The sequence below is a fragment of the Musca vetustissima genome, unplaced genomic scaffold (genome assembly GCF_032173495.1).
Source record: "Musca vetustissima isolate MV318-11 ecotype Yass unplaced genomic scaffold, APGP_CSIRO_Mvet_v1 utg565, whole genome shotgun sequence".
In the NCBI taxonomy this organism is placed as follows: domain Eukaryota; kingdom Metazoa; phylum Arthropoda; class Insecta; order Diptera; family Muscidae; genus Musca; species Musca vetustissima.
Genome location: NW_026888929.1, coordinates 1 through 120,231, shown reverse-complemented (window position 1 = coordinate 120,231; position 120,231 = coordinate 1). Strand labels below are relative to the sequence as shown.

The 120,231-nt window shown below is 34.6% G+C and overlaps 4 protein-coding genes across 4 annotated transcripts; 2 read left to right on the top strand and 2 right to left on the bottom strand.

Annotated features, from left to right (window-relative positions):
• Positions 1 to 10,730: 10,730 nt before the first annotated feature.
• LOC133336729 (solute carrier family 28 member 3) lies at positions 10,731 to 18,531 on the top strand (the record flags this gene model as incomplete). Its single annotated transcript, XM_061545010.1, has 7 exons — positions 10,731 to 10,784; positions 10,851 to 11,022; positions 14,460 to 14,673; positions 14,743 to 15,507; positions 15,589 to 15,916; positions 16,014 to 16,194; positions 18,431 to 18,531. Coding segments are annotated over 7 exons (1,815 nt in total), but the record flags the coding sequence as incomplete, so codon positions are not given.
• A 6,371-nt stretch (positions 18,532 to 24,902) lies between these two features.
• On the bottom strand, positions 24,903 to 26,103 carry LOC133336728 (mitochondrial ribosome-associated GTPase 2). The gene is made up of 2 exons (XM_061545009.1): positions 25,966 to 26,103; positions 24,903 to 25,898 (listed from the first exon to the last, which is right to left on the bottom strand). The coding sequence occupies exons 1-2, from the start codon at positions 26,101 to 26,103 to the stop codon at positions 24,903 to 24,905; spliced, it is 1,134 nt and encodes a 377-aa protein (XP_061400993.1).
• A 2,987-nt stretch (positions 26,104 to 29,090) lies between these two features.
• LOC133336727 (transcription factor grauzone-like) lies at positions 29,091 to 31,983 on the top strand. Its single transcript, XM_061545008.1, has 4 exons — positions 29,091 to 29,228; positions 29,294 to 30,267; positions 30,330 to 30,732; positions 31,693 to 31,983. Exons 1-4 carry the CDS (start codon positions 29,100 to 29,102, stop codon positions 31,945 to 31,947), a joined length of 1,761 nt encoding a protein of 586 aa, XP_061400992.1. The 5' UTR covers positions 29,091 to 29,099; the 3' UTR covers positions 31,948 to 31,983.
• Positions 31,984 to 57,720: 25,737 nt separating this feature from the next.
• On the bottom strand, positions 57,721 to 119,775 carry LOC133336726 (gamma-1-syntrophin; the record flags this gene model as incomplete). The annotated part of the gene is made up of 6 exons (XM_061545007.1): positions 57,721 to 57,880; positions 65,599 to 65,802; positions 75,631 to 75,855; positions 92,836 to 92,994; positions 113,614 to 113,798; positions 119,611 to 119,775. Coding segments are annotated over 6 exons (1,049 nt in total), but the record flags the coding sequence as incomplete, so codon positions are not given.
• Positions 119,776 to 120,231: the final 456 nt, after the last annotated feature.

Below are 120,231 nucleotides of genomic sequence, written 5' to 3'. Positions count from 1 at the left end.
AAATATGGAAAAATCCACGCCTATGGCTCTGATATTCTTTAAAAATCCACGCCTATAATAAATATTCTTTAAAAATCCACGCCTATGGCTCTGATGATAGTTGAAAAAATATTCTTTAAAAATCCACGCCTATGGCTCTGATGATAGTTGAAAAAATATTCTTTAAAAATCCACGCCTAAATAGTTGAAAAAATATTCTTTAAAAATCCACGCCTATGGCTCTGATGATAGTTGAAAAAATATTCTTTAAAAATCCACGCCTATGGCTCTGATGATAGTTGAAAAAATATTCTTTAAAAATCCACGCCTATGGCTCTGATGATAGTTGAAAAAATATTCTTTAAAAATCCACGCCTATGGCTCTGATGATAGTTGAAAAAATATTCTTTAAAAATCCACGCCTATGGCTCTGATGATAGTTGAAAAAATATTCTTTAAAAATCCACGCCTATGGCTCTGATGATAGTTGAAAAAATATTCTTTAAAAATCCACGCCTATGGCTCTGATGATAGTTGAAAAAATATTCTTTAAAAATCCACGCCTATGGCTCTGATGATAGTTGAAAAAATATTCTTTAAAAATCCACGCCTATGGCTCTGATGATAGTTGAAAAAATATTCTTTAAAAATCCACGCCTATGGCTCTGATGATAGTTGAAAAAATATTCTTTAAAAATCCACGCCTATGGCTCTGATGATAGTTGAAAAAATATTCTTTAAAAATCCACGCCTATGGCTCTGATGATAGTTGAAAAAATATTCTTTAAAAATCCACGCCTATGGCTCTGATGATAGTTGAAAAAATATTCTTTAAAAATCCACGCCTATGGCTCTGATGATAGTTGAAAAAATATTCTTTAAAAATCCACGCCTATGGCTCTGATGATAGTTGAAAAAATATTCTTTAAAAATCCACGCCTATGGCTCTGATGATAGTTGAAAAAATATTCTTTAAAAATCCACGCCTATGGCTCTGATGATAGTTGAAAAAATATTCTTTAAAAATCCACGCCTATGGCTCTGATGATAGTTGAAAAAATATTCTTTAAAAATCCACGCCTATGGCTCTGATGATAGTTGAAAAAATATTCTTTAAAAATCCACGCCTATGGCTCTGATGATAGTTGAAAAAATATTCTTTAAAAATCCACGCCTATGGCTCTGATGATAGTTGAAAAAATATTCTTTAAAAATCCACGCCTATGGCTCTGATGATAGTTGAAAAAATATTCTTTAAAAATCCACGCCTATGGCTCTGATGATAGTTGAAAAAATATTCTTTAAAAACCCACGCCTATGGCTCTGATGATAGTTGAAAAAATATTCTTTAAAAATCCACGCCTATGGCTCTGATGATAGTTGAAAAAATATTCTTTAAAAATCCACGCCTATGGCTCTGATGATAGTTGAAAAAATATTCCTTAAAAAATCCACGCCTATGGCTCTGATGATAGTTGAAAAAATATTCTTTAAAAATCCACGCCTATGGCTCTGATGATAGTTGAAAAAATATTCTTTAAAAATCCACGCCTATGGCTCTGATGATAGTTGAAAAAATATTCTTTAAAAATCCACGCCTATGGCTCTGATGATAGTTGAAAAAATATTCTTTAAAAATCCACGCCTATGGCTCTGATGATAGTTGAAAAAATATTCTTTAAAAATCCACGCCTATGGCTCTGATGATAGTTGAAAAAATATTCTTTAAAAATCCACGCCTATGGCTCTGATGATAGTTGAAAAAATATTCTTTAAAAATCCACGCCTATGGCTCTGATGATAGTTGAAAAAATATTCTTTAAAAATCCACGCCTATGGCTCTGATGATAGTTGAAAAAATATTCTTTAAAAATCCACGCCTATGGCTCTGATGATAGTTGAAAAAATATTCTTTAAAAATCCACGCCTATGGCTCTGATGATAGTTGAAAAAATATTCTTTAAAAATCCACGCCTATGGCTCTGATGATAGTTGAAAAAATATTCTTTAAAAATCCACGCCTATGGCTCTGATGATAGTTGAAAAAATATTCTTTAAAAATCCACGCCTTGGCTCTGATGAAAAAAAATATTCTTTAAAAATCCACGCCTATGGCTCTGATGATAGTTGAAAAAATATTCTTTAAAAATCCACGCCTATGGCTCTGATGATAGTTGAAAAAATATTCTTTAAAAATCCACGCCTATGGCTCTGATGATAGTTGAAAAAATATTCTTTAAAAATCCACGCCTATGGCTCTGATGATAGTTGAAAAAATATTCTTTAAAAATCCACGCCTATGGCTCTGATGATAGTTTAAAAAATATTCTTTAAAAATCCACGCCTATGGCTCTGATGATAGTTGAAAAAATATTCTTTAAAAATCCACGCCTATGGCTCTGATGATAGTTGAAAAAATATTCTTTAAAAATCCACGCCTATGGCTCTGATGACAAAAATTTACAACTTAGCATTTTGTTTGATCAAACATCAGACCAAAAAAAGACCGCTGCAATCCGAAAGCAATAACCTTAAATATGGCGCTATTTTTCGAATTTATAATGAGATTTATTAGCAAACGTCTAATACAATAATAACAAGCCAGGTGATTTTGTTAATTGGGAATTCTCTCGATTTTCGTGTTTTTTTTTTTCTTTTTTGGCTAATTAGCTGGTTTATTTGACAGTTCACTGTCATTCTCTCTCAGCTGTTTGATTCACATGTCTCTGGTCACACATATGGATTTGAATATTAATTTATTTTTTGTTGTAGTTCGTATACCTGACCAATTTGTTGGTAATAAAGATCTTCCCGTTCAATTGTTTGCACTCAGTTTCAACACGCAAAACAGTTGGAGGAGATTCCCTCCACCGCAAATTGATTGTTTGTTTTTGTCATATTTCTGAAGTTTCTCTTCAAATTGTTTATTTAGAGTGGTACAGTGGGACCATAGAGATTCATGAACAAAATGACATAAAATATTCTTTAAAAAAAATCCAGGCTTATGTCTCTGTGGATGCTTCAAAATATTCTTTAAAAAATCCACGGCTATGGCTCTGTGGATGCTTCTAAAATATTCTTTAAAAAATCCACGGCTATGGCTCTGTGGATGCTTCTAAAATATTCTTTAAAAAATCCACGCTTATGCCTCTGTGGATGCTTCAAACTATTCTTTAAAAAAATCCACGCCTATGCCTCTGTCGATGCTTCAAAATATTCTTAAAAAAAATTTACGCTTATGCCTCTGTGGATGCTTCAAAAATATTCTTTAAAAAATTCCACGCCTACGCCTCTGTGGATGCTTCAAAATATTCTTTAAAAAAATCCACGCCTATGCCTCTGTGGATGCTTCAAAATATTCTTTAAAAAAATCCACGCCTATGCCTCTGTGGATGCTTCAAAAATATTCTTTAAAAAATCCACGCCTATGGCTCTGTGGATGCTTCAAAAATATTCCTTAAAAAATCCACGCCTATGGCTCTGTGGATGCTTCAAAAATATTCTTTAAAAAATCCGCGCCTATGGCTCTGAAAAAATATTCTTTTAAAATCCACGCCTATGGCTCTGAAAAAATATTCTTTAAAAAATCCACGCCTATGGATGCTTTAAAAAATATTCTTTAAAAAATCCACGCCTATGGATGCTTTAAAAAAATATTCTTTAAAAAATCCACACCTATGGATGCTTTAAAAAAATATTCTTTAAAAAATATCCACGCCTATGGCTCTGAAAAAATATTCTTAAAAATATGCATGCCTATGGCTCTATGGGTACTTCAAAAAATATTATTTAAAAAATCCATGTATATATCTCTGTTGTTGGTATTTGTATGTCTATTGCCCCACTGTCCCACTTTATAACTACCGTCCATATAAATTTATATTGCAAGCAAATATGAATGGATGTGTGCCGTACATATATATCATCATATTTTGTTTTTGTTTCTGTTTTTTTTTTGTGTTTTATATATTCTCGTGCTAAAATATATAACCTTTTTTAAAAATCGTTTAACGAAAAAAAAATACGCTAAAAATGATAGGCTTCAGTCAGTTTCAAAATGTTAACAATCAATGACGGTCTCGGAACAAGTTAACATTACGTGCATTAGCCATAAACGACACAACATTTTTTTGAAAAGTAGCAACTCACACGAACTTGAACTCAAATTAATTTATTGCCTAAAAATAATTCATTTTAATGAAAAATAAAAATATTTTAACAAGTTAATTAGAAAAAATACAACAAAAAGGTGATTAAAAAATATTTTAAACAAAAACAAATAAAAATCATAATTTTCAAAAAGTATATATACGTATATAAAAGAAAAAAGAGGTGGCATAAAAAAAATGGAAATGGTTCACGATTTTAATTTGTTTGCCAAGCTGTGTTTACAAATAATTAACACCAAATATAATAATAATAATAAATAAAATAAAACAATAAATGATTCAGTGAATTTGATTGGGAGTTTCGTGACATGGAAGTTAGTCATACACATACAGATGTTTTGAATATAATAGTAAAAGAAAATAAAAAATATTTATTTTGATATTTCAAAATAATAACCCTGTTTTATTTTTAATTTCCGCGTTTTTAGTGAATGCATATTTTTTTTAAACCTAACTATTTTGTGAATTATTTAAATGCGATTAAATATCAGATATATAATTGGATTATTCAATCATCTGCTAAGATTGATTTCTGCGATTTTTGGAGGGCAATCAAAATTAGACATCTATAATATTTCCTAGTGTATTAGAGAATTTGGAGTTTTTAGGACTTGATTATCCATTGCTTTGTTGCGTTATGTCGGTACACATGTCCCAAAGCTAAGCTAACAAGGTCGAACGTTTGCATGTTTATTTAATTTTTAACAGCTTGTTTGGTAGAACAGGTTTTGCAACTTCAAGCTTTCTTCAACTTTGAGCAAAATTACTAAATTTTGGCCAAATACAGTGCCACATTCAAATCATTCGGGAGATGTTGGACTCAGTTCATTAGACTTGCTCTAGAGTTTCAAAATTGTGACATATGACGCTCCATGTTTGATAACATGTGTTTTCTTTGCTCAGAATTTTCTTTCACATCCTATTTTCCGATATGATTTGCACATATCAAAAAATTTATATTTGAAATTAGGTCATATGATAACAATTGAAATTTATTTGCATGCTTTCTATAAATATATAAATATGTGCATATGTATGTCATTTATTTGCAATATGTCATATAATTTTTATCACATTTATACCTTATAGCTCTGGAGCCACGCGTTTTGTATACAACCATATAAAGCAGTTATAACCAATTAAAATTGACATGTTTAAACATTTACGTATTTGTATATGACATGAGGGGATTGACATTGTGCCTATAAACCCTATCTCAATATTTTATCTGGTGACTATATCTAGAAGATAAGATAATTACCATTTAACGTAACTATTAAGTGTCTTAAAGAAATCTATTTGAATGACAAGCACATTGAACTATTTCTATTACTGATACCCTGTTATCTGATATATAGGGGTATATATATATATATATTAGAGTCATAAGCGTGGATTTTTTTAAAGAATATTTTTGAAGGAATATATGAGCCATAGACAAGTATTTACAAAAAAAAATCTAAGGGGATAGAAAAATATTTGTTCAAGTATCAATAGAGCCATAGGCGTGGATTTTTTAAAGAATATCTTTTCAAGAATCCACAGAGCCATAGGCGTGGATTTTTTAAAGAATATTTTTTCAGGCATCCACAGTGCCATAGGCGTGGATTTTTTAAAGAACATTTTTTCAAGCATCCACAGAGCCATAGGCGTGGATATTTTATTTAAAGAACATTTTTTCAAGCATCCACAGAGCCATAGGCGTGGATATTTTATTTAAAGAACATTTTTTCAAACATCCACAGAGCCATAGGCGTGGATATTTTATTTAAAGAATATTTTTTGTACCAAAAAACAGAGCCATAGGAGTAGATTTAAAAAAAAATAATCTGTAGCAAAAACATCCACATTTTTTTAAGCATCCACAGAGCATAGGCTTAGATTTAAAAAAAAATATTTTTGAAGGATCCACAGAGCCATTGGCATGCTTTTTTAAGAAATATTTTTTTTGGATTCGCAGAGCCATAGGCATGGTTTTTTAAGAAATATTTTTTGAAGGATCCAAAGAGCCATTGGCAGGCCTTTTTAAGAAATATTTTTTGAAGGATGCACAGAACCATATGCATGGTTTTTTAAAGAAATATTTTTTGAAGGATCCACAGAGCCATAGGCGTTGATTTTGCAAAAGGAATCGAGATAGACCCATGGTTCTTTTTGAGAATATGCATAGAATCACTTTCTGAGTCGATTTATGCATGACCGTCCGTCCGTCTGTTGATGTTAAATTGTAAACAAAGTACAGGTCGCATTTACAATCCGATTTGGATGAAGTTTGGCACAAGTCACTTATTTGGCTTAAGGACGAACCCTATTGAAATTGGTTCAAATTTTGATATAGCTCCCATATATATTTTCATCCGATTTCTTTCGATTTTTGTATGGCGTACAGAATCAAGTCTAGTCAAAGATTTATAGCTAGGCCGATTGACGCAACGTACTGAAGTTAATATATATTTATCTCTGCAAGTTTCCTTGAAATCGATTCGGATATAGATATAGCATAGCTTCCATATATAATTTCGACTTATTCATGTTAATTGTACACCAAATAATCAATGGGTGTCTGATTGAGATTCACTTTTAAACAGTGCAGCCTACCGAATAGCGTGTGTCAAGTTTGCTTTAAATCGATTTACAAAATGCGTGCAAATCTAATGATTTTCAGAGACGTTGGTGCACTATTTAACTAAAATCGGGCGAAACAATATATAGGAGCTATATCTTAAAACTTACTTAAAATTGGAAGAAACTATATACGGGAGTTATCTAAATCTGAATCTATTTTCACAAAACTTAGCACACAACATTCTAGACTTAATTTTATACGCTATGCCAAAATTCGTGCAAATCTAATGAACCATGGCTCTCAAAAGGAACCATGTGTCTATATCGATTCCTTTTGCCTGTTACAAACATATGCATAATGAAATAAAACCTTGTACCACAGTGTATTGAGGGGTATACAAATTAATAAGAAAACATTGTTCAGTTGTTTGAGTGGCCATTAAACTTAATGCGTCTGTACAACTTTATAATAATCTTAAGTTATTATATAATTATATAAGAATGGGATCAAGTACTTCGAAGGGGGGTTTGTACGAGTAATCAAACTGAAGTATTTTTATCAATGTTAATTACTTCGATAAGAACTGGTGGCGTTTGAATTTTAATTTGTATGCAATTTGGGAAATCATGCAGTTAATATGAACAGGTATATACGAATGAATGCAAAAATTCCAATATTTTGATACAATTTTCTAGTTTTCCCCACACGATTTTGGTTTCATGTTTTTTTTTTTCGAATTAATACCAAACTTAACAGGATTGGTGTCACTTTATTACGAGAAAAATCCCAGTTTCGCTTCCAAAAATTTAATCACACAACATGCCTTACTATTCAAGAAACTTTTACATACAAAACACACATACATATATAATTGCAAAAACTCCCCACGTATACTCTCTCGTTTTCGCATTATCTCCCCAATAACATAGCGTTATTAGCCATAATAATTTGATTTCAATTGACAAAATTTGTAAAGGCCCTAATAAACCAGTTCTCTGTTAACTGTCGTTGACGAAACATTTGTCATTCAAACGAATCGGTCGGTGGTCGGTCAACTGAAAAGAGAAACACTAAATTATATGCAGGTGAAAATTACCTGTAAGCGTTATAAAAAAATAATGATTATTATTTTTTAATCTTAAAATGGTGATTAAAAATATAAAATTATTAACGAGAGCGATAATTAGGTCATGTGAAAAATATTTAATCAAGTGTATACAAAAAATAAAATGATTATTTTCAAGGAATTTGGTGCAAACAATGGTGAAATGATCCTACCTGAAAACGTGATTATTAAGACATTTTTTTGTTCCAAAATTTCCTATTTCCATGATATTTGAAAATATTAGGATTAAAAGTTTTCGAAATCCTTTATAAGTATATGGTGTCTTTGGCAATAATACTGATATAAATGTGAGGAATATTTTTGTCTCACACGTTAACCCTCAGTTGAGTCTCTGAAAGGGCATTTTCTGTAGTTTAGCTAGCCAGAATATTCTACCAAAATTTTTGCCATAAAGTTTTACTATAAGTCCAAAATAATAATAGTAACTAATAATAGACCAAAACTCCAAAATCAGCCTAAACGTCAAAAATAAAAAAATAAAAATAAAAACTCATTTTAGGTTTAAAAACAATCTTGTTTCGAGTTCTTACCAATTTTCCCCACTAGATGTCGTTTTAGAAGGATGGTATAAAGGACAAAAATATTATCCATCAAATTTTAATATAAGTCAGTGAACAAGAGAAATCAGTATATATAATATTAGGTTGGGGGAAAAAGAAATCCATTTTTGGTATAAATGGTTTGAAACAGTTTTATGGTAGATTTTTAGCTCCTGGGCGATGTTACGACTGCTAACATGCCGGTCAACTGCGATCATTTCTCCGCTTTTATCGACATTTTCGACGACCGACCAACCTATGTGAGGTGCATCTTTTACATAAAAAATTCCTAAACGGAATCTACGAAACCAAAATTGCACATAATTGACTGTTACAGTATCATAAACACCATTCATAATTTTAGCCGTTTGGCTCTGGGGACTACTCCAACATACGGAACAAATCAGATAACTATTTTAATATAAAACAGTAAGTAAAGTCAGACTGGGCCGACTATATGATACTTTGGGTATATTCTACATATGTATCTAAACAGACGTCGCCTTTTCAATGGAGCATTAATGTGAAATTGAACGCACATAAGAATGTGATCTTTATCTATATGTAAACCGACTGACATCAATCCCTACACATGTCATTCTGCAAGCTATGCTAAATTTTGTAAATCGATTTAAAGCAAACTTGACACACGCCATTTTGTATGCTGCACTCATGCAATCTCAATCAGACACCAATTGATTATTTGGCGTACAATCAACATGAATAGGTCGAATTTTTCGAATCGAATCGGGCAAATTTCATCTAAATCGGATTATAAATGCGACCTGTACTTTGTTTACAATTTAACATCAACAGATGGACGGACATGCATAAATGGAATCAAAAAGTGATTCTATGCATATTCTCAAAAGGAACCATGCTTCTATCTCGATTCATTTTGCCTGTAACAAACATATGCACAAAAACATAATACCCTATACCACAGTGTGTTGAAGGGTATAACAAGGGGTTATATGGGGACTCCCCTTTAAAGGGGGAATTGGCGAATATTAAAATTTTTTTAGTAGGGAGATTTGTTACCATATACAGCGAATTCAAATTACAGCGAATTCAGTTGGAAAACGCGCCCAGGAACCCCAAAATACCGAAAATTGTGGGGCACCAATATATGAGGGAAACCCGAAAAAATTGACCTATATTTATAATTTTTGTGGCGAGATTTCCTTGATTTGCAATAAGAACTAAAAGTACTAAACTCAGTCGAAAAATACTCCCAAAACCTAAAACGACTACCAGAAAAGGTGGCCTATACTTATAATTTTTAGAGAGGAAATTTGGTACCCAATAAAACCCAATGTACCAAATTTCAATTCAGATGAAAAAAAATTCAGATGAAAAGCTCCCTCAAGAACCCCAAAAACCGGGAGCTATTCCTAAACGTGGACCGATATTGCTCATCTTGACCTGCATGCATACTCTATTGAAAATTTTGGCGATCTATCACAATTCGTTTAGGGGCTAGAGTGATTAAAACAGACAGACGGACAGAATTTTGTAGAATTTTGCGCTGATCAAGAATATATATTTGTAACTCATCGAAATAATCATTTCCGACCCTATAAATGATTATTGAGATGAGTTACAAACGGAAAAAAATTAATATACCGTCCATACTATGGTGGAGGGTATCAAACAACCAAAGGAATTGATAGAGATCTTTGGCAATCTGAAACTATAGTCTACTCTGTCGTATTTCTCAATGAAATTTTTAAATAATTTCTTCATAAAGTACAAAGTTTACATATCGCAATGTACTAATTTCAAATCTGAAGACTATAAAATAATTTGCGATAAATACAAATCTATAAAAAAAAATTTGCCACGTGCAATATTGGGAGGGAAGGATTTTCCACATTCATGCTTCCGTTTTATATTAGCCACTGGTCTAATATAAAAAATACTGGAATTGACGACATTTGACAATAATTATCAGTTTATTGTCATCGCATTTTGATAATAAGAATCAATACGTTGCGCTTTTTTTTATTAAATTTCCCTTACCACTAACAAAATTCATTACAATACTTGAAACATGTGTTTGAGATTAGGACAATCTATAACTTGGCCACAGACTAAAATAAATATATTTAGATAATACCGATAATAGATAGCAGACAAAATTTAGCACTGATTTGTGTTTGACATATTTTCAAGTACGTAGACCACCTGTATGTCCAAATTGATTGCTTGAAAATCCAACGGTGTTACATTGTTATTGAACAAGGGTTATTACACTTCAAAATATTATATTATGAAGATTGATAAGATTTGACATAAAAGAAAAAACACATATAATATAGCAAACCTTTTTATATTACTATTTTTTGCAGATCATGGAGGACTCAAAAAACGGTGAAGTAAATAAAGCCTTTTCCGTTGAAGAGGTGAGCATACACGTATTCTGTTCTTTAAGAACCTTAGAAATTAATATTTTGTTTTTTTTTATATAGGCAATTGAAAATGGCTTCGAAACACATAAGACTGAATTCCAAATGGACGATACTAGTGATATAGATAAATCCAGTAAATCAATGCGTATCGTTAAAACTAGTTTAATGTGGTTGGTCCACATTTTAGTAGGATCATATTTTGGTTATGCCACACATTACTATATTCGAGAATGTAAGTATTAAAATATTGTAGATTATTTTAAAATTATTGCAATGAAAATGGTATTATAAACCTATTTTGTAACCAAAAATTAGTTGCCGTTGTTTTTGCATATTCCGTCTAAGGTTATTTTGTCTTAGTTCTTGGATTATTGTTCGCCGTCAGGTGTTTCTTCTCTCCATCTCCCAGATTGTTCTTCATTGTTTGTTTGTAGCCTAAAGCACGATATTGAATTGCTTGGCTCACCATATATTGTTCGTGTAGCTTTTTAATGTTATTCTGGCTAGATGCTTCCAGATTTTCGCCAGATTTTCTAGGAACTTTTATCTTTCCTTGCTGTTTTCTTCACTTTTTTTGCTAGTAGTTCACACTTCTCTTTTGAGAAATTGTTGTTGTTCAGCAGCAATTTGAGTTCCCCTCTTTTAGAAATTAGGTTCCAAGTTTCGTTCAGATTTTTCTCTGTTTTTGTTTCTTCCACAACTTGGTGATATGTCAATGTGATGTCTTCCCATGTATGATGTTGATTTATTGGTAACTTTTAGATTATTGCCGTAGTATAGTAGTTTTAGGCGTAGTTGTTTTGGCCTGGCGTGGCTGGCTTTCTTCTTGGACATTTTATCTTGATTTCTCCTATAATAAGCTCGTGGTCACTGTTAGCTCCTCTTTTATTTCTGACTTCTGGAAGAGAGCTTTTCTATCTTCTACTAACGTATATGTGGTATATTTGATTGCGAGTATTGCCGCTTTGTGATGAATATCCTAGTGCGGGAACCAATGACAAGCTGAAATGTTTGGCTCCGCACTCATCTATTCCCATTGCTGAACGAGCGTTGGTGTTATCGCTTCCTATTTTAGCGTTAAAGTCACCCACGAGAATCACATAGTCTCCTTTCTGAATTTCATTGAGCGTGGCTGTTAGTATAACTCATCATTGACAGTATCTTCAGCACCATCCTTTGGAGCATAGCACTGTACCATGGTGACGTGTGTTGCGTTGCTCTTGAATCGATCCATTCCACAGGTTATATGCTGTTTCTAGGCGCACGTAAAATATGAAATGTTGTGCTTAATTGTATTATTCAAATTCTTCTTTCATATGACAAGCTGAAATGTTTGGCTCCGCACTCATCTATTCCCATTGCTGAACGAGCGTTGGTGTTATCGCTTCCAATTTTAGCGTTAAAGTCACCCACGAGAATCACATAGTCTCCTTTCTGAATTTCATTGAGCGTGGCTGTTAGTATAACTCATCATTGACAGTATCTTCAGCACCATCCTTTGGAGCATAGCACTGTACCATGGTGACGTGTGTTGCGTTGCTCTTGAATCGATCCATTCCACAGGTTATATGCTGTTTCTAGGCGCACGTAAAATATGAAATGTTGTGCTTAATTGTATTATTCAAATTCTTCTTTCATATGACAAGCTGAAATGTTTGGCTCCGCACTCATCTATTCCCATTGCTGAACGAGCGTTGGTGTTATCGCTTCATATTTTAGCGTTAAAGTCACCCATTAGAATCAATAGTCTCCTTTCTGAATTTCATGGAGCGTGGCTGTCAATTGTGAGTAGAACTCATCTTTGACAGTATCTTCAGCACCATCCTTTGGAGCATAGCACTGTACCATGGTGGCGTGTGTTGCGTTGCTCTTGAATCGATCCATTCCAGATATTGCTCTCCATGTCTCCAACGACTTCTTAGCGTTCTTCGACATTAGGATCGCAACGCCATTTTCTTTTCCACTACACATTAGTAGTTGCCTTGTCAGAACCATCGTTCTGTAATGAATGGCTCAGAGAGGTCCTTTCCGACTTTAACTGCTGACCTTGTGCCACTCAAAGTCATCCTGTATAGCCGTAATAATTTTGCAGGAAAGCCGAACGCAGATATGGCTTTAAATACCTCTAAACGGATAGGGCTGTCGAATGCGGCTTTATAGTCGACGAATATGTGGAATGTGTCGAAGTATTTTTCGTAAGTCTTTTCCAGAATTTGGCACAGAGTGAAAATGAGGAATTTGCCTGATCTGAAGCCGCATTGGTATGGTCCAATGGCATTGACCATTGGCTTCAGTCGTTCACACAGCACGCTGGATAGCACTAAATATGCGATGGGAAGGAGTCTTATTCCTCTATAGTTGGCACATATCGTCCTGTCTCATTTTTTTGTACACCGGACTCAAGATGCTGAGGTTCCAATCATTGGGTATGCATTCCTTTAGCCAAATTGTACTAATCAGCTTGTGCATGCTCCTGACCAGAATCTGACCATCGGTCTGGAATATTTCGGCCGGTGACCCATCGGCACGAACTGCTTTATTATTCTTCATCGGATTGATTGCTATCCTACCCTCATCTTGGCTATGTGGTATACACTCTATAACGTCATCTCGTATTGGTTCTAGGGTATCTTCTTCAACTCCACCATTTGATACCAAAAGCTCTGCAAAATGTTCCTTTCATATCCTCTACACGCTATCTGTATCTGTCACCAGGTTTTCATCTTCACCTCTATAGGTGGATGTGCCTGCCTGCCTAGAGCCTTCGGTTTGATGTTTTATCCGTTGGTAAAATTTCCGGACTTAATTCTGACTCCTGTACATTTCGATTTGCTCACGTTCACGTTTTTCTTGTTTCTTTCTTTTCTTTTTTTTTTTTTTTTTTTGAAAATACGTATCTCCTCTCTCCTTTTCTCCCAATAATTCTCTATCTCATTAGGTGTTGCTTCTGTCATCATCAGTAGCAGTACGAAACTCCTTATCGTACTACAGGTTGATGGTTGTCTTTGGTACCCAATTGTTGTTTTTGCCGCAGTTTGTAGGGTGTGGGAAATTCTTTGACATTGTGCTTCTTTATTATTATCGGGGCAAGGAGTTCTTTCGCCAAACAGGCGAGTACTTTGAGAGGAGTAGGCTTCTGCTACCTTTTGTGTTTGCAGCTTTTCGTCGTCGAGTTTCCGCGTTGTGTTAGATCGCACATTTATTGCTTCATTAAGACGAGTGCGAACCTTGGCTGCAACAAAGTAGTGGTCCGAATCGACATTCGCTCCTTGGATCGATCGAACTTCTAAAACACTGGATGAATGTCCTCCGACGTTCACAACATGATCAATTTGATTTTCCGTTGCTTGATCAGGAGAAATTCAGATTACCTTGTGTATATCGATATGCTTGAATCTGGTGCTGCTAACTACCATATTTTTTGCTACCGCGAACTCAATCAACCTCATGTCCTTGTCGGATGTTTCTTGATGGAGGCAGAATTTTCCGACGGTGGGGTCAACAAATATTTTCCCTTCCGATTTTAGCATTAAAATCTCCAAGCATAATTTTAGTGGCATGGCCAGGGCACAGGTTATATGATTTTCTAGGCGCTCATAAAATATGTCTTTGTATGCTTATTTCTCAAATTCCTCTTTCATATCCTGTAATTTTTTTATTATTTTGCAGATAACAATCATCATTGTGATTGGGCCTGGGAACCCGACGCAATATATTGTCCTATGCGATTCTGCAGCGGCTATGGATTTCTGATATTGTTTCTTGGCTTCACCTATTTCGGTTTAATCTATTATTATATTTTTAAGCCGAAATTGGGACGGACACTGCATCGTCAGTATTTGGTACCATTGGATCGATGGTGGATGGTATTCAGTAGAAGGAGGTAAGCAGCAAATAAACTACAGGAATATTTTAGTGCATAAGTAAAAAATTCGGACTTTCTACTTTACAGAGTAATATCGGCAATACTGATTGGCATTTTGTTGGTGGCATTGGCCATTTTCTTGTATTTCGAAACGAAAGATGAACCCCAAAAACTGACTTCTCTGGTGGCACCCTGTTTCTTTATACTCTGTGGTTATGTGTTCTCAACGGATCGTTCGGCCATTAAGTGGCGTATCGTTATAACCGGCATCACATGTCAATTTATATTGGGTATCATTTGTATACGCTGGAGTGTTGGACGTAGTATATTCGAATGTGTTGGCAATAAAACAGCCACTTTCCTGGCATTTGCCGATGAGGGTAGCCGCTTCGTTTATGGCGATAATATTGTCAATCAGGGTGTTTTCGCCTTTGCCATTTTATCGGTCATCTATTTCTTTAGTTTTGTTATATCCATTCTGTATTATATGGGCGCTATGCAATGGGTGGTCATGAAGTTGGGTTGGATATTGGCACAGATACTTGGCACAACGGTGTGTGAAAGTGTCACAGCGGCGGCGAATATTTTCTTGGGCATGTCAGAGAGTCCATTGTTAATTCGGCCGTACATAAAAATTTTGACTGCCAGTGAAATACATTCCATTATGGTGTCCGGTTTTGCCACGGTGTCGGGTACAGTACTGGCGGCATATCTTAGTTTTGGAGCATCACCAGCCCATTTGATAACATCTAGTGTAATGGCAGCACCAGCAACATTGGCCATATCGAAGTTGTATATGCCCGAAACGGAGGAGAGTAAAACGGCAGCCGATAATATACAATTGGAAAAAACGTAAGATGATTAATTTTAACACTTTTTAGTAATATAAAAAATATATTTTAAATATTTACCTTTTGCTTGTTATTTTTGTAGTGAAGATTCTTCGATATTGGATGCCGCCTCGAATGGTGCCAACAATGCCATACCAATTGTTTTGGGTATTTCGGCGAATATCATTGCTTTTGTAGCTTTCATAGCCTTCCTTAATGCAGTGGTGAACTGGTTTGGCACTCTCGTGGGTCTGGACTTCATTGACTTTGAATGGCTTTTTTCGAAACTTTTCATACCCTTAGCGTGGGCAATGGGTGTACCATGGGAGGATTGCAATGAAGTAGCCAAAGTTGTGGCAACCAAAACGATTATCAATGAATTCGTGGCCTATGAACGTTTGGGTGTATTAATTACAAATAATATTATTAGTGTAAGTATTGATTTTTTTAAAAGTGATTTTAAAATGTCATTTACTGGAATATATATTTTTTCAATTACCAACTTACTTTTTCCTTTCGATATTTTAGGCTCGCAGCGCTGGTATAACAACATTTGCCATTTGTGGTTTTGCAAATCCCAGTTCCTTGGGTATTTTAATTGGTTCCTTGGGTGCTATGGCTCCCAATAGACGTGGCCTTATCACTTCTGTGGCATTTAGAGCATTTGTTGTGGGTAGTATTGTGTGTTTTGTTTCGGCCAGTTTTGCAGGTGAGTTAAAAAAAATACAGTTCTATAAAAAAATAAGCCATAGAACAGATGTTTCTGTAGGTTAGATTTGTTTTCTATAGAAAAAAAAAAACAATACCCCAGTCATTATACCCTACACAACTATGTTATCAGGGTATTATAGCATTGTGAATCCCCAAGAGTTTGTAACGCAGCGAAATATTGGACCTAGACCCACCTTCAAGTATACCGATTGTCATATCTCGACTCGAGAAGTCGATCTAGACATGTGTGTCCGTCCGTCTGTTCATTATAATTTGTAAATACGATACAGGCCACAGTTATGGACCAATCTTCACGAAATTTTGCATGTAGGATGGGTTCAGCCCAATGAAGACCCCGATTGTTTTTTGTAAAGAAAAATGAAATGCTCAGTCACTTAATTTTTGTCTGGTTTTCTATAGGAAAAAAATCCACTGTCACTGACGACAAATTTTTTCTACAGAAAAAAAATTCACAGTCACTGAGGACACATTTTTTCTAAAAGAAAAAATCCTCAGTCACTGGGAATAATTTTTTTCTATAGAAAAAATCCTCAGTCACTGAGGCACTGAGGACAAATTTTTTTCTATAGAAAAAACTCCTCAGTAGCTGAGGACAAATTTTTTCTTAAGAAAAATAGGAAAAAATTCTCAGTCACTGAGGACAGATTTTTCTCTATAGAAAAAAATCCTTAGTAAAAGAGGACAAATTTTTTTTCTCTATAAAAAAAAACCTCAGTCACTGAGGACAAATTTATCTCGACACAAAATCCAATACAAAACTTGACATGCATCAACCTAGACCTAATTCAATACTCTGTGTTAAATTTTGTTTCAATCGGACAAACATTTATAGTATGGTGCACCATTTACATAAAATCGAAGGAAACTATATATGGGATCTATACCTAATTCTGAACAGATTCCAACCAATCTTCGCATACATAAATTCGAACCTACTTCAGTACGCTGTGCAAAATTTTGTGTCAATCGGCATAAATTTGACTCTTTTGTGCTCCATTTACATAAAATCGGACGAAACTATATATGGGAGCTATATCTAAATCTGAACCGATTCCAACAAAACCTGCCATACATCAATCTGGGCCTAATTCAATACACTGTTCAAAATTTTGTCGCAATTGGACAAATATGGGGAGTTTGGTGTTCCATTTACAAAAAATCGGACGAAACTATATATGGGAGCTATATCTAAATCTGAACCGATTCCAACAAAACCTGCCATACATCAATCTGGGCCTAATTCAATACACTGTGCAAAATTTTGTCGCAATCGGACAAATATTGGGAGTTTGATGCTCTATTTACATAAAATCGGATGAAACTATATATGGGAGCTATATCTAAATCTGAACAGATTTCAACAAAACTTCGCATACATCAATCTGGGCCTAATTCAATACTCTGTGCAAAATTTTGTCTCAATCGGACAAATGTGGGCCGTATGATACTCCATTTACATAAAATCGGACGAAACTATATATGGGAGCTATATCTAAATGTGAACCGATTTCAACAAAACTTCGCATACATCAATCTGGGCCTAATTCAATACTCTGTGCAAAATTTTGTCTCAATCGGATTAATATTGAGAGTTTGGTGCACCACTTACCTAAAATCGGACGAAACTGTATATGGGAGCTATATCTTATTTTCTTAGGGTTCTTTCAATAGGGTTCGTCCTTGGGCCAAATAAGTGACATGTGCCAAATTTCATTCAAATCGGATCATAAATGCGGCCTGTACTTTGTTCACAAAAATACATTGACGGACCGTCATGCTTAAATCGACTCTAAAATTGATTCTATGCATATTCTCAAAAGGAACCATAGGTTTATCTCGTTTCCTTTTGCCTGTTACAAACATATGCACAAAGACATAATACCCTGTACCACAGTGTGGTGAAGGGTATAAAAATCCCCGGTCATTTAATACAACATTTTTTCTGTAGAAAAAAATTCCTCAGTGATGATTTTTTCACAGAGGACAATTTTTTTCGGAAGAAAAAAAATCCTCAGACACTAAGTCAAGATTTTTTCTATAGGTTTATTTATAAAGTGTGAGACGTAATCTCAGTTTGTAATTTTTATAAAACTAAATATTTTTTATCACGGAGGACATATTTTTTCTATAGAAAACAACCCTGGTCACTCATTCCATCCCTGAGACTTATTTTTTATTAATTTGTGTTTTCCATATTTATTTTTCTCTTTCAGGTATCTTAATGCAAGAAGAGGAAGAAAGTCGTGTTTATGAACGTATACTTAATGTAATGCAAATGAAAAATATTACAATAGGTTTTATTGAAAATCAATAATAAACAAACACCATGCATTAAATAATTATCCAGTCTTGCCTGATATATGGTAAACAGTATGAAAAGTTTTAAAGTGTATAATTAGAAAATATATGTTAAAAGCTCAACTAGAAAAAGACACAACTTTAGTTTTTTAAGTTACATAAGTTAAGCTATTTATTTAAGTATAATTAAAATAACGATGTATATACTAAAACAAAAAAATACGTTTTTATTTTTTAACGATATTTACAACAATTATTATTTTAATAAACATTTGTCAATATTGTGTTTTATACAATTTAGTAATTCTATATCTTTATTATCAAATTTCGATGATGAGTGGTTAAGTTTTTGTGAATATTCGAATAATTCATTTAAAATACGTTTGTAATCGGATGGATCACAATTATCACCAATTACACGAGGTCTTTTGCTAATGTGTACTTCCTGATATTCATTTGCTTTGTTCGGCAAAAGTGTGTGGCCTGCGTCCTTAAATTTATTTAAATTATTAATTTCACACGTTTTTGTGGATTCCATAAATTGTTGTAATTTGATTAAATTTGGACTTTGTAAAGATTTCATTAAACCATCACCATGTGGTTTTTTATCCAGTAAATATTCTAACATATAAACACCAAAAAATGTTTTAGTTTTACTTAAATTCTGATTGAGACATTTAATTATTGTCACGTCTAATTGTGAGTCATTTAATAGCTTAAAAATAGAAAAACATTTCCATAGGAACATTTTAAATTTATTTACTTCAGAAGCAGATAGGGAAAATATTTGCAGGAAGGCTTTCATTAGATCATCCTTTACAACGCCAACCATAACAAATTGTTCATTGCGAGACCAAATGTCTAATAAGTGTAGCTGAAAAAATTCAACAAATTTTAATAGAAAATATTGAAAAATGTGTTTGCCATTTTATTACTCACAAGTTCATTATATTCTCTTTTCAGCAGCATGCCATTGTGTATACGTTTCAAATAGCTTGTCAGCTTTGTATTTAAATAGTTAAGTAATTTCATGTTTTCAATACCACATTTTAGTAGTATTATCTCTTTGTTTTTACAATTTTCAAAATATGTTTCTAGGCTGCTTTGCGGTATTGAGGTGACAATGGTTTTTAAAATAATTTCTGTTAGGCTTTTGTGATAGCTAACAGTTGCTTTGTTGGTATATGATTTATATCTTTGCCAACATTTTAACCAGAATTCAAGGCAAGGTTGCAAATCTGCATCCGATAATTTAAAGAGGTATCTAAAAACAGAATTCATCATTAATAATTAATAATTTTAGATTATCTTAACACTTACCCATAATAGATGCGCAAAATTTCACAGCTTGTGTAGGCTTTAAGCCAGTTAGATTCTGTGATATGTTTACACCACTTCAAGTGTAGAACACCACTATCATCTTGAGCGGTCAATGTTGCAAAATATATCAAAATTTTGAAAAATTTTTCACAATCGACAAATATAAGGGGACCTAGAATGTTATACAAATTTTTGTAAATACAGTTTTAATTGTTATTTGAATAAATTTTAACCTACCATCGAAGAGTATATCATATATTCGAATGAGGGATGCCGCGTCCACGGAATATTTTTTATTTTGATCACAGCAAATTTTAAAATATTCTATAATTAAATCACAACTTGTAAACTTGTTATTGTCGTCCATTAAATGCTGGCATAGGAGCTTTAAATATAAGAAAATAAATGCAAATATTGGCTTTAATTAAGTTCGATCTTTTTATACCCTCCACAACGTTAATTTATTGGAAAAAAAAACTTTTTTTATAAATCATGCTTCGATGTGGTTGTTGTAACAGTTCGGCTGGAACCATGTGTTTTTCCCTGTAGATTCGGTAGAGATATTAAAATTTGTTCTAATAGGTTCATTAGTGTGTGGAAAGTGTGCGGGATTAGTGTGATGATGGGATATGGGTATTTTGGTTATGATGATATGTGTGTTTTTGGAGTTATTGGGATATGTGTGTGTAGGTGTGAATATATTATGTTGGAAGCTGCAAAAATTGTGACACCTCCACTGATCTATCCCAGAGATCCCCAGGGCGCAAATCTGTGGGCCTGACTGGGCAAGAAAATATGTGATTTGTGTCATGAGGAGTTCTGCGACAGTTTGGGCACTGATCACATGTGCTAGAAATAATTCGTGATTGATAATTATTTAGAATGGTGCTCCTACCAGATCTAAGTTGAGCTAGAGTTGTTCTAGTGGATCTGAAAAGGCGCTTTTCAAAGGCACTGATTGCTGTGGTATGTTTGTTAAGGACATTGTTTAGGCAATATCCGTCGACGGCTTGATTCCCCGATCGTGTGTGCAGCGGTTTCAGACCTGCAGCTATTGACGATCTGTTGTGGTCGGATGGTATGACGTCTTGGATGTCTGGTCGGAAATGTCTGATGTCCTTCCGGATGTGTCGTGGAGGAGGATCCTGCACCACTATGTGGTGGTTGGGATGACTGGGCAGATGGCAGGCCAGAAGGAACTGCCTGGCAAGCAACACATTATGTTGCTGTACTAACAGTATCCTTGTCTCCTCAAGAAGATGGTCCAGTATTTTGGGATGTTGTACTATCGGAATTCTTCGGTTATCGATAATAATATCTAGCTCTGTGTTATGTTCACGTGTCCAGGAGGTAATTAACGTCACAGTAGTGGTTTTCAGAGGCTTTATATATCTATGGTGGGAACTTTGTACGGTTTGTTGAAATGTTTTTTCAGAGGCTTCTTGACTGCGAAAAATTAATTGAAATAATTTCCTCAGCTATATTAGGAGTTTATTTTGCCATCCTCTTTGTGGGAAATATATTACTTTGTAAACCATTGGTTTGTTAGCCAAATACCTTGGGGTATTCACAGGCTCTTTTGAAAGTTCAAGTAATTGGATTCATTTTCCCAGGGAATGCCTTTGGTTTAAAAATGCCTTAACTTCCAAGGTTCTGGTTGAAAAGTCCAACAATTTCCTCGGTTTCCCAAACTACTTCCAAGTAGTTTGAACTTAATGAACTTTTCTGAAAAGAAAATACCTACTCTTCGGAATTAAACCTTAGAACGAATAAGTCTGCTATGTTTATCTATTAATGAAGTTTTAATGTGTACTCGATTCCAAAGGGGTCTCAGAATAATATTTGGATAAATAAGAAATAAGATTACAAAATGATTTTTGGGGGAGGTTATAAAAAGTATTTAGTCTTACTTTTTCTATAATTTCCTTTTGATCTGTTAAAGCCAAAATATCATTGAAATCGGATTGGATGCCATCGAGTAATTTGCTTTTTATATCCTTTCGCAATTCACTAAAATAAACAAAATGATTTTTTTTTTTTAAATAAAATGGATATAATATGAACAACTTACTTACTGTATAAAAATCACATAGATTTCAAAATATTCCGCAGTTGATGGTAATTTGTTAGAGTTTTTAGCAATGATTTTGATTAATTTCAAATAAAATTGGGCAACTTTTAAGAAGTTATCATTATTGAGGGCCGATTTCTGTAAAGTAATTATAAATTTAAATATATTATTTTTACTTTAAATAAAAACAATTTATATCGAACTTACATCATCTTGAAAAAATTTAAAAAGTTTTTGTAATTCTTTTATTATACCCCTGATTGGTTGGTCTGTTGCATTTCGTTGCAATTCATTGAATTCATTTTTCAAGTCAACATCCAATTCCATTGTGGTCTCATAACATTTACCCGTAATTTTGGCCACAATACGCCATGTTTCAATGGAAAGTTTAATATCGGCTGATGAAATTATTGCAGCAACTTCACACAATGATTTTAATACTGAGAGAATGTATTATTATTAAATTGCAAATGGTTAAATATTCATTTTTTACCTTTATTAAGACCTTTGATATCTCCAGATTTTTGTATTTCCATTTTAAGCACATGTTTGGTTAGTATTTGTAAAACATTTTGATGTATAAGTGTCAAAGGTTGCATATTTCTGTTAAGCAAAAGAAAATTAGTATTTTAAACCGTAAGCATATATCTATAATTACGTACCCGTTTTCGTTAAACTTACTGGTCTGAATAACTGTTTCAAAACCAAATGCCAATATCAGACACAAAATACTCATCTCCAAATCGCCAATAATTGTCTGTAACCATTGTAGGAATTCATGGCTATCTGACCACCATTGTTGAAGTTGTTTGGATTTAGTGTCCGATTTTGAAGTGGTTAAATTTTTAATAAACTGAAATATAAATAGTAAACAAATAATTTGATACAAATTGATCAATGGTTTTTTGACATAAATAGAAGATTTATCCGTATTAAGTATTTCGGACTCCAAGGCCGGAATCTTAATTGTCACACCAAGTACAGACACAATCTAAATTGATCCTCAATACACTACTATAGGTATATAGAGCCTATTGTTTAGCGTAGCATTTAAAACAATTAGTTATACTTACATTATCCAATAGTTTCTCCAAATAACCAATTATCTCAATCCAATCTTGATGTGTAAATTCCGATGCCTCATATGCTTTGAATAATTTCTTCACCCACAAATTGTAAACATCTTCAGCAGGAGCGCAACTCTTCTCACATATTTTCAAGGCTTGATATTTATCAATGCACATTGCAATGTCCTCAATTTCCAACTGGGCCAATTCCTCAAAAGTTATTAATATGTGTTCGTTATTAATGGAGGACATAATGGAAATAAAATATAATATTTTTTAATTATTTATGATTTAATTATCTTAAAACTATCAACAAAACATTTGTGTACTTCGAATAGGGCGCGCGAAACAGCTGTTTTAGCCACCAAATACAGAAAAATGTAGTTGGCAACTCAAACTTTAATAAACAGATCTGTAGGCCTATTCTGTAACTTTTAATAACTATCGATATTGTTTAAAATTCTTTTGTTATTGTAAAAACAACAAAACAAATAAATGAAATTGTTGTGAAATAAACAATATCGAATGTGGTTAAAAAGTTACAGAATATGCCTACTGGAATGTGTTTACACGATAGTCGTTCAATTTGTTGTACAATTACCTCTGATGTGCTGAAAAAGGGGATGTGCTGAAAAGGGGATGGTCATCATTACATGAAATCGGACTAAAATATATTCATAAGTCGGCCAATGGACCTAAAAAGTTTTCTGAGCTGTTATATATCCTTTTTATTGTAATCAGCAGGTATCATTAACCTACCTATTGTACCATGAATTTTCTCTATTTCTCTCGATATAAATTCTGCAATTAAAACCAGTAAGGGAAGTAGTAAAGCAGGGCCGACTATATGATGCCATTCACCACATTGGGTATATTCTACATATGCATGCTAACAATTTTATTTCAATGTTCCTTCGAGGGAAATTGAACGAATTTAAATAGATGACCTTATCTATAAGTGAACCGACTAACATCAATCCGCAAACTATGCTAAATGTCACTTCATAAGGACAGATTTGGAGCCGTTTGTATGGAAGCTATGTCTGCATCTGCACCAACTAAAAAAAAAAAAAAACATAACACCATTCTAGTCTCATTGATTCGTTGTGCAAAATTTCGTGTCAATCGGACAAACATTAGAAGTTTGGTGCACCATTTATCTATCATCGCAAGCACATATATATAAAGTAAATTGTACAAAATTGTGTAAAAACGTTGGGTCTTTAATGCACAATTTACATCAAATCGGAAGAAAAGACATATGGGAGTTATATCTAAAACTGAACCGATTGTCACGAAACTTAGCACACACCAATTTAGCCTTAACTTAGTACGCTATGCAAATTTCGTGCAAATCGAAAGATATACAGGGACTTTGGTACACCATGTATATTAAATCGGACGAAAATATTTATGGGAGCTATATCTAAATCTGAACTGATTTTCACGAAACTTAACACACATCATTCTAGACAAAATTCAGTACGCTATCCCAAATTTCGTGCAAAACAAAAGATATATAGGGATTTTGGTACACCATTTACATTAAATCGTACGAAAATAAATATGGGAGCTATATCTAAATGTGCACCGATTTTTCCCAATTTCAATAGGGCTAAATAGATGAGCTGTGCCAAATTTCATCCAATTCGGATAATAAATGCGACCTGCACTTTGTTTAAAATTTAACATGCACAGACAGACGGACGGACGTGCTTAAAGAAAGTGATTCTATGCATATTCTCAAAAGGAACCATGTGTATATCTCGCTTCCTTTCGCCTGTTACAAACATATGCACAAAGACATAATACCCTGTACCGAATTTAGAAATTCTAAAATTTACAGCTATAAAGTAAAAGTTGCCAACAATTGTCAATACCCAAAAAATGATGAATACCCAATATATTTTTGTTTACTTATCATGCACTTTATTCATTCATTACAGCCTTCTTTTCATCATGGATTATTCTCATTGCCTTTAGGAGTTCCTTCAAATTTGTACCAATTTTGGCACTAATACCTATCACAGGCATATTAATTTTCTCCTTTAGTTCCAATAGATTTTCCTTTGCTTCGGGCATATCTATTTTATTTGCTACGACTATTTTTGGATAGCTGGCCAACTTTTCACTAAATTGACTCATTTCATATAACAAAGTTTCATATTGAATCCATGGTTCCTGTGCGCTTGCATCCAATAGAAACATTAATGCTGTACAATGTTCTGCATGTTTTAAAAATTGCAATCCCAGGCCTTTGTTACGATGTGCATCAGGGATAATGCCAGGAAGATCGGCAACAGCTAATTGGAAATTATCAGCATATTGAATCATACCAATATTTGGACGTAATGTTGTAAAAGCATATGGGGCTACTTTGGGCCTTGCTCTACTAATGGCATTCAGCAGGGTACTTTTGCCGGCATTTGGAAAACCAATAATACCAATATCGGCTATACAACGCATTTCCAATATATAATTGAAATCTTCTCCCGGTGGTCCATGTTCACATATTTTTGGAGCAATTTGTTTTTCACTGGCAAAGAAAGCATTGCCCTTGCCACCGGCTCCACCACGCGCAGCAATAAACATCATACCCTCACGACTAAGATCACCAATAATTTCTCCCGATTCATTGCGAATGATAGTGCCAATGGGCACCTTGACGATGGTGTGTTTAGCATTTTTGCCATGACAATTTTTGTCGGTACCCTTTTGTCCCTCATCTCCGTGGATTTTGTTGGATATGTGATAAAGATTTGAGACATTGCTGGATGCTTCGAATATTATATGACCACCGTTACCGCCATCACCACCATCAGGACCGGCTCTTTCGTTACACCACAGCTGAAGAAATGAAATACAACCGTCACCACCTTTACCGCCCACCGTTCGTATCATTTTTATATCTGAAAAGTTTTGGTGCTGTAATTTAGTTCCAATATATCTGTTAGATTGATGAACAGTTGCACAACATCATCCATTACTTTACCTGGTATATCCGATCAGATTTCGCCTTTTTGGGTCTCAGTGCTGTGACCGCAATATCCTTGTCCTTTATCCATTCCTTGTTTGGCTTGGCTGTACAGTAACGCCTTAGAAGTAATGTGGAAAAACGTCTTAGAGACATCTCTCACCGGATTGTGTGTTTTGCAAGATGAAGTAGAGGAATGCCGGACAAAAAATTTGTAAACAAATGCACATGAACTGAACAGCTGGTAATCAGCTGTTCTTTAAAGGCAAATAGTGGAACGTAACCGCAACGTTGCAGTCAAATGATATTTTGCAGTCCGGTTTGATATGGACTGAATCCAATACAGATTTTTATGTCTATTCCGAATTAGTAGATTATTGGAGTACAACAAGTAAATGGTATGTTCCCATCTATTTGTTAAGGATTAAGAGCCCTGGTAGGGGCTTTTCAATGTTTGTTACAGGTTGAATAAGATGCGACTGAGCTACACTCTGGTGTTCTACGATAAACTTAAAACTTCGTCGAGTCGACTTCTTTATGTAGTATTTGAAAAAAAAAAAATTATTTTGTTAGGATCAATACCACAATGGCTTATATTTGAAAAATTTAAAAGAAATACAAATATATCAGAGGGCCCCAACGAAATTTTGGAGGCCTATAGCTCATGGCGTATTGATATCCGCAAAGAACAAATCATATTGTAATAAGGGTCCTGACTGACTCCCCTAAACTTCACTTGTTCCCTGCTTTACTATATAAAAGAAAAAAATCCAACATAAGTAAGCCTTGGAAAATAAAATATATATTTTCTTAAAAAAAAAATTTTTCTTCAAAAATTTTTCAGTTCAATTTTAATTGTGGAATAGAAAATTTCAAGTTAATTCAAATTTCTGAACAATTGTTTAAAAAAATGGAGAAGCCTGTCGGTGTTAGTAAACGAAATCCTTTTATGATTTTCTTGGCGGAATACCGTCAAGAATTGACTAATAATGGCATTGGAAATGTTCCGGCATCTGAGGCTGCCAAAATAGCGGGGCACCATTGGAGGAATATGTCGTCGGACGATAAATTGTCCTATCAGATAATGGCTGCACAAAATAAGGGCCTAACCGATGCTACAGCTGGAAGGAGGAGAAGACGTAGACGAGCCGCTTCACGTAGTCCATCACCAGTTAGACGTACAAGGCGGCGACAAGCAGGCAGGGCTTCAAGACGTAGAAGAAGGACAAGGAGCATGTGAAAATGTTCTCCCTCTTTTTTTTTTGTAAAATTTTAAATGTCTAATAAAGCTAAATTAAAATGTGTGTGTCCATACAATTTTTGTTGTTTTTTATGTATCAATATGGTTTAGAAATATGGAAAAATACAATGAAATTAAATTTTAGTAGATTTAAATATTTGCACTTTATTTGATCAGAGTATTACGATGTTTACTGTTTCAATTAAATCGGAGGTAATATTGGAGGAATAATAATCCGCTCTCCTGCCGGACAAACGTTCAATTTTTGGAGGAAGGAATTTTCGGTACATTACATCTCATAAAATAAATTCAGTCCAACGTTGAGGTGACAGATCTGTAGAGGTATGCAATGGAGGCCTCCCAGGGCGAAATGTCGAAAAAGAGTATTGCGGCGCACACAATCTCTTTAGGATTAGGATCAACCATAAGACAATTTATAGCGCTTTAACCACCAAAAATAAGACTCAAGTCTCCAACGGGTAAAATTTGAGCAACAAATTAAGATACCTTGTGTAAATCGATAAAGCGATAGGCTGGCCGGTATGCAGTGCTGAATGTGATAATTTCCGCAAAGCTACCACAATTCTTACTTACGAAGGCAGCCCTGTGCGTCCACCCAAAAATATATTTTCGATGCAGCATCAGATAAACTTCCATTTCAATAGTTATTGGACCATATTGGGGACCTCATAATTGGACAATTGAATTAATATGAGAGATTTTTTATTGACTGGACAACATTCTGAATTATTGAACTAAATGAGCTACATGAACTAGACAAACAAATGAACTGGAAATAGTTCCCCTAGTCCATTTCGCGGATTCGTTGACATAGTTCCCATCATTCATTTTGTGGAATTGTTAATTTGAACCAATTTGTTCGGGAAGGACGCATTTTGTTTATATTTTCCCCATTAGATTACAAAAAATAAACAATTTCAATTTTATTCCGGTAAATAATGAACGAATTACAATTATTATCAGCAGTGCCAGAAAGATAATAAATTCAGTCTCCAAAATTGCTTCTATGGTCGATGTAAATGGTAGCTAGGTATTTTAACATAATAAGGTGTATTCCGTAATGTAAATTTATGTATGGAACCATAGATCTATTAGTTCATAATCTCAATGTGTAATGGTATTTTAATGTTATAAGTTTCCTGGGGTTTATGCGACAATATTTTGTGCGTCAAGTCTTTTTCGGGTCACTCCCACCAAAAGTTATTCTGAGACATTCCTTCGGGCATCATCATGTCTGTGCTTGAACCAAGGAAACTGAATATAGTCAAGGGTTTGACAGACAGTTTCAGTGTGTGGTGATGGTTTTGTGTCAGGAAGGACATCTGTCTATAGAACAAAATTGAAAATTTCTCAACAATTGAATCTGTGGTTCAGGATCACACGGCCAGTGATTTTCTATTGAGCGGCAGTTGTATTAATCAATATTCCCGTTGATTGATTGCAGTCAAGGGATGAGTTTAGAATAGTCCGGACTAAGATCTACCACAGAGTATCATTCCTGGTTCGATTTGATGATTTTTAGTTATAATGTGGAAGTCAAAGCTCATGAGTTCGAACCCTGATCTACCCAGGAGTATCATAACTACCGATTCGTTGATTTATAGTTATAATGTAAAAGCTTATTTATCCCAATGGAAACTGCCACATGAGCTAATATCGAAAACGAGGATTCAAAATCCGTCAGTCTTCAATTACAGTGTCTTCGTGCATCAAAAATAAATATAAATATATTTTCATTAATTTTTTCTTTATATCCAATAGCTCGAAAATGCCTCCCTATTCAATCTCATTTTTTGGCTAAAATCTCTACGTAATTGGGCATAAAAAATCCATTACATACATTGTTCCATCACTGTATAGCTGGGCTACATAAAAAGATTCATGATTAAAAATGGTGGAATGTTTACTGTGTTTGAAATCCATAAAAGATGTAGCTGAATCGGAATGTATACTGGTCGATTCGATGCAATGGGAAGAGTTGTCTATCAAAAAATTGATTGATAAACATCTGTGGCCCATAGTAAGTATGATTAACAATAAATTTTAATATAGAAAAATTAAACTAATTTTTACTCCCTTTTTCAGGACACCATAACTCCTCAGTCATGCCTTTGTCCAACTTGCTGGCAAGAATTAAATGGATTTCATAACTTCTATACACGGATCGAGGAGGCCCACAATGATTATAAATCGCTGTTGAAAGCCGAAATAGATCCATTGGAGGAGGAAAGTAAACCCAAAGATTTACTTTTGGAAAATCTACTGGAACCTGAAATAGTTATTGGACAACCACTGGATGTTGCCATTGTTATAAAACAAGAAAATGAAGAGACGGCAATTGTTCCAAAAATCGATAGTGATAACGAGGACGAGAAAGATAAATCACAATCTCTGACAGATGATGATCGGGAATTTATGGATGATTTTAGTGGTAATAGTGATGATAGCGAGGACAGTGATAGTGAAGATGATTTGCCACTCATACAAAGGTCAAACAAATCGGCTGCTAAAACAAAATCCGATGTAAGCCTTGAATCCGATGATGGTAGTATAAATCCCGATCCATTACAACCACGTCGACGGGGTCGTAAAAAATCAACGTTTGACTCGAAATCGAATACAGCCGCGCGAAAATCATATTATCAACCTAAAACAAATCGCCTGGAACATGACAAATTTCTGCAAGAACATTATAAAATAACCTGCAACAAATGTCATTTGCCATTCGATACATTCCCACTGCTCTGCAAACATTATAGTAAAGAGCATAATGAACGTGGATTTGTGACATGTTGTGAAATGAAATTTTATGATCGCAGTTTACTAGTGGATCATATAAATTTCCATTTAAATCCCGAATACTTTAAATGTAAGGAGTGTGGTAAGGTATTAACACAACGACGTTGTTTGTGGGCCCATATGAAACTCCACGAGGAGAAGAAGTTCTGTTGTGATGTTTGCGATAAGAAATTTGTACAAAAATCTAAATTGGAGAGACATAAACTGACACACTTGCCGCAACAGGAGAAAAAATATCCATGCAGTGAATGTGGTAAATTGTGAGTAACCAAAAATGAAATGAAGTTTCAAATTTAATAGAAAATTCGATTTTTTCCTGTAGCTTTGGCAACGAATATGTTCTAACACAACATCATCGTGTGGTCCATTTGAACATCTATGCCAAGGTGTGTGAAGTTTGTGGTCAAACAATGCCCGATTCGAATTCATTTAAACGTCATATGGAGAAGCATGATAATATAAGTGAACCTAAGACGGCCACACCCACTGCAACGGTTAAATGTGATGATTGTGGTCTGATATTGGCGGGACCCCTTAATCTGAAACGTCATCGAGATTTACAACATCCTCCCGGTGGCAAACGTGATTACACCTGTCATATATGTTCGAAAGTATCACCGAATATGAGAGCGTTAAAAAAACACATACGCTGTACACATGAAATGGGATATGATTTCAAGTGTACAATGTGTGAGAAGGCATTTAAGCGATCGGATAATTTGAAGGTAAATACATTGATTAAAATTATGGGAAAATTGTGTTTAGTTAAAAATATTTAAAAATTGTGTTAAATACACTATGATATAATCTTTAGAAATTTAAAATATATATTACAAAGACTAATTGGTTTGTAAAGAGACCACAGGTCTTTACAAACACGAATTTATCTGTATTTAACATCAAACGACTATCTAAAGAACAATTGTCGGTCACAGGACTTTATAAATACCAATTGATCGATATAGAGACCACAGGTCCTTATAAAGACCAGTTGTTCTGTATAGAAACCAACGGTCTTTATTAAGACGAAATGATCCGATATAGGCCTCAGGTCTTTATAAAGACGATGTACAGGTCTGTATAAAGGCCAACTGGTAGATTTAGAGACCATAGGTCTTTATGAAAATCAATTGATAGATATAGAGACCAGAGGACTTTTTAAAGGCAAATTGGTCGATATAGAGACCATAGAACAATTCGTCGATATAGAGACCATAGGTCTTTATGAATACCAATTGGTCGATATAGAGACCACAGGTCTTTATGGAGACCAATTTGTCGATATGGAGACCACAGGTGTTTCTGAAGACCAGTTGATCGATATAGAGACAAAAGTTCTTTATTAATAGCAATTGGTCGATATTGAGACCACAGGTCTTTATAAAGACCAATTGGCCGTCATAGATACCACACGACATTCTAAAGACCAATAGGTCTGTATAGAAGTAATAGGACCATTTGGTTGGACACAGGTATTTATCGATACCAATAGATACCATAGATACCACACGACATTCTAAAGACCAATAGGTCTGTATAGAAGTAATAGGACCAATTGGTTGGACACAGGTCTTTGTCGATACCAATTGTTCTTTATAGAGACCCATTGCATTTTAACACTCACAATATATTATATTTTGTTTATTATGCCAATTCAATTTATGATTTTATTTTAACACTTTCAGGCCCACATGAGTACACACACCGGCACACCGCTCTATTCCTGTCCATGGTGTCCGAAAACCTTCAACTCAAATGGCAATATGCACAATCATCGAAAAAAGGCTCATCCCGCGGAATGGGAAGAGGCACGACGTAAAAAGTATTCCGGTAATTTACCGCCTAATTTTAAGCCGCCAACAACAACATCAACAGCAACGACTACGACGAACAATTCCTCCCATTACTTTCCAGTAACAGTAAATATGAATGGCAATTAGTTGCAATGATTTTATATTAAGAAAAAAAACAAATAAATACAATTATGTTAATTGGTATATACACATATAGAAATGCTTGTTGTTTTTGGGAAATACTAAAAGTAAGGAACCGAATTCCTTTGCGATTTGTTAAAAAATTGGCATATTTTTCATTTGTATAATAACACTGTGCTACAAAATAACAAAAATTTTTTTTTCAGGGGTTCTAATGTACCAATTCTGTTTATTTGGAGTCTCTGGACCACGAAAATACCTTTGGTTTTTCTGGGTCACTTCGAAAATTTATTTTATAACGGTAAATATAGAGAAAAACGTGGTTTCATGGATTTTCAATTTAAAACTCGAATAACTTATTTACTTTTTAACAGATTTATATTATTCTTTTTTTTCTTTCGTAGAGTAAAATTTTTCCTTTCAAACAAGATATATACTTGGTAAATCGGTTGAGGATTGGCTGAGTTACAGCGGTTGAAATGTGAAAAAATACGTATAAAATGACAAAATTTACTTTTCTTCGGGCTGTACGATGAAATTATGGCATCAAGCCATATAAGTTTTATTGTATTACGGGGAAGAAAATTAAATTAGCTTTCGAAGATGATAAAAATCAGAAAAATCGGTTAAAAAATGGATGACTTATACACATTTTTGTATTGATTCTATGCATATTCTCTAAAGGAAATATGGGTCTGTATCTTTTCCTGTTATAAACCGTTATGTTTGCAACAGGCAAAAGGAAACGAGATAGACCCATAGTTCCTTTAGAAATATGCATAGAATCAATACAAAAATGTGTATAAGTCATACATTTTTTAACCGATTTTTTTGATTTTTATCATTTTCGAAAGCTAATTTAATTTTCTTCCCCGTAATAGAATAAAACTTATATGGCTTGATATCATAATTTCATCGTACAGCCCGAAGAAAGGTAAATTTGGTCATTTTATACGTATTTTTTCACATTTCAACCGCTGTAACTCAGCCAATCCTCAACCGATTTACCAAGTATATATCTTGTTTGAAAGGAAAAATTGTACTCTTCGAAAGAAAAAGAAGAATAATATAAATCTGTTAAAAAGTAAATAAGTTATTCGAGTTTTAAATTGAAAATCCATGAAACCACGTTTTTCTCTATATTTACCGTTATAAAATAAATTTTCGAAGTGAATCAGAAAAACCAAAGGTATTTTCGTGGTCCAGGGACTCCAACTAAACATATTTGGTACATTAGAACCATTGAAAAATTTTCGTGTCGCACAGTGTAATCACCGTTTGAGTGCCCGAAGTCATTAAAAAGGATTCACCTTGAAAAAGTGACAAGCCGTTTTAAATTTCTATATAATTCTGTAAAGTGATGATAGAAATTTTTGGACTAATGAAATATTTTTTCTCCTACGATTCCTTACCAGTTCAGTAATGTACTTACCTCCAAAAAAAAAAAAAACGAAAAAAAATAAGTTTGAATACATTTTTGAATCACTTTTAATTTATTTGCATAATAAAATAATATTAAATAGCACTAACTATGTATACAAATTCTAAAAATTGATTAAGCGATACCATTAAGACACGTTTATAAAAGAGATTCCTGTAAGAGAAAGAAACTATTTAATTATGGCCCAAATATAAGATGTAAGGTTCGTTATTAATTTGTGTTCTTGGCTGTGTGTCCCGTCTTCATGAGTTTTTTGAGAACAGAAATAAAAAAACTAACTTTGGTGCATTAAGTTTAGACCTGGTGAAAGTCAACAACGTGTTGTGATTGCAATGCATGCTTGGTTCTACAAAAACATTAATCTGATTTATCCCTTTGAGGGTCTAAATTGAACAAATTTCAAAATTCCCTCAGAACTTTTTAATTTGTTTACTTTTGATATAATAATGTCGAAAAGCTGCAATCACAACAGATAGCTGAAGCCTACTCCGCTCAACTTACCCACCTGCTTGACGAAAACATTCCTGGTCCCGATAATAATATGGAAGCACAATGGCAAAGAATTGTCCACTCACTACAAACTGCAGCAAAAGTAGCACTTGAATACCAAAAACCACCATCAAGAAACCCATGGTACGATCAGGAGGGTCGTAGTGCTACTGATGTGAAAAACGAGCCTACTGATGGTTCACGCAGAAGGGGAAGGTAACGAAATAGATGGAAAGTCCAAGACAACATCTCGGAACATCGTCTTTACAATTGAAGAGATGCGCACAAGACCGACACGCTTGGAAATCTATTTTAAGCTTGGCTTATGGAACAAAAGTTCTGTAACAAGCCAGCTAAGTAAGTAAGTAGGGCAACCCTGCAGACTGTAGAAACACATGATGTGAGGGAGAATTATCGGGAGACAAGGAGAGTGTAGAAACGTATTTTCAGAAAAAAGAAGAAAGAACAATAAAAACGTAAGCGTGAGAAAATCGAGATGTACAGGAATCCGAATGAAGTCCGGAAATTTTACCAACGAATAAAACACCAAACCGATGGCTTTAGTGCAGGCAGACCCTCCTGTAGATAAGAAGATTGAAACCTGATGACAGATACAGACAGCGTGTTGAGGAAATAGAAGGAGCATTTTGAAAAGCTTGTGGTATCAAATAGTGGTGGTGAAGAAGATACCCCCAGAGCATATAAGAGATGACGGTATAGGGTGTATACCACCTAGCCCCTAATACCGAACGTAGATTCAGGCAAGGTGACAGTTTGTCGTGTGATATTTTTAACACCCTGCTGGAAAAGTTCATATGAAAGGCAAAAGTGAACAGAAATGACACTCTTTACACCAAACAACACATATTACTCGCCTACGCCGAAGACATCGGCATAATGGGTCGAACATTTCGAGCGGTAACAGCCATCTTTGAACAAACTGAGAAGGAGTCGGAGTTAAATTGTAAACAAAATACAGGTCGAATTTTTCATTCGATTTGGATGAAATTTGGGACAGCTAATTTATTTCGCCCAAGGATGAACCCCATTGAAATCGTCCGACTTAATGTAAATGGTATACCAAAGTCCCTATACATCTTTCGATTTGCACGAAATTTCGCACAGCGTATTGAATTAGAATGATGTGTGTAAAGTGAAAATCGGTTCAGATTTAGATATAACTCCCATACATATTTTCGTCCTATTTAATGTAAATGATGCACCAAAGTCATTATATATCCTTCGATTTGCACGAAATTTCGCACAGCGTAAAAATAGGTTCAGATTTAGATATAGCTCCCATATATATTTTCGTCCGATTTAATGTAAATGATGCACCAAAGTCCCTATATATCTATCGATTTGCACAATATTTCGCACAGAGTATTGCATTAGGTGTGTTAAGTTTCATGAATATCGGTTCAGATTTAGATATAACGCTCATACATATTTTCGCACGATTTTATGTAAATGGTGTACCAATGTCCCTATATATACTTCGATTTGCATGAAATTTTGAATAGTGCATTGAATTAAGTCTAGAATGATGTGTGTTAAGTTTCGTGAAAATCGGTTCAGATTTAGATATAGCTCCCATATATATTTTTGTCCGATTTAATGTAAATGGTGGACCAAAATCCCTATATATATATTTAATTGGACGAAATTTGGCATAGCGTACTACATTAAGTCTATAATGATGTGTGTTAGTTTTCGTTAAAATCGGTTCGGATTTGGATATAGCTCCTATATATTTTTCTCCGATTTTAAGTAAGTGATGGCCGATATGCACAAAACGTACTGAAATTAGTATAACGTAACCTGTGACAAGTTTCGTTGCAATCGGTTCAGATTTAGATATAGCTCCTATATATTTTTTCTTCCGATTTTATTTAAATGGTGCCCCGAAACTCCTTATTTTGTCAGATTGACGAGAAATTTTGTAAAACGTACCAAATTGAGTATAAAACCAGTAAGCGGAGCAGTATAGTCGGACGGGACCGACCATATAATATCCTACACAACTGCCACAAAAATCTAACTTTGCGTTTTTTGCACCCTCTTGAAACCCGACTAAAGGTCAAGAAATATTACAAATATTCAGTAGACGAGGGCTGTACTTGTCCAGATTCTCTTTACCGTGAGTTTTGTTATGATGATGGGCTTTCAATTGTGGCCTATAGATGGACTCAGAAAATAAAATAAATAAATAACACAAAATGTTAAGTTTTCGGTTCACTTCATCCCAAAATTATTATCTGATCATCACCGAAAATTATAGGCGTTGTCCTTGACCATATCTGGAATCACATGGATATTTTCAAAGCTATCAGCGCTATATTTCCGCCTTCTAGTGTGGTTTTGGGTTACTTAATAATGTCTGAATACGTAAGCAACTGTAAATATTTATGTGTAATTTCCACATCTGTGTACATACGACCATATAATTGGTATCAATTTCAAGGTTAACCACTCCTCTTGAACATACTATCAACTTCTTTGGGTCTAGGTCCTTCAGGGGCAAACATATACGCCATAGAATACAAATTTTGTTATTTTTCACACAAAATATTGACCGATCTTTATCAGGCATGCTTATTCTTTGGCTGGATCCCCTTCTCCATGCAAAAATTCGCGGTGTTTGGGCCATAATTGCGGCCTCTGGAGCGACCAGAAAATCTGACAAAAATAAAGTTTTTGGTCCATTTCATCCCCTAAATATTAACCGATCTTTTCCACAAACAATAGGGGCCTTCATTGGCCAGAACTCAACCTACGTGCAAAATTTCGTGAAGATTGGTTCATAACTGTGGCCTGTATCGTGTTTACAAATTATAATGGACAGACGGACGGACACACATGTCTAGATCGATTCAGCTAGTCGTGATATGACGATCGGTATACCTAAAGGTGGGTCTAGGACCAATATTTCGCGGCGTTACAAATTTCAAATTTCGACCGATTTCAGGTTTATTGGGTTTCAAATAATCAACGAGTGTCCGATTGAGATTTGCTTTAAATCGATTTACAAAACTTTGTCTCATTCTCTATCTATTCAAATGAATGAAGAGTTTAGTATAGGTTACAGAATGACATGTTTATGGATTGATCTAAGTCGGTTCACATTTAGATATAGATCACATATTTTAGGTTATCCAATTGCATGTCAATGGTCCTTCGAAAATGCGACGACTGTTAAAATGCATCTGTTGGATGTACCCAAAGTGGTGAAGGGTATCATATAGTCGGCCCCATTCGACTTTACTACTTTCCTTACTGGTTTATACTCGGTTTATGGAACAAATCTTCAGTCACAAGCAAGCTAAGTAAGAGTATACTTTGTGGAACTTATGTACTTCTTTCGCTTTTGAGGCTTACAGATAAATTTGAGAAACAATAAATTTTATATGTTTATATTTGATTTTGTATTAGTTTAAAAAAATGTCCATGCACAGCCAGCTAGCTGGAGATAGTTTTGAAGCCTACTTAGACTAATGAAACTAAAAAATACGATATTTTCTAACTAGGCATGCATATAGCCGTCCAATTTACCTCATTAAATTCCATATCATTCCAAAAAAGAAAACCACAATCGATTCACGTTTATGTAGACATTTTTTTCTGTTATAATTTTTAATTTAGCTATAATTTGATTTTATTATTTCTTGTTTTCTGTATTATTATTACTTTTTTTACTATACTAATATATTTTGTTATTTAACATTTTTTCTATAGTTTGCAACCGGTTTCAATTTAGTCAATTAAAATGCAAAAAAATAAATAAAAACTAAGTTTTCAAAATTTAATTTCACAAGTTGCAACAACAGTTTGTATTGGAAATCATGAAAAGAAAAACAACAACATAAAATTAATAAAATGTTATATTGTGTTTACATTGTTGTTGTTGTTTGTTGAGTGGATGTGTTGTAAAATATTGGTTTAAAATGAAACCAAAACAAAAATTAATATAAAATTGGTTTTTATGTAAACGGTGTCCTGTTGCAGGGATGATGATGATGATGAGGCGTTGGTGTGTGGCTGTGAAATATTGATTATAATATATATCGAGTTTTTTTTCCTGTTTTGTTTATTTATTAAGCAACAAAAAGTTAATTAAAATTCACTTTTCCCCCTATGTGATCATCTATATGTGTGTGCGTACGTGCGCGTTTGTACGTGTGAAATTTATTGGGGGCGTTTTTTTGTTATATATGCTAATGACTTTTTCTATGCTCGATTACACATTAAAATATCAGTTAATTAATTTCGAATGAAAGTAAAATGTCGCCCCCAAAAAAAAGTGTCATTACATTGAGTGGATTTTTATGGGGGGCTTTTTTTTGGTGAAAGAGAAATTTTTTTGAAGTGACAGGCTTATATAGATAAAAAACTCTATTATTCAATTGAGGTACACATTTGTTTTTTTAGAAAATCAAAATCGTCAAATCAAAATTTCGTGCAAATCGAAAGATATATATCAACTTTGGTGCACCATTTACATAAAATCTGGCGGAACTATATGTGGGAGCGATATCGAAATCTGAACCAATATTCACGAAACTTGGCAGACATCACCCAAGGCTTAATTCAGTACGTTATGCCAAATTTCGTGCAAATCGAAAGATATATAGGGACTATGGTGCACCATTTACATGAAATCGGACGAAAATATATATGGGAGCTATATTTAAATCTGAACCGATTTTCTCGAAACTTGGCAGATATCACTCTAGGCTCAATTCAGTACGTTATGCCAAATTTCGTGCAAAACGAAGGATCTATAGGGACTTTGGTGCCCCATTTACATGAAATCGGACGAAACTATATATGGGAGCTATATCTAAATCTAGACCGATTTTCTCGAAACTTGGCAGACATCACTCTAGGCTTAATTCAGTAAGTTATGCCAAATTTCGTGCAAATCGAAAGATATATAGGGACTTTGGGGCACCATTTACATGAAATCGGACGAAACTATATATGGGAGGTATATCTAAATCTGAACCGATTTTCTCAAAACTTGGCAGACATCACTCTACGGTCAACTCAGTACGTTATGCCAAATTTCGTGCAAATCGAAAGATATATAGCGACTTTGGTGCACCATTTACATGAAATCGGACGAAACTATATATGGGAGCTATATCTAAATCTGGACCGATTTTCTCGAAACTTGGCAGACATCACTTTAGGCTTAATTCAGTACGTTATGCCAAATTTCGTGCAAATCGAAGGGTATATAGGGACTTTGATGCACCATTTACATGAAATCGGACGAAACTATATATGGGAGCTATATCTAAATCTGGACCGATTTTCATGAAATTTTGCCGACATAATTCTAGACCTAAATGATTAGGCTGTACCAAATTTCGTGCAAATCGAAAGATATATAGGGACCATTTACATTGAATCGGTTAAATATATATATGGGAGCTATATCTAAATCTGAACCGATTTTTCCCAATTTCAATAGGGTTCGTCCTTGGGCCGAATAAGTGACCTATGCCAAATTTCATCCAATTCGGATCATAAATGCGACCTGTACTTTGTTTACAATTTAACATGCACAGACAGACAGACAGACGGACGGACGGACATGCATAAATCGACTTAAAAAGTGATTCTATGCATATTCTCAAAAGGAACCATGTGTCTATCTCGTTTCCTTTTGCCTGTTACAAACATATGCACAAAGACATAATACCCTGTACCACAGTGTGGTGAAGGGTCGGATCGGACGAAAATATATATGGGAGCTATATTTAAATCTGAACCGATTTTCTCGAAACTTGGCAGATATCACTCTAGGCTCAATTCAGTACGTTATGCCAAATTTCGTGCAAAACGAAGGATCTATAGGGACTTTGGTGCCCCATTTACATGAAATCGGACGAAACTATATATGGGAGCTATATCTAAATCTAGACCGATTTTCTCGAAACTTGGCAGACATCACTCTAGGCTTAATTCAGTAAGTTATGCCAAACTTCGTGCAAATCGAAAGATATATAGGGACTTTGGGGCACCATTTACATGAAATCGGACGAAACTATATATGGGAGGTATATCTAAATCTGAACCGATTTTCTCAAAACTTGGCAGACATCACTCTACGGTCAACTCAGTACGTTATGCCAAATTTCGTGCAAATCGAAAGATATATAGCGACTTTGGTGCACCATTTACATGAAATCGGACGAAACTATATATGGGAGCTATATCTAAATCTGGACCGATTTTCTCGAAACTTGGCAGACATCACTTTAGGCTTAATTCAGTACGTTATGCCAAATTTCGTGCAAATCGAAGGGTATATAGGGACTTTGATGCACCATTTACATGAAATCGGACGAAACTATATATGGGAGCTATATCTAAATCTGGACTGATTTTCATGAAATTTTGCAGACATAATTCTAGACCTAAATGATTAGGCTGTACCAAATTTCGTGCAAATCGAAAGATATATAGGGACCATTTACATTGAATCGGTTAAATATATATATATATATATATGGGAGCTATATCTAAATCTGAACCGATTTTTCCCAATTTCAATAGGGTTCGTTCTTGGGCCGAATAAGTGACCTATGCCAAATTTCATCCAATTCGGATCATAAATGCGACCTGTACTTTGTTTACAATTTAACATGCACAGACAGACAGACAGACGGACGGACGGACATGCATAAATCGACTTAAAAAGTGATTCTATGCATATTCTCAAAAGGAACCATGTGTCTATCTCGTTTCCTTTTGCCTGTTACAAACATATGCACAAAGACATAATACCCTGTACCACAGTGTGGTGAAGGGTATAAAAAGGAGGTAGAGGAAGGATACGTTTAAAAAATACTCCTCATTTCATCATTGCTAATTTTATTTCATTCTTGCAGATTTAGAGTCGTTTGCGTACAATTCATACAAGAGTTTTGGTACGCCGCACTGTTCAAAATTTAACCAGTAAGGAAAGAAGTAAAGTCGGACGGGGCCGACTATATGATACCCTTCACCACTTTGAGTATATTCAACAGATGAATCCTAACAGACGTCGCATTTTTAAAGGACCAGTAAAATGAAATTGGAACCATAAACACGTCATTCTGCAACCGATACTAAATTGTTAATTTGAGGCTTTTGTTCATATACAGGGACTTAACTTAACACACATCATTCTAGAGATAATTCATTACGCTGTGCCAAATTTCGTGCAAATCCAAAGATATATAGGGACTTTGGTGCATCATTTACATTAAATCGGACGAAAATATATATGGGAGCTATATATAAATCTGAACCGATTTTCTGGAAACTTAACACACATCATTCTAGACCTAATTTGTTAAATCGACTCAAAAAGTGATTCTATGCATATTTTCAAAAGGAACCATGTGTCTTTCTCGTTTCCTTTGGCCTGTTACAAACATATGCACAAAGACATAATACCCTGTACCACAGTGTGGTGAAGGGTATATAAAGAATTTGGTTCAAGAACCTCAAAATACCGACAATTGGGGGGTACCCTTATATGGGGGCTACCAGAAAAAATTGACCTATATTTATTATTTATAGTGGAGAGATTTGCTACCTAATAAGAACTCGACGTACTCAATTACAGTCAATTCGGTCGAAAAATACGATCAGAACCCCCAAAATACCAAAAATTTGGGGGTACCGTTATATGGGGACTACCAGAAAAACTGGACCTATATTTATAATTTTTAGTTGAGTAATTTGGAACCCAATAAGAACCCAATTTACAAAATTTCAGAGAATTCAGTTATAAAACGAGCCCATGAACCCGAAAATACCGAAAATTGGGGGTACCCCTATATGGGTGCTATCCGAAAAAATTGACCTTTATTTATAATTTCTGGTAGAGAGATTTGCTACCCAATAAGAACTCAAAGTACCAAATTTCTGCGAATTCGGCCAAAAATGCGATCAAAACCCCCAAAATACCGAAAATTGGGGGGAACCCTTACATGGGGGCTATCCGAAAAAATAGACCTTTATTTATAATTTTTGGTAGGGAGATTTGCTACCCAATAAGAACTCAAAGTACCAAATTTCAGCGAATTCAGTTAAAAAAGGCGCTATATAACCTCAAAATTAAGAAAATTGGGGGTACCCATATATGGGAGCTATGCCTAAACGTGGACCGATTTCCTCCAATTTCAAAAAGGTTCGTCCTTGGGCCAATTAAGTGACCTGTGCCAAATTTCATCCAAATGGATCATAAATGCGACCTGTACTTTGTTAACAAAAATACATGGACGGACAGACCGACATGCATAAATCGACTCAGAAAGTGATTCTATGCATATTCTCAAAAGGAACCATGGGTCTATCTCGATTATTTTTGACTGTTACAAACATATGCACAAATACATAATACCCTGTACCACAGTGTGGTGAAGGGTATAAAAACGGAGGTGATTAAATCTACTTAGATTTTATCAATCAAGAAAAAATCCACAAAACTTTGAGTTGTTGCAAACGGAATGCAAATTTAATATATTTGCCACCATATTTTAGGGGGTATAAATAAATTGTTTTATGCAGAGGAGCTCCATAAATAAAACTTATGCTCTGAACTGCCTTTTTATCCTAGCAACATATCATTTAACCAATATTTTATTTGTTTTGCATGCGAATTAGTTTTAAATGCTGAAATTAACCGCCTTTGAAATTGTTTTGCAAAACAATTTATTTTCGATTTTAATCGTTTTATTTTTCGTTTTTCTACATCTTTGCTGTGATTAATGATGCATTTTATGGAGCAGCAGCAACAGCACAGTGCACTTTGTTAAAACTTTTTAAAAAAAAAATTGAAAACGAGAGCGAGAAAAACTTCTGCACTCAACGAAAAATTTATTTCACACCACAATCATGAAAACTTTCACAACAAAAACATAAAAGTGAAAGTAAAAGTTCTCAATTATAAATAAAAACGATGTATGTTAATGTGTCAAGGGTCGATAGGTCGGCCGACCATAATAAACAAATAGTTGAGCTTGCTAGTCGATGAATGTAAAACCAAGCATTCATTCATTCATTCACTCAATTATTTGTTAAATTTTCTATAGGCCAGGCATTGAATGAAATAATATATATTTTTATTTGGGGGGTATTGGTTCGGTAGTTTAGGATATTTGTGGCGATTTAAGTTTATGTATGAATGTGTTTGGGTGTGTGTGTGTTTAACCAAAAGGAAAAACTTGTCTTTAAGTATATATGGGTAAATATTTGTTTTGTGATACACTTGTATGTACAACATATATAAATATAGGTTTGTAGCCACAATAAAACACACACGCAAATACGTACACGTACACACACACATACTAATATTTATAGTATGTCTGCAAAAGAATTTAATTTAATTGAATATCGATTTAAATGATAAGGTTTGGTTTAGTTAGGTTTACGTTTGTGTGTGTTTTTTTTGTTGGTTGTTCTTGTTATTGTGAAGATGATGAGGTGTTGGCGGGTGGGTGGTTGGCGAGTTTTGTTTGCTGGGCGATGGTGAAATGTCTGTTCGAAAGCAAACTGTAAATAAAAATAATAAAAATAAAAAACATTATTACATATGTATATTTGTCATATTATTTTGTTTTTTTCGATCCTTTACAATAACAATACGTATGTATGGTAGATGGACACAGTGCAACAAATGTTTACAGTTTTTGGAATAAGGTAATAACTATGAAAATGTATTAAAAATTGTATCGATTGAGAATTGAAATGAATTATAATTTTTGTCATTCCGTTTGTAACTCATCGAAATATTCATTTCCGACCCTATAAAGTATATATATTCTTGATCAGGGTAAAATTCTAAGACGATCTAGCCATGTCCGTCCGTCTGTCTGTCCGTCCGTTGTAATCACGCTATCTTCTGAAGGAAATGAGATAGGGTGCTGAAATTTTGCATAGGGTTGTCTTTTGTCTGCTGGCAGGTCAAGTTCGAAGATGGGATATATCGGTTCACGTTTAGGCATAGCTCCCATATAACAGTACCCCCCAAATTTTCGGTATTTTGGGGTTCTTGAGCGCGTTCTTCAACCGAATACGCTGAAATTTAATACAGTTTTTCAACCGAATACGCTGAAATATGGTACACTGGGTTCTTAATAGGTTCCAAATCCCCCCCAAAAAATATTATGAATATAGGTCCATTTTTTCGGATAGCCCCCATATAAGGGTACCCCCAATTTTCGGTATTTTGGGGTTCTTTAGCGCGTTTTTCAACTGAATTCGCTGAAATTTTGTACGATGAGTTCTTATTGGGTAGAAAATCTCCCCACTTAAAATTATAAGTATAGATCCATTTTTTCCGACAGCCGAATTCGCTTGTTTTTCAACCGAATTCGCTTAAATTTGGTACTTTGAGTTCTTAATGGGTAGCAAATCTCCCCACTAAAAATTATAAATATCGGTCCATTTTTTGGGATAGCACCCCTATAAGAGTACCCCCCAATTTTCGGTATTTTGGGTTTTTTGATCGCATTTTTAGACCGAATTGGCTGTAAATTGGTACGTTGAGTTCTTATTGGGTAGCAAATCTCCCTACTTGAAATTATAAATATAGGTCATTTTTTCTGGTACCCCCCATATAACAGTACCCCTCAATTCTTGAGCACGTATTTCAACCGAATTCGCTGAAATTTGCTACATTGGGTTCATATTTGTTTGGAGGTTCTAGAAGGAGTGGACCGATATTCCCCATCTTTGAATTTGAACTAAGTTTGGAAGAAATAATAAGATGGGCACAGTTTGGATGAAATCTAAAATTTTCTGAAACTTATTTGGTCCAAAGAAACATGGGGTCTAGAACCAACATTTTCACCGTGTTAAATTATATACACCCTCTTTAGCCATAAGGTTGAGGGTATAATTATCCATTAAAAATTTCTGAAATTTATATTATGAAATGTGACCCTGGCTCAGTGGTAGGGTAGGCCTCGTGCGACTGTACTGCTCCGCTTACTGGTTATTTTTATTTAATTCGAACCCATACTACTAATTGAAGAATGTTCCTTTAAAATTTCATATGAAAATTTCAAGAAATAGCCGATTTATTGTGTCAGCATTAGGCGACGGCAGAAGTGCTTCTCAAACTTTAAACGCGTATTTTTTCAAACAATGTTTTTTTAGGAATGGGGGGCACAAATTGTAACACGTTGTTCTGTACGTATATAAGTATCGTATGAACTAGAATAAATACAATTGACAATATATGTGGTATATATAAAAAAATTCACCTATATCGAAATCTTGCCGTAAAGATATTTTTCGCTCTGCAAAAACAACGAATCTCAAATTAAAGCCACATCGGTGGAAAAAATTGTCTATAACCAGTAAGGAAAGTCGGACTGGGCCGACTACTTTGGGTATGTTGTACATATGAAACCTCACAATTGAAAATCGGTGGATATACAGCGACTTTGATGTACCGTTTACATAAAATCGGACGAAAATATATATGGGAGCTATATCTAATTCTGAATCGATTTTCCCAAAACTTAACACAAATCACTCTAGACTTTATTCAGTACTATGCCAAATTTCGTGCTAATCCAAGGATATACGGGGACCACTTACATAAAATCGAACGAAAATATGTATAGGAGCTACATCTAAATATGAACCGATTTTACCGAAACTTACCACTCATCATTTCAGACTTAATTCAGTACGCTATGCCAAATTTCATGCAAATCGAATGATATATAGGGGCATTGATGCAACATTTACATAAAATCGGACGAATATATATACGGGAGCTATATCTGAATCTGGACCGATTTTCACGAAACTTTGCACACATCGTTCTTGACATAATTCAGTACGCTATGCCAAATTTCGTGCACATCGAATGATATATAGGGACATTGGTGCACCATTTACATAAAATCGGACCATAATATATATGGGAGCTATATCTAAATCGGGACCGATTTTCACGAAACTTTGCACACATAATTGTAGACTCCATTCAGTAAGCTATGCCAAATTTCGTGCACATCGAATGATATATAGGGACATTGGTGCACCATTTACATAAAATCGGACGATAATATATACGGGAGCTATATCTAAATTTGGACCGATTTTCTTGAAACTTAGCACACATCGTTCTTGACATAATTCAGTACGCTGTGTCAAATTTCGTGCAAATCGAATGATATATAGGGACATTGGTGCACCATTTGCGTAAAATCGGTCGAAACTATATATGGGAGCTATATCTAAATCTGGACCGATTTTCACGAAACTTGGAAGACATCACACTAGGCTCAATTCAATACGTTGTGCCAAATTTCGTGCAAATCGAAAGATATTTAGGGACTTTGGTGCACCATTTGCATAAAATCGGACGAAACTATATATGGGAGCTATATCTAAATCTGAACCGATTTTACCCAATTTCAATAGGGTTTGTCCTTGGGCCAAATATATGAGTTGTACAAAATTTCATCCAATTCGGATAATAACTGCGACCTGTACTATGTTTACAATTTAACATGGACAGACGGACGGACATGCATAAATCGAGGCAGAAAGTGATTCTATGCATATTCTCAAAAGGAACCATGTGTCTATCTCGTTTCCTTTTGCCTGTTACAAACATATGCACAAAGACATAATGCCCTGTACCACAGTGTGGTGAAGGGTATAAAAATGTTATAAAAATCATAGACTGTTTCTCAATATTAGGCAAATGTCAACATTTTGTAAAGATCGCAATCTTTACACAATGTTGGCATTTTAGAATGCTAGAAACCTGTAAGGAAAATTTTCGAAATTTTCTTAAACTTGTACGTCAGTCTTTCAATGTAATTTCTGCTTCGTCAGTTTCATACTTATGTGTTTCACACATTATTATAAGTTTTCAATACACTCTTTCAGAGTTTCATTAGAATTTTTTTGGAGCACACAGTTGACTTATTTGATTAATTTAATTATACCAAGTCACTGTGTCGTATACACATTAATATTTCAAATACTTATATTATGCATACGCCACATATGCCCAGTGTTCCAGTGTAAATAATGCAATTCTATTTTATAAATATTGAACGTAAGTTCAGATTCGAAGAAATAAAAAAAACTAAACATTTTTTGCCCTGTGTCCAGTTTTTAGTATGTTCTATGGAAGTACATATAATCAACATGCTTTGTTTATAGATATGTATATGTATATGCGCCGCTATGCTTATGTATACATGTATGTACTGGTATAACCTTATGATTTATGTGACTAATTTGATTTTTTTTCTTTTATCGTTTATCGGCTTTGTAAATAGTTTCTTGCTGCTGTTTATATGTCTGCATTTATGCTCATGAAATATGTATGTATATGTGATTAATATGTATTATTCTTTGTTTCTTTGTATGTATACGATAAATACATGCGGGTGTGTTGTATATATATATATATATATATATATATATATAGATAATTTGTTTGCATTTGATTTCATCTCTATTAATAAATTTGCAAAAAAATTATAACGTTGACGAAGACGTTTTGCATTTTTTTCGGTTTCTTTGTGTTATTGATATGACTCTGTTTAATTTGTTTGCTAGATGAGTTTGAGTTGCATTTGTAGTTGTTGTTGCTGTTTATATATTTGTTCCATATGTTATTTGGTTTTGGATGTTGGAAGGTGGTGCTTGCTAATATTTGTGATAAAAAATATATGTGTTTTTTAGGAGTGGAAAGCAAAAACATCTCTCAAAGAATTCATTTGGGAATCCATTAGAGTTTTATCCAAAAAATTTAATGAATTTGAAAACCCCTAATTTCTTACAGGCAGTAATTGTGCATTGTGCAGTACCAAAAGTTTGTAACGCCGCGAAATATTGGTCCTAGACCCACCTTTAAGTATACCAATCGTCATATCTCGACTAGCTGAGTCGATCTAGACATGTGTGTCCGTCCGTCTGTCCATTATAATTTGTAAACACGATAGAGGCCACAGTTATGGACCAATCTTCACGAAATTTTGCATGTATGATGGGTTCTGGCCAATGAAGACCCCTATTGTTTTTGGAAAAGATCGGTTAATATTTAGGGGATGAAATGGACCAAAAACTTTATTTTTGTCGGGTTTTCTGGTCGCTCCAGAAGCCGCAATTATGGCCCAAACACCGCGAATTTTTGCATGGAGAAGGGGATCGGGCTAGAGAATAAACTTGCATGTTTTGATAAAGATCGCTCAATATTTAGCGGGTCAAATGGACCCAGACTTTTGTGTGAAAAATGAAAAAAATTGTATTCTGTAGCGTATATATTTACTCCTGTAGGATATAGAACCGAGGAATTGATATCCAAGAGGAGTGGTTAGCCTTTAAATTGTTATCAAATATAGTTATGTATCTACTCAGATGTGGGAGTTACACTCAAATATTTACAGGTGCTTACGTACTCAGATATTATTTTGTAACCCATTACCACATCAGAGGGCGGAAATGTAGCGCTGAACGCTTTGAAATTTTCCATGACTTACGTACTCAGATATTATTTTGTAACCCATTACCACATCAGAGGGCGGAAATGTAGCGCTGAACGCTTTGAAATTTTCCATGAAATTCCAGTTATGGTCAAGGACAACGCCTACAATTTTCGGTGATGATCAGATTAAACTTTTGGGGTGAAATGGATAGAAAACTTAATTTTTTTTGTGTGTTTTCGAGTCGAATTTAGTCCAAACATCACAACACAACCCACCGTGAAGGGAATCCGAACAAGTAATTAGAAGGGCTGTACTGAATATTCGAAAATGTAAGGAAGAGGTGCTGTTGACCTCTAATCGGGCAAGAGGGGGCAAATATTACGAAATATTACCCAGACTCGGAATAAACATCCGCAGAAAGTTAGAGTTCCGTGGTAGTTGTGTAGGGTATCGTATGGTCGGCCCGTCCGACTATACTGCTCCGCTCACTAGTGTTTTGTTTTTGACTCAATCTATAGGCCACAATTGAAAGCCCAACATCACAACATAACCCACTGCAAAGATAATCTGGACAAGTACAGCCCTCGTCTACTGAATATTGCTAATATTTGTTGACCTTTAGTCGGGTGTCAAGAGGATGCAAATAAGGCAAAGTTAGATTTTCGTGGATGTTGTGTAGGGTCGGCCCCGTCCGACTACAAAATTGACAGGTTGTAATCAAAAATGAAAGTATTGGTAAAATTCAAAAAATTTTGAAATGGCTTGAGATATTTTTTTAGCAAAATTTACTTAATTATGATCCGAATTTGAAATGTATTTTACCACATATGTAAGGAGTGAATTCTAAGTTTCTTATAACCGTTTAAATCTTCCAAAAATCGCAGTTCGCTCAAAAGTTATTTCCATTTTATGAATGCCTTGATTTTCCATAGCGACCTGACCTGTGTATAATGCTTTAGACCTCCACAAGCCATGCCCTAAATGTATATATCTGTCGACAACACCGACTGACACTTGTTTTACTTGTTTCGTTGAAACTTTAATGAATCCCTTTCGGAATTCTTTGAGGAGTTTTTTGTTTTCTAATTTTGGTTTCCCTTTTGACAGTGGAAAAAAGTTAAGTGTAATTGTGTTGGGTTAATTTTTCATTTCATTTTGTTTTATGTTATGTTTTTTTTTTTGATTTTCATTTATTTATTTCTACAGGCATGCTTAGGATAGTGGTGGTATGAAGTTTTAAAATTTGGTTTTGCTTTTTTTGGTTTGGATTTCATGTTTTGCACGAGTAATGACCATGAATAAAAGCTGTTACGACATTTGGGGGTATATATGTTTGTATGTATGTAATGGTGAGAAAAACGAATTAAAAAAATATTCTTTTTTTACAAAAAAGAAAATAAAATGTTCTTTTTTTCTTTTTGGATATATAATAATATTTTATTTTTTATTTGCAATATTTTCTTTTTCGGGGTGGTTAAAATTTATGTTTTTTTGTTATTTTTAATTTTTTTTTCAACAATTTAAAGACACAGTTTATGAATTGACTTTATGTATATACGGAAAATTTACAAAAATTTAAATGAATATTTTTTTATTTAAAAACATAAATATATTTTATACTATAAATTTTAATTTAGCAAAAACAGAAAATAACATTTCTTTGCATTTTCATTTCATACAGATAGCTTTCAATCGATTTTTTTTTGATTTTGTATATTATATAGAATTAAAAAAAAATGATATGTTTCATTATTAATAAATAAATAAAAATTAGTAAAACTTTAAGTTTCAATTTTTTGTTTGTTTGTTTTGAAATTGAATACAGATCCATTTAAAAGCCAACAATTAATAATATATTATTATTTTTTGTTTCATTCTTAGTAGAGTTTTTTTTTTTGTCCGTTAGTTGTGTTTTGTGATAGTGTTAGTGATGTTTCCCAGTTGAGCGGGGAACTAGGTTGGAAGTAGAAATATAAAAGGGCTATCTGAAGACTCCAACAAAGCTGCCTTTATGGACTAGTATAAAAGAGCCTTTATAGACTGCTATAAAGGAGCTTTTATAGACTCCTATAAAGGAGTATTTATCAACTTCTCTGAAGGAGTGTTTATTGTCTCCTATAAAGGAGTCTTTATATACTCCTATAAAGGGGTCTTTATAGGCTCATATTCCTCTAAAGGAGTCTTTGAAGATTCCTATAAAGGAGTCTTTGGAGATTCTTATAAAGGAGTCTTTGAAGATTTCCATAAATTAGTATTTATGGGCTCCTACAGAGGAGTTTTTATAGACTCCTATAGAGGAGTCTTTAAAGACTCCTACAAAGGAATCTTTATAGACCCCTATAAATGAGTCTTCATAGACTCCTATAAATGAGTCTTTATAGACTCCTATAAAGAAGTATTTATATATATATATATATAGACTATAAATGAGTCCTTGTAGACTCCTATGAAGAAGTCTTTACAGACTCCTATAAAGGAATCTTTATAGACTGCTATAAAGGAGTCTTTATAGACTGCTATAAAGGAGTATTTATAGACTGCTATAAAGGAGTCTTTATAGACTCCTATAAAGGTGTCTTTAAAGACTCCTATAAGGGAGTCTTTATAGACTCATATAAAGGAGTCATTAATGACTCCTATAAATGAGTCTTTATAAAGGAGTCCTTATAGGCACCTATAAAAAAGTCTTTATAGATTCCTATAAAGGTGTCCTTATAGGCTCCTACAAAGGAGCATTTATAGACTCCTATAAAGGAGTCCTTATAGGCTCCAATAAAGGAGTCCTTATATGCTCTTTTACAGACTCCTATAAAGGAGTCTTTATAGACTTCAATAAAGGAGTCTTTATAGACTCATATAAAGGAGCCTTTAGAGGCTTCTACAAAGGAGTCTTTATAGACTTCAATAAAGGAGTCTTTATAGACTCCTACAAAGGAGTCTTTATAGACTCCTACAAAGGAGTCTTTATAGACTCCTACAAAGGAGTCTTTATAGACTCCTACAAAGGAGTCTTTATAGACTCCTACAAAGGAGTCTTTATAGACTCCTACAAAGGAGTCTTTATAGACTCCTATAAAGGAGTCTTTATAGACTCCTATAAAGGAGTCTTTATAGAGTCCTATAAAGGAGTCCTTATAGGCTCCTACAAAGGAGTCTTTATAGAGTCCTACAAAGTAGTCTTTATAGACTTATAAAGGGGTCTTTATAGACTCCTATAAAGGAATCTTTATAGACTCCTATAAAGGAGTCTTTATATACTCCTATAAAGGAGTCTTTATAGACTCCTATAAAGGAGTCTTTATAGACTCATTTAAAGGAGTCTTTGGAGTCTTCATACACTCCTATAGAGCAGTCTTTATAGACTCCTATAATGGAGTCTTTATAGACTCCTATAAGGGAGTCTTTATAGGCTTTTATAAACAAGTGCTTATAGACTTCTATAAAGGAGTCTTTATATATTGGAGTCTTTATAGACTCCTATAAAGGAGTCTTTATAGACTCCTATAAAGGAGTCTTTATAGACTCCTATACAGGAGTCTTTATAGACTCCTATAAAGGAGTCTTTATAGACTCCTATAAAGGAGTCTTTATAGACTCCTATAAAGGAGTCTTTATAAACACTTATAAAGGAGCCTTTATAGACTCATATGAAACAGTCTTTTTAGACTTCTATAAATAGGTTCCTATAAATAAGTCTTTATAAGCTCCTATAAAGACTTTATAGAATCCTTTAGGCTCCTAAGGGAGTCTTTATAGAGTTTTATAGACCTATGAAGCACTCCTAAAGAGGAGTCTTTATAGACTCCTATAAAGAAGTCTTTATAGACTCTTATAAGGCTATTATAAAGAAGTGTTTATAGACTTCTATAAAGGAGTCTATATAGGCTCCTATAAAGGATTATTTATAAACTGCTATCAAGAAGTCTTTATTAACTAGTTGCCCTCACAACTGAGCATTTTTTCCTCTTACTCATTTTGAGTTCACTGTGTTTTATTTCGCTTGTATTTCCGCAACGTAACTTTATTTATGGTGAAAATTAAATTTTCTTTTTCCGCTTTTCATTTTTCCTCTTGTTGTTGTTGTTGTTGTTAGCATTCATTATTTAGCACTTTAGTGTGTATGTGTGTCTTTGAGTAGTTGGTGGAGGTGGTGGTGGTTGTAGCTGTCTTGTTCTTTTCTTGTCGTTGCATATGTATGTGTGTGTTTTAATTCTTTCAAGCTTTATATCTGAGCAACCAGCGCAGTTTGTTGCCTGAATTAGTTGTCTGTTTGTGTATGTGTGTTTTGTTGTTAATGTTATTTGCATATATATTTTCATTTCTCTGTTTTTTTCTTCTTTTGTTTAATTAGTTAAGAAATTCTCATTGGTTTTATAGTTTGTATTTTAAAAAATAGACAAAAAATTAAAGGCCAATATCTGTGTGTATATAGTTTTTTCTTTTGTTTTTAATTTTTTAGTATTGATATAAATATTTTGTTTGTATCTATAATCACTTACATTAGTTTTAGTTAATAATTAGTTATTAATTACTTTATAAATTAATGATAATTTTTTTTCTTTTATACTTTAAGTAAGAAACAATTTTTTCAAAATTTTATTCTGGTCTTAATATTCAACAATATTACAAAATAAAAAAAAATAAGATCAACATTTAGAAGAAATTATTTTTTGTATAAATAACGTTCAGTAGTTTCTATGTAATAAATAAATGAGAAAAATTTAGTACGAGTAATAGAAAATATAGATATATAACGGGCAATGTAAAGTCGCTTAATTCAGATTTATTCCTAACATATTCTACAAGGTGTTAGAAACTATTCGAACATTGTTATTAGAGATGAAGGTTGTAAAACAGTTAAATAATTAGAAAAAGTATGTGGAAATATAATTGTGTTGAATTGAAAATGTGATGCTATAAGTTTTATATGAAACTGATTTTAAAGTAAGAACTAACTGATGAACCAGACCTGTATAAGAGCACTTTCATATACAGTCGTGCCAAATTTAATAGGATTAAATAAAAGACATTCATCCTGCACTTAAGGGGACCCCACCCATTCTCGGGGTCAAAAATGTTGTTGATATAATTCGAATCTACACTAATTATAGAATGTGCCTACAAAATTTCAAATGAAAATCTCAAGAACTCTTGAAGGTATAGCCGATTTATTGTGTCAGCATCAAGTGACGACTGAAGGGCTTCTCAAACTTTAAACGCATTTTTCTCTAAACATTTTTTTGCGAATGGCGGGCACGATAACTCAAAAACTAATAACCCAATCGATTTCAAATTTTTACACGTTTCTCTGTGAGTGTATAGCTATCGTATGAACTAGGATAAAACCAATCGGTGAAGATCTTCCTTATTTTTTAACTTGGGTTTTGGTAAAAAATCGGCGATTTTCCAAAAATATTTTTTTAAAGGTCCGCCATTTTGTTAATTTTAGAGCGAAGTCAATAATCCTAGTTCATACGAGAGCCAGACATGTACTCTTTCTAACACCGTTGGAATTTTCGGATTCCGATGTTCCAGTGAGGAGTTATCGTGCCCGCCATCAAAAATAAGGACTTTTCTTTAATTACAAAAAACAACAACAAAATTTTTTTGTAAATTATTTTTCTTCTATTTTAAATCTTCAATTATATATGTGTAAAGTTACAAACCTTAACAAGCATTGGTATTGATTTACCAGCCCATTGAAAATCTTGAAAAATTAAAATCGAGAATGGGGGGTTCCCTTAAGTAAATGCGGGCAAAAGCGGCTAAATAAATGAGGGAGTTTGTCAGTTTCATTAGGGCAGATCGCCAGGTGGCGGATAGGGGGAAGGTGGATGATCATTGTAATCTATTACAATTAGTTAAACATGGAGGCAATAAACCACCTTTAGAGCAATATTCCTGAGGACAAAATGACTATGGGGATATTCCCCTAAAACAATGGATTAAGAATATAAAGAAATATAAAGGTGTTGTATAAACTCCTATAAAGGAGTATTTATAAACCCCTATAAAAGGATTATTTATAAACCCCCATAAAAGGAACCTTTATAGACTCCAGTAAAGGAGTCGTTATAGATTAGTCTTTATATACTCCTATGAAGGAGCCTTTATAGACTCCTATATATTCGTATTTATAGACCTCTATAAAGTAGTCTTTACAGACTCCTGTAAACAAGCCTTTATAGAGTCCTATAAAGAAGTCTTTACACTTTCCTAGAAAGGATTCTTTGTAGAATCATATAAAGGAGTCTTTATAGACTCCTATAAAGGAGTTTTTATAGACTCCTATTAAAAGTCTTTATGAACTTCTATAAAGGAGCATCTAGACTCCTACAGTATTCAACAAATATGCCTTAGGGACGCATCAGGAAAACTCCCACTCGCTTGCTCTCTTTGAGAGTAATTTGTGTGAAAAAGAGCATAAAAACGGTTTTTTGCCTGACCCTGGTTTAGAGTATATATTCATGTTCAGAATAAATCTCTATGTCAATTTAAACATGGCCGCCCGTTGAAATCAAGATAGTGAGGTCTATCCAAACCCATATAACGGGGTCCCTACTATTTACTAAAAACGTATATAATTATGACAAATACAAAAAAAAAAAAAAAAAAAAAAAAAACATTTTGAGGAAGAAAGAATCGGATTTCAAAATTTTTTTCAATCGAATATTTAAATATTAAAACCGATATTAGGCCGATTCAATAAATTTAGGGCGTTTTTTTATTAGCTTTCTAATGACATACATAGGAGTATTAAAACCGTTTTTTATCAGAATAGCCGGTTCAAAATTGTTGAAAACTGGTTCATTCTTCCTCAATTTGTTTTTTTAGTATTTGGCTTAAATTTATATTCAATTAAGTAAATGATTCGGACAAAAATCGTGGAAGAAAGAACAAGGTTTCAAAAATTTTGAACCGGATATTAAAATAATTAACCTTGGTTTATTAGATTTCTAATGATATGCATATAGGGTATAAAACCCGGTTTTATTATCAGAATATCCGATTGAAAATTTCAGAAACCGGGTTCTTTCTTTCCAAGTTTCAAAACTTTTGAACCGGGTATTAAAATAATTAAACCGCTATTAGTCCGGTTCAATAACTTTGGTTCGTTTGTTTATTAGATTTCAAATGATATACATATAGTGTATTAAACCCGGTTTTATTATCAGAATATCCAGTTCAAAATTTTAGAAAACCGGTTCTTTCTTCCTCGAAATTTGTTTCATTGTGTATTTGGATTAAAGTTATATATATATATATATTTAAGTAAATGAATCGTACGAAAATCGAGGAAGAAAGAACCGAGTTTCAAAAATTTTGAACCGGGTATTAAAATAACTAAACTGGTAATAGCGCCTTTGTTTATTAGATATCTAATGATATGTAGGGTCTTTATTATCCGAATATCCGATTAAACATTTTAGAAAACCGGTTCTTTCTTCCTCGAGTTTCAATATTTTTAAACCGTATATTAAAATAATAGTGTATTGGTTTATTAGCTTTCTTATGATATTCGTATAGGGTATTGAAACCGGTTTTGTTATCAGAATATCCGGTTCAAAACCGGTTTTTTCTTCCTCGAAATTGGTTTTTTTTTTTTTTTGAGTATTCGTCATAACTATACATCGTTTTGTAAGTGATTCGGACGAATCCGACAGTTCTCCATAATCAAGAATTTATAGGGAATTTATTTAAATACATATAGGGTTTTTGTTTCATGATTCGGGTAAAATTGAGAAAAGTCCATTAAATCTTTAAAATAACGATTTCTCATCTTTGAGGACCCTACCTAAAATCGTATGAGCAACATTTTTGTAGAATACTGCGAGGATGAAAAATCACTTCTTGTAATAATTGGGGACCGGTTCAAAAAATGACGAATGAAAAGGACACACAAGGAAACGAGTGAGAAGGACGATATGTTCTACAAAAATATTCCCCATTCGTTTTAGATTTGAAACTATATCTTAATGTATAATGGGGTCACTAGCAAAAAAATAATCACGTCATAGCTCCGAACTTTGATTTTTTTTCATCTGGTGCTTTTATATAAAAATCAAGTTCCTTCGTACCTTATAGAAATTTTACCCAGCCAAAATCTTGTCGCACAGTATAATAAGGAAGAAAAGGATACACAAGAAATCGAGTGAGAAAGTAGAACTATTTTGCAGAAATGCAACTGAAAATAAAATACAATGGCTATAAATTCATGCATTATATGGTCTCCAGAAAAAAAGATCATATCTACGAACTTTGACATATGAAATTTTGTTCTTCTGGGGATTTTATATAATAACCCAGGTCTTTCGTATACAACCCAATAGGTGCATTCGACCGGATATTAACATTACTCCTTTGCTATTTTATAAAATCTTGAAATATTTCATAATAATAAAAAAAATTATTTAAGTAAATATGTATTTAAAATTTTTAATATTATTTTGTAATATTGTTGAATATTATTTGAGTCGATGTATACCGACGTTTATTAGACACTAAAAAAAATTTTATTATAAATAGGTTTTTTAAATTTTTTACTTTAAGCTTTGCTAAAAATTTATTATTTTTATTTATATATAGTAAATGAGCTTTTTTATATCTCAGCTAATATAATTTATTTATTTTATTTTTGTTTCTTTCATAGTAGATAATAAGTAATAAATATTTATTTTTTTTTAATTTTCCTTTTTTATACAAATTTATTATATAAATTGTTTATCTAAAAAAATTTGTTTCTTGTGGATTTCCACCATTATTAAGTCTAATCAGTGTTTGTGTGTGTGTAGATGTGTTTTACTTTTAAGTGGATTTTTTTGGTATTATTCAAGTCTTTAAATAAAAGACTTGCAATTAAATGTTGTAACAACATTTATAAGCTTTAATTGATTTCCTACGGAATTTGTGTGTGTTTGTGGTTTTTTTTTAATATTAAGAAGACAAATTAGGTTTGATGTGTTTTGGTTGTTGCTGTTGTTGCTGTATACACTAATACAATATAGATCCCCCTCAATGTGTGTGTGAGAGAGAGAGACAGTGGATATTTTTGTTTTATTTTATACGTATGTATAGTTCCTTGTCCTTGTGTCATTTTTAGATGTTCTTGTAGTTGTAGCTTTTGTTTTAATTTTTATTTAATACTTACGTATCATTAAAAGTTTTAGCAAAAACATTCCACACAAAAACAAAAAAATAATTATCAATTTTCAAAACTACACTTAGTTTCATCTCTAAAGCAATCTACAATACTATTACAGATTACAGAAAACAAAACATAACGAACGAACAAACAAACAAGTCCTGTTTGAAATGTAGTTGCTGTTGTTGTTTCCTTCATTTTTTTTGTTAGAAATACTATTACCGCTCGTTATCATCATTATCAGCCTCAGGAGTTTTGTATTCTTTTTGTTGTAGTTGTAGTTGCTGTCTAAGTCTGCTGTATAGAACTCAAAAAGGCCGGATCAACTGAAGCAACTTTAGCTGTCAGAAACGCATGCATACAAAATAGCAAACTCTGCAGTACTTGACATTCCAGTTCCTGTCATCCAATTTGTTGTTGTTTTTATTTATTTTTTGTGAGAATTTGTTGTTGTTTTATAGGAGTTTGATATTTTTTTTTGGTTTGGTTCGTTTCATTCGAATCGTTCGATGATGATGATGCCACATGAAAATAAACAGAAACCCAAGCAAGAAAAAAAGAGAAAGAGAGCAATGCATTAACAAAATGATTATTGACTAAATGAATTTAATTAATTAACGCTACAAAGATTTTTTATTTATTATGTTTATGAGAAGTTGTTTTTAAGATTAAATCTAAAGAGATTTTAAATTGCACGTAGTTTAAATACTTAAAATAATTTATGAGTAAACTGCTAAATAATTATACCAATGAAGGTATTTGTCATCAGATTTTTGTAGTAATAAAACAGTAAGAAAAGTTCAAAAGTCGGACTGGACCGACTATATGATACCCTTCGCCACTTTGGGTACATAGAAGAGATTATTTTTATATGAACTATAGGATTTTATTTAACATGCTTCGGAATGTCCGATTTGAGGAAAATATGTTGTTGTATGATTTGTTGCTCTCTATTAGCAAAAAACACTAGAAGTCAATTTTAGATACCAATTTTTATACCCTTCACCACACTGTGGTACATGGTATTATGTCTTTGTTCATATGTTTGTAACAGGCAAAAGGAATTAACACACATGGTTCCTTTTGAGAATATGCATAGAATCACTTTCTGAGTCGATTTACGCATGTCCGTTTGTCGGTCCATGTATTTTTGTGAACAAAGTACAGGTCGCATTTATTATCCGATTTGGATGAAATTTGGCATAGCTCACTTATTTGGCCCCAGGACGAACCCTATTGAAATTGAGAAAAATCGGTTCAGATTTAGATATAGCTCCCGTATATAGTTTCGTCCGATTTAAGGTAAATGGGGCACAAAGGTCCTTATATATCTCTCGATTTGGACGAAATTTGGAGGAGAGTACTGAATTAGGTCCAAAATGATGTGTGCAAAGTTTCGTGAAAATCGGTTCAGATTTTGATATAGCTACCATATAGCTTCGTCAAATTTTAGGTAAATAGTCCACTAAAATCCCTGGAAGTCTTTTAATTTGCACGAATATTGGCATAGCGTACTGAATTAAGTCTAGAATGACGTGTGTCAATTTTCGAGAAAATCGGGTCAGATTTATATATAGCTCCCATATATATTTTCGTCCAATTTAAGGTAAACGGGGCACCAAAGTCCCTATATATCTTTCGATTTACAGGCAATATTGCATAGCGTACTGAATTAGCTCTAGAATAACGTGTGTCAAGTTTCGAGAAAATCGAATCAGATTTAGATATAGCTTCCATATATTTTCGTCCGATTTAAGGTAAATGGAATACCAAAGTCCCTATATATCTTGCGATATGCACGAAATTTGGCATACGGTACTGAATTAAGTCCTGAATGATGTGTGCTAAGTTTCGTGAAAATTGGTTCAGGTTTAGATGTAGCTTCCATACATAGTTTCGTCCGATTTTAGGTAAATGGAGCACCAAAGTCTCTGAAAATCATTCGATTTGCACCAATTTTGGCATAGCGTATTGAATTAAGTCTAGAATGATGTCTACACCTCCTATATATATTTTCGTCCGATTTTAAATAAATTGTGCACTAAAGATGGCAAGTTTGCTTCAAATCAGTTCAGATATAGGTATATCGTAGCTTCCATATATAATTTCGACTTATTTATTGAGATTAAATTTTAAACAGTGCAAGATACCAAATAGCGTGTGTCAAATTTGCTTTAAATCGATTTACACAAATCTGTCCCACTGTGCGCAAACGACTCTAAACTTGCCCAAATCAAATGAAATTTAGCATAGGTTCCAGAAAGTCATAAAAATCACATATTTAAGTTCGTTCAATTTCATGTCAAAATTTCTTCAAAAAAGCGACGTCTTTTTGGATACATATGTTGAATGTACCCAAAGTGGTGAAGGGCATCATATAGTCGGCCCAGTCCGGCTTTACTACTTTCCTTACTGGTTTATCATTAAAGCAATTTTGCAATGCAAGAAAAATATGCTAATCGCTTGGTGCCAAGTCCGGGATCTATGACGAATCCATTAAAACTTCCCAACCAAGTTCCCGAAGTCCTGGTGGAACACGATTCCTCTCTTGTTGGCTAATTCTGGTCGTTTCTGGCCAATTGTAAATGGTTTAAAACAGATTTATTGTAGATTTTCAGATTCTAGGCGATGTTACGACTGCTAATATGCCGGTCAGCTTCGATAATTTATCCGATTTTATGGATATTTTCGACGACCGCCCTAGCTGTGCGAGGTGCATCTTTAACATCAAAAAATTCCGGAACGAAATCTACGAAACCAAAATTGCACATGATTGGCTGTTACAGTATCGGAACCATAAACACCATTCACAATTTTAGCCGCTTGGCTTGAATTTTCGCCTTTGTCAAAGAAAACCTGTAAAATTTACCGAATTTTCTCTTTGTTCAGTTCCATTTTAACACCCTGAATGCTTAACACCCTGAATACTGAATGCACCGAACAAAAAACAGCAAAATAATTTTTTTACTGCGAAATGTCACCCCTCCATGGAGCATAAATCTGAAATTGTTTGATCGATACTTTACGAGAAATCGCCGAAAATGCCGAAAAAAATAATGATTTCAATGAAACTTAACACACGTTATTCTAGACTCAATTCAAGACATTGTCCGAAATGTCATCTCAATTGGACAAGCATAGGGTGTTTGGAGCACTATATATATAAAATCGGACGAAAATATATATGGGTGCTATATCTAAATCTGAACCGATTTTAATAAAATTCTATAGGTTTCGTCCTTGGGCCAAATAATGCATCCTGTACTTTATTTACAATTTAACGTTGACAGTTGACATATTCTCAAAGGAACCATTTGTCTATCTCGTTTCCATTTGCATATTACAAACATATGCACGAAGTCATAATACCCTGTACCACAACGTGGTGAAAGGTATACACACGGAAAAACTTCGTAACTTCGGTCTAACTTTCTATACCCCCACCACGTGGTGTGCATTCAAAATTCCCTTAATTGATCAGAACTATATATGGAGGCAATGTAATTATACTACCAGGTTGCTTATTCCATGAAAAAATAATGATCGAATTTACAGATACTCAGGTTAGAAAATTGGGATAGGAACATAACGAAAAATTGAGCGGGATATTTGTATGGGGCTATTTTAAAACATTAACCTATTTTAAATAATTTCTTGGAAGAAGTTTATTATTTACCAAGGAACCCGATATGATAAAATATAGTCACTTTGATGAAAAATTGGGTTAAAGCTTGATAATACCGAAAATAGGGCGGGACTTTTGGTTGAGAACCATATCAAAAGTTGGACCTATATGCGGCTAATACATTCAAAATATCGGTTGTGAACCGTTATATAAGGGCTAAGCAAAAAAGTGGACCAATATATCCCATTTCCAACACCAAGGAGCGCCGCATTGTATGTCAAAATTTTCAAAGATCTATGTTTTATTTTTTTGGGGAAAAAGAAATTCATTGGTGAAAAATATTTTGCTGTTTTTTTGTTTGGTACCTTCATTTGTGAGTTACACGGTGTTAAATCTTTGACAACTGCGAAATTGCAAGCTAAGCGGCTAAAATTGTGAATGGTGTTTATGGTTCCGATGTTGTAACAGTCAATTATATTCAAATTTGGTTTCGTAGATTCCATTGAGGAATTTTTGATTTTAAAGATGCACCTCGCACAGGTAGGTCGGTCGTCGAAAATATCGATAAAATCGGATGTTAGCAGTCGTAACATCGCCCAGGACCTAAAAATCGACCATAACTGTTTTAAACCACTTACAAAAATGTATTTCTTTTTCCACAACCTAATATATTGCGAGCTCTATCGTGACTTCAACAGATGATGGACAGACAAACAGAAGGACATAGGTCATCCGTCATAGAATTATATTTTCATCAAGAATATATAGATGTTTATATCGGCTGGAATCAGTGTTGCCAATTTAGCACTTTTAGTGCTAGATTTAGCACTTTTCAAACACGTTTAGCATCAAAAAAGTACATTAGCAACTTTTCTAGCATGTTTATTTTATTTATTTATTTTTTTATTTCCTTCACCACACTGTGGTACATGGTATTATGTCTTTGTGCATATGTTTGTAACAGGCAAAAATAATCGAGATAGACCCATGGTTCCTTTTGAGAATATGCATAGAATCACTTTCTGAGTCAATTTATGCATGTCCGTACGTCCATCTGTCCATGTTAAATTGTAAACAAAGTACAGGTCGCAGTTTGGATTGGAATTGGATGAAATTTGGCACAGTTCATTTATTTGGCCCAAGGACTAACCCTATTGAAATTGGGAAAAATCGGTTCAGAATTAGATATAGCTCCCATATATATCTTCGTCCGATTTAAGGTAAATTGTGTACCAAAGTCCCTATATATCTTTCGATTTGCACGAAATTTGGCATAACGTACTAAATTAAGTCGAGAAGGATATGTGCAAAGTTTTTCAATATATTCATCCGATTTTAGGTAATTGGTGCTATAGCATCGCTTGGTAGTATGTGTTTTATTTAGTAAAATGTAGAACCCGTTTAAGAGGGCCTTTGTATTTTTAAATACAGCCACTTCGGCGGAGAAAGGTTCTAAATTTTAAAAGAACGAAAATAAGATGTAACCTTTGTATGGGGGATATGTCCAAACATATACCTATGCAGAAAATTGTCCGCAAAAATATATCCTACCCCACAAGAACCCAGAGAATGTGTCTAAAATATTCAAAGTAAAGAAGATAGATCAGTACTTTAATATGAGGACTATGTACAAACCTTCACCTTGGAAGTTTTCTGCATATAGTCATTCTCTAAAAACACCCCCCCCCCCCCCCCCAAACAAAAAAAAAAAAAAAAAAGAAACTGATATTAATACTTTTTAGTGGTTATTTTGATGGAGAAACATGCCGACGTCCACAACATTTCGTTCTCTAGGGCCAATCCCGAAACATAGACACATTGATAACTTTTGGTGGGGAAATTTGTACTTAATGCAAATTCAAAATGTGGAATTACAGCAAATTCTACAATTTCTAGCACTTTTTATACCCTACACAACTATGTTGTATACCGATCGTCATATCTTGACTAGCTGAGTCGATCTAGACATGTGTGTCCGTCCGTCTGTCCATTATAATTTGTAAACACGATACAGGCCACAGTTATGGACCAATCTTCACGAAATTTTGCATGTAGGATGGGTTCTGGCCAATGAAGACCCCTATTGTTTTTGGTAAAGATCGGTTAATATTTAGGGGATGAAATAAACCAAATATTTAATTTTTGTCGGTTTTTCTGGTCGCTCCAGAGGCCGCAATTATGGGCCAAAAATCCAGAATTTTACATGGAGATGGGGATTGGGCCAAAGAATAATCATGCCAGTTTTGATAAAGATCGGTCAATATTTAGCGGGTCAAATGGACCCTGACATTTGTGTGAAAAATTACAACATTTTTATTCTGGGGCGTATATATTTGTCCTTGAAGGACATAGAGCTGAGATGTTGATAGTATATCCAAGAGGAGTGGTTGACCTTTAAATTGATACCAATTATATTGTCGTATGTACTCGGATGTGGGAGTTACACCTAAATATTTACAGGTATCTCCTTATTCGTATATTATTTAGTAACCCATTATCACTCTAGATAGCGGAACTGTAACGCTGGTTGCTTTAAAATTTTCCATGAGGTTCCGGGTATGGTCAAGGACAACGCCTATAATAACAAATGAAAGCCGAACATCACAACACAACCCACGGTGAAGGGAATCCGGACAATAGCTGTACTGAATATTCGGAAATATGTCAGTGTGAGGAAGAGGTGCTGTTTACCTCTATCGGCAAGAGGGTGCAAATATCACGAAATATTGCCCAGGCTCGGAATAAACATCCGCAGAAAATTTGAGTTCCGTGGTAGTTGTGTAGGGTATCGTATGGTCGGCCCCGTCCGACTATACTGCTCCGCTCACTGGTTAGTGATTATTTTGATGGAGAAACGTGCCGACGTCCAATCCCGAAACATAGACACATTGATAATTTTTGGTAGGGAAATTTGTACCTAATGAGAATCCAAAATGTCAAATTACAGTCAATTCTACAATTTCTCTTATACAATTTTTAGCACTTCCTTTGGCACTTTTTTAATTTTTTAGCATTTTCTGGCACTTTCTAAACAAAATCTAGCAGTTTTTATCAATAAAGTTTTGACAACACTGGTTGGAATCTTTATATAGAGCCAATTCCGCTAAATACGCGGCCAGTATCCTCAAAATACCGAACAAGTTGGTCTATGGAGTCCACCTTAAAATGTGGGCCAATGTTTATAATATTTGGAAGAAAGATTTATGTATGTAGTATTTTGTAAGTTTACTATTGAATAGATTAAAATGTATCTGAATGTATTGAACAGGTACAAGCTACGATTCTAGTGTACACACACATACCAACATATTTATTAATATGATACCAAATATGTTATATAGTTACCTTTCATCAACTAATTATGTCTTCCGCCTTAAAAATTTCGTACACCCCTTATATTATTCTTATGAAGCATTTAGTCTAACTACCACCCTTGCAAACGATCTCTACGCTATTTTAAATTAATTATAGAGCAATTAAACAAAAGCGATTCTTTCGAATTGAAAATTTAAACGAAAAACAATAACAACTCTAGAAACTAAAAGCACTTTCTCATCAACCAATAAAGTGGTTGTGGCAAAAACAAAAAAAATTATTAAAATGGAACAATAAACAACAACAACAACAAGAAAAATTAATTGAAATAATGGAATAAAAATTAAATGAGTTTGTTATAACTATAAGTGGTTTACTTTTGTAATTAAACGAAATATATATGAGACATTTTAGTTGGTAGAAGGGAAGGAAGACAAATCTGAGTGAATAAGTCGTTAATTTTACTATAACGAACGTGCGGAACGTTGAAAGATGGCAAAATATGGACCTATATTCCAAATTTTCTGTCAGGACGGATTTTAATTATGTCTTTGTGATCCATAATTACATGAGGATATGGATGGAATCGTTTTCTAAGTCGATGTTCACAACAGGAACAACAATAACAAATGTGACCAAATTTACTTAGAAACCGGAATACCAAATTGCGGCTATCTTATATGGATGATCGCAACTTACTTCATAAGACTATGGGCTAAAATTTGGAACAAAAGTTATAAAGAAGATCGACTGCATTTTCCATTCGACACTGAAATGTCTCACGTAATAAATATCTCTCGGAAAAAAATCATAAATTAGCAATAGAAAAATTAAAACAATAACTAAACAAAATAATGGAACCACTTCAGCGGAGCAAAATAGTCGCTATTTAAAGAGCAAAGTACACAACTTTAATGGCAAAAAAAAAAATATTTACTACTACTTATGTTTCTGGAGAGCGAGTGATGTTATTTTTGTTCCGTTCTCATTTATAAATCATTTATTTATTCATTAACACAATAACGTACACAAACATACCACAGTTACTCGCATTGAATGCTATGCGGGTCCAACAATCATTATACCTTCTTCCCCATATCCATACCCAACCCTCACATATACATATACTTAAGTCAAATACTTAGCTTAGTCATAACGGTATTTTGTTTGTACTTACTTTTGTTTCAATAGCTCGCGTCTCATGATCCTGAAAATGTAACTTCAGCTTGGATTTGCCATCATCGCTGGAACCTCGCAGCTGTGAGAATTTATACTGCCATACAATGGCCGAGTCGGCACCCTCAGCCAATGCGAATCCCGTTTGCCAATCCAACGTCAGACCGCCACTTTTGCCATGATGCGAGACGGCAAATGTTTTGCGCTGCAACGTCAAGAAAGAAAGAAAAAAACACGCACACATTATTACACACCAATGTCCAAACAGGAAGTGGAGTATAATGGATGGATGAGAAGACCACCACCATCACGAATAAAAATGCAGAACAAAAACATTGAAATAAGTTTGTCTTCTATTTGGTGTGTTTACACAAAAAACATAAAAATTCCATAAAAAAAGTATAACAGATGATTAAAAAGATTTTTGTTGTTATGGTTGATATTAGTGTTGTTGTTGTTTTTGATTTTTTTTGCTGTTGCAGTTTTGTTGTTGACTTCCTTTTTTTCTGTAAGCAGTTTGAAAGCACTTGCAAAGTAACTGCAGAATAAAGCTCATTTCTAAATACGACACAAAAATCTGAGGAGGAAAATATTTTATTTATTAACTATGTTAAGTCCGGATATCCGTCCATTCATGGATGTATTTTTTTTTGTAAATAGGGGATTGAGTTTTTTATCATAAGGAGGGTATACAAATCAACATATTCCTTGGAGATTCATAGTGGAACCAGGAACGAAAGGCTCAACGTTGGACGTCCAAGTTGACATTCTACATCACTTTGAAAACAAGATGTACTATTGCTGTGATAGTCCTTGACAAATATTATTTAAACCAGTGAGCGGAGTAGTATAGTCGGACGGGGCCGATTATACGATACCCTACACAACTACCACGTAACACAAATTTTCTGCGGATGTTTATTCCGAGACTGGTCAATATTTCGTGATATTTGCACCCTCTTGTCCGATTAGAGGCAAACAGAACATCTTCCTCACACTGACATATTTTCCGAATATTACGAGTATTCAGTACAGCTATTGTCCAGATTCCCTTCACCATGGGTTGTGTTGTGATGTTCGGCTTTCATTTGTGGTCTATAGATCGACTCGAAAATAACACAAAAAATGAAGTTTTCGGTCCACTTCATTCCAAAATTACTATCTGATCATAACCGAAAATTATAGGCGTTGTCCTTGACCATACCTGGAACATCATGGAACATTTCAAAGTGATCAGGGCTATAGTTCCGCTCTCTAGAGTGATAATGGGTTACTAAATAATATACGAATACGGAGATACCTGTAAATACTTAGGTGTAACTCCCACATCCGAGCACATACAACAATATATATATAATATATAATATCAACTCATTGGGTCTATGTCCTTCAGTGATAAATATATATGCTATAGAATACAAATTTTGTCATTTTTCACACAAAAGTCGGGGTCCCTTTGACCCGCAAAATGTTGACCGATCTTTATCGAAACAGGCATGCTTATTCTTTGGCCCGATCCCCTTCTCCATGTAAAAATTCGCGAAGTTCGGGCCATTATTGCGGCCTCTGGGGCGACCAGAAAAACCGAGAAAAAATTAGTATTTGGTCCATTTCATCCCTTAAATTTTAACCGATCTTTCTCAAAAACATTAGGGGTCTTCATTGGCCAGAACCCATCCTATTCGTGAAGATTGGTCCATAACTGTGGCCTGTATCATGTTTACAAATTATAATGGACAGACGAACAGACGGACGGACGGACACACATGTCTAGATCGACTCAGCTAGTCGAGATATGACGATCGGTATACTTAAAGGTGGGTCTAGGACCAATATTTCGCGGCGTTACAAACTTTTGGGGCTTCACAAAGCTATAATACCCTGACAACATAGTTGTATAGGGTATAAAAATCCTTAAAAATTATTATTTAAAAAATCCTTGCTGTAATAATCTTTGAAAACTATTATTTAAACGAGCCACTTAAAGAAAGACGGTGAGATAGTCCTTAAAAATATTCTTTAAAAAATCCAGAGTAATAGCCTTGATGGTCCTTGAAAATATTCTTTAAAAATACAGGCTAATAGCCTTAAAGATCCTTGGAAAATATTCTTTAAAAAATGCAGGCTTTTAGCCTTGATGGTCCCTGAAAAATATTCTTAAAAATAGACACGCTTTTAGCCTTGATGACCCCTGAAAAATATTCTTAAAAAAAACATGCTCTTAGCTTTGATAACCCTTGAAAAATATTCTTTCAAAAATGCAGGCTTTTAGCGTTGATGGTCCTGGAAAAATATTCTTTAAAAAATCCACACTTATAGCATTGAGGGTCCTTGAAAATATTCTTTAAAAAAACCACGCCATAACCATGGAAAAATCCTTGGAAAATATTCCTTAAAAATCCACGTTTATAGCCTTGATCGTATTAGAAAAATATTCCTTAAAAAATCCACGTTCTTAATCTTGATGGTCCTTGAAAATTATTCTTTAAAAAACCACTCTTATGGCCTTGATGGCCTTTGTCAAATATTCATTAATAAATCCACGCTTATATCATTAAAAGTCCTTCAAAATATCTTTTAAAAAGCCACCCATATAGCCTTGATGATTATTGAAAAATATTATTTAAAAAATCCATGTCTATTGCTGTGATAGTCCTTCGAAAATTTTTATTTTAAAACTCCACCTCTATTGCTGTAATAGTCCTTCGAAAAATCTTCTCTAAAAATTGCTGTGATTGTTGTGAATCCACGCCTATTGCTGTAATAGTCCTTCGAAAAGTCTTCTTTAAAAAATCCACGCCTATTGCTGTAATAGTCCTTCGAAAAAACTTCTTTAAAAATCCACGCCTATTGCTGTAATAGTCCTTCGAAAAATCTTCTTTAAAAAATCCACGCCTATTGCTGTGATAGTCCTTCGAAAAATCTTCTTTAAAAAATCCACGCCTATTGCTGTGATAGTCCTTCGTAAAGTCTTCTTTAAAAAATCCACGCCTATTGCTGTGATAGTCCTTCGTAAAGTCTTCTTTAAAAAATCCAAGGGTATTGCTGTGATAGGCCTTCGTAAAGTATTCTTTAAAAAATCCAAGGGTATTGCTGTGATAGGCCTTCGTAAAGTATTCTTTAAAAAATCCAAGGGTATTGCTGTGATATTCCTTCGTAAAGTATTCTTTAAAAAATCCACGCCAATTGCTGTGATAGTCTTTTGAAAAATCTTCTTTAAAAAATCCACGCCTATTGATGTGATAGTCCTTCGAAAAATCTTCGTTAAAAAATCCACGCCTATTGCTGTGATAGTCCTTCGAAAAACTTTCTTTAAAATTGCAAGCCTATTGCTGTGATAGTCCTTCGAAAAATCTTCTTTAAAAAATCCACGCCTATTACTGTGATAGTCCTTCGTAAAGTCTTCTTAAAAAATCCACGCCTATTGCAGTGATAGTCCTTCGAAAAAGTTTCTTTAAAATTCCAAGCCTATTGCTGTGATAGTCCTTTTTAAAATCTTCTTTAAAAAATCCACGCCTATTGCTCTGTTAGTCCTTCGAAAAATCTTCTTTAAAAAATCCACGCCTGTTTTTGTGATAGTCCTTTGAAAAATCTTCTACAAAAAAAATCCCTGTCTATTGTTGTTATAGTCCTTAAATCCCTGCAACCTTTTCAGCAACAGTTTTCTTAATATATCCCCCACTTGAAATGTACGGAAGTAGATGTTGTACACATTTTCTAAGATATTCCGATTCATACAATATTTCTTATGGATTTAAGCTGATTAGAGTTTCGTGACAACCGCCGAGGCACGAATTCGTTATTGATTTACATTTAAGATAACGTAAAATGTAGCATTTTTCCCTAACGTTTTCTAAGCTAAAAAAACAATGTCAGACAACAGTATTCCTTACAGAGTATTCCAAGCCACGAAATCGACGGAGAAGCGAGAAGAAACAAAAGAAAATTTCAAATGAAATTAGCCTTGGCCACCAACTTGACGAGGACGATGACGACGACCAAAAATGCAAAAAACAATAGAAACACACAACGGTTCAATGAACTTTTCCGTTTTTGGCGTTTTTCTGTAAAAATGTTCTCTAGTAGTGGTATGTTCTCATGTATGTATGTACGTATGCCATGATATGCTAGGCCTTTCTAATACAACAAAAACAACTCGTTTTTCGCCAACATGCATCAACAAAAAGCGGCAATTTTTCTCTGTACTTTGGCAATTTCTTAATGCCTGCATTTCCGTTTGGAACTCGTTGTTTGACGTGTCGTTAACGTAGTGCACATGAACTCACACACACACACACTTACATACACACGTGACGTGAGATGTATGTTAGTTTCGCGATGTAAGTTAGTGTGAAATTGTTAGCGGTAAAATTTTCAACTGACTCCGCAAAAGACAGTTAGTTCACTTTTCCCTTGGTAAATTAGATTTGCGTGCAGGTGAAACTTTAATGTATTCGAATACCCAGGGGCGGGGGAGACATGGACGAGATGAAAGTTAAATTGAAGTGAAATTGTGTTTTATGATTTATACAAAGTTTTAATCAAAGGAAATTTGTTAAAAAATTTAAAGAAATATTTTACTTCAATGAACAGAAGTACTTTATTATTAAAAGGTAATTCTAAGGGACTATCATTATCAAATATTTCTCAACAATAGGCGTGGATTTTTTAAATAATATTTTTCAAGAACCATCAATGCTATAAGCGTGGATTTTTTAAAGATTGTTTAAAGAATATTCATCACCATTCAGCTTTTTAAATATTTTGCTATACATTCAGCTATTCCCTTAAAATTTCCCATAAAATAATTCGTTCTATTTACCCACATTTTTTATATTAATGTATTCTCTTCAGAAAAAAAAGATTTGCCTCTATCACTAAGAAAAATCTTTTCATAACTTATGTTTTTCAAGAAATTTTTGATTGAAAAGTTTTTTCTCCCACCTACCCGTTTTCGTCTTCACAGCGGCATATTTTCAAAAGGGAATTTTCACTTGATTTCATTCGGTGTATTCTTGAACGTTTATGTATGTGTCATCGTCTTCGTGTTTACGCAGACCGACATACATACAATCAACCTCCAGTAAGATTTCTCAGACATAAGAATGTTTAAGAAAAAAATAACACAAAACAGAAGCCCCTGAGCCTCTACATGAAAGGACTGTTCATCAGCAATACAAACGATGCTATTCTGTCGGATAATAAAGGAATTATGTGGATCATTAGACGGTAATGGCTGTGGGGCAAACAAGAGCATGGAAAATATTTATTGATATACGCGGGTGATAAATGTAAAGGTGGTGGCGGGGTGTATGGAAATATAAGGCAATGGGAAAATTATTTTAAAGAAATTTACGATAATTGAATAAAATATGCAATTTTATACGAAGTGATGATTTGTATCGATATTTTGTATCGATATTGGTAAATAAATTAATTACAAACAGTCCTGAACAAGCTTTCAGTCCTAGATAATTCTTCTTTAAAAACTCCACACTTATAGCTCTGAAATCTCTTGAAAAATATTATTTAAAAAACCTACGACAAATGCTATGATAGTCCTTGAAAAATATTATTTAAAAAATCCACTCCCAATGCTATTATAGTCCTTGAAAAATATTATTTAAAAATCCACCCATAAAACTATGCTAGTCCTTGAAAAATATTATTTACAAAATCCACGCTTTTAGCTATGATAGTCCTTGAAAAATATTATTTCAAAAATACGTCCTTGAAAAATATTATTTCAAAAATCCACGCCTACTCCTGTATTAGTGCTTGAAAAATATTATTTCAAAAATCCACGCCTACTCCTGTATTAGTGCTTGAAAAATATTAATAAAAAATCCACGCCTACTGTTGTATTAGTCTTTGAAAAATATTATTTAAAAAAATCCACGCCTAATGCTGTATTACTCCTTGAAAAATATTATTTAAAAAAATCCACGCCTAATGCTGTATTACTCCTTGAAAAATATTATTTAAAAATCCACGCCTATTGCTATGATAGTCCTTGAAAAATATTATTTAAAAAAAACCACGCCTATGGTTGGGATAGTCCTTGAAAAATATTGTTTAAAAAATCCACACTTAGAACTCGGATGATACTTGAAAAATATTATTTAAAAATTCCACGCCTAATGACTGATGCTAATCCTTTAAAAATATTATTTAAAAAATCCACGCCTAATTCTATGATAGTCCTTGAAAAATATTATTTAAAAAATCCACGCCTAATGCTATGATAGTCCTTGAAAAATATTATAGTCCTTGAAAAATATTATATTAAAAAACCTCGTCTTTTGCTGTTATAGTTTTTGAAAAAATAATCTCCAATTAAATCAAACTTAGTCCTTAAAAATTGTTTACCATTAAATGTTTCCCTGTTCATCCCTACGAAATTACAGGATTTATATTCGATAATATATGTGTGTGTGTGTCCAAATATTCACATAATCCATCATATTAATTTACATAGCTATTAAATAAACATTAGGTCCAAAAGTTTAGTTTTTTTCTAAAAGTTTCTTAATGTTAAATTGTCAAGTATTTTATTCCCAAAATATTCCTCCTTGGCCTACCACTCTCAGTCAACACACACATACACACAAATTGTCACTGGCACTACGATGATGAAGGTCATCGGTGCTAAAGTTCCTAACAAAAAAAATCAGCAAAACCAAAACCATGTCATGACATTGATACGCCAGTCTGTCAGTCAGTCAAGTGAATTTGCTATTCAGACAGTTTTTGTTTTGTTGTTGTTTATCTATTATTCATTTACTATCTGTGCCCATAACAAGAAATTACCATTAATTTGCTTGTCTGGCTTTTCCATCCTCTGCAAAATTGGTAGGTCTATACTTGGGTTGTTTTTGTTGTTTTGTTTAGTGGTGCGGTCACTTCCTAGTCTGCGTAACGTAATGGTGTCGTTATCATGTCATGTATGTAAAATAAGTTTTACGTTTTGTATGTGTGTCACTATCGATTTTCGTTCGTTAGTTATTTTATTGGGACCCTGACATGAAAACTACAAATTAGTAATCAATTATTAACCCATTAACAACTTGAGTTAGAAAGGTTTTAAATTTCGGGGAAAATCGTATTCATAAGGATATTAAAGCAATGAGGGTGGATTTGTTAAATAAGGGTTTTTTCAGAGAAACAATTTTCAAGGACTATTAAGGCGTGGATTTTTTAAAACCGAATGCGTGGATTTTTAAAGAAGATTTTTCAAGTAGAGAATAGGCGTGAATTTTTAACGACGATTTTTCAAGTAGAGAAATTGGCGTGGATTTTTAAAGAAGATTTTTTTACAAGAAAAGAAATAGGCGTGGATTTTTAAAGATTTTTTACAAGTAGAGAAATAGGCGTTGATTTTTAAAGACGATTTTTCAAGTTGAGAAATAGGCGTGGATTTTTTTCATGTAGAGAAATAGGCGTGGATTTTTTTCATGTAGAGAAATAGGAGTGGATTTTTTAAAGAATATTTTTAGAAGGACTTTTTAAGCCTGGATTTTTTAAATAATATTTTATAGAAGGACTTTAGGCGTGGATTTTTCAAAGAAGATTTTTTCAAGGACTATTAAGGCGTGGATTTTTCAAAGAAGATTTTTTCAAGGACTATTAAGGCGTGGATTTTTCAAAGAAGATTTTTTCAAGGACTATTAAGGCGTGGATTTTTCAAAGAAGATTTTTTTCAAGGACTATTAAGGCGTGGATTTTTCAAAGAAGATTTTTTCAAGGACTATTAAGGCGTGGATTTTTCAAAGAAGATTTTTTTCAAGGACTATTAAGGCGTGGATTTTTCAAAGAAGATTTTTTTCAAGGACTATTTAGGCGTGGAATTTCCAAAGAAGATTTTTTTCAAGGACTATTAAGGTGTGGATTTTTCAAAGAAGATTTTTTCAAGGACTATTAAGGCGTGGATTTTTCAAAGAAGATTTTTTTCAAGGACTATTAAGGCGTGGATTTTTCAAAGAAGATTTTTTTCAAGGACTATTAAGGCGTGGATTTTTCAAAGAAGATTTTTGCAAAGGCCCACGAATACAAGGCGTGGATTTTTCAAAGAAGATTTTTGCAAAGGCCCACGAATACAAGGCGTGGATTTTTCAAAGAAGATTTTTTCAAGGACTATTAAGGCGTGGATTTTTCAAAGAAGATTTTTTCAAGGACTATTAAGGCGTGGATTTTTCAAAGAAGATTTTTTCAAAGGCCTATTAAGGCGTGGATTTTTCAAAGAAGATTTTTTCAAAGGCCTATTAAGGCGTGGATTTTTCAAAGAAGATTTTTTCAAGGACTATTAAGGCGTGGATTATTTAAAGTTGGATTTTTTGAAGGACACAAAAAATGGAAGGATTTTCTCAAGAATGCAAATAGGTTCATTTCAAGGGCTATTAAGGAGGATTTTTCAATGAAGATTTTTGAAGGACAATTGGGCGTAGAACACAAATAAGGGTGGATTTTTATAGAAGATTTTTGTCAAGGACTGTTAGGCGAGGATTTTCCACTGAAGATATTTATACCCTCCACCATGGCATAGAGTCGTCTTTTGTCTGCAGGCAGGTCAAGTTCGAAGATGGGCTATATCGGTCCACGTTTAGGCATTGCTCCTATATAAGGGTACCCCCAATTTTCGGTATTTTGAGGTTCTTGAGCACGTTTTTCATTCGAATTCGTTGAAATTTGCTACATTGGGTTCCTATTTGGTGTCCACGAAAAATCATTAATATAGGTCCACTTTTTATAGTAGTCCCTATATAACGGTACCTCATAATTTTCAGGAGGTTTTGATCGTATTTTTCCGCCGAATTGGCTGTAATTTAGTATTTTGAGTTCTTAATAGGTTCCGAATCTCCCCACACAAAATTATGAATATATGTCAATTTTTTTCGGATAGCCCCCATATAGGGATACCCCCAATTTTCGGTATTTTAGGGTTCTTGAGCGCGTTTTTTAATATTCGGCCCCTTTTTGGGGTATTCCCCATATAATCCCCTTTTTATTTTATTAAAAAAAGATCTGTTGAAGTTCTTCTTTTGATAAAAGAGACCAGCTAGAGATTTCCTATTTATAGGGAAGGATGCTTACTTGTGGAGAAGACCAGTTCAGGACTTACCATTTATAGAGACCTATTGAAGGTCGTTTACTTGTGGAGGAGACCAGTAGAATTTCTTCGGTCTAGAGAAGGTCTATTGTTTATAAAAAATACGTCGATGGGTTTTTGTCTATAGAATATCTGTTTATAGTTATTTCTTTGCCAACGGAAGGCCGTTCGCCTATACCTGTACCTGTCCAATGTCTTCTGTTTATAGAAAATATTTACAAGTACATCAATATGAAGAAGACTTGTAGAAGTTCTTCTGTCTATACATTGTTTCTGTTAAAGATCCTTGTAAGATATTCCGCATAAAAAATGAGGTTTATACCTTCTACCCACTGTCTGTTTTCAGATTTTGAAATTGAATATTTTTATTTGTCAAATTTGATATATCAAAACAAATCACAGCAATTTTATTGTCACAAAAATTCATTTTTCAACATGTCAGCAGTTGACTGAGATTAAGAACATACTAGATAACAGTATTTGTTTTGTGATTGTGCGGGATATATGTATACATATGTATGTATGCATGTAAAACCAAACACTTTATAAACCTGCCACAATGGTTTTGCCATTGTCCATCCGTATCCCAAAGTGTGGTCTTGTATTGTGTTGTGATTTGATGTTTGATAACACACACACACTCAAACCAAATGGTGACAACAGTATTGTTAATGGTTCCACCACACAACGAACTCTACGTTCCATCGAACAATAGTTAAACGGAACGTGGGTGAGGCAGATTGTTAATGGAAGTAATGAATACATTGTCTCGTATTGAGGTGGTGCTGGTGACGATATGGATGATGGTGAGGATGATGGTGTTACTGATAGTATTAAGGAATATTGTATTGGCCTGCTTTTTTATTTGTTTTTGCTTGTGTTTTGGGGGAGCCGACGGCTCCACTCCCCCTCAATTCGTTTACTTACCCCCAATTTAATGACACTCGTTACTATGGCTGCATTCCAACTATTCTCGATGCGCAATAGCTCTTGTCGTGTCTCAACACTTAGATAGCGCGGCTCATGGCCGGCACTCTGCAGCAGAAAACAATGTTGGCGACTGTCCACCGTTTCAGATTCCTTGACAACACGAAACATGGTTTGATAGACTTTGTAAACAACTAAGGCCTTCGTTAAACCGGCAACATTAAGCTGTAAAGATGGACGAACGAATGAAATAATTGTTATAGGCAATTCAATTAGTGTAATTGATAGACATGTCTGGGAGATTTTCTTGTTTTCTTTAAAATTGTGTGAGGGGACAAAAGAAAGTGATTGTTAAGAATTTAAATTTAAAACTACAAAATAAGCAAATAAATTTAAAAAATAAAAATTAAAATAATTGAACTTATAATGAATTGTCCGCCATTTGAAATTGTTCTTTAAAATGGGTATGTTTTAAATTTTGATTGGGTCATTTTCTGTATTTAATTATAGCTGATTATACCCTTCACCACACTGTGGTACAGGGTATTATGTCTTTGTGCATATGTTTGTAACAGGCAAAAATAATCGAGATAGACCCATGGTTCCTTTTGAGAATATGCATAGAATCACTTTCTGAGTCGATTTATGCATGTCCGTCCGTCCGTCTGTCTGTCCATTTTAAATTGTAAACAAAGTACAGGTCGCATTTATGATCCGAATTGGAAGAAATTTGGCTCATTTGTTTGGCCCAAGGACGAACCCTATTGAAATTGGGAAAAATCGGTTCAGATTTAGATATAGCTCCCATATATATTTTCGTCCGATTTAATGTAAACGGTCCCTATATATCTTTCGATTTGCACGAAAATTGGCACAGCGTAATGAATTAGGTCTAGAATGATGTGTGTAAAATTTCATAAAAATCGGTTCGGATTTAGATATAGCTCCCATATATATCTTCGTCCGATTTAAGGTAAATTGTGTACCAAAGCCCCTATATATCTTTCGATTTGCACGAAATTTGACACAGCGTAATGAATAAGGTCTAGAATGATGTATGCCAAGTTTCGTGAAAATCGTTTCAGATTTAGATATAGCTCCCATATATATCTTCGTCGGATTTAAGGTAAATTGTGTACCAAAGTCCATATATATCTTTCGATTTGCACGAAATTTGGCACAGCGTAATGAATAAGGTCTAGAATGATGTATGCCAAGTCGTGAAAATTTGTTCAGATTTAGATATAGCTCCCATATATATCTCCGTCCGATTTAAGGTAAATTGTGTGCAAAAGTCCCTATATATCTTTCGATTTGCACGAAATTTGGAATAGCGTACTAAATTAAGTTTAGAATGATGTGTGCAAAGTTTCGTGGCAATCGGTACAAATTTAGATTTAGCTCCCATATATAGCTTCGCCCGATTTTAGGTAAATAGTCCACTAAAGTCCCTGGAAATTTTTGGTATAGCGTACTGAATTAAGTCTAGAATGATGTGTGCAAAGTTTCGTGACAATCGGTTCAGATTTAGATATAGCTCCCATATATATTTTCATCCGATTTAAGGTAATTGGTGTACCAAAGACCCTATATATCTTTCGATTTGCACGAATTTTGGTATAGGGTACGTTGGTCAGCTAGGTACTTCGCTTTATTACAAGAGACATTTGGGTTTGAAAGGTTTTTTGTATAGTAGCAATAGCTTCTGGGGAGAATTTTCCAACAAAAAACTAAGGGAACTGATGAGGATCAGTGGCGTGATCCGAAACTATAGTCTTCCCTGCCTTTCCCCTCGGCAATCAATGCCATACATTCCCCACTAATAAATAGTTGTTGTTTATAAAAACAAAATACAAATGGTATCCCAAATAAACCGCCAACACTACTGAAGTACTGAATTAAGTCTAAAATGATGTTGCTAAGCTGCGTGAAAAGATCTATAGCAAGGCCGAATGAAACAACGTACTGAAGTAATATAAATTAGTCTCTGGCAATTTTCCCTGAAATCGGTTCAGATATAGATATATAACAAAAACGCGTCGTCCGTTGGGATACATATGTAGAATATACCCAAAGTGGTGAAGGGTATCATATAGTCGGCCCAGCCCGACTTTACTACTTTCCTTACTGGTTTTTTTTTCTTTGAAAACCGTAATCAAAAAATGTATAAAAAATTGCTTTGTGATATTTAGGAGTTATTCTTGAGTTTTAGAATAATTTGAAAAAATACATCATGCAGCTTATGAGGAAAAGAGGTAACTCCAAAGTTCACGAAAGAAAAAGTGTAGATCTTTCTTTGCTGACAGAATGACAAAAATATATTAATATTGATTTTTGAATTACGCTTATTAAGGGACTTTGGTACACCATCTACCTTAAATCGGACGAAAATATATATGGGAGCTATATCTAAATCTGAACCCATTTTCACAAAACTAATCACACATCATTCTAGACAAAATTCATTACGCTGTGCCAAATTTCGTGCAAATCGAATTATATGAAAAGACTTTGGTACACCATTTACCTTAAATCGGGCGAAAATATATATGGGAGCTATATCTAAATCTGAACCGATTTTTCCCAATTTCAATAGGGTTCATCCTTGGGCCAAATAAGTGACTTGTGCCAAATTTCATCCAATTCGGATAATAAATGCAACCTGCACCTTGTTTACAATTTAACATGGACAGACCGACGGAGAGACGTACGGACAGACGGACATGAATAAATCGACTCAGAAAGTAATTATATGCATATTTTCAAATGTGTCTATGTCGATTCCTTTTGCCTGTTACAAACATATGCACAAAGACATAATACCCTGTACCACAGTGTGGTGAAGGGTATAAAAATTCCTGTGACAGAGGAAGCTTTTTCAAAAACCAGTGAGCGGAGCAGTATAGTCGGACGGGGACGACCATATGATACCCTACACAACTTCCACGAAACTATAACTTTCTGTGGATCTATATTCTGAGCTTAGGCAATATTTCGCGATATTTACTCCTCTTGACCGACTAGAGCTCAACAAATATTCAGTACAGCCCTTCTAATCACTTGTCCAGATTCTCTTCACCATGGGTTGTGTTGTGATGTTCGGCTTTCAATTTTGGCCTATAGATCGACTCGAAAAAAAAAACACACACAAAAATAAGTTTTCGTTCCACTTCATCCCAAACTTATTATATGATCATCACCGAAAATTATAGGCGTTGTCGGTGACCATAACTTGAACCTCGTGAAAAATTTCAAATCGATCAGCGCTAGATTTCCGCCCTCTATTGTGGTGATGGGTTACTAAATAATATATGAATACGTAAGCACCTGTAAATATTTATGTTTAAGTCCCGCATCCGAGTACATACTACAACATAATTGGTATCAATTTAAATGTCAACCACTCCTCTTGAACATACTATCAACTTCTCGGGTCTAGGACCTTCAGGTGCAAATATATACCCCCATAGAATACAAATTTTGTAATTTTTCACACAAAAGTCAGGGTCCATTTGACCAGCTAAATATTGACCGATCTCTATCAAAACAGGCATACTTATTCTTTGGCCCGATCCCCTTCTCCGTGCAAAAATTCGGGGTGTTTGGGTCATAATTGCGGCCTCTGGAGCGACCAGAAAAATCGACAAAAATAAAGTTTTTGGTCCATTTCATCCCCTTAATATTAACGAATCTTTTCCATAAACAATAGGGGTCTTAATTGGCCAGAACCCATCCTACAAGCAAAATTTCGTGAAGATTGGTCCATAACTGTGGCCTGTATTGTGTTTACAAATTATAATGGAGAGACGGACGGACAGACATGTCTAGATGGATTCAGCTATTTGAGATATGACACATACGTCTATATCGACTCAGGTAGTCGAGATATGACGAGCGGTATACTTAAAGGTGGGTCTAGGACCAATATTTCGCGGCGTTACACAATTTTGGGGCTGCACAAAGCTATAATACCCTGACAACATAGTTGTGTAGGGTATAAAAACGCAATAACGCCATTCTAGTCTGAATTTGATAGGTTGTGAAAATTTCGTGTCGTGTCGACACTTGCAAGAGATTAATTTATATTAACTTGAGTACATTGTACAAAATGTTGTGTTAATCGAACATACTTTGGGTCTTTAACACACAATTTACATAAAATCGGAAGAAAAGATATATGGGAACTATATCTTAATCTGAGCCGATTTTCACGAAACATAACACACATCATTCTAGATTCAATTCAGTACGCTGTGCCAAATTTCGTGCAAATCGAAAGATATATAGGGACTTTGATGCACCATTTACATTAAATCGGACGAAAATATATACGGGAGTTATATCAATCCCTTTCCTCTCTTTAAAGACCAACCGGAGTAGAACTTATTAACATATTCTACTTATATAAATAATATAATTTTTATAAATAACATGTACTTTATTTCGAAAACTAATGGCCAAAATAATAGTTCCAATTATATGCAAAGTTCCATTACAATTATATATTCAAACACTTATAAACGAAAAAAACTTTCTCATGGTTGTTATTTATTATTTTTACCCAATAGCATTATTTGTTGCTTTTGCTGGCTGTCAAGGTAAAGACAGATCATAAAAGTTTTATTCCCATATTTGTTGTTCATAAAAAAACAACAAAAAACATTTGGCAATTGTGTTTCCAATTTTCCCAGACACACCACGTATTGTTGGTTGGGGTTTTATTTTTGTCGAATATATCGATATTTGATGGCAGCAAATTTTTGCTGGGAGTGCTGAAAAAATGACGAAAAACCAACGAAATAATGAAGTATGCGAATGAATGATGGACATTTTATTGATATAATGATAATTGAATATAAACTTCGAAACATTGTATGAATTTGAAGTACACTTGCACCAGGAGGTGCTCATGGAAATAAGTATAAGAGGTGGAAAAATGAAATAAATACTTTACGTTTATGGCATTATAAAATGGCGAGAGTATAGCAAATATTATGAAATGAAAAAATATATATATATATATATATATATATTGGAACCAGAACCAGAAAATACTATAACCAATATACAAACAATTTTGTTTCAGTGTATCCTTCTCATTATTTATTGTTAAAAATAGTATTTAAAAAATTGTCACTTTGCATTTCATTTTAATTTATGTTTTTAAACAGGACCTTGGCAGCCAAACCAAAAACGACTTTAAATCCTTTGCATACTGATAGCCATAATTAATTAATCTGTCCGATAACAACCAACCAACCAAAGCGAACAGCCAACCACTGTAATTACGTACAGCATGATAGGGATTATCTTTGGTAATGTCAGAAGTTTATTACGGTATTTGTATTCAATTGTGTAAAACACGTACCTGCTGCCAATTAAACATTACTTTAAATATTCCCTTTTTAAATTTCTGTATGTATGTATTTATGTCTGGTTGTTTGTTTTATTGCAATGCTCAATTTGCATAATTTGTTTATTTTCGTTGAATGTTTTTTTTTTAATTAATGTTGCCTCGAAAAAATTATGTAATATTAATGATCATGATAATAAAATGTAATTGTGTAAATGTAAATTTTGGTATGTAAACATTAATTAATGTACATTAGGGTGGATTTATTGCGGAAGATTTTATTGGATTTTTTATAGAAGGTAATTTGAAATTTAAAGAAATGAAGAATTTTTAATATGATTGATATTGCAATATCGGTCCACTTTTTAGAGTGTACTCTGTCAACTTTTACGGTAGTAGATAGCAGTACACCCCAATATTCGGTAGAACATGTTCCTACTAAGAATTATAAATATGGGCCTATGTTTCAGGGTAGCCTCCATTGAAACGGCACTGCAAATATTCGGTATTTTAAAGATTTTGGATACGTTTTTCAACCTAATCAGCTGTAATTTGGTATGTTGAGTTCTCACTGACTAGAACATTCCTAAAGTTCAACAAGTAAGGAAAGAAGTAAAGTCGGACGGGGCCGACTATATGATACCCTTAACCACTTAGGGTATATTCAACAGATGAATCCTTACGGACGTCGCATTATTGAAGGACCAGTAAAATTAAGTTAGATCCATAAGCATGTCATTCTGCAACCTACACTAAATGTTGGTCAGATATAGAGTGGCTCCTTACAATGGGACAAAATTATGTAAATAAATTTAGAGCAAATATCAATCGGACACCCGTTGATTATTTGGATAAATATCCGATAAAAATGAGGAGTTTGGTGCAACTATATCTACAACTGAACCGATTTCAACGAAACTTGCCAGAGATTAATTTATATTAACTACAGCTCATTGTACAGAATTGTGTGGCAATCGGACAAACCTTGGTTATTTAGTGCACAATTTACATAAAATCGGAAGAAAAACTGTATATATATATACACACATCATTCTAGACTTTATTTAGTACGCTATGCCAAATTTCGAGCAAATCGAAAGTTATATAGGGCCTTTGGTGCCCTATTTACATAAAATCGGACGAAAATATATATGGGAGCTATATCTAAATCAAAACCGATATTCAGGAAACATACCATACACCATTCTAGACCTAATACATTGCACTGTGCCAAATTTCGTGCAAATCGAAAGATATATAGAGACTTTGGTACACCATTTACATTAAATCGGACGAAAATATATATGGGAGCTATATCTAAATCTGGACCGATTTTCAGGAAACTTAATACCCATTATTCTAGACCCAATTCAGTACACCATGCCAAATTTCGGAGGATATATAGGGACTTTGGTGCACTATTTAAATGAAATCGGACGAAAATATATATGGGAGCTATACCTAAATCTGAACCGATTTTCAGAAAATTGAACACACATCATTGTAGACCTATTTCATTACGATGTGCCAAATTTCGTGCAAATCAAAAGATATATATGGACTTTGGTACACCATTTATATTAAATCGGACGAAAATATGTATGGGAGCTATATCTAAATCTGATCCGATTCTTCTCAATTTCAACAGGGTTCGTCCTTGGGCCAAATAAGTGACCTGTGCCAAATTTCATCCAAGCCGGATCAGACAGACGGACGGACATGCATAAATCGACTCAGAAAGTGATTCTATGCATATTCTCACAAGGAACCATGTGTCTATCTCGTTTCCTTTTGCCTGTTACAAACATATGCACAAATATAATATATAAAAGTACAGAAACATTTTTGGCATTTCGACGGCTTTTGCCTGATTTTTTGCCGATGTGGATATAATTTGGAATTAAGGTTATATATAGAAAACGATCAATATAGCCCCACATAAGTTTATTTATGAAAATGTTTACCCAAGCAACAAACACCCAGGTTGGAAACCTGGGCTAGTAATTTTAGAGGAGCCTTTGTATGAAAGCGATGTAAAAATCATGAATGTATATTGGAAACTGGAAATAAGTTTTCTATACATTGACAATACAGAATTGTAAATTATAGCCACTTTGGAATACTGAAAATAGGGACATTCCTCTCTGGGGACTACCCCGAAACATGACCTAGTATTGATAATTATTTGTAGGAAGTTCACTTCAGATAAAAACGTCGCAAAAGTCATCAAAATACCAAACATTACCAAACAATATCAAATTTTTGTCGTGAGATTTGCAACCCAATGAGAATCTAAAATATCAAATTAGAATCAATTAGGTTATGAAACGTATTTACGTATGAAGTCTACCCTATAATTGATAATAATATTGATCATATTTAGTAGGAAGATTTTCTACGAAGGGAGAACCTAAAATATCAAATTAAAGCAAATTAGGTTGAAAAAGGATTTTTTTTTAATTATTAGCACTTTCTAGTATTTTTTTCTCAACAAAGTTTGGCAAACGCTGCGTATACGTAACATATTATGTCCTAAATCGGTATACTTCATACGCTTCAATGTATTCTGCAATTGCGTGGGCTATGTGCGATATTGAATTTTTATACCCTCCACCATAGTATGGAGGGTATATTAATTTTGTCATTCCGTTTGTAACTTATCGAAATATTCATTTCCGACCTTATAAAGAATATATATTCTTGATCAGGGTAAAATTCTAAGACGATCTAGCCATGTACGTCCGTCTGTTGTAATCACGCTATCTTTTGAAGGAATTGAGATAGGGTGCTGAAATTTTGCATAGGTTTGTCTTTTGTTTGCAGGCAGGTCAAGTTCAAAGATGGGATATATTGTTCCACGTTTAGGTATACCTCCCATATAACAGCACCCCCCAATTTTCGGCATTTTGGGGTTCTTGAGCGCGTTCTTCAACCGAATAAGCTGAAATTTGGTACATTGGATTCTTATTGGTATGTATCCACAAAAAAATATAAATATAGGTTCACTTTTTCTTGCAGCCCCCATATAACGGTACCTCCTAATTTTCAGTATTTTGGGGGTTTTTATCGTATTTTTCCACCGAATTGGCTGTAATTTAGTATTTTGAATTCTTAGTAGGTACCAAATCTCTCCACAAAAAATTATAAATATAGGTCAATTTTTTCGGATATCCCCCATAAGAGGATACACCCAAATATTCGGTACTTTGGGGTTCTTGGGCGCGTTTTTCAACCGAATTCGCTGCAATTTGGTACATTGGGTTCTTATTGGGTACCAAATATCTCTACTAAAAATTATAAATATCGGCCCACTTTTTCTGGTAGCCCTCATATGAGGGCACCCCAAATTTTCGGTATTTTGAGGTTCCTGAGCGCGTTTTTCAACCGAATTCGCTGAAATTTGGTACATTGGGTTCTTATTGGGTACCAAATATCTCTACTAAAAATTATAAATATCGGCCCACTTTTTCTGGTAGCCCTCATATGAGGGCACCCCAAATTTTCGGTATTTTGAGGTTCCTGAGCGCGTTTTTCAACCGAATTCGCTGAAATTTGGTACATTGGGTTCTTATTGGGTACCAAATATCTCTACTAAAAATTATAAATATCGGCCCACTTTTTCTGGTAGCCCTATATATGGGAACCCCCATATAGATAAAGCTCCCATATATATTTTCGTCCGATATTATGTAGTGTACCAAGGATCCTATATTTATTCGATTTGCATGGAATTTGTCATATTGTACTGAATTGAGTTTAAAATGATATGTAAAATCGGTTCCGATTTAGATATAGCTCCCATATATAGTTTCGCTCGATTTTAGGTAAATGGTTCTGTAATAGGAAAATATTTGTGGCATAGGTCCACTTAGTTGTTATATTCCCTATATAAATATCCTGCACTTTCCATTACATTGGAATATTTAGTCATCATTTCGAAAATAATTAGCTGTAGTATATTTCCTTGTGGGGTTGGAAACTTAATTTTAAGTAACTGTCAGGGAGGTTAGAAAATAGCTATATGAGTCGTTTATTTTTAAAGTGGTTTAAGTCCGTTTTAGGTTCTGATACAAATCTTGATTCTCTAGAAATGTTTACAAAATATATTACGTTATATATTCTATCATGCTTAAGGGCACAAAGCCACAAACAAATTTAATACCATTTAACAATAGTTTTGGAACAAATCAAACCCAAACCTTTAAATATCTTATCAAAAAAAAATTTTCTTAAGGGAATCCCCCCATTCTTCATGTTTTATTATACCCTACACAACTATGTTGTCAGGGTATTATAGCGGCGAAATATTGGTCCTAGACCCACCTTTAAGTATACCGATCATCTCGACTAGCTGAGTCGATCTAGACATTGTGTCCGTCCGTCCGTCTGTCCATTAAAATTTGTAAACACGATACAGGCCACAGTTATGGACCAATCTTCACGAAATTTTGCATGTAGGAAGGGTTCATTCCAATGAATACCCCTATTGTTTTTGGTAAAGATCGTTTAATATTTAGCGAGGAAATGGACCAAATACTTAATTTTTGTCGGTTTTTATGGTTGCTCTAGAGGCCGCAATTATGGCCCAAATTTCGCGAATTTTTACATGGAGAAGGGCCACAGAATAATCATACCTGTTTTGATAAAGTTCGTTCAATATTTAGCGGGTTAAATGGACCCTGACTTTTGTGTGGAAAATTACAAAATTTGTATTCTATGACTTATATATTTGCCCATGAAGGACATAGACACGAAAAGTTTATAATATATTCAAGAGGAGTGGTTGACCTTTAAATTGATACCAATTATATTGTCGTATGTACTCGGATATGGCAGTTACGCTTAAATATTTACGGGTGCTTACCTACTCAGATATTATTTAGTAACCCATTACCACACTAGAGGGCGGAAATATAGCGCTGATAGCTTTGAAATTTTCCATGAGGTTCCAGTTATGGTCAAGGACAACGCCTATAACTTTCGGTGATAATTAGATTATGATTATGGGATGAAGTGGACCGAATACAATTTTTTTGTGTTTTTTTCGAGTCGATGCCAATAACAGGCCGAAAATCACAACACAACCCAGGGTGAATGGAATCTGTACTGAATATGAATAGTAATATTCGGAAAATATTTCAGATGCTGTTGAGGGATCAAATATCATGAAATATTGCCCTGGTTCGAAATAAACATCCACAGAAAGATAGAGTTCCGTGGTAGTTGTGTAGGGTAGTGTATGGTCGGCCCCGTCCGACTATACTGCTCCGCTCACTGGTTTTTAAGATTTTAAATGGGTTGGTAAATGAATACCAATCCGTGTTAAGGTTTGTAGTCAGTGCCAAATATGTACTTCCTTTTACAACAACAAATTCTTCTAGTACTTAAACTATTCAAATATACCCTTTTCTTTTGGTAATATAGCCCTTAAAATAGTTGTACCATAAACTTATCTACTTAAACATTGTCTGCATGTAGACCAATAAAATTTCATTGGCCGACAATCATTATTTTTCCGAAATGCAATTTATAAGAGTGCTCTCATTCTGCCCATTTCGCTTGTAAAGCAATCCGATAGTAATAACCATATGTGACTGCTTAAACACCAGTAATATTATTGCTAGTTCAGTTTCGGATGATGAACAGTGGAGTGAAAAAAGGAAATTTAGAAAATTTGAACAATTTCAATCTTCTCCAATTTGAAATGTTTATTACACATTATTTCTATTTTCTAAATATATCAATAGATTATCATTTGTTTCTATTATTATTTGTCTTTATTTGTTTTTTTACACAGTGCAATATTCCATATACGAGTATGCATAGATACTCCATATACGAGTATGCATAGATACTCCATATACGAGTATGCATAGATACTCCATATACGAGTATGTATAGATAGTAACATTTTAATGGTATTGCCCTATTTAAAAGTGTGTACATTTGAGTGCGTACATATGTACATACACATTTAAATATATTGTTGCATGTATGTACATTTAAAATGGAAATTTTTAGCAAAAATAAAATATTATTTCATATGCCATTTCCCACCAAAAAAGAACAGAAATCAGTAAGTGGAAACATAACAGCATGAAATCGCAGTATTGTGTGTATGTTTATGTAGGTCTTCTATTTCCGCAACAGTTATGCTATGACAATTAAAGTATAAATGTATGATGGAGTTATGGTTAAGTGTTATGCTTTTAAATTTTGATTTATCTTACAAAGGTATGTTCATTTCTTTTGGAGGGGAAGTGCAAACAATTCATGTTCACTGTTTGAAGGGGTTATATTTTCAAAACTGATAGAATAATTTTATGTGGATTGTCGAAGAATATTGTATCTGTTTAGCAGACTGTTATAATACAAATTGAAACTGTAAATAATATTACAACGGCAATCAACTAGATTTTCCATATTTTCTAAATAAGGCTTCGAATATAATAGAGAAAAATGTTATTTAAATACAAGTTTATATGTTTGCTTCACAATTAACTGTATCGTGCAAAACACCTAAAATCGTTAAGAATCATAGGGGCTTAGTCATCACCCGTGCTGCCAATTTAGCACTTTAAGAGTTATATTTAGCACTTTTTAAACTCGTTTAGCACCAAAAACTTGGTCCAGGACCTATCACTTTTTTAGAATTGTTATTATACCCTACACAACTATGTTTTCAGGGTATTATAGCTTTGTGCAGCCCCAAAAGTTTGTAACGCCGCGAAATATTGGTTTTAGACCCACCTTTAAGTATACCGATCGTCATATCTCGACTAGCTGAGTCCATCTAGACATGTGTGTCCGTCCGTCTGTCCATTATAATTTGTAAACACGATACAGGCCACAGTTATGGACCAATCTTCACGAAATTTTGCATGTCGAATGAGTTCTGGCCAATGAAAACCCCTATTGTTTTTGGAAAAGATCGGTTAAAATTTAGGGGATGAAATGGACCAAAAACTTTATTTTTGTCGATTTTTCTGGTCGCTCCAGAGGCCGCAATTATACCCAAAACCCGCGAATTTTAGTATGGAGAAGGGGATCGGGCCAAAGAATAAGCATGTCTGTTTTGATAAAGATCGGTCAATATTTAGCGGATCAAATGGACCCTTACTTTTGTGTGAAAAATTGCAAAATTTGTATTCTATGTATTTGTATATATTTGGCCCTGAAGGAGAAGTTGATAGCATGTTCAAGAGGAGTAGTTGACCTTTAAATTGATACCAATTATATGGTCGTATGTCCTCAAATGTGGGAGTTACACTTAAATATTTACAGGTGCTTACGTATTCAGACATTATTTAGTAACCCATTACCACACTAGACGGCGGAAATATAGCGCTGATCGCTTTGAAATTATCCATGAAGTTCCAATTATGGAATTTTGGGATGAAGTGGACCGAAAACTTGTGTAGGGTATCATATGGTCGGCCCCGTCCGACTTACTGCTCCGCTCACTGTTTTTTTCTGGATTTTAGAATTTTTGGTATTTTTGACTTCATTACACACTCTATTTCACAGTGACCTATTAAAAGTTTGTAATGTTCAAGCGATGAGTTTGATTATTCAATATTAAAACCAGTAAGGAAAGTTCAAAAGTCGGATGGGGCCGACTATATCTTTGAAGGACCATATGACTTGGGTTCTTTGGTGTACCAAGTCTATGGAATCGTGCAAAACCGATTTCTGCAAAACTTCACAGACATTAAACCGGACTTTATTCGATAAGATGTGCAAAATTTTGCTCATTCGGACAAACCTTTGAAGTTTTGAATACCATTTAAATAAAATCGGACAAAACTATATATGGAAGCTATATCTAGATTTGAACCGTTTTCAACAAAACGCAGACATAAAACTGGACTTAATTCAGTACGCTGTATAATATTGGAAGTTTGGTGAACCACTTAAAAAAATCGGACGAAAATATATATGGGAGCTATATCTAAATCCGGACCGTTTTTCACGAAACTTAAGGGACATCATTCTAGACTTAATTAAGTAAGCTGTGCCAAAATTCGTGTAAATCGAAGGATATATAGGGACTTTGAGGTACCATTTACAGAAACTCGGACGAAAATATACATAGGAACTATATCTAAATCTGCACCGATTTTTATGAAACTTTGCATACATCATTCTAGACTCAATTCAGTACGTTATATGAAATTTCGTGCAAAGCGATGGAAATATAGAGGCTTTGGTGCATCATTTACATAAAATTGGACGAAATTATATATTGGGAGCAATATCTAAATCTGAACTGATTTTCACGAAATTTAACACACATCATTCTATACTTAATTCAGCACGCTATGCTAAATTTCGTATAAATCGAAAAAAATATAAGTGCTTTGGTACACTATTTACATAAAATAAGACGAAAATATATATGGGAGCTATATCTAAATCTGAACCGATTTTCACGAAACTTAGCACACATCATTCTAGACTCAATTCAGTACTCTATGCCAAATTTCGTGCAAATCGAATGATATATAGGGACTTTGGTGCACCATGTACATTAAATCGGACGAAAATATATATGGGAGCTATATCTAAATCTGAACTGATTTTTACAAAACTTAGCACACATTATGCCATCGAAAGTTGTATAGACGTTAGGGCACCATTTACATAAAATCGGAAGAATATATAAGGGAGGTATATCTAAATCTTTACCGATTTTTATGAAACTTTGCACACATCATTCCAGACTGAATTCAGTACACTATATGAAATTTCGTGCAATGTGATGGAAATATAGAGGCTTTGGTGAAGCTTTGGTGAGGCTTTACTTTAAATCGGACGAAAATATATATGGGAGCTATATCTAAATCTGAATCTATTTTCACGAAACTTAACGCACATTATTCCACACTCAATTCAGTACGCCATGCTAAATCTCATGTAAATCGAATGTTATATAGGGCACCTTTTACACATAGTCGGACGAGAATATATATAACAGCTATATCTAAATCTGCACCGATTTTTATGAAACTTTGCACACATTATTCCAGACTGAATTCAGTACGCTATGCGAAAATCGTCCTTGGGCAAATAAATGATCTATGCCAAATTTCATCTCAGTCGGATAATAAATGCGACCTGCACTTTGTTTAGAATTTAATATGGACAGACAGACGGACGGGCGGACGCACGGATGCATAAATCAAAATAAACCATGGGTTTATCTCGTTTCCTTATGCATGTTACAAAAATTTTGTATGTTAGTGTTTATTTAAGGGAACACCCCCCTCCCCGTTTTTAATTTTCCCAGATTTTCAATGGGTTGGTAAATCAATACCAATGATTGTTAATGTTTGTAACTTTGCATATATATATTTGAAGATTTTAAAGAGAAGAAAAATAATTTACAAAAAATGTTTGTTATTGTTTTGTTCTTGTTTTTATAACCTTCACCACTCAGTGGTACAGGGTATTATGTCTTTGTGCATATGTTTGTAACAGGCAAAAGGAAACGAGATAGATACATGGTTCCTTTTGAGAATATGCATAGGATAACTTTCTGAGTCGATTTATGCATGTCCGTCCGTCCGTCTGTCTGTCGATGTTAAATTGTAAACAAAGTACAAGTCGCATTTATGATCCGAATTGGATGAAATTTAGCACAGGCCACTTATTTGGCTCAAGGACAAACCCTATTGAAATTGGGAAAAATCGGTTCAGATTTCGATATAGCTCCCATATATACTTCGTCCGATTTAATGTAAACGGTCCCTATATATCTTTTGATTTGCACGAAATTAGGCCCAGCGTAATGAATTAGGTCTAGAATGATGTGTGCAAAGTTTCGTGAAAATCGGTTCAGATTTGGATATAGCTCCCATATATGTTTTCGTCCGATTTAAGGAAAATGGTGTACAAAAGTCTCTATATATACTTCGATTTGCACGAAATTTGGCATAGCCTACTGAATTGAGTCTCGAATGATGAGTGGTGAGTTTCGGGAAAATCGGTTTAGATTTCGACATATCTCCCATATATGTTTTCGTCCGATTTTATGTTAATGGTGCACCAAGGTCCTTATATATATATATCCTTCGATTTGCACAAAATTTGGCATAGCGTAATGAATTAAGTCTAGATCAATTGTATCAATTTTGCTATAAATCGTTTTCTATAAATTTTCCCCATGTTACGCAGGCGGCTCTAAATCTGCTCGAATGAAATTAAAGATAGGATAGGTTGGAGAAAGAGGGAACATAGGCATGCAATTGTTAGGATACATATGTACAATATACCCAAAGTGGTGAAATGTATCATATGGTCGGCCCAGTCCGACTTTACTACTTTCCTTACTGGTTTGTAATTAAAGAAAAGTCCTTATTTGTGATGGCGGGCATGATAACTCCCCACTGGAACATCGGAATCCGAAAATTCCAACGGTGTTAGAAAGAGCACATGTCTGTTTCTCGTATGAACTAGGATTATTGACTTCGCTCTAAAATTAACAAAATGGCGTACCCTTGAAAAAATATTTTTGGAAAATCGCACATTTTTTACAAAAACCATGTTAAAAAATAAGGAAGATCTTCACCGATTGGCTTAATCCTAGTTCATACGATAGCTATACACTCACAGAGAAACGTGTAAAAATTTGGAATCGATTGGGTCATTAGTTTTTGAGTTATCATGCCCGCCATTCACAAAAGAGAAAACGCGTTTAAAGTTTGAAAAGCCCTTTAGCCGTCACTTAATGCTGACACAATAAATCGGCTATATCTTCAAGAGTTCTTGAGATTTTCACTTGAAATTTTGTAGGGGCATTCTTGAATTAGTGTAGATTAGAATTAAATAAAAAAAAATGACCCCGAGAATGGACCCCCCCCATTCTCGGGGTCAATTTTTTTTAATTGGAATACTCAAGAATTTTCTCAATTGTCTTAACATCAATATTTTGAGTTGTTACTAAAGAAATTAACGTATAATACAGCTTATGGAGTAGTGTAGATAAATTTATAACTAATAGTTATTTTTAATATATTGTGGATATCCTTACATAAATTTCCATCAACGGATTACATAAATTCACTTCACTTCATTTTGGGATTGACCACCTGGATTTCACTCCCTAGCGAGCAAATCCCGAATATATTAACAATACTACCGCAATTTAAAATGCAACACAAGTGTTTACCAGCAATAGCAAGACTGGAGAATCCAACACCATCGATGTGGTTGTTGTCATATTTGAATGAAAATTAAATGCACTTCTGAAAACAACAACAACAACAAAAAAAGAATACTTTATGCATTTTATATATGAGGACGCATAGAGGAATCCATTTCAATTTGTTTGCTTGTAATAACAGTTTATGTGTGTATGTGCGCATGGCGTGGTTGTGTGTGTTTTTTATTTTATATGGTAATACCGAAAACTAATTTAAATAAAACGGAAAAATTGAGTGTAATATGTTTTACTCCATTTCGTTTTTCCATGAAAATGCATTTAATTTATTTTTTGACATAATAAAACAAAATTGTGACTGGTCGCAGGGAAATAAATGAAGGACTAACGGAAATGAAACTGAATTATAAATAGCATACCACCTGCATAAAGATAAGTTTTAATATTTGACGCCGATGGCAGTGTTCCATATTTCGATTTTTTTCGATTTGTAAACTAAAAAGTTTTCCCTACATGCTTTCTTTTTTTGACTTATTTAATATCTTTTCGTTTTTGTTTGCAGAAAAAGTTGGGTTTTTAGATTTGTTTGTGTTCTTCTGTTTTTTTGGGGACGATGCGATCGATTTAATTTGTTTTTTTTTCTGGGGACAATTCATATCTATGTTCGTGTTTGTGCTTTTCTTTTACTTACCGGTGGGGTTTCGAACAGCATAACTTCCGTGCCTTTCAATATTAAAAATCGAGGCTTATAACTTTGCCATGAAATGTTATTATTGATGACACCTTCATTCACCCAGCCCATGTATTCAATCCGTTCACCAACGGCAAAATTTCGATTATAAAGTTTCATCTAAAAAGGGGAATGGAAAATAAACAAAGAAATTATTTCTAAACTTATTTGGGTTGAAAGGAAAATAACAAAATTTAGCTGTTAGCAATTATGGTAATTTGGTAGGAAATTGTAACTTTTTTCACAAAAATTAGATCACAATGTGCAACAAATTTTGAATTTTTTGATAATTATCGGGAAATTTCTAAAAATTCAAAACATCTGTATTTTAAGAAAAAGGCCAAATAAAAGTCGACCAAGGCAATCGGCCGAGAATATTGCTGCCGTACGAGCCAGTGTTGAGAGGTCCCCAAGAACATCCCAAAAACGCCGTTCTCAGCAGTTGGGCATGGCTCGGTCCACTTTACAACGGATTATTCGCATTGATTTGCATTTGTTCCCGTACAAAATTCAATTGACGCAAAGAATGTTGCCTGCGGACAAGCCTCGTCGATTGGAATGGGCCCAAAGAGTCATCGAAATGGCCGAAGATGACGAGCAATTTTGGAACAAAATTATCATGTCCGATGAAGCCCATTTCACATTGAATGGGACCGTAAATAAGCAAAATTGCCGTTTTTAAGCCACTGAAAATCCTCAGGTGATTCAAGAAGTGCCTCTTCATGACGAAAAAGTCACAGTTTGGTTCGGCGTTAGTGCGAAATCGGTCATTGGGCCGTTTTTCTTCCAAAATGAAAATGGCCATGCTGTTACCATCAATCGGGAGCGTTATCGCGACATGATGACCAATTCTGTGATGCCAATTATTCGTCAAAAGCGTATGAGGCAGTTCTGGTTTCAACAAGACGGCGCTCCACCGCACACAAGTCGCATAACAATCGATTTTCTGAAGAATTTGTTTCCGGGCCGTTTAATGTCGAAAAGTGGTGATTTGGACTGGCCACCGCGTTCGCCCGATTTGACGCTGCCTGACTTATTCTTGTGGGGATATTTGAAGTCAAAGGTTTACGTTAACAAGCCAAGGACCGTAGAAGAGCTCAAGGACAACATTCGTGAAGATATAACCGCTATTCCGGCCGAAATGTTGGCAAAAACGATGGAAAATGCAGCAAAAAGGGCACAATACGTCATCAACGCCAGAGGCGGCCATTTGAGAGATATCATATTCAAAAATTGATGTAAACAAATCTACTTGGAACAAATTAAATGATTAACATTGCCAACCGCCAAATTTTTATTTTTTTCTTTGATTAAAAGAAAAAAGTGGGTTCGTCGAATATGGGCAACCCTGTATATTATTAATGTGAGAACAACAGGTTAACCTCCAGTTGACTCTCTAAGGGGCTATTTTCGGTCCCCTTTTCCAGAAATGATTGAAATCTCATAAAAAACTACAAAAATGTTCGCCATATAGTTTTACTATAAGTCTCAGAATAGACCAAAACTCGAAAATCATCATGTCAAAAATCTTAAAACATGAAAACTCATTTTATTGTTAAAACCGATCTTATTCCGCGTTTGTATCATTTTTTTCCACAAGATTTTAGAATAGAATGAAGGACAAAAATGTTCTTCGTCAAATTTTAACAAGAGAAATCGGTATTTGAACAGGAGAAATCGGTATATATAATATGTATATACTGAATATATAGACGTCAATTTAGGACAAAACTTCAAAAATATTAGCAATTTTTTCATAGAAATAGTACTTTTCCGCTAACTGTATGGAAGTAACATGAAACAATTTTTCGCCCTCAGTGTAAAGATTAAAATATTCAAAGTTCACTATGAGTCAAAAAAAAAAAAAAAAATCAACCGAAAATACTAAGCAATATCATAACTCATATGCACTTTTAAATATTTACGTATAACTCCTACATTCAACCACTGCTCTTGGATATACTATCAACTTCTCGGGTCCTTCCTGTCCTTTAGGTGTAAATATGTATGCCACAGAATCGAAATTTTGATTTTGTTAAACAAAAGTCTGGGTCAATTTGAACTGCTAAATTTTTGGCCTATACCCTAAACCTTAGTCGATCATTTCCAAGAAGAATAGGGATATTCCTTGGCCTGAACCGTTCCTAACTGTGGGCTGTAGCGTGTATACAAATTATAATGGTCGGACGGTCAAACTGACGGACATATATGTCTATATCGACTCAGCTAGTCGATATATAATGATTGAAACAGTTTCCTATATCTATAAAGAACACATAATTATTTTCGTCCGATTTCATGTCAGTGGTTCCCCAAAGATGCTAAAATCGGGCGAAGCTCCCATATATAGTTTCGCCCGATTTAGTTAAATATATCTAAATCTGAACCGATTTTCTCGAAACTTGGCAAATATCATTCTAGACCTTATTCATTACGCTGTGCCAAATTTTGTGCAAGTCAAAAGATTTCCAAGGACTTTAGTGGACAATTTACCTAAAATCGGGCGAAGCTATATATGGGAGCGATATCTAAATCTAAACCGATTTTCTCAAAACTTTTCACACATCATTCTAGACATAATTCATTACGCTGTACCAAAATTCGTGCAAATCAAAAGATTTCCAGGGACTTTAGTGGACTATTCACCTAAAACCGGGCGAAAAAATATATGGGAGCTATATCTAAATATGAACCGATTTTTCAATTTCAAAAATTCGTCCTTGGGCCAAATAAATGAGCTGTGCCAAATTTCATCCAATTCGGATTATAAATGTGACCTGTACTTTGTTTACAATTTAACATGGACAGACAGACAGACGGACGAACATGCATAAATCGACTTAGAAAGTGATTCTATGCATATTCTCAAAAGGAACCTTGGGTCTATCTCGATTATTTTTGCCTGTTACAAACATATGCACAAAGACATAATACCCTGTACCACAGTGTGGTGAAGGGTATAAAAAGAGGGTTATATGGGGACTACCCCAAAAAGGGAGCGAATATTAATAATTTTTGGTAGGGAGATTTGTTGCCATACATGACTACAAAATACCAAATTACAGCAGATTCGGTTGAAAACCGCGACCAAAAACCCCAAAATACCGAAAAGTGGGGTTACCCTTATATGGGGGCTATCTGAAAAAATGGACCTATATTCATAATTTTTTTGTGGGGAGATTTGGTATCTATTAAAAACTCAAAATACTAAATTACATCTAATTCGGCGGAAAAATACGATCAAAACCACAAAAATACTGATAATTAGGAGGTACTGTTATATGAGGAGTACCAGAATAAGTGGACCTATATTAATAATTTTTTGTGGAGACATTTAGTACCCAATAAGAACCCAATGTAGCAAATTTCACCGAATTTGTTCGAATTTGGCGCTCAAGAACCCCAAAATATCGAAAATTGAGGGGTAACGTTATATGGGGGGTACCAGAAAAAATAACCTATATTTATAATTTGAATTTCGGTTGAAAAACACGCTCAGGAACCACAAAATACAGAAAATTGGGTTGGAGGGGGTGTACCCTTATATGGGACGGACGAACGGACAGACGGACGGGCATGGCTAGATCGTCTTAGAATTTTACCCTGATCAAGAATATATATACTTTATAGGGTCGGAAATGAATATTTTGATGTGTTACAAACGCAATGACAAAATTAATATAGCCTCCATACTATGGTGAAGGGTATAAAAAGGGGATTATATGGGGACTACCCATAAAATGGGGCGAATATTAATAATTTTTGGTAGGGAGATTTGTTGCCATACATGACTACAAAATATCAAATTACAGCAGATTCGGTTGACAACCGCGCCCAAAAACCCCAAAATACCGAAAATTAGAGGGTACCCTTATATAGGGGCTACCTGAAAAAATTTACCTATATTTATAATTTTTAGTAGAGAGATTTGCTACGCAATAAGAACTCAAAGTACCAAATTTCAGCGAATTCGAAAAACGGTCTCAAGGACTTACAAATTCCGAAAATTGGGGGTACCCTTATATGGGGGCTACCCGAAAAGATGGACCTATATTTATAATTTTTTGTGGAGAGAATTGATACCCAATAACAACTCAAAGTACTAAATTACTGCCAATTCGGTGAACAAATCCAGTGAATTCGGTTGAAAAACGTGCTCAAGAACCACAAAATACTGAAAATTGGGGGTACCCATATATGGGAACTATGCCTAAACGTGGACTGATATAGCCCATCTTCGAACTTGACCTGCCTGCAGACAAAAGGCGACTCTATGCACAATTTTGGCGTTCTATCTCAATTCGTTTAGACGCTAGAGTGATTACAACAGAAAGACGTTGAAGGGTACTATGGTGGTGGGTATAAAAATACCAGTCGCTGGACTAAATATTCTCCTTTGCATATACAACCCATTCCATTTTATGTTTCCGGGCACATTCACTTTCTCCAAATTGTTATAAATATTTAATTAACTATAAAATGCTGCAAAACATTTCACTTTCGGTTTATTCGTACATACACATAACGTGTCGTTCGCTTATGACATTTGACAAGACGGTGTGATGTGAAATCTGTGACAGAAGTGAATTTCAAACCATTTGTCACTTTAAGAGATCGTAAATTCTTCAACGACAAATTCTCATTTTTATTTCCATTTTATTTTGTTTTTTTTTTTTGTTATGTTTCTCAAACAGACTAATATCATGCACAAAGGAATATAAAAACAAACAACTACAGCAACAACAACAAGAGGAAAACAACAGCAACAATAATGTCAACATCAGTAGACAAGTATTTGTGAATGGATATCTATCTAGACGATGACAGACAAAGGACATTCATATAAACCGACATATACTGGTATATGTGTACGTGTGTATGTGTGCATTGGATTTAATGCTGTAAATATTTGAAATTTTTTATTTTCTCTTTCTTTCTCTTTACGTCAGTCGTTTTTAATGCATCAATTTTCTCTCAATTTAATTTTGCCCAACACTGCTGTAAATATTTGAAATTTTTTGTGGCATCAATTTTCAAACGAATGTATGGATATACTCAAGCAATGGTTAGGAGTTTTACTTTTTTTTGAGGTGTTTTTGGATGCACTTAAATGTGGGATATTTCTTAGCTAAATTTTAAAAATCTTGAAAACCTTTGTTGGTAGATTTTTTTAAGTCTCGCAAAAAAGGAAGAAATCAATATTGATGTATTTTTAAAGAGAGAGAGTAAAGTTTCGCTTTCATACCTTTAATTTACCACAAAAAAATTATTTTTTAAAAATACATGAAGTAATTTGGAAAATGCGACTAAAATCATCAGAAGTGCCGAAACTGAGTAGAAAACTTTATACGACGTTTTTGCAAAGAAGATTTCTACGCATCACCAATCGGAAGAGTCAAATAACAGCTCCATCGAATTCAGTTAAAACAGTAACCAGTTTCACTCGAACTTTTTATACCCTGCATCAGGTTTGTGCATTTAAATCCTTAAATCGACTAGGAACTCTGTTATATAGAGACTATGTTATTGTATTATGTGTTAGTACAGACACGCAGGTTGGAAACCCGAGGTAGGAGTTTCGATATACGAACTTATATGTGGACATTTGAATGGACATTTTAACTGGACATTTTGAAACTCAACCAATATTGAATAATTTCTGGAAGGGAGATTTTTGTTTCCAATGAATTAAATATTTTATAGCCTCTTCGATGAGAAAATTCCAGAGGAAACCAAATAATACCGAACTTGAGTCGGAATTTTTTATGGGATCTATATCAAACTTTGGACCTACATAGACCATTATCTGCAAAAATGTGTTTTGCACTCCAATAAGGCAAATTACATCCACTACAATCGGGAAATGCGGCTTAAACGTTTATACTACTGACAATGGGGGCTTTGTAAAAACCATGGACCTGTATGATCATTTTCTTTATATATTAGCATTTAAACTAACCTTAAATGTTAAGCGATTTGGGTACTTATGAAAACCATTAGAATCTGAAAATCGAATTATAATTCAATTAAAAACGCGCCCAAGCCCCCATATTTCCAATAACTGGGGGTACAGGAATTTGGGATGCAGCGTTATTTGAGGGCTAAACATATTGATGTTTTTTTATAACCTTCACCACAGGCTATAATTGAGAATATGCATAGAATCACTTCTGAACAAAGTACATGTCGCATTTATGATCCGATTTGGATGAAATTTGGCATAGGTCACTTATTTGGCCCAAGGACGAACCCTATTGAAATTGGGAAAAATCGGTTCAGATTTAGATATAGCTCCCATATATATTTTCGTCCGATTTAAGGTAAATGGTGCTCCAAAGTCCTTATATATCGTTCGATTTGCACGAAATTTGGCACAGCGGAATGAATTAGGTGTAGAATGATGTGTGCAAAGTTTCCTGAAAATCGGTTCAGATTTAGATATAGCTCCCATATATATTTTCGTCCGATTTAATGTAAATGGTGCACCAAAGTCCCTTAATATCTTTCGATTTGGACGAAATTCGGAACACCTTAATGAATTATGTCCATAATTTTGTGTGTTAAGCTTCGTGAAAATCGGTTCAGATTCAAATATAGCTCCCATATACATTTTCGTTCGATTTAATGTAAATGTTGCACCAAAGTCTTTATATATCTTTCGATTTGCACGAAATTCGCCATAGGGTACTGAGTTAGGTCTAGAATGATGTGTTAGGTTTCCTGAAATCGGTTCAGATGTAGATATAGCTCCTATATCTGACCAAATGAAACATTTAGTATCGGTTGCAGAATGACATGTTTATGGATCCAATTTCATTTTACTGGTCCTTTAAAAATGCGACGTCTGTTGGGATTCTTCTGTTGAATATACCCAAAGTGGTGAAGGGTATCATATAGTCGGTCCAGTCCAACTTCAATACTTTCCTTACTGGTTCAGTAAGAAGATTTTCCCCAGTGAGAACCAACAACACTTTAAAAACGTCTTCAGAATACCGAATATTTAGGTTTGTACCCTCTTGACCGACTAGAGGTCAACAAATATTCAGTACAGCCCTTCTAGTTACTTGTCCAGATTTCCTTCACCGTGGGTTGTGTTGTGGTCTATAGATCGACTCGAAAAAACACAAAAAAAGTTTTCGGTCCAATTCATCTCAATATTATTATCTGATCATAGCCGAAAATTATAGGCGTTGTCCTTGACCATACCTTGATCCTCATAGAAATTTTCAAAGCGATCCGCGCTATATTTTCCCTCTCTAATGTGGTAATGCGTTATTAAATAATATATGAATACGTAAGCACCTGTAAATATTTACGTGTAACTCCCACATCCGAGTACATACAACAGAGATGCTTAGAGTACGTGGGTACCTACCTTGCGGTCTTACCCCACCTTGCTGTAAACAACAGTTAATACAAAGCGTCAATCGATCACACGTATTTAGACGCGATCACCTTCTTGGATGAGGAGCGGAGCCCTGCCTTTCTATGGGTCAGGCACACGGTTGTAATGCAACTCCACACCGAGTCACAGCTCTACCAGCGATTTAGGTATAAACCACATCCAGCACGATGCTCCCCGAAGGGCCAACACCAATTGCCAGGCTAGATCCGCAGACCTAGGGGCCCTGACACCCGTGCTACCGAAACAGTCAGGTTCATAGCCAAAGCTATTACGAGTAGAACCCGAAACAGTTCGAGACTGGTCACTCACAGACTATAGGCAGAGCCCAGCTTCATAGCCATAGCTACTACCATTAGGACTAACATGCATGCTCTCTACAATGAAACAATTGCTGAAAGGGGATACAATGCATAAGTGACCACCAACATCACGCGATATTGGTAGCCACCATGCATCTCACCCCTCCCAACAATTGTTCCACAAGCCTGCAGGTCCCCCACAGACTAACCTCTGCACGTTTTGTGCTGGCTCTTCACAATGAAATAACCATAAAGAGAGGATGAAAACAGATGCAAAACCCAACACCTCTCGATGCTAATTCCCACACCGTCTCCATCCTCACCCAATGATCATTCCACAAGCCTACAACGTTCGGGAATGGTGACCCTACTAGTTTCAATCCACGATCCGGGACTAGTAAACCCAAAGGCACAACCGGAACACCAGAATACCCCCACGGGCACTCCGCACAACACACACCAAACAACAAAGCCTCCCAACAGTCCACACAACACATCCACACAGGACAGTGACCGCAACCACTCGGGTATCCGGCCCGTCGGATCAAACACACTGGACAGTGACTAAACACCCTCACGGATGTCCAGCCCGTCGGACCAAGCACCCGAACAACGAGCAACCAAGGGCCCTAGCCAAACATGTCTAAACAGACGGTTAGACACCACCAACAGACAACAGAGACCAAAAACCAGCACCGCGACACATCTTCCCATCAGACCACACATCTCACACCCACAGTACATACAACAGTATCTTGAAGAGTTTTATGTGAGTACCTGTCAAGAGGCCTACCTCACAGTGGCTGAGCCACAGGCGGAAAAGCGCCCACCAGCGCACCAGCACCGAAGTACTATACCAATTGGAGAGCATGCAGAAGGCACACTCTCCCCCTTGGTGAGGGGCTAAACCACAACCCCCGCGAAACTCCCCAGGGGGGCCACACCAAATGTCAGGCTGGATCGACAGATCCAGGGGCACCTGACACCCGCGGTACGGAACATCTCCGCTCAGGCTCGAGACCGAAGCCTCTCCCAGTTTGACGCACGTCCTGGCTGGTATCCCAAAACAACAATAAGCAATGACGATAACCGCAAGTGGCAAGGAAAAACCTGGCCACAAGCAGTGACAAATACACAAATCACAAACAATTAACATGATGTCCTCACGGACTGCACAAAGGCCCCAAAGGAGCGCGGCATCGGACATCACAACACAAACAATGAACAAAACTGCCCTCACGGACAGCCTATACTACATCCACAGGACGAGTGAAGCACATAAAGTGGAAACCACGAACCACCCACGATGCACAGACAACTGCAGGCAGCACGTACACCACCTACAACCGCAAGGAACCGCACCAAGACCAGCACCGCCACTCGGTGCACCTACCCACCATCACCCGGTGCAACCGACCAACCCAACTGTAAGGGGGCTATGCACGAGGACCACCTCCGCTAAGTACTGTCCTTCTCCTAAATGCTTCACGAGCAAAACTACTTAAACAACTAAAGGTCCGATCGTCTTCAAGTGCCCTACTGAAATCCCACCCCGCCCCTCCATTCGATATACCCATACTTGCTAAATCTCTAATGTCATCATAGTAACAGCATTCCGTCAGTATATTCTTCCAGTCCTCAGTCATCCCGCATCCACATAAATCCGTCTGGGACAGGCCTCTTTTATGCAGAAAAGCATTGAGAGAGCCATGCCCCGTCAGTAAGAAACCAGTACTTAAGCCGAAGCGAAAGTCTGGCCGGTCCACTACGAACGTTGCGTCACGAATAAATCAGAAGGCCTGAGCCAACCATCCTCATCCAACTGCAAACCACGTTTAAGCTTATACATGATAGCCCTACATCTCACTTCAATATCAAGCAGCGCAGCGCCAAGCAGCACCTACAACAATATAATTGGTATCTATTTAAAGGTCAACGCTATAGAATACAAATTTTGTAATTTTTCACACAAAAGTCAGGGCCCATTTTACCCGCTAATTATGACCGATCTTTATCAAAGCAGGCATGCCTATTCATTGACCCGATCATTTCGTAAAGATTTGTCCATAATTGTGGCTTGTATCGTGTTTACAAAATATAATGGGCAGATTCTCGCCTATAGGAGGTCTTGAAAAAAATATGTTTAACAAATTCTGGCCTTGAAAAAATATTTTTAAGAAATTCTGGCTTATTGGAGTTCGAATATGTCGAAACATGGACCTATTTTAAATGTTTTCTCAGAGTTGTTTATGGTCCTTCAAAATCCCAAATGCTAGTCCAATATTGGGGGCTACTCTATATATGGAAAATTGTATGTGAAGATGTTTACCAATAACATAGAATCCGTAATGCCAACATACGACCCTTAGTTCTAATACCCATCAGGTTGAAGCAAACCTTTGTTCTAGAAATACATAAACAAGTCCATCAATATATCATCATGACTGGGACTCATCAGTCAAGGCTTGTCAGACTGGCAGACCTGGCAAACATAATACCAATCATTTTCAACCACTCCATTCCATTTCATTTACGAAATATCTCATATAAAAATGTGTTCATTTCTCTGAAGTACACTATAAAGTAGGAAACTTGTTTTTTAAAAAAGTGAGCCATCTCAAAAAGCCGTTAATAAAAAGGATATTTTGTAAATGTTGTCCAAAAAACCTCCATCCGACTACTACAGGACATTGTATAGTGCAGTATATAGATGTTCCATTTATTACTAATACATACCAAAAGTATATGTGTATGTATCTACCTTATGCTTTAGACAGGCGGACACATACGCACATATTCCGTATATCCATTTCCGTTATGTTTTTATGTCTTCTATGAAAACTTCGTTTTTTTTTCTTTCTACACTCTTCACCTTTTGAAGAATACAGATCCTAAAAAAAATGGTGAGGGTGTACTTTCATAACTATGTTGTTGTTTTTTTTTTGTGAGATGTAACACAATAAGAGCAGCAGCAGCAGGTAGGTATGAGTAATGTGCGAACGAACTGTGTTTTCAGAACGGAAATAATATTTAACCATAGAATGAAGAAGTTTTTTTTTCTGAGTGAATCAACAAGATTTGACATAGATTTACAAAAAAATTGACATGAAAACTTTGAAATGTTGGCCTAGAAAATTTGTTCTTTGCTTTCTATGCAAATGGACATCCTGGGCTATTTTGTGAGTGTGTGTTTTTGTATTGAATAAACAAATATGCTGTAGCATCCTGAATATGCATCATATGCCACAAATGACTATACCTTTCGAATTGAAATGCAATACAAAAATGGAGAAAATCTTCAATAGCCCATGGCGTTGTCTGGCAATGGCAAGTTGACATAGTCGAATATTATATGTCGAATACTAAGCAAGGGAGAAATGTATTTCATGGATATGCTTTCAGGTTTTATGTGAAAAATATGTTATCTTCATATCTATTGATGGGAGACCCATAGATAGACCAAACCTTTGTTTTCGTGGCATAATTTTTCAAAATTTTCGATTTGGTTTAATACCAAAAAATATCATCATCCAAGAAAACACTAAATCCACAATTTGCTTTTTATACCCTTCACCACACTGTGGTACAGGGTACTATGTCTTTGTGCATATGTTTGTAACAGGCAAAAATAATCGAGATAGACACATGGTTCCTTTAGAGAATATGCTTAGAATCACTTTCTAAGTCGATTTATGCATGTCTGTTCGTCCGTGTAAACAAAGTACAGGTCGCATTTATGATTCGAATTGGATGAAATTTGGCAAAGCTCTTTTGTTTGACCCAAGGACAAACCCTATTGAAATTGGAAAAAATCGGTTCAGATTTATATATAGATCCCATATATATCTTTGTCCGATTTAAGGTAAATGGTGCACCAAAGTCCCTATATATCTTTCGATTTGCACGAAATTTGGCACATCGTAATGAATAAGGTCACGCATGATGTGTGCAAAGTTTCACGAAAATCGGTTCAGATTTAGATATATCTCCCATATATAGCTTCGCCCAATTTGAGGTAAATAGTCTACTAAAGTCCCTGGAAATCTTTTGATGTGCACGAAATTTGGCACAGAGTTATGAATAATATCGAGAATGATGTCTGCCAAGTTTCGTGAAAATCGGTTCAGATTTAGATATAGCTCCCATATGTATTTTCAGCCGATTTATTGTAATTGGTGCACCAAAGACCCTATATATCTTTCGATTTGCACGAATTTTGGCACAGCGTAATAAATAAGGTCACGCATGATGTGTGCAAAGTTTCACGAAAATCGGTTCAGATTTAGATATAGCTCCCATATATATCTTCGTCCGATTTAAGGTAAACGATGCACCAAAGTCCCTATATATCTTTCGATTTGCACGAAATTTGGTAAAACGTACTAAATTAAGTCTAGAATGATATGTGTAAAGTTTCGTGAAAATCGGTTCAGGTTTAGATATAGCTCCCATATATAGCTTCGCCCGATTTGAGGTAAATAGTCTACTAAAGTCCCTGGAAATTTTTTGATGTGCACGAAATTTGGCACAGAGTTATGAATAAGATCGAGAATGATGTCTACCACATCATATAGTCGGCCCAGTCCGACTTTACTACTTTGCTTACTGGTTAATATTATCGAACACATTAAATGCCTCAAGCGTTACTGTGCGATAAGAATATCGTCACGCCAACGCACACACACACAAAATGCAAATATAAACACATCCACCCCGCACATCCGCTTCACAGTGGATTTCATCAAAACAGCAATTGGGGCACTTTAATCGACAACTTCAGGCAATGGCACACAAAATTGCAACAGTGATTTTTGGCGTTGTCTTTCGTCTTCGATTTGAGTGCAGCACACAATTGCAAACGAAATCGTTGTGATTTTAATTTAGTCATAGTGTGTGTTGCAACTATCTATCCTCTCCTCTCTTTCCCTCCCATACCCTCCCATTCCACGACACAAATATTGCCACTAAGTAATATAATATTTTGTTCACTTGGTAATTTGCACACAGAGTATACAGTTTGGTCGGGTCGGTGGTGTTTGTGTAGCCGCCTAAGGCATATATTTGGAAAAGTGTGTCAAAACTTTGGAATATTTTCTATCACAAATACATTTGCACAACGACGAAAACAGATGCACACAAATATTTATGGCTACAAGGGGAATTCAAAATTTAATTGTATTCGCATCGTTATTAGTGTGTTTGTGTTAGTAGTTGGAATATGTTGGTTAGATATTGCGTTGGTGTTATTACCGAAACTAATGGTATGCAGATAAGATTGTGTTTTTTGTGAAACTTATACCCGAGATTTATGTTTGGTTCATGAGCGGAGGTTGCTAATATTGGTATAAGGCGAATTGAAATGGAGATTCAAAATTAAGCAAATTTGAAATAGGGAATAAAAAAATTGAAAATATCAATATGTATAATGACCTTTATAAATTATTAGGGTTTTGAAATCAACTCCAAAAGCTTTTTAATAAATACTCGAATTCCTAAGGCATCTTCGTATTCGCATATTATTTAGTTACCCATTACCATACTAGAGGGCGAAAAGTAGTGCTGATTGCTAGGAAATTTTGAATGAAGGATGAAATGAACCGGAAACTTTATTTTTGTCTGGTTTTCTAATCGCTCAAGACGCCACAATTATAAGCCGAACATCACTAATTATACCCTTCACCACACTGTGGTACAGGGTATTATGTCTTTGTGCATATGTTTGTAACAGACAAAAGGATTCGAGATAGGTCCAGGGTTCCTTTCGGGAATATGCATAGAATTACTTTCTAAGTCGATTTATGCATGTTCGACCATGTTCCATGTATTTTTGTGAACAAAGTACAGGTCGCGTTTATGATCCGATTTGGATGAATTTGGAGAAAATCGGTTCATATTTAGATATAGCTTCTATATATAGCTTGGTCCGATTTTATGTAAATAGTGCACCAAACTTCCAATATTGGTCCGATTGAGACAAAATTTTGCGCAGATTACTGAATTCGGTCCAGATAATTGTATGCCAAGTTTTGTTGAAATCAGTTCAGATTTAGATATAGCTCCCACATATAGTTTCTTCCGATTTTATTTAAATGGAGCACCACCATACTGCCAATATTGTTCCGATTGAGACAAAATTTTGCACAGCGTACTAAATTAGGCCCAGATTGATGTATGAGAAGTTTTGTTGGAATCGGTTCAGATTTAGATATAGCTCCCATATATAGTTTCGTCCGATTTTACGTAAATAGTGCAGCAAACTTCCAATATTGGTCCGATTGAGACAAAATTTTGCGCAGATTACTGAATTCGGTCTAGATTAATGTATGCCAAGTTTTGTTGAAATCGGTTCATAATGAGATTTAGCTCCCATATATAGTTTCGTCTGATTTTATCTTAATGGAGCACTATACTGCCAATATTGGTCCGATTGAGACAAAATTTTTCACAGCGTACTGAATTAGGCCCAGATTGATGTATGCCAAGTTTTGTTGGAATCGGTTCAGATTTAGATATATCTCCCATATATAGTTTCGTCCGATTTTATGTAAATACATAGTGCACTGAACTTCAAATATTGGTCCGATTGAGACAAAATTTTGCACAACGTACTAAATTAGGCCCAGATTGATGTATGCGAAGTTTTGTTGGATCGGTTTAGATATAGCTCCCATATATAATTTCGTTCGATTTTATATAAATGGAGCATCATACTGCCAATATTGGTCCGATTGAGACAACATTTTGCACAAGGCACTGAATTAGGCCCAGATTGGTGTAGCATAGTATGTACCCAAAGTAGTGAAGGCTATCATACAGTCGGCCCTATCCGACTTTTGAACTTTCCTTACTGGTTTTCTTTGAAGAAGGCGATCTGACTAACTAATTCGAATGGAAGTATTTAGAGGGTCAGAAGAATAAATAATAATATTTTAATCTTAATCGGAAGAGATGCCATAGTTGTGTAGTGTGGTGTTATGTTTTTGGATTAAAATTGAGTAGAAAATTTATTAATATCGGACAAAGGTTTGCGAGTACACCCAAATGTACCAAACATCCTAGGAGTAACAGCAATATATCGATGCCTCCGAACCATAGTATGCTAAGTCTGAAAAGTGAGTTTTTCAGTAGAAGCTCTCAAAGTATGGAAGTTTCATATATCTTACGGACCATGCTAAGTACATTTTTGCTTATAACTTTTCTATGGTTCGGAGGCGTCGATATGTGTAAAATTTCAAAACTCTATCTTCAGATGGACGGGCATGGCTACAACGACATAGAATATTATTTTGATCAAGGGTATCCGGTGAATATTTCAAGGTGTTACAAACGGAATGACAAACTTTACATACACTCAAACTTGTGGTAGTGGGTATATAAAATATATTTTAGAAGGAATATTTAGGCGTTTTCTAAAAAGGTTTAACACCTATGATTGTTATTTCCCAATTTTAGAGATATCATATGATAATCAGTAATAGGTTAATGATTATATAAACTTGGCCATAAAAATACTTAACCTAACCTATCCCTAACAACATCTAACAAATAAACACACACACAAGTAAACTTAAATTTCCTTGTAGTATATTCCTTTAAAACTTTGGATAGCCATCGAATGTCGGTGATGGACAAACTTTTCCTATTACAAGGTGTCACAAAGCATTCTCCACTAGGAAATTTGTTCTTCTTCGAATATAAAAGGAAAGACTGAAGTGATGTTTGTCAGTAACAGTACTTCGACGCAATTCACTTTGGAAAATTGTAAACTTTTCCCTATTTCAACGTACAGAAATCTGTAAAAGAAGTTTTACTTTTACCTTTTAATAAATAAATAGTAAATCATAGTTAAGTAAATTTTCCTTTTAACAAACAACAGCAACAAATATGATATTGCACGTATTGTGGCAACAGTCAAAGCATACTGGCAGATAATTTCGAAATACGAATCTCGTACAACTGCTGCTTTGCTTAACGAAGTAAATTTTTGTTGGGTGTTGATGGACCATTTTGGGTTCGCGCTATTTTTTGTGTATTATACCGTATGTCTGTTAGTGTGTGTGTGCACCTGGTGAAAGTTTTCCCCCTCTTTTGGTCCTGGGCTTTAATTTTATAGAAGCCCTTGAGTTTATTTGTTATTGTTGAAGTGTGCGTATGAGTGTCGGTATGTATGTGTTGGTTGGTTTGGTTGCCATTGGATGAACAAATTGTTTTATTGCAATACAAAAAATAAAACTTTTATTTGAACAGCAAGGAATGCAAATGAATTTACGAATATAGCTGGAAAATGTTTGTGTGTACGCGTGTGTGTAGATTTTTATGGATATGTGTGTCTGCGTGTGGAATGCAGGTGTAAATGTATATTTAAGGAATGCAAATGTATATAACGGAGAAAGTTTATTTTGTAGTTAACGAAAATATTTTGCAAATGTATGAAAATAGCAACAGACCGCGCCATGAAAAAGCGGAAGGGGTTGCTACCACGTGAAAGTTATTCAGGATGATAGGGAACATTTTCTGGGTATTAAGGATAGAAATGAACTTCATTGTAATGTTGAAGCTGAACTGGAGAATTTTGTGAAATATCGAGAAACAGAACAACACTTGAACTTTCCTTCTTTAATATTGTTTCCCTCCTACAATATTTCCTATATGTTTTATAAAAAAATAACTGGGAAATTCGTACATTAAAGAATAATGCGTACTAAGAATGTGCACTATTATCGTATTTTTATACCGGAAGCTGCTGAATCAATATGAAATTGTCATTGTAGCGGGACCAATATTGATTACATCGTATACCGAACATTTGTAGTTATCATTATATGGGTGCTATGCTTAATTGAGTACTGATTTTGGTCAATTTCGAAACTAACATTTTTGCCTCACAATAACTTCCTTTAGGTATATCTAAACCTGAACCGATTTCCAAATTTCATGCACCATTTGCATGAAATCAAACTGGACTTAATTTAGTATGTTGTGCAAAATGTTGTCTCAATCGTACAAATATATATATTTTAACAAATCGGGATCTAACGTCTAGCGGGAAATGTTGTCTCCATCGGACAAACTTTGGGAGTTTGGTTCACCATTTACATATAATCGGACGAACTATATATGGGAGCTATATCTAAATCTGAATCGATTTCAACAAACCTTCGCATACATTAACCTGGACCTAATTCAGTACGCTGTGCAAAATTTTGTCTCAATCGGACCAATATTGCCAGCATGGTGCTCCATTTACATAAAATCGGACGAAACTATTCATGGGAGCTATATCTAAATCTGAACCGATTTCAACAAAACTTCGCATACATCAATCTGGACTTAATTCAGTACGCTGTGCAAAATTTTGTCTCAATCGGAATAATATTGACAGTATGGTGCTCCATTTACAAAAAAATCGGACTAAACTATATATGGGAGCTATATCTAAATCTAAACCGATTTTCTCCAATATGCCAAATTTCATCCAAATCGGATCATAAATGCGACCTGTACTTTGTTCACAAAAATACATCGACGGACGGATGGACAAATAGACGGACAGATGGACGGACATGCGTAAATCGACTCAGAAAGTGATTCTATGCATATTCTCAAAAGGAACCATGATTCTATCTCGATTCATTTTACCTGTTATAAAAATATGCACAAAGACATAATAACCTGAACCACAGTGTGGGGTTATATGGGGAATTCCCCTAAAAGGTGACAAATATTAAAAATTTTTGGGAGGGAGATTTGTTACCATATACGACTACAAAAAACCAAATTACAAAGAATTTGGTTGAAAAACGCGCTCAAGAACCCCAAAATCCCGAAAATTTGGGGGTACCCTTATATGGGGGCTACCTGAAAAAATTGGCCTAAATATATAATTTTTGGTGAAGAGATTTGCTACCCAATAAGAACTCCAAATACTAAATTATAGCCAATTTGGTCGTAAAATACGACCAAAACCCCCAGATAAAGTGGACCTATATTATAATTTTTAGTGGAGAAATTTGGTACCTAATTAGAACCTAATGTACCAAATTTCAGCGAATTCAGTTGTAAAAGATCAAGAGCCCCAAAATACCGAAAATTGGTGGGTACCCTTATATGGGGGCTACCCGAATACATGAACCTATATTTTTAATTTTTAGTAGGTAAATTTTCTAGCCAATAAGAACTCAAAGTACTATATTACAGCTAATTCCGGGAAAATGCGGTCAAAATACCGCAAAAACTGAAGGGGGGGGGTTACCCTTATATGGGGCTGTCAGCAAATGTGGGTCTATATTTATAGTTTTTAGTGGATACATTTGACACTCAAAAAGTACTCAATGTTCCCAATTTTAGCGAATTCGGTTGAAAAACGCGCTCAACAATCCCAAAATACCTGTACCCTTATATGGAAGTTATGCCTAAACGAGGACCGATGTGGCCTATCTTGGAACTTGGCATCCCTGTAGACAAAAGACTTAGTGCAAAATTTTGGAGATCTTTCTCAATTCGTTTAGACACTAGAGTGACTACAACAGACCGACGGACATGCTTAGATCGTGATAGAATTTTAGGCTGATCAAATATATATATATATATATATATATATATTAGGGTCGTAAATGATTATTTCGATGAGTTACAAAAAAAAAAAAAAAACAGTAAGAAAGTGGTAAAGTCGGACGGGGCCGACTTTATGATACCCTTCACCACTTTGGGTAAATTCCACAGATGAATCTTAACTGACGTCGCATTTTTGATTTTCACGAAACTTAACACACATCATTCGAGACTTTTTTCAGTACGCTGTACCAAATTTCTTGGAAATCTAGAGGTATACAGAGGCTTTGGTACACCATTTTCCTTAAATCGGGCGAAAATATATATGGGAGTTCGAATAATATATATATATATATATATATATGGGGATTCGAATAATAAATGCGACCTGTACTTTGTTTACAATTTAACATGGACAGACAGACGGACGTACAGACGGACGGACATGCATAAATCGACTTAAAAAGTGATTATATGCATTTTTTTCAAAAGGAACCATGGGTCTATCTTGATTCCTTTTGCCTGTTACAAACATATGCACAAATACATAATAACCTGTACCACAGTGTGGTGAAGGGTATAAAAAACCAAATTACAAAGAATTTGGTTGAAAAACGCGCTCAAGAACCCCAAAATACCGAAAATTGGGGGGTACCCTTATATGGGGGTTACCCGAATAAATTGACCTATATTTATAATTTATAGTGGAGAGATTTGCTACCTAATATGAACTCGACGTACTAAATTACAGTCAATTCGGTCGAAAAATACGATCAGAACCCCCAAAATACCAAAAATTTGGGGGTACCGTTATATGGGGACTACCAGAAAAACTGGACTTATATTTATAATTTTTAGTGGAGTACTTTGGTACCCAATAAGAACCCAATGTACAAAATTTCAGAGAATTCAGTTATAAAACGAGCTCAAGAACCCCAAAATATCGAAAATTGTGGGTACCCTTATATGGGGACTATCCGAAAAAATTGACCTATATTTATAATTTTTAGTAGGGAAATTTGCTACCCAAAAAGAATTCAAAGTACCAAATTTCAGCGAATTCGGTCCAAAAATGCGATCAAAACCCCCAAAATACCGAAAATTGGGGCTACCCTTATATGGGGACTATCCGAAAAAATGGACCTATATTTATAATGTTTAGTAGGGAGATTTGCTACCCAATAAGAACTCAAAGTACCAAATTTCAGCGAATTCAGTTAAAAAACGTGCTAAATAACCTCAAAATACCGAAAATTGGGGGGTACCCTTATATGGCAGCTATGCCTAAACGTGGACCGATTTTCTCCAATTTCAATAGGGTTCGTCCTTGAGCCAATTAAGTGACCTGTGCCAAATTTCATCCAAATCGGATCATAAATGCGACCTGTACTTTGTTAACAAAAATACATGGACGGACGGACAGACGGACGGACATGTATAAATCGACTCAGAAAGTGATTCTATGCATATTCTCAAAAGCAACCATGGGTCTATCTCGATTATTTTTGCCTGTTACAAACATATGCACAAAGACATAATACCCTGTACCACAGTGTGGTGAAGGGTATAAAAAACAAAAAACAAAAAATATACCCTCCATACTATGGTGGAAGATTTAAAATATTTTTATAATTTAATAAAGCCCTCTATTGAAGGTTCCGTCCAAAAAATGATCTCGAAGATTCTGGCCTGATATAACCCCGTTTAAAATGAGTTTTGAATCGATTTTGGAAAGGGGACCGAAAGGACCCCTTCAGATAGTCGAGTGAGCGTTAACGTATGTGACTAAAATATTGACAAAGACACCATATACCTAAAATGCAATGATTTCGAGAAATCTTAATCCGAATATTTTCAATTGTCTTAGAAATGTAAACTATCAAAATGTCGATGCACCTGTCTTCTATTTTTATCCCCTCTATCATAATTTTTTGGAATTTTCCCATAAATAATTTTGTGTTGCACTTTTCGTCATTTGGGTCTTCAGTCGATAATATACCCCCTACAATATTTTGTGGGTACAATTTAGTTTTTCTTCAAAATAGTTACCATTTCAGGTACCTGAATGAGTGAACCGATAGTCTCGTGGGATCTAGAACAAATATTTTGATGCGGTATATTTTTATCGTATCAACGAAGTATAAAAATAAGTAATAACGATTACCACAATCACATAATATTCTAATAAGCAAATATAAAAAATCCGATTTTAAGTTCCTCCAGTTAGGTACAAAGCGGTATCTTAGCCGAAGTAATAAAAATACTCCAATAATCAATAACATTTTTAATTTCCATCAATCACAATTAAATATTAGTACCACCGACTGTGTTATTTGTCGCATAAAAATCCCTTCGAAAAAAATTGTTTCCATTTGTCAACACAATCAATGCCGATAATCCCCCCCAAACTACCCAATAAAATCACTATATGCTACAGATATATAAATATATTTTTTGAGGAGTTTTTTTTTTGTTTTAATTTACCTGTAAATGTGTCAGGCCGACAACGTTGTCGTTAATCAATTTCAGCCATTGGCTTAAAATGGCCAAATCATCACAGTGTATTATGCCCGTCGATGTGCCATTTATGCCACGTACTTCAAAGGCGTTGGGTCGTAATTTATCGGTGCCGTAAATGTAACGCGTTACGTACGCCATCATAAGGGGAACTGAAAGGAGATAAACAAAAATAAGAAGAAGAAGAAGAACGACAACAACAATGCTGTAGTGAGTGAATGATATACATAATTGAATGAACACATTTTGCGAAATAAGTAAGTGGACACAGGATATAATTGTTAATACTGACATACTGAATTGTGTGTTTGTATCGGTGTGTGTGTGGATGTATTAATGAAGTATGTGATACTATGTAAGAGTAGTCATATTGCTTTTAATGAAGTATTTGTATTTAATTATGTAATTGAGAATTTAAATAAGAATGATATTGATACTATTTTTGATAGACTTTAGGAAATATTTTGCCGATTTGTAAAACTAGTTTTATTAAAGACCTATGTATAATTTTTATGAATAAAGTAAGAACTATATTAGAAATCTATTAAGGAAATTATATATTTAAAATAATTCCTTCTATAATATTTATGGGATGGCTGTCCGTCCGTCTGTCCGTCCGTCCGTCCGTCCATGTATTTTTGTTAACAAAGTACAGGTCGCATTTATGATCCGATTTGGATGAAATTTGGCACAGGTCACTTAATTGGCCCAAGGACGAACCCTATTGAAATTGGAGAAAATCGGTCCACGTTTAGACATAGCTCCCATATAAGGGTACCCCCCAATTTTCAGTATTTTGAGGTTATTTAGCACGTTTTTTAACTGAATTCGCTGAAATTTGGTACTTTGAGTTCTTATTGGGTAGCAAATCTCCCTACTAAAAATCATAAATATAGGTCCATTTTTTCGGATAGTCCCCATATAAGGGTAGCCCCAATTTTCGCTATTTTCGGGTTCTTGAGCTCGTTTTATAACTGAATTCTCTGAAATTTTGTACAGTGGGTTCTTATTGGGTACCAAATTACTCCACTAAAAATTATAAATATAAGTCTAGTTTTTCTGGTAGTCCCCATATAACGGTACCCCCAAATTTTTGGTATTTAGGGGGTTCTGATCGTATTTTTCGACCGAATTGACTGTAATTCAGTACGTCGAGTTCTTATTAGGTAGCAAATCTCTCCACTATAAATTATAAATATAGGTCAATTTATTCGGGTAACCCCCATATAAGGGTACCCCCCAATTTTCGGTATTTTGGGGTTCTTGAGCGCGTTTTTCAACCAAATTCTTTGTAATTTGGTTTTCTATACCCTTCACCACACTGTGGTACAGGGTATTATGTCTTTGTCCATATGTTTGTAACAGGCAAAATGAATCAAGATAGACTCATGGTTCCTTTTGAGAATATGCATACAATCACTTTCTGACTCGATTTACGCATGTCCGTCTGTCCGTCCATGTATTTTTGTCAACAAAGTACAGGTCGCATTTATTATCCGCTTTGGATGAAATTTGGCACAGGTCACTTATTTGGCCCACGGACGAACCCTATTGAAATTTGGAGAAAATCGGTTCAGATTTAGATATAGCTCCCATATATAGTTTCGTCTGATTTTCGGTGAATAATACACCAAACTCCCAATATTTGTCCGATTGGGACACATTTTTGCACAGAGTACTGATTTAGGTCCAGATTGATGTCTGCGAAGTTTTGTTAAAATCGGTTCTGATTTAGATATAGCTCCCATATATATTTTCGTCCGATTTTAACGTATTGATACACCAAACTCCCAATAGTGGTCTGATGGAGACAAAATTTTGCATCATGTATTGAATTAGGTCCCGACTGATGTGTGCGAAATTTTGTTGGAATCGGTTTAGATTTAGATATAGCTCCGATATGTAGTTTCGAATGAATGAGAAGTTTTGTTGAAATCGGATCAGATTTAGACATAGTTCCCATATATAGTTTCGTCCGATTTAAAGAAAATAGTACACCAAACTCCCAATATTGATCCGATTGAAACAACATTTTGCGCAGAGTACTGAATTAGTTCCCGACTGATGTATGCGAAATTTTGTTGGAATCGGTTCAGATTTAGATATAGCTCCCATATATAGTTTCGTCCGATTTCATGTAAATGGTGCCCCAAAGTCCCTATATATCATTCGATTTGCACGAAATTTGGCATAACGTACTGAATTGATCCTAGAATGATGTCTGCCATGTTTCAAGAAAATCGGTCCAGATTTAGATATAGCTCCCATATATAGTTTCGTCCGATTTTATGTAAATGGTGCCCCAAAGTCCCTATATATCTTTCGATTTGCACAAAATTTGACATAACGTACTGAATTGAGCCTAGAATGATGTCTGCCAAGTTTCGAGAAAATCGGTCCAGATTTAGATATAGCTCCCATGTATAGTTTCGTCCGAGTTCATGTAAAGGGTGCACCAAAGTCCCCATATATCCTTCGATTTGCACGAAATTTTGCATAACGATAATGATTTAGATATAGCTCCCTTTTATTATAGATTGATTTTAAGTAATTGACGCGACAAGTAACCAATAGGGTGATAGGAACAAAACGTTCTGAAAGTTTCGTCCGATTTCACGTAAATGGTGCCCCAAAGTCCCTATATATCTTTCGATTTGCACAAAATTTGACATAACGTACTGAATTGAGCCTAGAATGATGTCTGCCAAGTTTCGAGAAAATCGGTCCAGATTTAGATATAGCTCCCATGTATAGTTTCGTCCGAGTTCATGTAAAGGGTGCACCAAAGTCCCTATATATCCTTCGATTTGCACTAAATTAGGTATAACGTACTGAATTGAGCCTAGAATGATGTCTGCCAAGTTTCGAGAAAGTCGGTCCAGATTTAGATATAGCTCCCATATATAGTTTCGTCCGATTTCATGTAAATGGTGCACCAAAGTCTCTATATATCCTTTGATTTGCACTAAATTAGGTATAACGTACTGAATTGAACCTAGAATGATATCTGCCAAGCTTCGAGAAAATCGGTCCAGATTTAGTTATAGCTCCCATATATAGTTTCGTCCGATTTCATGTAAATGGTGCCCCAAAGTCCCTATATATCATTCGATTTGCACGAAATTTGGCATAACGTACTGAATTGATCCTAGAATGATGTCTGCCATGTTTCAAGAAAATCGGTCCAGATTTAGATATAGCTCCCATATATAGTTTCGTCCGATTTCATGTAAATGGTGCCCCAAAGTCCCTATATATCTTTCGATTTGCACAAAATTTGACATAACGTACTGAATTGAGCCTAGAATGATGTCTGCCAAGTTTCGAGAAAATCGGTCCAGATTTAGATATAGCTCCCATGTATAGTTTCGTCCGAGTTCATGTAAAGGGTGCACCAAAGTCCCCATATATCCTTCGATTTGCACGAAATTTTGCATAACGATAATGATTTAGATATAGCTCCCTTTTATTATAGATTGATTTTAAGTAATTGACGCGACAAGTAACCAATAGGGTGATAGGAACAAAACGTTCTGAAATTAGTATAACCTAACCTGTGACAAGTTTGTGTGAAATCGCTTAATATTTGGATAGAACTTCCATATATATTTTCGCCCGATTTCAAGTAAATTGGGCATCAAACTCCTCATGTTAGTCAGATTGACATCAAATTCTGCACAACGTACAAAATTGAGCCTAGAATTACGTAGTTGCGTTTTATAGAAATACAGACATTCCCCAACGGATGACCTATTTATATTTGTTTGAAGTCGATTTACATACTTTTGTCCCATTGTAACATACGAATGACATGTTAATGGATAGATCTAGGTAGATTCACATTTAGATAAATATCACATATTTTATTTCATCCAATTTCATATTAATAGTCCTGTTTAATATACCCATAGTGGTGAAGGGTATCATATAGTCGGCCCCGTCCGACTTTACTACTTTCCTTACTGGTTGAATATATCCACGTACATATTTATGATAAATTTATGCCAGTGTAAGACGAAATACCAAACTGCAAATTCTTGGGTTGGAAAAAATACTCAAGTTGCATTATATTGGTACAATAATGGACCTGATTACAATCTTTCTGTAATCCTTTGCAATCTCCAGGGAAACGTGAGCCTACTTTGATAATTCTTATTAGGAAAATTTAACACGCACTGAGTGTTCAAAATTTTAAAAATATCGAATTATGTAGGTGTGCCTTAAAGGGATTACATCTAAACCTCAGCCAATATTGATAACTTTTGGTAATGAGATTTTCTACTCAAGGAGAATCCAAAATATACAATTTACAGCCAAGCTGAGTGAAAAACATACATCAACTCCCCAATCCTACCTAAATTTTGGAACGTATCTTTACAAGGGACCTATACCAAAAACCTAGATCGATTTATACCACTTCGAAAAGCAAAAATACTGTGAGAAGTAGCAATGTATTAAAAAACATTCAACGATTTATAATAAGTATTGGGAGCTTTATCGTGATTTCAACATACAGGCGGAATGACAAAATCGACATTTGATTTTATTCTTAGTCGACCAAAATGACTATATTGCTTTGAGTATGTGTTCACATTTTGACTTATCCTTCATATAATACTACGAATCGAAAATCAGTTGGATGGGTCCAGTTGGATGGGTACTCTACACAACTACCACTGCACTCTAACTTTCTGCTGAGTTATTTTTCTAGAAGGTGCAAATATTAAGCGATATTTACACCTTCTTCGTCAAGAGCTTCTTTTTCTTATTCCGGAATTTGTAAAATTACGTTTCACCCAAATAACCCAACATTTGATCTGCAAAATATTGATCGATCATTGTCAAAACTGCAGTGATGTTCGGCTATAAAACCAGACAAAATAAACATTACATCCCCAAAATATCATCTGGTTATCACCGAAAATCACCGAAATTTTACATGAAGTTATAGTCAAGGACGATGACTAGTCCTTGACCATAACTTCATGTAAAATTTCGTAACTATTTCCTAGCACATCGATGCAACATTTACGGTTTTTAAGGGAACCCCCCCCATTCTCGATTGTAATTTTTCAAGATTTTAAATGGGCTGGAAATTAATACTAATGCTTGTGGAGGTTTGTAACTTTGCACATATATAATTGAAGATTTAAAAGAGAAGAAAAATAATTTACAAAAAAATTTTGTTATTGTTTTGTTGTTGTTTTTTGTAATTAAAGAAAAGTCCTTATTTTTGATGGCGGGCATGATAACTCCTCACTGGAACATCGGAATCCGAAAATTCCAACGGTGTTAGAAAGAGTACATGTCTGGCTCTCGTATGAACTAGGATTATAGACTTCGCTCTAAAATTAACAAAAATGGTGGAACTTTGAAAAAGTTTTTTTGGAAAATCGTCTATTTTTGACCACAAACTAAGTTAACAAATAAGGAAGATCTTCACCGATTGGCTTTATCCTAGTTCATACGAGAGCTATACACTCCCAGAGAAGCCTTGCAAAATTTGGAACCGATTGGATTATTAGTTTTTGAGTTATCGTGCCCGCCATTCGCAAAAAAATGTTTAGAGAAAAACTCGTTTAAAGTTTAAGAAGCCCTTCAGTCGTCACTTGATGTTGACACAATAAATCGGATATATCTTCAAGAGTTCTTGAGATTTTCACTTGAAATTTTGCAGGGGCATTTATTAACTAGTGTAGATTCGAAATATATCAACAAAATTTTTGACCTGAGAATGGGGGGTGGGTCCCCTAAGTGTAAAACTTGAAAAGTTTTGCTGAAGGTATTTCAAAAACTATTTAAAATCGCAATTATTTTTACAATAGAATTTCAAATATTTAATGTAAAATCTATGTAAAAAATTACAAAATTTCTTTAAACATACTTCGTTAATTTCATTTTGATTCAGTGTAAATGTATGTCTGTGTGTGTATGTGTGCGTTCGTGTGTAGATGAAATACTTACCTGCCACAACGTCCACCCATTTCTTTTCGGGTTCCGAACAAATTGACATTGGTCTGCTACAACTACGACTAATGGTACCATTATTCACTGAGGATTTGTATCCTTCGTCAGCCTTTAATTCAGCACATGTTGTATCGTTATCTGAGTCAGGTGTATCTTTTGCCACTGCATTAAGAAAGAAAAGATAGGAAAAAATAGGGAAGAAATGAAAACAAAGTAAATGAAAGCAAAATTACAAATGAGAGATACAACAATGGGGTTGTACAATAGGGTTACAAGTTTATTTTTTGAAAATAAGAAATTTCTTTATTTTGTACAGTCATATATAAGAAAGTAGAGTACAAGATCAATGTACATAATAATATTATTATTTGTATTTGTTGTATAAACTAAGGTATTCCCAGAATAAACAAGTAAAAAAGCGTTAAGTTGGGCCGGGCCGAACTTTGGATACCCTCCACCATAGAAATACTGATAATTTTTTGAAATGAAAACATAAGGAACGTACATATAACCATAATTCTTCCAATCGATTGTTGTAAACCAAATGGAAAATTCAGCAATTTCAAGGGGGCTGCCTGAAGAATCTAAAATATGACATGTGTGTTAAGCACTAACTAA

Bases quoted from the DNA above. Each gene is read 5' to 3' on its own strand.
- LOC133336727 (XM_061545008.1), top strand. From the start codon at position 29,100: ATGGTGGAATGTTTACTGTGTTTGAAATCCATAAAAGATGTAGCTGAA. The intron at 29,229-29,293 runs GTAAGTATGATT...TCCCTTTTTCAG, and splicing joins ATAAACATCTGTGGCCCATA to GACACCATAACTCCTCAGTC. The intron at 30,268-30,329 runs GTGAGTAACCAA...TTTTTCCTGTAG, and splicing joins TGCAGTGAATGTGGTAAATT to CTTTGGCAACGAATATGTTC.
- LOC133336728 (XM_061545009.1), bottom strand. From the start codon at position 26,103: ATGTCTCTAAGACGTTTTTCCACATTACTTCTAAGGCGTTACTGTACA. The intron at 25,899-25,965 runs GTAAAGTAATGG...ACTAAATTACAG, and splicing joins AATCTGATCGGATATACCAG to CACCAAAACTTTTCAGATAT.